The 142,417-nt window shown below is 48.8% G+C and overlaps 3 protein-coding genes across 5 annotated transcripts; all 3 read right to left on the reverse strand.

Annotated features, from left to right (window-relative positions):
• Positions 1-25,051: 25,051 nt before the first annotated feature.
• Positions 25,052-81,038, reverse strand: LOC141917801 (mitogen-activated protein kinase 4-like). Of its 3 annotated transcripts, none has more exons than XM_074811333.1 (8): positions 80,977-81,033; positions 65,941-66,107; positions 54,878-56,289; positions 41,722-41,866; positions 34,248-34,409; positions 30,612-30,813; positions 26,796-27,479; positions 25,052-26,433 (listed from the first exon to the last, which is right to left on the reverse strand). In XM_074811333.1, exons 3-8 carry the CDS (start codon positions 55,421-55,423, stop codon positions 26,421-26,423), a joined length of 1,752 nt encoding a protein of 583 aa, XP_074667434.1. In that variant the 5' UTR covers positions 55,424-56,289; positions 65,941-66,107; positions 80,977-81,033; the 3' UTR covers positions 25,052-26,420. The 3 variants fall into 3 exon arrangements, with proteins under 3 accessions (XP_074667434.1, XP_074667436.1, XP_074667437.1); XM_074811335.1 differs by lacking the exon at positions 65,941-66,107 and adding an exon at positions 80,210-80,333 and having other exon boundaries at positions 80,977-81,001; XM_074811336.1 differs by lacking the exon at positions 65,941-66,107 and having other exon boundaries at positions 80,977-81,038.
• Positions 81,039-100,740: 19,702 nt separating this feature from the next.
• Positions 100,741-121,220, reverse strand: LOC141917647 (SKA complex subunit 1-like). The gene is made up of 7 exons (XM_074811002.1): positions 121,113-121,220; positions 120,144-120,247; positions 119,110-119,234; positions 118,317-118,408; positions 114,093-114,230; positions 107,550-107,719; positions 100,741-101,313 (listed from the first exon to the last, which is right to left on the reverse strand). The coding sequence occupies exons 2-7, from the start codon at positions 120,238-120,240 to the stop codon at positions 101,165-101,167; spliced, it is 771 nt and encodes a 256-aa protein (XP_074667103.1). The 5' UTR covers positions 120,241-120,247; positions 121,113-121,220; the 3' UTR covers positions 100,741-101,164.
• Positions 121,221-132,885: 11,665 nt separating this feature from the next.
• On the reverse strand, positions 132,886-141,095 carry LOC141917590 (tetraspanin-36-like). The gene is made up of 8 exons (XM_074810930.1): positions 141,032-141,095; positions 140,696-140,724; positions 139,217-139,408; positions 137,689-137,763; positions 136,620-136,715; positions 135,925-136,077; positions 134,493-134,576; positions 132,886-132,989 (listed from the first exon to the last, which is right to left on the reverse strand). Exons 1-8 carry the CDS (start codon positions 141,093-141,095, stop codon positions 132,903-132,905), a joined length of 780 nt encoding a protein of 259 aa, XP_074667031.1. The 3' UTR covers positions 132,886-132,902.
• Positions 141,096-142,417: the final 1,322 nt, after the last annotated feature.

Raw genomic sequence — 142,417 nt, forward strand, 5'->3', positions numbered from 1 at the left:
GCCGCCACGGTGGGGCCAGAAGCAAGCGCACTGCGAAGGAAAGGCTGCCCAGTTCTGCCTCACCCCCGGGCAGAGACCACAGGTACCACACAGAGCAGCCTTCGCAGCCTTTTTGCTGCCTTCATCCCCTAATAAATCTACTTTTCTGCTGGGAATGGGGGTAAACCCCTTCCTCTTCTCCACTGCTGCTGGTTTTATTAGTTGCATTAAGTGCTGTGGTCACAGCTCCCGGTTCTGGTGCAGACACACAGTGACCTTTTCTTACGCCACCCTCCTAAGTGGGAGCTTTCTTCCAGAGATCATCTACAGCACCCGACCTCTGCCCGTCTGAATCATCTTCCCTGACATCACGTTTCTTATCTTTCCTCTCAAATGACTGAGTTCCTTAACTATCTTGATGGAAGGACACAAGGACATGGAGCCTGAATTGAGGGGGGCAATTTCACCCCAGGAGAGAAAACTTCTGTCTTTAATGTGCCTCCTTTAACCATAGACATAACCAATTAATTTTCATCGTGAGGCTTGAACGGTTTAGTCATGACCTGGACTGGGAGCCCAGAGAGTCACAACAGTTCTGTGATCCCTTCAGGTTAAATTAAGGTGAAATGACACCAGATGACCAGTTAAAATGTTTTACTTGTGGTAAAAAAGAACTTAAACTTGGAAAAGGATAATAAGCAATGGGGTGTCTTATAAATCTGTAAGAAGGGAGGGGAAGGGAAGGGAAGGGAAGGGAAGGGAAGGGAAGGGAAGGGAAGGGAAGGGAAGGGAAGGGAAGGGAAGGGAAGGGAAGGGAAGGGAAGGGAAGGGAAGGGAAGGGAAGGGAAGGGAAGGGAAGGGAAGGGAAGGGAAGGGAAGGGAAGGGAAGGGAAGGGAAGGGAAGGGAAGGGAAGGGAAGGGAAGGGAAGGGAAGGGAAGGGAAGGGAAAGGAAAGGAAAGGAAAGGAAAGGAAAGGAAAGGAAAGGAAAGGAAAGGAAAGGAAAGGAAAGGAAAGGAAAGGAAAGGAAAGGAAAGGAAAGGAAAGGAAAGGAAAGGAAAGGAAAGGAAAGGAAAGGAAAGGAAAGGAAAGGAAAGGAAAGGAAAGGAAAGGAAAGGAAAGGAAAGGAAAGGAAAGGAAAGGAAAGGAAAGGAAAGGAAAGGAAAGGAAAGGAAAGGAAGGGAAAGGAGGGGAAAGGAGGGGAAAGGAGGGGAAAGGAGGGGAAAGGAGGGGAAAGGAGGGGAAAGGAGGGGAAAGGAGGGGAAAGGAGGGGAAAGGAGGGGAAAGGAGAAAGGGGAGGGGAAAGGAGAAAGGGAGGGGAAAGGAAGGAGAGAGTCAAAGAATCTGGATCACTACCCTGGATCCAGCGTTGTCTCAGGTCTGATAATCTTGGGTGGTGGGTGCACACCCAGCAAAGTTTTCTGTCGCCTTTTAAGTTCATCTTATCAGCTGATTTGCATACTAGATGAGGAGGGGCAGGGATTCCACCAACTCATTTGCATGAAAGACGAGGAAAAGGTGGAGCAGGGGTTCTGCAGGTGGTGGTACACACCCTGCCCACCTTTGGTTCTTGCCCTGTTCCCACAGATTTTTGCTGACTTCCTGCTTCTTGAGCAATCATCCTGCTCCTGGGGCAGAAATGCTCACCTCTTACCAGTTCTTGTCACCTCTTCAGTGGTGAAGGATCGAAGTCATTAGCAAGGCCTGCATGGTGTCTGGCTTGCACAGCAGAGCCACAAAGTATCAGGCTTAAACAATAGAGCCAGCGATCAGCCGTTCTTGTGCTTGAGGGGAAACGTTTGGTTCCACTCAGTCTGTGTCTCCCCCTTTGAGGTTTATCCAAGGAGTTTGACGATACAACTGCAAGGAAGTGGGGACGTGCACCCTTCGATACATTCTGCGCTTCCTTGGGTGACGTTCCGTAGACTAATCCAAAGGCCACAGCTTGTCTTTGAGGTTTTCTGTGTCGATCAATGTTTGAGGCATTACTTCTTTTGGTTCCTTACACTCCCTTCTGTGTCATTATCCGGGAGGGGGCTGAGAACTAACGTAATCCTCACAGATGCTCCATACCAAGGTGACAGAGCAGCTTTGTTGATAGAGTCGATAGAATTGCGTTGGCGTGGGCCCTACTCCAGCGCAGCGATGTTGTTCAGGCCTTGCATCCAACCAGCATAACCGTATCAGCACAAACCTACAGCCTCAACTTGGGCCTTTGAGACTGTTAATTCAAGCATAGAGTAAGTACAGAGGGGGAGGACTGCCCTCTTCTGATCGCTCAGCATATACCAAGTGGGGATTGTCATGTCTTTATTTGACCAAAGCTTTTATAAAAAGCACCAAAAACTTAACACAATGAGTTTAGAAGTCCTAAAGTCCTGCTGACTTCTGTTAAACTGGGAAGAGCTGTTACTTGGACACCTCAGGGGAGAGTCCAACCCCACCACTAAGGGTTTGGTGATATTGCATCTGGGTTTAAGATCTTGAAATCGGCACACAGCGCTTTTCTGTCTCTCTCTTATCTCATACGGGGGGGTTGTGTGTGCTGCAGGAGAACAGACCTCGCAGGGACTCGCAGAGCCAGGGAGGAGACTTGAAAGTTTGAGGATGAGTCCCACCAGCACATGCACACTCGATGACTCTTGCTTCTGCCTTGAAACCGATGGCCACCACGCTCTCCACCTGGGCTCCCAGGCAATTACACGGGTGTCTCAGGCTTCAAACTCTCATGAGAACAGCATTCTTTTGTCTCCATATGGCAGCGACGAGCAACAATAGGAGAGAAACCTGCCAAAAAAGATCCATTAACCTTCACAGGTCTCCAAAATGTACTGGCTTGAGAGGCCAAAGAGTGAATTTTCTATACTTGTTAGCACAATATCATCATCTCCACACTGACTTCTCTGTAAGGCCTGAAAATGGTCCTAACCAGTGCAAATCAACTTTAGTTTTCTATGAAAGAAGTGAGAAAAGAGACTAGTGTTAGTGTAAATTTGGTCTCAAAAGAACCCTCTAAGAGTTAGTTTGAAGTTCTAGAGGCAGGCATTCTTTATTGCAGGGCTGGATGCTGTCACGTCCCGCTCAGACGAGGGGGACAAGTGACTCAGATTCGCAAATCCCCAATGGAGCGGACAACAAGTCTCCAAGTCTAAACATTTATTAACTACTCACAATGTACTAATTGAACACACGATAGTTGGCTAAGTATATAGCAAGTTGTGGCAAGCAATATAATATGCCTTGCATTTCTTAATAGGAAAGGGAAAAGAGGGAGATAGAGGGAATGGGGAAATACAGATCACCGGTCTGGGTTTCTGCGCTGATCCTGCCGACGAGGGTTCCGAGAGGCACAGGAGACATCCGTCTTTTTCACTGGCATCCGTCTTCTTCGCTTCACTGCACTCTCTCTCCTCGGGGCCGCGCCACCCCCCCCACCCCCCCTTCTTGATTTATACCCGCTTTCCTTGGGTCCATCCCCTAGGTCGACCCACATACCTACGTATCCCATGTACGGGGAGGGGTGAGGTGTTTCATGGGATGATGTAATTAGCATGATCATGTTAGCCCTCGTTAGCATATTGAGGGGTGTTAACTTTAATATGCATTTCGTGGATAATGAAGCAAAGGTCATTCACCGGACAGATGGCCCTTGAAGTTTTGGCCAGGTGCACCAGAGCAGAGCCGTCCTGTCTTCACAGGGCTCCCTCCTCCAGTCCCATCTTGTGTTATTCGGGCAGCCTTATCAGCTTCGACCTCCACAGAATGCACCCTGTGACTCATAGTTTTGTCTTGCGAGTGTTTGAGGCATTTCTTCGATCAGCCTCAACTTTTGCTTTCTCAGGCTGTTTTTCTTAGTTTCTCACAGGCCTGGTTTCTCGTCTCTCACATCCCACCCCGTGACTCAAACACTCCAAGTTCTTCTTTGACCATTGTGATCCCAAAAGGTATAGGGAAAAGGAAGACAGAAGGTGAGAGAGCATATAGCTAATTGCTGCAAGGCATACCATTAAAAGCAAAAATTTACATAATATCACAATACTAATATTTACAAGCCATCTTCCCCACCCCGTGAGTCCTGAGGATCCCAGTGATGTGATCCATGACCCAGGGTTCCATCCATCAAACTAGTCCATCAGTCAATAAAAAGGTTCTCACTTCCCATTGTTGATCATCTTCATCATGGCACGGTCTCCTCTGTAGAGGTGGTGGCATTGTGGATGGTGATGCAGCATTCTCCCTCAGTTAGATTCAGCACACTGCACAGTCCATGTTCCTTCAGCAATGCTAGCCAGATTCTGCAACGTCATCTTAGATGCTTGTTGGGTCTGCACCTTTAATTCCTTAAAGGCATATCTTGTTAGTACATATAATTGCTAAGTTAAATTTTCTAAAACTATTTGAGGTTACACAATGACATTATCAGGTCTATAAGGATTTAAATGGGAATACAATTTAATATTCAGGTACAATTCATTAATGCTTAATTTGTGGGATCAGACCCCTTCAACTAGTCTTTGATGACTGCATCTTGCTGTTGATGGATGTGGTGTTGTAAGGACCACATACAGTTATATGAGCTAGCATTGTGATCTGTTTGGTATTTGCAAGCACCAGTTTGCAGTCACAGGTGGCTCACAGGCTTCCTTTATTTTGGAGGTGATTCCCAATAAGGTAACTTAAGGCACAACTCCAGGTTAACCTTCTAATAAGTGAACTCATTAAATGTACCTGTAAAATTTCCTGGATCGTTGATTGTAATTGATTGGCAATGATTTATTCCACACTCAGCAGGTATGATTCCACAAATTATATAATAATGTAAGCAGATTACAAATAATAACTAGCCAATAATGCCTACAACCATTGAAAGTGCTAAAAGTAACATAGGTCTCCTGTTGTCCAGGATCAATGCTCTGTAAAACACATATATACATGACAAAACAATGGTGGTTAGAAAGAAGGGACAATCCACCTGGTATTGATGCGGTATTCTTTCCCATGGGCATCAGTAGCCACCCATGAACAAATATTGATGGGAGTTTTTAGGGTTAGGGGTACTTGCCCCACAGTGGGCAAGTCTACTAGAACAGGTTGTCCAGGATAATGGAGCGGGTTTGCAGGGTCTTTAGTCTCTTTTTTCCTGGCAAGTATGGACAGAGGCTTAGGACAGAACGCGGTAAGTCGTGGGCACCCATTAATTCCCCACCGGCTGTTTATCTTCATTACTGCGTCTGACACCCGTTGTGGCCATCCTGGTTCGAGGGGTTTTAGGGCCTGCTTTAACAGTCCATTGGTGCGTTCCACAATTCCATTTGCTTGGGGATAGTATGGAGTATGGAAAATCCACTGAATTCCTTCATCTTGAGCCCACTCCTGAACCACCCCGGCAGTAAAGTGACTACCGTTGTCTGATTGGATCGATTTGGGCTTAGGCAAGTAGCTAAACCAACGTTTTAACCCCTTCACCGTATTTTCTGCAGTTGCTCGAGATACAGCTTCTGCTTGAGTTAGGCCTGATACTATTTCCACCCCCACCAATACATAACGTTTTCCCTCAGAGAGCCGGAAAGGGCCAATATAATCCACCTGCCAGGTGTCCCATAGTCCCTTGTTGTCCCTTAGGTGTAGGGGTTGGTCCTTAAGAGGGTTGCGCTCTCCCAGCCGAGTACGACATAGACTACACGCTGAAATAATGGTATTGCACAATTCCCTGGTTACGGACCATCCCCTGCTTATCGCTTCTTTAAACAAATCTTTGCTTCCTGAATGACCCCGCTTTACATGCAGCCATTCCAGTAAGTGTTCCCATTTCTCCTCCTCACCTTCTGTAGCAGTTCTCATCAAACGAGTCATTGAATCCACCTGGTTGTTTAGCAGGTGGGCAGGGTGATTTCCTGACTGGTGTGCAGCAACCCATCCTACTAAAAAGGACTTCCGTTTTGCAATGTTTAAGATTTCCTCCCACTTTTCACGCTGCCACACTGGTACCCGATTTACTTCCCAGTGGTTTTGTTCCCAAAATGTAAGCCATTCGGTACATCCCTTGAATATGGCATAGGAGTCTGTGTAAATAAATACTGGTTCTGTAGTCTCAGCTTCTTTAACAATCACGCTCTATACCTCTGTTAACTCTCCCACCTGAGCACTTCCCTCACCCTCTGTTATGATTCGGTCCCCCGAGTCAACATGCAGTGCTACTGCTCGGTATTTCCATACCTTTCCCTCTCTTCTAGAAGATGCATCGGTGAACCATACATTCTTTAGATGGGTTTCAAATGGGGGAGCAGGTTTTATGTATGAGGGAGGAGGTTCAGGGTGGTCAGAAGGTGGATCTTGTATTTTGAGCACTTTAGGTGCCCCCTCCTCTATCTGATATGTGTGGCAGTAATGATCTAATTGTGCATACCACTTCCTCACTGTGTCTCGCTGCGCAACCCCCACAGGAGGGGGGGTTCCGGCCAGTACTGGTTTCAGGACCTTAAAGGGTCCTCGTAGAATGATTAGTTGCTGCCTTATGATTTTTTCAGCTTCCTGCAAAGCTAGGGTAACCACAAAAAGACCCTTCTCCCAGATCGAGTAACGCTTTTCTGCATCTTTGAAACTGCGCGAATGAAACCCTATAGGGCGAGTGGTACCCTCCGGCCCACGTTGCCACATATGTATGGATAGTCCATGAATTGCAAAACCCCACTCAATTTGGAATGGATCTGTTGGATGTATCGGCCCTAAAGCCTGATATACTCCAGCCTCAAAGATTAACAGCTTTAAGGCTTCTTCATGGACAGGAGTCCAGTCCCAAGTAGCCCTTTTGCGTGTTAAATCATATAAAGGACGAGCTATGATGGAAAAATCGGGAATATGTTTCCTCCAAAATACCAGCAAGCCTAAGGCATGTTGTAGCTCCTTCTTATTTTCAGGGCTCTTTACTTCTTCCAGGGTAGTTAAAGTTTCTGGGGGAATACATACTGTTCCTCCCCGCCACCAAATACCCAGAAACTTTACCTCAGAGGATGGGAGTTGTACCTTTTCAGCTGGAATTTGGAGCCCTAAATTTTCTAGGTGGGTGATTATCTCTGTCTGGGTCTGTCCCACTGCAGCAGCATCAGAGCCACCAATCAGAATATCGTCAATATATTGATATATCCTGACCCCTTCCCTTGGAGGGATTTGAGCAAGCTCCTGTGCTAGTGCATAATGAGCGATGGTCGGCGAATGGCAGTATCCCTGGGGGAGACGTGTAAAAGTAAATTGCACGCCTTCCCATGTAAAGGCAAAGCGATCTCTGTCTGCCTCCTGTATGGGGACCATAAAGAACATATCTTTCACATCAATAGTTGCTAAGATCTGGTGGGCTTGTTCCTGTATGGTTGCAATCAGTTCAGCTATGTTAGGTACTGCAGCTGTTAGAGGACCTGTATTGGCATTTAATCGCCGATAGTCAATTGTCAGTCGCCACTTTCCGTTAGGTTTACGGACTGGCCACACTGGGGAATTATAGGGTGAGTGAGTTGGAACGATTATCCCTTGCTCCCGCAGCTCTGCTATTACCGGAGTGATCCCCTCCCTTGCACCTAACGGTAAGGCGTAAGGTTTCACATTAACAGTTTTAGAAGGAGGAAGCGCAGGCGCTTGCTGTAGAAGTCTTATAGAGGCAGTTGGGGACCCAAATTTCCATTCCCTTCCTTTTGAATCCACCCAAGCTTGTCCCTTCAATAGGTCAAGTCCCAGGATATTTGTGGGGAAATTTCCCAGGATCATCATAGCCTCTGTTGCAGTTTCATTCCCAGGTAACCAGCATTTCACCCGAGCAGTCGGCTGTGGCTTAGAGTCCCCGAAAACATCTGTAACCCAGATCTGCTTTTTGTCAGCAATTATGCCATTCCGCTTGGCAACCTCAGTTTGGAGTGCTGAAATCTGAGCACCCGTATCTACTAGAAATGTAACTGGAGTTTTAAAGGGACCGAGCGGAAAGGTAATCAACAAGTCTCCTTTAGTATTCTCTGTGAGCCTCCTTAAGTGGACCCACCCGCCATCCCCCGGCTCACTTACTGGGGATGGCGCATCCAGTTTCCCGACCCTAAATCAATCAAGTCTTCTTCAGGGGCAGTTGGTGTTTGAGAAGCAATTACCACCATCTCGTTAGTTTCCAGCTCTGTCCCTCCTTTTGCTCGAAAGGTTCGCTCGGTTGGGGGGGGCAGCTTTCTTTTGTCTTTCCAGGCTCGAATGAGCTTTTCTAAAACTGTAGTACGCATACCATCCATTAACTCTCGGGGAATCCCCTGTCCAATTCCCTCAGTCCACAAAAGGTTTCTCTTTGCTCTTAAAACTTGCGGAGGGGAAGGAGGCGGATTTTCCTGCTGTTCCACTCTGCGTACCGAGGGCTTAGGTTTACCCGTTCCCCTGGTAAGGCCCATTCTCCGGCCATAATTTATTAAGTCCTGAGCTATCTCTCCCCAGGTCATGGCTTCTCCCCCCACCCGTCTCCCCCCTCGCGGGGCTAATGCATTCCGCAAACGATCTTGTAATTGTACTGCATGTGATTTCAAAGAGTCCGGCAAACCCCGAATCAGGGGAGTCATTTGATCAGGGTTAGCAATTAATAGCATTGGGGAAGGCTGCTGCGGAACCAAACGCCTGTCATGCATTAATTGGAGACAAGCAGCCTTCTGCAGACTTTCAGTCAAATGATTTACGGTTGGGGTCTCAATACATACTGGATCCCCCCTTTCCAAGGGGTCCAGACCCCCAGCCCAATAAGCAGCTCGTTGAGTTAACGACCACGGCTCTCTCTGGTCATCAGTAACTAAGAAAACCCCTGGCCCCCAGTATCCCTGGGCCTCATCTTCTGATAACAAAATTCGGTCGCCACCAGTCAAAGATACCCTCCACACGTATTCAGTCTCAGTTTCCTGAGCTTGTCTGGTATATTTCTCCTGAATTTTTGCAAGCTCAGTTGCTGGATATGGTGTAGTTCGAATGGTGACCTGTGGAGCTCTTCCACCCTGACCCTCGGTGGTCTCCGTTTTAATTAATGGTCTTAAATTTGCCCCCTCATTTTCGGGGTAAAAAATTTCTTGGCTTATCTCTAAATCCTTTGTTGGATACAAGGGTCTGGCTGCTGCTTTTGCCAGACTCGTAACTCCCTGTTCACTATCCGGAACAGAGCCGAAACCTGTCCGGTTGCAGGTTTCTTGTTCATTCCTCTCTTTTTCGGACCGTGAGATTTTTTCTCGGTCCAAGGCATCTAACAGAGCCATGTGAAATCGCTGAGAGGTGTTACGCTCATCAGCTAATTGGCTTTTCAGAACTTCAGTTTGCTCTTGCCAGAGTTTAGCTTTTTGTTCAGTAACTTTACGTTCCTCAACCAATTGATCCTGGAGAGCTTTTACCAGATCTTGTAAGGATTTGATCATTTCCCCTTCTAATTGTTTCTTAACATGTTTATCTTTTTGGGCTGCAGTCAGTGCTGCCCCTAATACAGCGCACACTACAGCTTTTCCTTTGCCTGGTCGCGACCCTTGCACCCCCGCAAGTGCACTGATATAGCTTGCCACTGCTTCTGGATTATGCCAATTATCGTGGGCCCAAACCTCTACTAAATGAGGAGGACAAGCCTTATACTCCTTCAGTTTCTCAAAAATAGGGGAGCAGTCAAGCACCGACATTTCCTGGCCAGTCATGGCTTGCCACTGCTCGAACCTCTCCTGGCTTAGAGCTGAGAGGTCACTTCCCGATTCTCCCTGTCCTTATCGGATAGAGAATCGGTATCCCTCCGACCCTTTCCCAGCGTAGAGCTGAGGGGCCAATTCCCAGTTCTCCCTGTCCGAGTTGGTCGGATAGAGAACCAGTATCTCATAAGACTTTCCGACACCGAAGGGGATCCTGCCGACTACGCCAATTTTAATGTCACGTCCCGCTCAGACGAGGGGGACAAGTGACTCAGATTCGCAAATCCCCAATGGAGCGGACAACAAGTCTCCAAGTCTAAACATTTATTAACTACTCACAATGTACTAATTGAACACACGATAGTTGGCTAAGTATATAGCAAGTTGTGGCAAGCAATATAATATGCCTTGCATTTCTTAATAGGAAAGGGAAAAGAGGGAGATAGAGGGAATGGGGAAATACAGATCACCGGTCTGGGTTTCTGCGCTGATCCTGCCGACGAGGGTTCCGAGAGGCACAGGAGACATCCGTCTTTTTCACTGGCATCCGTCTTCTTCGCTTCACTGCACTCTCTCTCCTCGGGGCCGCGCCACCCCCCCCACCCCCCCTTCTTGATTTATACCCGCTTTCCTTGGGTCCATCCCCTAGGTCGACCCACATACCTACGTATCCCATGTACGGGGAGGGGTGAGGTGTTTCATGGGATGATGTAATTAGCATGATCATGTTAGCCCTCGTTAGCATATTGAGGGGTGTTAACTTTAATATGCATTTCGTGGATAATGAAGCAAAGGTCATTCACCGGACAGATGGCCCTTGAAGTTTTGGCCAGGTGCACCAGAGCAGAGCCGTCCTGTCTTCACAGGGCTCCCTCCTCCAGTCCCATCTTGTGTTATTCGGGCAGCCTTATCAGCTTCGACCTCCACAGAATGCACCCTGTGACTCATAGTTTTGTCTTGCGAGTGTTTGAGGCATTTCTTCGATCAGCCTCAACTTTTGCTTTCTCAGGCTGTTTTTCTTAGTTTCTCACAGGCCTGGTTTCTCGTCTCTCACAGATGCACAGGGGATCACTCCACCTAACGTGCACACCCTAAAACAAAAGTTCATCCTTTCTATACCTTAAAGACATGAATATTCATACATTTTCCAAGAAGTCTCCACCTTTCTGCCTGTCTACTACATTTACATAATGCTGGTGTTGCAAAACTACACTACGCATGTGCCGGGTCTCGGGTGGTCGTCGGTGGTTGTTTGGGGAGTTAGCCCCCTACTCCTTTTTCCCTTTCATGGTCACAAGTCTTTTGAGGACAATTTCTCCTCCTTGGATGTTTCCCAGCTCCGTTGACAGGCCAATCTCTTCGTTCTTCTCCAACTTGTTTGAACATTTCTGCCAGGGTGTATCTATTCTCCAGGTTAGGATATCTTCTCTGTAGGCTTTAATCACTCACGCCTTGTTAAATACAAAGTTAAACATTGTTTGGTAGAAGAATTTCTTAATATTTAAGGTATAACGGATCACTAATTGTTACAGGCCTCAACTTGCAGGCACCAACTGCTCGCAGGCATCACTATAAGCTGCTAAGCAGAGCACCAGCTTGGCACTAAAGAGAAACCTTTGCTTTTGGAGCTACCACTTGCCTGCTGACCGGTGTTGAGGGCAAAGCAATCAGGGGACTCTGGTAAAGCAGCCTTGGAGCTGCTGCCCTACAATGTTACATTTATGTCCTGCTTGGACTCCTTTGCATTTTAAATCATCTGATATATTCTCACTGGCCACATGTCGCTAGCTGCATCATAAAATCTAACTGCTCCTGCAGCAGAAGGTTGATATTAGAAACGTGATCAAGGAGAAACAATTACAGGATGAGTTTTTACAACTCGTACAAACAAATCAAAGCCATAAATCCTTCACCTCGATTGCTCATTGTATCACTTTCCAGAATGCTCAGACATCTGGATTTGGAGCAGTGTCAGACATCTTAGTTAGGAGATACCTGGCTAGAGGGTTATGAGCCAGCTACAAAACCTCTGCTATAAAGCGAGCTTTGGCACTTATTCAGAAGCTCTTCTGTAGTTTAAATTACAGAGAACCTAACTCCACCAAGATTTCATCAGCGCCGCTGTGAATGGAAACCTCCGACTCTTCACAGCTTCCACAAACAAGATTTTTCTCTTTTCTGAGAGCGGAGGAACTTGAGTCTCTTGAACATTCAGACCTATTTAGCTAGTGAGGTTTTTTCCAGCTTAGGCTTATGTGGGAATACAACGGAAGACTGGCGAGGAGGATTGTAAACACACTCAAGTGACTTGCAGCTGGGGTGCTGAAAACCACATATATCTCACTAATTGTTGTTTAGTTTTGTGTGCTTGATGGGTAGAATGTCTGCGTTTAGATAACACAGGCCTGGGAGAGGCTCAGGGGCACCTTATCGAGCATCCTTGAGATTCCTGCTCTGCTGTGGGAAAGATCAAAGCACAGTGGAAAAGTACGTGTGTGAAAATCCCCGATATCTACAGGCGAAAGCAGCAGGTTCAAGATCTTGTCTTTCTTCTCTCTTTCCTGGCAAGGACCGAGCTCTGCGTTGCCACCATCCCCGCTTGCATCCCTCTGCCCGGGCGCTGCTGCGGAGATCCCCCAGGTTGTGAAGTAACGAGGATAAATTTACTCTTTGCTTTTCATCCGTGGTTTTTTGGCTCTTCCTGCATCCTGCTCGTGCTGCCTCACACAGCTGATTTTCCTCAATCCAACTATTGCGTGGGCTGAGGCTGAATGAAACCACCGCGAAAGGCGTTTGAGGATAAAAGTCGGCATGGCCCAGCGCTGCAGAAGCTGCAGCTCTCACCTCTGCTCTGAGCCTGCCGGTCAGAGATCTAACAGCAGCGTGCTGGAAGAAGGAAGCCATCAGGCAGCCATCACGAAAGCTCTTCGGAACGATTCACCCTCGGTAAATCTATGCTGGTTCTTCCCCACCACCTTTATCCACTTCAGGTGCTCGGAAATGGCTTCCAGGAGGATTTACTACTCCCTTCTCTTGGCAGGAGCTCAGCTTAGGCTGCCTGACCTGCAGGCTCGAGCAATCCCTTCTATCCTGAGGAGGGTTTTGGGGTCCATTTGCACCCCTGTTTTTTGTTTAACACTCTCATTTAATGCCCTCCCAGGGCTGCTCCAGGAGTCAGCTGAAGACTGGCTTGTCCTAACCAGAAAACCACCCACAGAAACTGTTAAGACACTGTCAGAAGCAAAAGCCTCCAGCGCCAGCCCTCCTCGCAGCCCTCCCCAGGGAAAGCGCGTGCCCAGACCTGGAAGCGAGCGCGTGGCACCGCAGTCAGTGTGTGTTTTCTGCATGACTGAGCCCAGCAGAATCAGTTCATCACTCTCCCTCAGCCTCAGTCGTTCCCCGCAGCTCCTGCAGCCTGCAAATACCAGCCATCGGAGAATACTCACAGGGACAGCGGCTGTACAGGTGGCTTTTTTTGGATATTTTACTTCCCAGCAGCGCACACAAAGGCCTGAACCCCAAGACGTTGTATGTTTTCAACCGCTGATAAACTCGCAGGAGTGTGAGCTGTACGTTATCCCTGTCCCAAATATTTGCAGGGTACAAAGTTTATCAGCAAACTGGTGGCAGCACCAGCTTACTGTTCAGAAAGGTTCAGACTTCTTAGTTCGAGCTCCCCCCAGTGTTGCCATAAATTTGGTCTCAAAAGAACCCTCTAAGACTTAGTTTGAAGTTTTAGAGGCAGGCATTCTTTATTGCAGGGCAGGATGCACAGGGGATCACTCCACCTAACGTGCACACCCTAAAACAAAAGTTCATCCTTTCTATACCTTAAAGACACGAATATTCATACATTTTCCAAGAAGTCTCCACCTTTCTGCCCATCTACTACATTTACATAATGCTGGTGTTGCAAAACTACACTACGCATGCGCAGGGTGGTCGTCGGTGGTTGTTTGGGGAGTTAGCCCCCTACTCCTTTTTCCCTTTTATGGTCACGAGTCTTTTGAGGACAATTTCTCCTCCTTGGATGTTTCCCAGCTCCGTTGCCCGGCCAAGCTCTTCGTTCTTTTCCACCTTGTTTGAACATTTCTGCCAGGGTGTATCTATTCTCCAGGTTAGGATATTTTCTCTGTAATTTTAATCACTCAGGCTTTGTTAAATACAAAGTTAAACATTGTTTGGTGGAAGAATTTCTTAATATTTAAAGTATAACGGATCACTAATTGTTACAGGCCTCAACTTGCAGGCACCAACTGCTCGTGGGCATCACCAGCAGATCACACGCTTCTCTCTGTGACAGGAAAAAAGGAGCCTTCAACATAATTTTGGAAATATTGCTACAAGCATGAGCCTCGTAGGTTTTAAAAGCCACCGAATTTAGCAGGTACACCGATCAGTTCAGTGCCACGTGGGAAGAGTTTCCTCCTTTCTGCCTTGTCAGAGGGCGCAGTGAACGCAGGGTCAAAGCTGAAGATGGGAATTTCTGGTTTTTAGACACATTGGTACAACCCAGGTGACCTCAGGTCTCCAGTCACCAGGAACATCATCGTTTCCTTTTCTGTTCTAACCTGTTAAACACCACCCACAGGAGAACAAAGTGCCTAACCACAGCGTGCCCGCAGCAAAGCACGAGACTAATCCCCGCTGATTTAAAGGACTCTGCTCACCTGCTTGATGATGACGTGCTTGAATTCTTCGCTGAAGAAAACCTACCAACCACAATTCAGCCAGACAAAGCACCTCTCAGCTTCATTCACCGGAGTGGGGAACACTCACCACCCTGCAAGCCCAGACCTAAGGCCACTCCTCATTGCTCACACATACTCCAAAGAGGTGTGAGCCCATTATTTCTCCCTCTGGAGGGAAAAGCTTGATGTCAAATCACCAACCCTCGCCCTGCAGCTCTTCTGCACCTCCCGGGTCCTAAAAATGGAAGCATGCTGGAGGACGGAGGGTCATGACTGGGCTTTTGCTCTGTGTGGTGACATCAGTTTGAGTCCCCTGAGGGGTCCATCTGTAGGGTTTGATCCAGGCAGTGAATTAGCAAGGCCAGGAACCCCACTTTTATCAGCTCCCCTGCAGAGGGCGATCCGCCCTCGCCTAAGACAGCTCACAGCTCCAAGAGCTGCACAACTCTGAAGTCAAAGAGACTTTTAACCAGGAAACACAATTTTCCCCAGTGACTAGGAAAGAGCTGCCCTTCAGAGCGACAGCCCTGGCTTGGGGACATCCTCCCGAAGGAGACCTTTGCCTCCAACCCCTCTTTTCTTGATCCATCTCCTCAAAGAGCAGATCCTGACTCTTTGAGGTCCATCAGGAACCTCAGCCAGAAACGGAGCGGCTCTATCTGGGGCGTGAGGGCTCGGTGTCCGCCCTTCCCCTGGATGAGCTGGTGCATGAGGTGGGTTCCCCACAGGCTCAGCCCGCTCATGGCAACTTCACTGCCCTAAACTAGAAGATTTTTAAAGGTGGGGAAATCAGGGCTGGCTAATGGAAACTGGGTATGTGCACGGTGACAATGCAGCAGCACAGAGAGGCCACAGCTCCTCGGGGAACAACTCAAAGTGGCAGGCTGATGCCTGCGTGCAGTTGGTGCCTGCAAGTTGAGGCCTGTAGCAGTTAGTGATCCGTTATGCCTTAAATATTAAGAAATTCTTTGTGTGAGTGATTAAAGCCTACAGAGAAAATATCCTAACCTGGAGAATAGATACACCCTGGCAGAAATGTTCAAACAAGGCGGAGAAGAACAAAGAGCTTGGCTGGGCAATGGAGCTGGGAAACATCCAAGGAGGAGAAATTGCCCTCAAAAGACTCGTGACCATAAAAGGGAAAAAGGAGTAGGGGGAACTCCCCAAATAACCACCAACGACCACCTGAGACCCGGCACATGTGTAGTGTAGTTTTGCAACACCAGCATTATGTAAATGTAGTAGACAGGCAGAAAGGTGCAGACTTCTTGGAAAATGTATGAATATTCGTGTCTTTAAGGTATAGAAAGGATGAACTTTTGTTTTAGGGTGTGCACGTTAGGTGGAGTGATCCCCTGTGCATCCAGCCCTGCAATAAAGAATGCCTGCCTCTAAAACATCAAACTAAGTCTTAGAGGGTTCTTTTGAGACTGGATTTATGGTAACAAGGTGAGAGGATGGAAGATCTTAGCATTTACTGGCAGCTGCTGTCTTTGTGAGTTTGAGGAACATCCTTTAGAGCAGCAAAGTACCTCCTGCAGGCACAGCTCCTCGCCTGGTGGGGAGAGGACGAACAGGTCTCGCCCACGTCTGGTTTTTAATGAGCCAGTTCTGCCGGTGTGAAGTGTTTGTCTGTGACTCTGGAGACAGAGAAGTCACAGAAACTAAGGCTCCTGCTGTTCAGCCCCTCTGTAAATGCTTCTGTGATTAAATATTTGTTGCTCAGCAGTTGACGGGCTGACATTTTTGCTGCCATTGCCTTTAGTTTCCCGTTTGTATTTTCCATCAGAGCCCGAGCGGAGGCATGGCCTGGCTGAGGATTAAGAGGGGACACACAAAGAAACTGCCACTGCCAGCTCTCTGCAGCCGCACGACTCCATGTGCCAGCACCGACTCTGTTCCCAGCCAGGCCTGTCCCTCTGCCGTGGGAGGGTGAAGAAGCTCACCCAGGTCAGGCAAAGCCCGTCCGGCTCCGGTGGCACTCGGAAGGTGGTGGGGTGCAGCTCCCGCAGCCAAGAGACAGCGTGGGCCACGCATGGGCAACGTGAGCCCCTGATTTGCTGCTCATTTTGCCCAGAAAAGCTAATTTCTCTGCATCCTTTTGTAAGAAGAGAATAACGAGCTATCATCTCGGTTGGTGGGACCACAGAGGGCTCCCAGCTGCTCAGCACACGGAATTAGCGGCAGAAGCACTCTAATGGGAGGCCGTGTTTTGCTGCAGCCTTTTCAGCCTCCAATAAATAACCATCGTACACCATCTTCTCTGCAGAGAGAGGCTTTTCTTCTGCCTTCCCTGCACAGCTGACAGTTGCATGGGATTACACAAGAAAAATCTGGACGCCCCTCCAAATAGTCTTTAACTATTTCCAGGAGGGTTGTCTCTTGTTTCTAGACCTCCCTGGAGACTGTTTATCTACACTGGACTGACATCAGGAGTCTGCACGTCCATCTTGCCTTGCGTAGCCTCCCGCACACCCAGCCGTGCCAAACCATTGCCCCTGAGGAGACATTCTCAGTTCAAGGTCTCCTCCTCCCCAGTAGTGACTGCGTTGGGGACTGATGGGTCTTCCAGGGTAGGTTGTGAATGCTGCCCATCCACAAACATCATTAGGCTCATCAAACTCCTAAAAATACAGGCTACTCACTCAGGGGTGGAATAACCGAAGTGTCAAACACCTCCAGTGAGCTGAAAAAGCAGATGGTTTGTAAGAGGACAGCTCTGATCTGGGGGGGGTGATTGCCAGCCGGCTGAACAGGAGCCAGCAGTGTGCCCAGGTGGCCAAAAAGGCCAATGGCATCCTGGCTTGTATCAGCACTAGCGTGGCCAGCAGGGACAGGGAAGGGATCTTACCCCTGGACTCGGCACTGGTGAGGCCGCCCCTCGATGAGTGGGTTCAGTTTTGGGCCCCTCACTCCAAAAAGGCCATTGAATGACTCGAGCGTGTCCAGAGAAGGGCAACGGAGCTGGTGCAGGGTCTGGAGCACAGGTCTGATGGGGAGCGGCTGAGGGAACTGGGGGGGTTTAGTGTGGAGAAGAGGAGGCTGAGGGGAGACCTCATGGCCCTCTACAACTCCCTGAGAGGAGGGTGCAGAGAGGGGGGATGAGTCTCTTGACCCAAGGAACATGCACCAGGACAAGAGGGAATGGCCTCAAGCTGCGCCAGGGCAGGGTCAGACTGGCTCTTAGGAAGGATTTCTTTGCAGAAGGGGTTGTTGGGCGTTGGAATGGGCTGCCCAGGGCAGGGGTGGAGTCTGATTGATTCTGTCATTCTGTGATTTTGGATCCTCTTTACATTTCCTTTGTGGTACCCGAGGTTCCTGGTGTTTTTATTCCTACAACAGTGTCAAGAAGCCCTCATCATGGAGAAGGAAATCACATCTCCAGAGGCGAAGGAGGCTGAAGGGATGTGGCTGAGCTTTGTGATAAGAGGGAAAGATGGAACTATAAGGATGGAAACAAACCTTTCCCATCCAGAGACCTGATCCAGAGGCTCCCCCAAGCACTCAGCCCATGGAACAATGCACATTTCTATATGTGCACATGCGCACAGAAGATCTGCTGGGCCTGGCCGAGCCCAGGTCATGCACAAGGCATGTTTCCTTTCACCTTGCACCTCTTGCAACGCTGTTGAGTGTTTTAGAGAAGGACTTACCTGGATGACCACTGGCTTCACAGAATCACAGAATCATCTGGGTTGGAAAAGCCCTTGAAGCTCCTCCAGTCCAACCATGAACCTCACACTGACCGTTCTCAACTCCACCAGATCCCTCAGCGCTGGGTCAACCCGACTCTTCAACCCCTCCAGGGATGGGGACTCCCCCCCTGCCCTGGGCAGCCCATTCCAACGCCCAACAACCCCTTCTGCAAAGAAATCCTTCCTAAGAGCCAGTCTAAGTATATCCAATATCTAATATCCAGTGGCACCCAGCCGCTCATGAGCACAGGTCCTTTGTAGAACAGAGCAAAAATGCTTCGGGGTGAAACCATTTTCTTCCCTCACTGCTCGTTAGTGCTCAGCAGGGGAATTTCATCCCCTCTGTATGTTCACGTGCTCTCCTCCCCATCCCATCTCCCATCAGCAGTGTGTTTTCTCTGTCCTCACCTGGGGAGCTGCAGCACTGAGCTTGTGTAGGGCAAGAGGCTTTTTACTGTGGCTCTGTCATGGGCGCTGAAGCAGTTAACAGTGGTCGGGATTTGGGGGCAGACAGCCTATTTTTTTAAAGGGATTTTTTCTTTCTTAAATTGTCATTCCAAAACCATTTCACCCCATCCATCTGACATTAACCCACCCTATTCTTGCTCCAAGAGCAGCAGGGTGACCGCATGGAAACACGGCGGTGCTGCTTCAACAAGGCCAAGTGCCAGGTCCTGCACTTGGGCCACAACAACCCCCTGCATGGCTACAGGCTCGGGGAGGGGTGGCTGGAGCTGTCTGGAAGAGAAGGATCTGGGGGTTCTAATTGACAAGCAGCTGAACACGAGCCAGCAGTGTGCCCAGGTGGCCAAGAAAGCCAACGGCATCCTGGCTTGGATTAGAAATAGTGTGACCAGCAGAAGCAGGGAGGTGATAGTCCCCCTGTGCTCTGCACTGGTGAGGCCACACCTGGAGTGTTGTGTCCAGTTTTGGGCACCTCAATACGAGAGAGATCTCGAGGGGCTGGAGCGAGTGCAGAGGAGGGCAACGAGGCTGGGGAAGGGCCTGGAGAATAAATCCTGTGAGGAGCCATTGAAGGAGCTGGGACTGTTCAGTGTGAGGAGGAGAAGGCTGAGGGGAGACCTCATCACTCTCTACAGCTCCCTGAAAGGACGTTGTAGAGAGGTTGGTGCTGGTCTCTTCTCACAGGGGATTAGTGACAGAACAAGAGGGAACGGCTTTAAACTGCAACAGGGGAGGTTCAGACTGGACATGAGGAAAAAAATTTTCCCAGAAAGAGTGGTCAGAGAGTGGAATAGGCTGCCCAGGGAGGGGGTGGAGTCCCCATCCCTGGATGTGTTTAAGGGTCGTTTGGATGAGCTGTTGGGGGATGTGGTGTAGGGGAGAACTTTGTAGAGTCGGGCTGAGGGTTGGACTCGATGATCCCAAGGGTCTTTTCCAACCTCAATGATTCTGTGCTTGTCCCATCACCCAGCCCCGTTCGCAGCCAGATGTTTACTCATCCCAGAGCCCAACCTCCTTTTACAACTGGACCTGACTGAGCTCAAGCTGTTCCGTTGATCTCTACGTCCCTCCTGAAGTGCCAGCGGGATGACAGAAGTGTCCCAGGATTTTGAAATAGTTGCTGCAATAACCACGGAGAAGCAGCCAGCCTGGCACTGCCTGCTCCGTCCGGAGGCGCGGCGTTCCCAGGGTGTTTGTAACCCAGCGTTGCCCTTCTTGCACTGAAACGTCAATATGCAGCAGAGGAGAAATAGCAGGATAAAAATAAAAAAATATGAACACAGACAGCATCGCACACGCATTTGTTGAGTCCAAACCCAAAGTACTTGGTGTCTACAGTGCTGCGGACGAGGGGGTGGCAGCCCCAGGTGCCCAAGCAGCCCCTGCCAATGGGGGATGTGGGGCAGGGGTGAAGGCTCTGCAGAGCTGGAGAATTTTGCATTTTTTAGCAGCTGGTTTGTGATGGTGGTTTTAGCCAAGCTGTGAGGTTCAGGCTGCTCCACTGTGGACTGTTTTTGTTAGACTTGGCACTAGATTTAGGCTGTTCAAATCAATTTTTATAAAGTGTCCTTCTAGGGCAGAGCTATATAAAAATAGAATATCATGAGAAACTGCTGATTCTTAAAAAAAATAAAAAGCAGATAAATCACAGTTCTTCCCTCTGCTATCCCCGATCACAGAGTCAATCCCACACACCGGTTATTCTTCCCCACTCCATTCTGCAGACTGGACTATCAAAGTTTTGTTTAATTACCCCAGATTTTTCCCCAGATTATTTATGACACCACCAGTACGACCTTAGTAGGAATTCCCAGGGCCACGAGGACAGAGGTAGCACCCAAGCACCAAGAGGTCATCAGACGCACCCCGGGTGGTTCTCACCCACGGACACTGAAGCACGGAGGGTAAGCAGAAAATTCAAATTATACCTTGAAGCACGTTTACCTACACCTCTTGCCATTTTCTGGGAGGAATATTATCAATTGTTGAAACTTAAAACAATAAATCATCTGTGTGTACACACAAACACTTCACACAGTGACACATCACAGGAATTAATTATATTTTTAGGTGTAGTCTGTCCTGTCAAAGATGTACTTGGGTATATTCTCTCCAAAGCTTAATAAAAATTTATAGAGACTTCCTGAAACACCTTATTTTCACTGTGAGATTAATCAAAGCAATCTTTTTGTTGCAATCTACTCTGCTGCAGCCTGAGCCGACCGAGAAGCCCCTGTGAGAAAAGGTCTTTTTGAGACAGATTCTCCTTTTTTTGATAAATAAAAGCCTACTCTTTAGTTATAAACCAGCTCTGACAGCGGCCAGATGGCAGTTCAAAATGAGCACGGTCTTGGAAAGTGAAGAGGCACTTTGAGAGGACTACATTCATCCGAGTATTGTACTATTTCAAAATCAAACTCGGCCTTTGAAAATGTCAAAGGCAACTGTTCACCAGCAAACACCATACGGTGTATTTGTCCTCTTCAATTCCTCTTACAACGGGGAAAAAAAAAGAACATTTCAGACCTGAAATGGCTACATGCCACGTTATATGGTGTTCTCACCGCAAGCTCTCCAAAATGTTAGATGGGGGCATGCAAATTGCTCAAAATACAGCACGTCTTGGGTTAAAAGGAACGGAAATGATCATTAGCAGTCCAGTCTCCAATAGCTCCGCTTGTAACATTCACTGACACTTATGTTGTGGTTTTACTGTGGGATCCAGGTGTGATTTCCCCAGGAAACACTGCCCAGGATGTCCCTAAAATCATATTTAAAAGTAAGCTGATTTTTTCATTATCGTAATGGTAAAGCTCAGATCTGGTTAATGCAGCTCTGCGATGGTGTAACAGCCGCTGAATCGCAACACGATTGAAAATAAACTGCAGTAAAAATAGTCACGTTATTTGTGACTGGTGATGAACAACCACTGGGTCAGCAACTGAACCGTCGGAGGCATCGTTTAGACATTTAAAGGTGTGTTTAAGAGCAGCTGAGCAGGCAACCGCACCCTCCTCTCCCTCTTGGCTGCCAGCCCCTAACTTGAGGCCACGGGTGGATGTAGTAGAAGGACAGGCCCTTGCATTGAGGCCACCATGAGCAGCTCCTGCAGGTTCTGGGCATGGGGCTGCTGCTCCCTCTGCTCTTCTTCAAATAAAACCATGGAAAAGGCCGGCCACAGCGGCTGGGACCCATGAGGGCATTTATGTACCTGATGTATCAGCACTAGCGTGGCCAGTAGGGACAGGGAAGGGATCTTACCCCTGGACTCGGCACTGGTGAGGCCACCGCTCGATGAGTGGGTTCAGTTTTGGGCCCCTCACTCCAAAAAGGCCATTGAATGACTCGAGAGTGGCCAGAGAAGGGCAACGGAGCTGGTGCAGGGTCTGGAGCACAGGTGTGATGGGGAGCGGCTGAGGGAACTGGGGGGGTTTAGTGTGGAGAAGAGGAGGCTGAGGGGAGACCTCATGGCCCTCTCCAACTCCCTGAAAGGAGGGTGCAGAGAGGGGGGATGAGTCTCTTGAGCCAAGGAACCAGCGCCAGGACAAGAGGGAATGGCCTCAAGCTGCGCCAGGGCAGGGTCAGACTGGCTCTTAGGAAGGATTTCTTTGCAGAAGGGGTTGTTGGGCGTTGGAATGGGCTGCCCAGGGCAGGGGGGGAGTCCCCATCCCTGGAGGGGTTGAAGAGTCGGGTTGACCCAGCGCTGAGGGATCTGGTGGAGTTGGGAACGGTCAGGGTGAGGTTCATGGTTGGACTGGAGGAGCTTCAAGGGCTTTTCCAACCCAGATGATTCTGTGATGATGGGCTTAAACACCAGCCTCTAAACTTGAGTCCCTCCTGAGCTGGAGACATCAGCAGTCCCTCTGCTTCTGTCGAAGTCCCCTGCATTGGCACGGCGGTGCCTCTCCAGGTCACCAAACAGGACCACATCGCTCACTCCTGAGCTGTGGAGATCCCAATGAGCAGCTTCTGTCCCTCCTGCCTGCGCTCAGCACAGCCATGCCTCACCTCTAAACCCAGGGCGTCAACCCATCCCAGGGCCATGTGGCCTCAGAGGCCCAACAGGCCATCTGCATTATTAACCACAGCAGTGCCCCTTTTTTCTCTTTTGCAAATAAGTAACATACTCACAGACTGGTTTGGGTTGGAAGGGACCTTAAAGCCCATCCAGTCCCACCCCCTGCCCCAGGCAGACACACCTTCCACTAGCCCAGGTTGCCCAAAGCCCCGTCCAACCTGGCCTTGAACTCTTCCAGGGAGGGGGCAGCCACAGCTTCTCTGGGCAACCTGTGCCAGGGCCTCACCACCCTCACAGGGAAGAATTTCTTCCTTACATCTCATCTAAATCTGCCCTCTGTCAGTTTAAAACTGTTCCCCCTTGTCCTATCCCAACATGCCCTTGTAAAAACTCCCTCCCCAGCTTTCTTGTAGACCCCCTTAAGGCACTGGGAGGCTGCTAAAAAATTTATTGCAATACCTGATGGTTAACCTTGCACTGAAATGATTCTTCAGACAACTGCAAAAAGCAGCAGTTTGCAGAAGTCACCGTGTTGATGACGAGGTTTAAATTCCCTCCCCATGACCACAAGCACTCAGATGGGCTGCACCAGCCAAAGCAAAGCTCGGTTTAAAGCCACCAGATAACCCCAGAGTGCAAATATTCATGCGACGCACGCGCTAATCCAGGTGTTCATGATCATTTGCAGAGATGTGAGTACTGGAATAAACATTTCAAGTCTCTCAATAAAGCAAAATAATTACACGCTACCAAGCAAAGAAGGGTCAGGCCTTAAATTTTATTGTTGCAGATGAGAAATAAATCTGGCTTGTGATCGGCTGAGCACACTCAGGTAACAAATTAAAGCCGCCCCTCTAGTTTGCCCCCTTAACACATGACGCTGAGGTTTTGGAACGTTAAATAACAGCTCATGAACCGAGATGGAAAATCCGGAACAGCGGCAACACGCTCTGTTTGCTTGTTGTGAAGTGAATATTACATTTTAACAGTGGGCCCTCAAGCTCCCACTCCTCCTTAGAAGATAATATTCAAAAGCAAAACTGTTATTTTCATGGCCATAATAAATAGTCCCGTACGCCTCCCATGAAGACATTCAGCCCGAATGTGACAACCCACAGAAAATGGCTTCTGGTTTCATAGGACTGATGGCCGCCGAGGAAAACGCCGGCGTGGTTTGATCTCACATGTCATTTCACATGTCAAATAGCTGTTGAATCTGTCAGAAGAGAGTTTTAAAAGTCACATCTCACATTGCTGATTGTATCCTTCAGGTTGAAACTCCGTTGGCTCCCAAACGTTTCATTTTCAGCTGGTGCCTCCAGTTGCAGTGTTTGCGCGTCTCCCATCGGAGGCTGCATGTTACCGGCTCCTCTTCTCCCAGGTGGCACCCGGGAGTGATGGGACACACCCGTGGGTGCTGCTGTCCCCTCCTCTCTCGGCATGCGCTCACTGGAGCGCTGGCAATCCCATCCCCAGCCTTGGCTGGCCGCTGCCGGGCACACAGCGAAGCTGAGCAGGACCACAGGCGCCGAGTCGCGGGCTGCCGAGGCCGGATGTGGATCCGCTCTGCTGCAGGGGCGGCTGCTTCTTGGGCGTCTGAATTTCTCCCACCACCAGTGAAAGTGCTGAGCTTTAGTTGAGGTATATCAATAATCTGCAACACACTGGAAACCAACCCCCTGGTTCTCCTTTGTTTCCCCTTTCTAAACCACGGTGGGGGACATCCAAACGCTCGAAGCAAAGACCAGAGCCCAACAGCTTTGCCTTCCAGATGATCACTTCTCCAATGGCTTTGCCTTCCAGATGATCTCTTCTCCAACAGCTTTGCCTTCCAGGTGATCCCTTCTCCAATGGCTTTGCCTTCCAGATGCCTTCTCCAATGGCTTTGCCTTCCAGATGATCCCTTCTCCAACAGCTTTGCCTTCCAGATGATCTCTTCTCCAATGGCTTTGCCTTCCAGATGATCTCTTCTCCAACAGCTTTGCCTTCCAGATGATCCCTTCTCCAATGGCTTTGCCTTCCAGATGCCTTCTCCAATGGCTTTGCCTTCCAGATGATCCCTTCTCCAACAGCTTTGCCTTCCAGATGATCCCTTCTCCAATGGCTTTGCCTTCCAGATGATCTCTTCTCCAATGGCTTTGCCTTCCAGATGATCCCTTCTCCAACAGCTTTGCCTTCCAGATGATCTCTTCTCCAATGGCTTTGCCTTCCAGATGATCTCTTCTCCAATGGCTTTGCCTTCCAGATGATCCCTTCTCCAACAGCTTTGCCTTCCAGATGATCTCTTCTCCAATGGCTTTGCCTTCCAGATGATCTCTTCTCCAATGGCTTTGCCTTCCAGATGCCTCCTCCAATGGCTTTGCCTTCCAGATGATCCCTTCTCCAACAGCTTTGCCTTCCAGATGATCTCTTCTCCAATGGCTTTGCCTTCCAGATGATCCCTTCTCCAACGGCTTTGCCTTCCAGATGATCCCTTCTCCAACGGCTTTGCCTTCCAGATGCCTCCTCCAATGGCTTTGCCTTCCAGATGCCTCCTCCAATGGCTTTGCCTTCCAGATGTCTCCTCCAATGGCTTTGCCTTCCAGATGTCTCCTCCAATGGCTTTGCCTTCCAGATGCCTCCTTCAACAGCTTTGCCTTCCAGATGCCTTCTCCCCCCCTGCCCCAGGACTCCCATCCCATCCCCGCAGCCGGCAGCCTATACCACTAATCAGCTGGAGTAACGGCATTTCCATCAGCCAAAGAGAGATCTTCACAATAAGAACAAGTTTTTGGCCTAGCACAAGCTCTCCTACAGCTAAACCTGTACCTAATCCCACCGAGAACAGAAACCAGGGTTAATACAGTAAATGCTGCTGTTAGTTACCATCCGAGTCTCACATGAGTTTTCTTCACGTCTCAGAACATTTAGTAGATTGCTTGTTAAGAGGGGAGAAATAATTCATACAGGAACAATAGTTAAATACGGACCTTGGAGTTACTAAGTACAGTAGTTTCTCTTTTACAAATTATAGTAGTGCCACCGTGCTGGAGAGCACAGTGACACGACGGCAAGGAAAGCAGAGACTGGCTTTTATGACACTATTTACAGATTTTCCATTTAAAAAACTGCCGAGTTGGATTAAATATAAGTATAGAACATTTCTCCCATATACAAACTCTTGTTAGCTGATTAATTATTAAGGTGCTCAGAAGTGTGGATGAAAACAGAAGTTACAGTAGATCAGTTGTGTTCGTGTCTATTTACAAACCGCGCTCAGTTGCCTGCTGACACCAGCATCTTCCAAAGAAGCAGAGTGGCCAGTTACGTGTCTAACGCCACAGCAACTGCTGTTTTCTTCACAGCATCTTTGTCAGAAGGTAAAATAGTAGCATTTCATTCCTTTTTTAATTAGCAAAGGTGGGTGCCCTTGCTGAGTCTGCGTAGCTGGTGGTGCCAGGCAGCATCACACCGTGAGACACCCTGTTTCTAGCTCTCGACAGAATTTGCTGATCTGCTGGGCCTCAGACAGGACCCGCAGCACCGGGTTCTTCCACTGAAACGCATCATGCGGGGCCTCCTAAGCCCTTGGAGAGCTCCGGTCTACCCCGTGCAACAGGAGGGAGAATTTACGCGCAAGGAACCAAACAAGAATGCGCTTAGCACAAATTTTGTCTTCCAATCAGAAAAAATAAAACAAAATCCCAAGTGGCCCGTATTTTGTAGGTCGAATTCTTGCCCCATTAACATTCTTGAAGAGTTCTTTTCTGTCTGATGGCCAAACTCTACCTCTAGTTCCATTCTCTGCTGACTCCGTACCGCCTGTACTCACACAGGTGCCTCAGAGGAGCTCAAAGTTTGGCGTTTTGGGAACCCGTCAAACCAGGAGGGTATCTGACCATAATGAAAATGCTGATTTTGTCCTCGTCATTTTAAGATGCTATAGAAAAAGAAAGGAAAAGAAGTTGATTTGACTTCTGTTTGTAAACTTACCATGTACTGTCAACTTTCCCTCGTACATTTAAGTTTCAAACAGGTCCCAGAGATTGCAAGGCAAGAGTGTTAAGGCAGTATAAGAAACTCAGTATTTCATTCACACCTCTTGATTCCCTTAAAGGTATTTCTAAGGCATCAAAAGGGGCATGTGGTTTGTGCTTGCCTTTTCAGAAAAAGGCATTCGGTATAGCATAAAAAACAGATGCTCAATGACAGACAGAAGCCACTTGGCCCCGGGCAATGGCCACACCATCAGAGAGAGGAACAGGGAGATACAGCGGGGTTTCCCGGGTCTGGGTTCCTCACCATCGCTCTTTCTGGTACACCTCTGTTTGTACAATCTCACTGGGGTGCTCAGATATGCAGGCCCCGTTGATGTCACTGAGCTTGTTGTCTGGAAGATCCTCGGGTTTTGTGCAAAGTTTCAGTGCCCTGGAGATGAAGACATCCAAGTCAAACTCAGGGTCTGTTTCAGTGTTCACCTCCGTGGGTTCTTTGTGGAGATGGTGAGGAGAAGATGGCAGGCTCCGTTCCTGAATCTCCGGAAGAGGACTGGCACACTCGAGACCCACCTGCGTGCTCTTCACCCACTGAGCAATCTCCAGAAAGAGGTTGGATGGTTCTTCTTCCAGAGAGAGCTCAGCTGCGGGTGCTATGGTTGCTCTTTTCCAGTGGGATAAATCTAAAATCAGCTTGGGCTCTGAGTAATGATGGGGCTTATTGTCTCTCCACAGCAATTTGTCCAAGTAGGAAGGTGACCCCACTTTGTAATCACATGATTTCCCACAATCGGCATCAAATACTCGGTCCATGGATGAGTGGGAGAGCTCCAAGAACCTCTCCGAGCTGCTCTGGGAGTATTTCCGTGGATCAACTTGTGCTTCTTCAGCGATGGATTCTGACCCCGCCCGGGGATCCCGCTGAACCTCATCCATGTCGTGATATTTATCGTGTCTCCATTCCAAATCGGAGGAGAGGCTCACGTGATACCTGTGAAAGACACGCTGCTATTAGACATGGCTTCGTTACAAACAGCGGTGCTCAAACACATACACACGCTGCTGCTGCTATTTTTACCTTTTTCTTGCTAATATGCCGCTTACCTACAGATCTTTATGTTCTTATTCCTATTAGGGACCTTTTTTGTGTGTGTTAAAAAAGGCAGGGGGAGTGAGTAATTTATCAAGAGTCAGAAAGGACCGGTAGTGGGAATAAAAACCCAACAACCAAACCAACTGGCCCCTTTATTTAGCCCTTCATCACCTTCCCTCCACTTGGGTTTAAAATGTGATTAATACTATTAATAATCAAACTGTCCTTCAGCCCACAGACAAGCACCCGCAGTGTGAGCGCTCCTTGTTTGTCGCCATAAAAGTAAAAAAAGATGAGTTTAAATCCCCACTGAGATGGGACAGCACTAGTTTACTCTCATGTCGTGGACCAAGAGCATCCCTGAAGGGTCACCTTGGTAAGTAACAGTTTCTCAAGCCAGTTGAACTCCCTTGATTGCAATTACCCCAACAACACCCATTTTTAGCCATGGTTGTCAAAGTGACATCTAATTTACTGCCTCCTAACCAAGCTGCCTTTAAAAGCTGTGTTACCCCAGGTATTGGGATATGTCCCAGTATTGGAAGTGTGGGAAAAGCAAAACGACAAAAAATCTGCAAAACACCTGTTTCCTTAACACGTGGTGCCCAGAACAAACACAGAACGGGATGAAGATCCAGTGATTTGTGTTGCCGTGGCACCAAGGAGGAAGGCGAAGTGAGGTGGAGGCCGCGTGGTCCCGTTCTTCCCCTTTTCTCAAGGAACATTTGACACAACTACGCAGATTTATCTCCTGCTCTTCCCCTTCTCTCAAAAACTGTTTTGCACAACTCTGCGGACCTTATCTCTCACTCTTCCTCTTCTCCCACAAAACCAGCACACACCTTGCACCGAGCAATGTGCTGTGTCATTACTCAAGAAACAATGGCTTGACCACAGTCCCACCCTCTCACACATAAACACTTAGATAAATACTACCCTGAGTTTGTATTTAACTTGGAGGGATGATAATCTGATACCAAATTGGAGGGACAGATCGATGGGTTTGTGCTCCTCCCCCCAACAAGGGACACCTTTTGGTAAGATTTGGGCCTTTGGCTACGCCAAGAGATTACCCGGCAATTAAGTGTGTGTGATTGCAATTTTTTTTTCTGTGTAGAGCTATAGAGCCAACCTGCAGTTTGTGCATTTATCGTAGGCAATCTCAAAGAATCTGTAGATGTTGCATAAGAATAAACCGTATTATTCATGACCCTGATTGCTTCTCTTGAATGCAACCAGATCTACAGCACATGGACTGTTTGTGCATCTGGTGTCAGGCCTATAGTCACGGCCATAATTGGCATAACTCTTAAAAGATAAGTCCAACCACCCCCAGCCCCTCTAATCTGAAGGGGTGGAGAGTTTGGAGGACATGTCTTATGAGGAGCAGCTGAGGGAACTGGGGGGGTTTAGTGTGGAGAAGAGGAGGCTGAGGGGAGACCTCATGGCCCTCTACAACTCCCTGAAAGGGGGGTGCAGAGAGGGGGGATGAGTCTCTTGAGCCAAGGAACCAGCGCCAGGCCAAGAGGGAATGGCCTCAAGCTGCGCCAGGGCAGGGTCAGACTGGCTCTTAGGAAGGATTTCTTTGCAGAAGGGGTTGTTGGGCGTTGGAATGGGCTGCCCAGGGCAGGGGGGGAGTCCCCATCCCTGGAGGGGTTGAAGAGTCGGGTTGACCCAGCGCTGAGGGATGTGGTGGAGTTGGGAACGGTCAGTGTGAGGTTCATGGTTGGACTGGAGGAGCTTCAAGGGCTTTTCCAACCCAGATGATTCTGGGATTCTGTAATCTATGAGGACTGGCTAGAATGCAAGGGGATTCATCTCTTACCAAATTATTACCTTAAATGCAACACCCAGCAATGAAATGCTCTTCAGGTGTCCCACAACACCCAGACAAAATCATTTCCTGTCTCTAAAACACTCGGTTTGTGTTGCAAAATTTACAGCCCTATTGCAAATGTCCCCAGCTGGGCAGCAGGACCGAGAGTCTAGGTCCCACCTCTTGTGTCACACCAAGAAATGTAAAAGCCATGAGATCAAAGGGTGACAAGGTGACCTCCAGCAACTGATTTGCTGCTTTGGGGACTTTAACCAGCAGGGATACACTGAAGATAAATATCCTGAGAAAAGCCTCCAGCTTTCCTCTTTACCTAATTCACCTTGTTGTCCCACCTAGGCTCCACCCTGCTACTTGTTCACCCAAGAGTTTAATAGTAGTGAAGAGGAGGGATTTCTTTAGATTATTTTTTCAATGCTGGTGAAATATAGCAGATAAGAAGGCGAGGGGATTTAACTGCTATGCAGCGAGGGACAATGTTGCAGATATCCTCAGCCAGCTCACCCTGCTCAGCTAGAAGGAGCTCTATAGAAAAGTGAACCTAGTTAATTCTTATCTACTTATTTCGTCCTATCTGCTCCGGTACTGGGACTGGCCTTCCAGATGCCTCCTCACTGGGGTGATCCTCTAGGACATGAGACCTCAGCTCAAGGCTTTGATCTGCTCTAAACTTCCTCTATGGCTTTCAGCAACCCATTTAAAAGTCAACATAATTATGGATTTTTTAAAGACCCTAGATCTGTTACCTCTGGGGCTTATGCACCTTGAGAAGTGATAAATATAGAGCTCCAAATCAGGCCCAGGCCCTAAAAGGTACAAGAATTACATTATTTTATAACTTGTATTATAGGGACAGAAGGAAGAACTGTAGCGTCACTTAAATAGATGTAACTCAGCTGAAGACAATATAGGCTGTGAATAAAACCAAGAGCAGAAAGATACTTGGTAACTGGAACGTGCAGACTCAACATCTACTCCCTGTGGAAAACAATGATGAACCTCTCGTTGGTTTCAGCAAGGTGCCAGCTTGGGCTAGAATTACAATATGGCATAAAAAAGGAAAAGCAGGTGTGTTTTGTGGGTCTGGAACATGTGTGACTGAACCCAATCACGAGCAGGTCAGAGACTCAGCAGTCAAGCTCTGCCTAAAGAATTTAAGCCGTAGCTGGTCTCTGGCCCAGCCTCGGGTACCGTACCTGTCCCAGTTAGACATCTGGCTCTGATTGGCTTCCATCAGTAAAATATCATCAATCTCATCCTCAATCCGGAACGGATGCTGAGACACCGGTTCATCCTCGGGGCAGGAATAGGGACTCATGTAAGGATGCTGCAGACCCATCTCAGCCGTTAATCGATCCATAGGGTTAAATGTCAGTATTTTCTCTAGAAAATCAATAGCTGTGAAGCAGAGAGAAACAAGCTCATTAATTCCTCAAAAGCAATACCAGCTTCCTTTCCAGGATGAGCTTCGTGAACCACAGAATCATCTGGGTTGGAAAAGCCCTTGAAGCTCCTCCAGCCCAACCATGAACCTCACACTGACCGTTCCCAACTCCACCAGATCCCTCAGCGCTGGGTCAACCCGACTCTTCAACCCCTCCAGGGATGGGGACTCCCCCCCTGCCCTGGGCAGCCCATTCCAACGCCCAACAGCCCCTTCTGCAAAGAAATCCTTCCTAAGAGCCAGTCTGACCCTGCCCTGGCGCAGCTTGAGGCCATTCCCTCTTGGCCTGGCGCTGGTTCCTTGGCTCAAGAGACTCATCCCCCTTCTCTGCACCCTCCTTTCAGGGAGTTGTAGAGGGCCATGAGGTCTCCCCTCAGCCTCCTCTTCTCCACACTAAACCCCCCCAGTTCCCTCAGCCGCTCCCCATCACACCTGTGCTCCAGACCCTGCACCAGCTCCGTTGCCCTTCTCTGGACACGCTCGAGCCATTCAGTGCCCCCATCACAAATCCCCCATCACAAATCCTGTCAAAGTGAGGAATGAATTAAAGGTCACATCCCGTTTGCACCTAAAACGGGCACTTTGTGTCCTTGCTGCATCCATCTTACCCCCCCGCCCCGGGAGCTGTGTGCTTGCAGCAGAGCAATCCTGCAGCCCGCAGGTGTCGCATCATCTCGCACAGCAGGAGAACTGACGGCGAGAGCATCACCCTCTCCCCGCAGCAGCGTATACGTGTTATACCCAGTGCTGCGATCCCTGGCCGGACACTAAGCTCGTACCCCCAAAAAGACCTTTGGACAGTGTCGGGATTTGATTCCACGCTCTCAGATCCCTTCGACCAGCACTTTGTGTTTCAGATAACTGATTTCACATCTTCACGCGCAACTAAGCGGGATTAGATTTAAAGTGCAGTTTTTAAATTTTTCATCGTGACCAACACAATGAAATAATTTTACCCGTTAATATTTAAAGAATTCCGAGTGCCTAAAATTATTTTAGAGAGGCTGTGGTGCGTGAACTCTTTCTACAATGACAAAGGAGGAAATTAAGTGCAAATAAAGTGATTAGAATTAAATTTAAACGTAGAGGGATTGTTGCGATTTCTTTGATGATTCTTTTTACTGAGGTTATGTGAAAAGACCAAATCCTGTCATTGAAAATGTTGCTTATTCAGTTGATTCTTGGTGCGTGGAAGAATCCCTTAGAGATTAAATAATACAAATAGGAATATGCCTTTCTTCAGTTACAACGTTCGCATCATACCTTCAGAAATATCCCCATGAAAGATGTAATTGTGTGAATGGAACAAAATCTTTAGGGGCAAAAATCACTCAGCAGAAAGGGCGGGCCATACCTATTGCCTCAGTGCTTAAACATTAACCAATATCCAATTGTCTCCCGCGAGATTATTTCGTTGCTTGGACCAATTAAGTAGGAAGGAATCAATAGCTTCATAAGGTCACTGACTATGGGCAAGAAGCATGGTGGAAGGATGTATTACGAGTTATATATTATGATATATTATGGGTCAGAGCAGCAGGAAAATGTCGATGAATTATGTGAGGGGTGCAGGTGACCTTTCTTCCCACAGTATCAACAGGGAATAAATCCATTCCTGCTTGCCAGAGACTGACGTAGTCCCTGGGTAACCCAGGCTGACGGGTATCGCACTGCCAAGCCCACGTAGTGGATGTTTTATAACAAAGATTTACACCAGCGAACATAAAGCCGGGCTCAGTCTTGATGTCTTCCCAAAGGCCAGGCCCACCAGCCTGGTTTAAGCCTTGGAAGGAGCTCAGAAGAGCTGATGTGCCCTGGTCCACGCCGCTCAGCTCTGGCTGCTGCCCTGCAAGCTCTCACTGCCTATAGAGCGGCTCTGGGCAGTTCAGGTCCAAAAGCCTGTGGTTTGCAGCCCCCTCGCAACAACACACTGCTGATTTTTTTTTTTTAAGCCAAAGAAGGGAAGTGGCTGAAGTGGAATTCAAGCTGTGACAGCCCGATGTGAGCAATGTCCAAGCCTCAGAGCACTTGGACAACGTTTCTGCCTGTAGCGACCATCTCACAGCGTTCAGATATTTGTGAAGTAAAAGCACTGATTTTGTTGTACTATACAATTGCGTTCATGCAAAAAGCACAGCAAGAAAATAAATGAAAATAAAGAAAATTAAAAAGAAATAAAGAAAATAAAAAGGCTCGAAAATAACCTCTGGGCTGAACTCTCACTTCCAGCTCAAGAAGAGGCACAGGAAGGCAGGGATGCACCTTGAAAGTGTCTTGGAATATTCTTGGAAGATTATTTCACCCTTATTTCTGTATGAGCTTGTAAGGAACTGAAGGAATTGATCCCTCAAACATTCATCGACACAGAAAACCTCAAGGACCAGCTGTGGCCTTTGGATTAGTCTAAGGAAGGTCACCCAAGGAAGAGGGAGTGTATGGAAGGATGCACCCCCCACTCCCTTGTGGTTGCATCGACAGACTCCTGAGATAAACCTCAAAGGGGGGAAAACTGGACTGAGTGAAACCAAATGATTCCCTCAAGCACAAGGACCGCGAATCACTGGCTCTGTTGTTTAAGCTCAATACTTTGTGGCTCTGCTGTGCAAGCCAGACACCATGCAGGCCTTGCTAATGACTTCGCCCCTTCGCCACTGAAGAGGTAACAAGAACTGGTAAGAGGTGAGCATTTCTGGGATGACTGATAAGAAGCATGAAGTCAGCAAAAATCTTTGGGAACAGAGGAAAGACCAAAGGTGGGCAGGGTGAGTACAACCACCAACTCAATTGGAAGCCCTGCTCCACCTTTTTCCTTGTCTTTCATGCAAATGAGTTGGTGGAATCCCTGCCCCTCCTTGTCTAATATGCAGATCAGCTGATAAAATGAACTTAAAAGGGGACAGAAACTTTGCTGGGTGTGCACCCACCACCCGGGATTACCCAACCTGAGACAACGCTGGATCCAGGGGTGGTGATCCAGATCTTTGACTCTTTCTCTTCTTCCTTTTTCTCTCCTTTCCTCTCTTTTCTTTCTTATAGATTTATAAGAGACCCCATTGCTTATTATCCTTTTCCAAGTTTAAATTATTTTCTACCTCAAATAAAACACTTTAACCGGTCGTTTGGTGTCGTTTCACCTTAATTTAACCCGAGGGGATCACAGAACTGTTGAGATTCTCTGGGCTCCCACTCCGGGTGGTGCCACGTGAGCTACCGATGGGACCACACAGTGCAAACCCCCAGATATCTGAATCCCCTTCACCAGCATTCGTGCACTTGGCTTTAGAGGCTAATTCCTGAGACCCCCCGGGGGAAAATAGGCGTGAGAACACGGCAGCTGAGGGATGTTCCAGGAGAAGGACGTTGACGAAGCCGACGGGCACTACGGTACCTTCGCTGTCCACTTCGGGGAGCAGCTTGCGCAGCGGTTTCCTCACTTCCCAGGTGCTGTTGATGAAGGTGGGCATCACTTTGAGCAGCTCCTCTTTGTCTTCCTCGTGGATAACGGGGATTGTCTCCAGAATAAGTTGCATCTGTTCCAGCTCGTGACCCCCTAAACGGGCAGAAAACAGGCAACGAGATGAGATCCATGCCCTGGGTGGAGCCCCCACCACCCCCAATCCCCCTTTTTATAAACTAAGTTAAATTTAGTAAAATTTAACTCAGTTAAATCGGGGTGGGGGTAGTATTATCAGCCACCCCTCTGAAATGAGCACAGCAGCACACGGAGTGACCGCTCCGGCGTGTCCGAGGCAGAGCTGAAGGTGAGGTGCCTCCACCTGCACCCACACAGGCTGGGCAGCCCCCCAAGCCCCCATCCCTCCCTCTGCCGCTCATGTCAGTGGGACTCCCAGTTGGGTCACTTCATTTTAAGGGTGAAAAGAGTTAATCTAGATGATTTGTCCTCCTGGGATATCACCCTGAGGCTGTCAGGGTGAGCAGAAACTGCACCCAGCTGAAATTATGGAGGTGGGGGTTATTACCCATCGGTGGGCTCCATCCTGCGTGATGGAAGGTGATGAATATCAGCTCTAACGGTCCCAAAACCAACAGCTCTCTTTAAGCAACACTTAAAGCTGGGTTTATTCACAACCCCAAAAGAAACATCCCAGCTCACGTGGCTGCAGCCGGGCAGGGCAGTGCCCGATGCCGTCACCACGTGTCCCTGCCCCACGCTGTGCCGAGAAGCAAAGCTCCCCCTGTGCAGCGGTGACAAAAAGCTCTGCCACAAGGCCAACGATAACAAGAAGATCTTGAACCCAGCTCCAAGGGTTCCAAAGCTTCAGCTTTAAATGAATGCAAGTGCTCAAACTCTGCGTTCGCCCGATGGGAAAGGCTGGGCACCAAGCTGGCTTGGTGGGCATCAAGTCAAGGCTCTGATGGTGACACTCACAACCACTACGAGCAATCATATATTTTTAATCCTTTTCCTTCAGGCCATATTTATCTACTCATCCCTAAGCCCCAGCTCAGGACTGGCTACCTGTCAGTGAGAAGAGAGAAGCGTCAGTGGAGCGGAGCCAACCGCCTCATTAATGAACATTAATCTCATTCTTTAGTGCACTATTGGATGTGACCAAGAGCTCCATGGCTGATTTCCAGCTTCCTACATGTACAGAGAAGGAGACTGGCAGAAATACCGAGTTGTGCTATTGATTTTCTGTCTGCCAGAAGCACTGGTTATAAATATTCTGTCATTAGAGGCAGGACTATCCATTAAGACAATGAGCTGGCTGGGGCAGACAAACCAATGGGGATTTTTGGGCTACCAAGTCCCTGCTGTCCAAGTCATGGAATTCTGGCTGCTCCACTGGCAAGCAGCACCCAGCTGATCCACGGCAAGAAGAGTGAACCTCATTTATGGGAGGGAGGGTGGCGAAGTCAACTCGTAGGGGGATGGTGGAGACCACTGCTGGCTTCACGCCCTCACAGAATCACAGAATCACAATCTAGGTTGGAAAAGACCTTGAAGCTCCTCCAGTCCAACCATGAACCTCACCCTGACCGTTCCCAACTCCACCAGATCCCTCAGCGCTGGGTCAACCCGACTCTTCAACCCCTCCAGGGATGGGGACTCCCCCCCTGCCCTGGGCAGCCCATTCCAACGCCCAACAACCCCTTCTGCAAAGAAATCCTTCCTAAGAGCCAGTCTGACCCTGCCCTGGCACAGCTTGAGGCCATTCCCTCTTGTCCTGGTGCATGTTCCTTGGCTCAAGAGACTCATCCCCCCTCTCTGCACCCTCCTTTCAGGGAGTTGGAGAGGGCCATGAGGTCTCCCCTCAGCCTCCTCTTCTCCACACTAAACCCCCCCAGTTCCCTCAGCCGCTCCTCTTTGTTGTTTTTTTTTTTTTTTAATCCCTTTGGAGGTCCCTGCCACCTTGCAGGGGCTGTCCTCCCCCAGTCTAGAGCTCCCTGTGGGTCTGTGTGAGGTTTCCAGACTCCCATTCAAGGAGCTGACCCTAAACACACCCCTGCTGGGCAAAGGGTATGTCCAAACGTTGAGGTTGGGAAAGAGTCTCCATCCATCATGGGCTCATCACTCCAACAAGGTTTGGTTCAATGCAGTCGTGGCCACTTTCACCCCAAATGGCAGAGGTCCGAGCCACGACACGGCAATGAACTTAACCGCAAAGCAACACTGCCATTAGCACAGCTGGTCACCTTCACACCACGTATCCGCTCAGAGAAAAGCCTCAGAAGAAGATAAAGCAATAAGAAAAGCAAAGAAGACAAAGGAACACCCTCCCAATACCAATCCAGGTCATCTAGAGGTTCGCAGCATGGCTCCAGGAGAAACTAAAAATGACCATTGGGAAGCAAACACCTTGTTAGAGAGGTTAATTCCCAAATTATGATAAAAATTTCAGGGTATTGGAAGTCACAAAGGCTTCGTGGCTGTTCTACTCTCAGTGCAGCTCCAGCCACTGCTCCCTGAAGGTACCTGGCAGCTGAAAAGCACCGTGTTTAGTCACACAAAGAAGCTGCTAATGCAACGCTGGAAGCCTTGAATTACAGCTCTCAGGAACCCAATTCTCCACCATTATCCTCTATTTATGTAATTCCTAGGGACCTTCTGAAGGCATTAATTCCTGAAAAGGAAAACAGACAGAATAAACGCAACGTGCTGTTGTTACCCGAGGAGAGAATGAGGAGCTCTGCGTCCTGTCTTGGAAAAGGGAACCCTTCCCCAGGTCCTGGGTGAGCACCCAAGCCCTGCCAGTGAAATCCTCTGGGAGGAAGCACTGATCCCGTGGGAAAAACCACCGCCCCACTTCCTAGCTCTTGGTGATGGGCACAGTCCCACCAGTGAACCCCACAGACAGCTTTTCTTTTTCTATTTTCTCTTGCTTCCACTGGCGATGCTTTCGGACACACTTCGGCGGCAGAAGGTGGAAAAGTCACCAAGTGGGGAGCTTCAGTTAAGGCTGCTCCTCTCTTTTTTCCATGCTGCTTCTGGTGGGGAGCTCTCTAAAGGTCTATGACGCAGATTTTAGCTGTTGGAGACGTGCTACGCTCCTGTGAGCTTTGGGTTAGTCAAATTTCATGTGCCCTCCCGAGGCTTTGCCAAACCCAAAGCCTCTCCTGCCACCGGGGCTGTGGGCAGGGCAGGGGGGCTGGGGATCCTTCTCTGCTGGGTGTTCACAGAATCACAGAATCATCTTGGTTGGAAAAGCCCTTGAAGATCCTCCAGTCCAACCATGAACCTCACACTGACCGTTCCCAACTCCACCAGATCCCTCAGCGCTGGGTCAACCTGACTCTTCAACCCCTCCAGGGATGGGGACTCCCCCCCTGCCCTGGGCAGCCCATTCCAACGCCCAACAACCCCTTCTGCAAAGAAATCCTTCCTAAGAGCCAGTCTGACCCTGCCCTGGCGCAGCTTGAGGCCATTCCCTCCTGGCCTGGCGCTTGTTCCTTGGCTCAAGAGACTCATCCCCCCTCTCTGCACCCTCCTTTCAGGTAGCTGTAGAGGGCCATGAGGTCTCCCCTCAGCCTCCTCTTCTCCACACTAAACCCCCCCAGTTCCCTCAGCCGCTCCCCATCACACCTGTGCTCCAGACCCTGCACCAGCTCCGTTGCCCTTCTCTGGACACGCTCGAGTCATTCAATGGCCTTTTTGGAGTGAGGGGCCCAAAACTGAACCCACTCATCGAGGGGCGGCCTCACCAGTGCCGAGTCCAGGGGTAAGATCCCTTCCCTGTCCCTGCTGGCCACACTAGTGCTGATTCAAGCCAGGATGCCACTGGCCTTCTTGGCCACCTGGGCACACTGCTGGCTCCTGTTCAGCCGGCTGGCATTCAACCCCCCCAGGTCCCTCTCTGACTGGCAGCTCTCCAGCCACTCCTCCCCAAGCCTGTAGCGCTGCTGGGGGTTCATTAACGTGTGTAGGAGAATGAAAGCGGCGAGTGACATCTATTCCTAATAACCGATCACCTTAATTTAACCGCGTTAAATAAACCCAGATACGACTACTGAGTTAATTATATTGACTTATGCTAAGCACTCCAATTGTGCTGCTGACGCGTACTCAAACAACAATTTATCCAGCGTAAGGCAATTACTGGTGGTTTGCAATTTTCTGGGAACGACGTGGCTGTTATTTCCCACGGGGTGTTTGCTGGTGACCCAGGACTCTCTGAAAGTCTTGTGACAGGGGCTGCAGCTGACCGGGGGACAAAGCCCTTCTCCCAAGGAAAATAAAAGCAAAAGCAAAGATGAACCCGTGCTGTCACGCAAGTGTTTGCCAGTTTTAGCTGTTCTGAGTGGTTGGGTTTTATTCTCCTTCTCTTTGGACACCAGCAGAGGAAAGATGGTACGTGGTGTGGGACACCACGGGCACCACTGCCAGGCTCCCACCCTGGTTCTTCTTTACTTACTGGTATAGGAGGAGGCCAGGAAAATGAGGCACAGGGCCAGAACCTTCCTGGAACAACTCCACAGGCTATTTTTAAAGCAACCCGAAAGGAATATATATTTTGAGCTTTGCTTTTGATCCCCACCCATTAACTAAGTATTCTGCCAGCATCTGGGGGTTTATTAAGCGACCACACAGGACTGCAAAGCAGAGAAATAGGGATGTTTGCAGCACTTGCCCAGCTGAGCCCAGTCTGTGACTTCCCAACTCCCAGATCCTGATCTTTAATCTGCTGTGGACTCTCAGGAACCAACCTGCAAAGCAGGTTCTTCAATGGCTGCTCTGGGGCATCTCACCTGGGCGGCCTGGATGGAACTAATCTCACCCAGAGCCACGTGCAACACCAGCACGGGCACTTGGGCTTGTCCTCCAGATGCTGTTTATGAGCAGTAGTGGAAGAATAAATGTTTTAAAGCACAATCTCAGCTGAAGGCAGACAGCTAACTGAGGCCAGACAAATGGTGGAGTTGAGAAAGGTCAGTGTTAGGTTAACCCCTAGCAGCGCTACAGGCTTGGGGAGGAGTGGCTAGAGAGCTGCCAGTCAGAGAGGGACCTGGGGGGGTTGATTGACAGCCAGCTGAACAGGAGCCAGCAGTGTGCCCAGGTGGCCAAGAAGGCCAACGGCATCCTGGCTTGTATCAGCAATAGCGTGGCCAGCAGGGACAGGGAAGGGATCTTACCCCTGGACTCGGCACTGGTGAGGCCGCCCCTCGATGAGTGGGTTCAGTTTTGGGCCCCTCACTCCAAAAAGGACATTGAATGACTTGAGCGTGTCCAGAGAAGGGCAACGGAGCTGGTGCAGGGTCTGGAGCACAGGTGTGATGGGGAGTGGCTGAGGGAACTGGGGGGGTTTAGTGTGGAGAAGAGGAGGCTGAGGGGAGACCTCATGGCCCTCTGCAACTGCCTGAAAGGAGGGTGCAGAGAGGGGGGAGGAGTCTCTTGACCCAAGGAACAAGCGCCAGGACAAGAGGGAATGGCCTCAAGCTGTGCCAGGGCAGGGTCAGACTGGCTCTTAGGAAGGATTTCTTTGCAGAAGGGGTTGTTGGGCGTTGGAATGGGCTGCCCAGGGCAGGGGGGGAGTCCCCATCCCTGGAGGGGTTGAAGAGTCGGGTTGACCCAGCGCTGAGGGATCTGGTGGAGTTGAGAACGGTCAGTGTGAGGTTCATGGTTGGACTGGAGGATCTTCAAGGGCTTTTCCAACCTACATTGTGATTCTGTGATTCTGTAATGACATCCTGGAGCTGCCTTTGCCTTGACCATGAAGGGGTCTTAAGAGTCCAAAAGGATTTCCCTGGGCCTCCAGCTACACCCAGTTTAATATGAGGCTGGGAGTTGCTCTGGTCTGGCACAAATCCTGCAGGACCAGGACCCTGCCATCTGTGCTGGGGTTTGCTTCTGCTGCTCTAGTTTAGCTGGGGCTAGTTCAGATCCTGGAAAGGCATCATCCAGTTTGCTTCCACCCAAAAAGCTCAGAGACTCTTCCACAGTGCGAACCACAGCTCGGCAAGGGGAGGGGTCTGGCAGAGCTGCCTCGGGAGCTCACTCAGCATCTCCCAGCAAGATGAGAAAATGCCCAGTGCCCGCAGAGACAAGCAGCACGTGGAGACATCCCTGCTCCTGGAATAAATCCCAAGGTGGCGGCCGGAGCAGCTAGGTCTGATGAAGAATTTTCAGAGCTGAAGTCCCTGGACTTGAAAATTTTGGGGAGGGGAGACCGAGGATGAGTGGAAGGAAGGAAAAGGAGGCAACTTTAATGATCTCTTTGAAATGACACCGACTGCTTCATTTTCAGCTTTCACAAAAGAAATATGGAAGCTGCAAGCGGGAGCGGGAGTGACAGAGCAGCTGCGATCAAGCGCCAGCTGCGGAACTCTGCGGTGCACTGAAATATTTGTGAAGAAAATGTCCTTCTCCATTATTAATGGGTCTAATTATTTATTTACACAACTCTGCAAACAGCTGCTCACGTTAAACCTTGTCATTCAAAACACTAATGGGTGATGGAGAGACAACCAAGGAGGAGGATTGCCACAGACCTTGGGCAGGGAGGCAACTTGTTTCAACAGGCAGAGAGCTTTGCTTCTGACAGTAGCATTTTTGGAACTGGATTAAATAAAGCTTTGCTGTTTAAATAAAAATTTGATGGCCCAAGAACATCAGAGTTGAGCTTCAAATGCTGCGCTGACCTTGCCAGTGCTTTTTTTGTCTTCCTTCCTTGCACTGGACCTTTACAACTCCAATACCTGCTTATAGGAAAATGCTGAAAATGGCTGAAAATGGCTAGTGGCATTCAAATATATTCCCTCAAAGAAAAGAAATACCTTGAAGGCACCAATCACAACTCAATCCACGGCACAAACTTCTTGGGACAAGGACACATTGACTCCCGTCCTTATATTCCACCCTATGATATTTTTTTAGCATCCTTCCTCCCAACAAAAAAGCTCTTATTTTCTGTTGGAAACCCAGAAACAGAAAAAGGTTTTGTTGTTTCATCAGCACTGTTCTTTGTTTGGGGTTCTGCTTTTGGCAGCAGACCATCCCTGCCCGGCAAGGCTCGGCACAGAGGCATCGTCGACCCCAGTCGGTGGCTTCCCACTGGGTGCCATCACACCCACACCACCACGTGTCCTTCCCAGGCAAGCACAAGAAAGCTGAGTTAAAATCAAAACGCTGACTTTTCTCTGTCCCCAAGGGCCTTCCTGTATCAGGTTAGTTTGCACCAACCAAAGGACCCTCTAATAGCTGAGGTTGTGCAAGTGAAGTTTGCTCTGGAGACATCTCTTGTGTCTAATAACCAACCACAGGATCCCCGGAGAGATGCTACAAGCGTTGCCTTGACTGGCAAGGAGAGGGGAATTCCCTCTGCCATGCTAAAACCCATTTGAATTGGGTAGCAAGGAAGGAGGGAAGGAGAAAAAAAATTAATCAATGGGAGCTAGAAACCTACCAGCGAAGAGCATCCTTCCCGTCAGCATCTCGGCCAGGATGCAGCCGGCCGCCCACATATCGATGGCTTTGGTGTAGTTGTTTGGTGAGAGGAGGAGGCGGGGGGACCGGTACCATTTTGTTACTAAGCCTTCGGAAAGGTAACCCTGAAAAAACAGAGACAGAGACATCAGCAACCTTGCAAAAGAGCTCCTGGGTTCCTCCCAGGTCAGGCCTCACTGCCCTCCACGGCCCCACCATCGGATCCTGCGGAGAAACCTGCTCGTGCTGCATCACTGGCAGGTTGCGGTTCTGTATCTTGCAGGAAGCAAAGAGGTGAGGCCTACACTCCTGGAAACAGAGATGCTTCGGTGCTCCAGGAGGCAAAGCACTTGCTGCTCCCCAAAAACTTATTTGCTGTTTGTCACTGTGGTATTGAAGCATCTTCTGCGAAGGACAGATGGCTTTAACAGCACAGATTTGCAGATGGTACCTGCAAAAGTTATTACAGGTCACTGTTAGAGGACTTAGGTGTGTTATATAAATTCCAGTGTGACCATCTGAGGCATTTTGGAAGTTGAGCACATTATTTAAGTTCTTTGCTGGGTCTCAGCTACAACCCAGCAGTGTGTGAAGGAAGACTTTCCCAGCTCAAGTACAGCGCTTGGATTTCCACACGTTACCAGTTTGCAACATTCTGCTGATTCCATCCCTAGCTAATCCTGTATCTACAGTCCCTCCTGTAAGGAACTGAAGGAAGAAACACCTCAAACATTCATCGACACAGAAAACAGAATCACAGAATCATCTCGGTTGGAAAAGCCCTTGAAGCTCCTCCAGCCTCACCATGAACCTCACCCTGACCGTTCCCAACTCCACCAGATCCCTCAGCGCTGGGTCAACCCGACTCTTCAACCCCTCCAGGGATGGGGACTCCCCCCCTGCCCCGGGCAGCCCATTCCAACGCCCAACAACCCCTTCTGCAAAGAAATCCTTCCTAAGAGCCAGTCTGACCCTGCCCTGGTGCAGCTTGAGGCCATTCCCTCTTGTCCTGGCGCTTGTTCCTTGGCTCAAGAGACTCATCCCCATCAAGGACCAGCTGTGACCTTTGGATTAGTCTAAGAAATGTCACCCAAAGAAGCGGGAGTGTATGGATGGATGCACCCCCTCTCCCTTGGGGTTGCATTGTCAAACTCCTGAGATAAAGCTCAAAGGGGGAGACATGGACTGAGAGAAACTAGGTTGATTCCCCTCAAGAACAAGGGCCGCTAAACCCAATACTTTGTGGCTCTATTGTGCAAGCCAGACACCCTGCAGGCCTTGCTAATGACTTGTTAATGACTAATGGGCCTTCGCCATTGAAGTGGTAACAAGAACTGATAAAATGTGATCATTTCTGGGATGACTGATAAGATGTCTGGGAAGGAGGGAAAACCAAAGCTGGGCAACAACTACCGACTCAACTGGAACCCCTGCTCCACCTTTTTCCTCGTCTCTCACGGAAATGAATTAGTGGAATACCTGCCCCTCCTCGTCCAGTATGCAAATCAGCTGATAAGAAAACTTTGCTGGGTGTGCACCCACCACTCAGGATTACTGGACCTGAGACAATGCTGGATCCAGGGGTGGTGATCCGGATTGCTTTGACTCTCTTTCTCTCCTTTCTTTTTCTTTTCTTTTCTTTTCTTTCCTTTTCTTTCTTTTCTTTCTTACAGATTTTTTAAGAGACCACATCACTTATTATCCTTTTCCAAGTTTAAATTGTTTCTACCGCAAGTAAAACATTTTAACCGGTCGTTTGGTGTCGTTTCACCTTAATTTAACCCGAGGGGATCACAGAACCATTGAGATTCTCTGGGCTTCCAGTCTGGGTTGAGACACCTCCATAGCTGCCTAAACCACTGGTAACAGCAGGCTACATACTGCTGAATTCCCACAGATCCAACTTCCTGGCCCTGACGCTGAAAATTAATTTTTAAAGGGTAGGAGCACCCAGGGGAGCCCACACAAGAGCAGCCGCCCGTGGGTCAGCCCAGCAAGTGCCAGCGGGGACACCAGAGCAGAGCCGAGGTGGCCCAGGGAGCATGTTGGGGCTCCCAAGTGGGCAGCACCCAGAGGATGTGCTCAGCAGGATCCAGCCTCGCACAGAAAGCGGGTGAATTCTCCCCGGGATGCTGCTTCAGCTTGGGGCACGTGCTGGGGGCTGCGGACGAACGGACACAGCATCGCGCAGGACTGAGACGTGGGATCTCGTAATAAAGAGGAGAACAACAGAATGGGCAGAAAAACTGATAGATTGGATCGGTGGGCCAACGTCAATGGGATGAGCTTCAACAAGGCCAAGTGCCAGGTCCTGCACTTGGGCCACAACAACCCCCTGCATGGCTACAGGCTTGGGGAGGTGTGGCTGGAGCTGTCTGGAAGAGAAGGATCTGGGGGTTCTAACTGACAAGCAGCTGAACACGAGCCAGCAGTGTGCCCAGGTGGCCAAGAAAGCCAACGGCATCCTGGCTTGTATTAGAAATAGTGTGACCAGCAGAAGCAGGGAGGTGATAGTCCCCCTGTGCTCTGCACGGGTGAGGCCACACCTGGAGTGTTGTGTCCAGTTTTGGGCACCTCAATACGAGAGAGATCTCGAGGGGCTGGAGCGAGTGCAGAGGAGGGCAACGAGGCTGGGGAAGGGCCTGGAGAATAAATCCTGTGAGGAGCCATTGAAGGAGCTGGGGCTGTTTAGTGTGAGGAGGAGAAGGTGAGGGGAGACCTCATCACTCTCTACAGCTCCCTGAAAGGACATTGTAGAGAGGTTGGTGCTGGTCTCTTCTCACAGGTGATTAGTGACAGAACAAGAGGGAACGGCTTTAAACTGCAACAGGGGAGGTTCAGACTGGGCATGAGGAAAAAATGTTCCCCAGAAAGAGTGGTCAGAGAGTGGAATAGGCTGCCCAGGGAGGGGGTGGAGTCCCCATCCCTGGATGTGTTTAAGGGTCGTTTGGATGAGCTGTTGGGGGATGTGGTGTAGGGGAGAACTTTGTAGAGTCGGGCTGATGGTTGGACTCGATGATCCCAAGGGTCTTTTCCAACCTGAATGATTCTGTGAAAAACAGATTTATGGAGGAAAATCACTACTGCCTGGAAAGAAAGTCTCCTGGACCTGTCTTAAAGCATCGCCGAGCGTGTGACACAGCCCTGCGAGGGCTCCTAGCCGAGAATCTTGAAATTAAGGTGCCATGGTTTAAGTGGGAAAGCCGTTTTGGGGATTAACTGGCTGCTGCAGAACTAGGAAACCCTGCCCTTTCTGCACTGAGCCTGAGTCTCACCTAATAACTGGTCTCCCTCCCTCCTCGCCCAGCTGCTGGGGCCCCAGCGTCGCTTCTGGCAGCGGGGTGGCATGGGGCAGATCCTTGTCCTCCGTCCTACTTTGCTTATAGTGAAGACGGCAGGTTGGGATGTTTGAGCTGGTTTTAAAGGAGATGCCCTTGGGACAAAGACCGAGCAGCAGCGTTTCTTTGGATCACAGCCCTCACCATTCCTGAACTCACCCGGGAGATTTAACACGAGTGCCAAGCGCTCAGCAGCTCCCGCTGAAATCAAGGGGATGCGTTCAAGCCTGTAAATAACGTTGGCATCGTAAGGGATGTCCCAGCACCCCTGGCTTTGCTCACTGGCCAAGCTCCGGATGCGCGGGTGCCACGCCAGGGTTGGACATGAATGGTTATTTCACCAGAATAACGTTGGAATATTTATAAGTGGTATTTTCTATATTAAATATAATGCATTGACAGAACGAGGTAGGTTGAAGCACAGCAGAACAGTAGAACGAGGTAAATTGAACATAGAAAAGATGAAATAAAATTAAACGATAAAGTCGAACTGCGTTTAAATGCCGTGAAACATTTGGAGGGTATCAAAATGCAATAAAAGTGTAAAAACTCAGTCAAAAACTCCATCCTAACTGCTATCGTTTCATAAACTGTTTTCAATTGCAATATAACTTCAATTCTCCCATCAGAAATGATGCAACCAGGTCAATTTTTACTTACGTTTCACTCCTAATTCCTTTTTTTTGGCTCTTTATTGCTCACGATGGAAAGGACTGGAGCAGAGGTGCTAACAGGACTCTTTACCCTCCCAGTTTCCCAAGGCACACGGGCCGATGTCATCCCTCCACAGCGGTGGATGTGCCACCCACCCCCTCTCCTCCCGCGGCACCGGGGGAATTTCTTTGTGCACCATCACAAAGTTTTTAATGCTCCTCTTTCCCCAATGCTGGTTTTTGTTCCAATTTGCAAAGGTTTAAGTTGTCAGGTTTTTAATCATAAAGGGTTTGCTTTTAAAAGAACATTTTAATTTTGGTCTTCTGAAGAGAAGTTGTAATGGAGACTGATTAGCTGAGAAGTTTCAGTTAATGCTGTTATAGTTTTGCTAATGCTGCTGAATCAGAACCAGCACAAAAGCCCCCAGGCGTTATCCGATCAGACCGCAGCTTTTCAGCTACTGCAATTGTTCCCAACAATGGAGACGCTGGTATTTATTGGAAAACCCTAAGAAAATAAACTTTGGGGATAGTGATCCTGGGCAATTCATGGTTGGAGGAATTTCCTCCCTTTCCCAGCAAAGGAATGCCCCTCTCCTTACAGATTTAACGCTGAGTTCATACGTTTCTCCTCTCTGACAGCAAGATGGATTTGAGTTCTCGGGGGTGTGTGCACCATGAAAAATGTATAAGCAATATACTGCAAATATCTGTATGTTGGAACAAGCCAAACCTTTTCTTCCCCAGGCACGTATTGGAGAAAATTCCCTGAAAAAACTCACTGAATATTTTGGATGTCGCTTCAACCCCTCCCCAGACACGTGAGGTTCGTGGTGGTAATTAATTAGCAGAGCTTCTCATTGTGCTTCCCTCTTCTGTTACCCATCACCGTGTATTTGACTGTCATCTCCCTGCTTTCATCTGCTGAATAAATAACCCAGACCATTGGGTCACCCACCGCCAAGCCCAAGAAGGACCCGTGGAGAGGAGTAACCTACAGCTTCTCCCCATCCCACCAACACGTTGACCATCCAAACTGAACCCCCCTTTGCTTCGCACGGCATTCTGCTGCTGGGCTTGGGGTTATCCCTCCTCTTTCTCAAGAGGAAAATACTGGAAAGGGCTGATGGGAGGTTTGAAAATCAAGATTTTTTCCAACCTGGCCCAAGGTCCTCTGGTGGGAGCAGCTGGGAAGCATGGCACCCTAGTCCTCAGCGGCTTATACAACCCTAACACCTACATCTGCTCTGCCTCCACAGAGGCTAAAAACACAGGCTAGATCTTTCTTTTTATAAAATACATCAGATAAATTCTTGTCCTACCACCTGGAGGAAGTAACTACAGTTGTGTGCACTATCAAGTGCTCTGGAGAAATACGACGACAGCTTCAGGAGGTGGGATCACGCAGTCACTGGCTCAGCCACACAACGCTTGAGTAAGGACCCACCAAAACCTGGGTCAAGTCCGGGCTCTGCTCTTACCCCGGGTGCCAAGACTTTCTGTCTGGTTGAACCTCCATAAGTGGTGAAATTCTTGTAAAGCCCGTGCCTTGCGTAGGCGATGGCTGGAAGCGCACAAGAATTTCACCATTTACATAGATTCAACCAGATAAAAAGACCAAGACCAGAAGCATATTAATTAGTTCGAATTAAGATGGAACATACATCTACATGACAATATTCTGTGGATTCAGCACAGCCCTTTCTGAACTGATGAATCACTAGAATCCCTTTAAAAACCAATATAACTGCGTTATTTAAAAACAGAAATACTTTCAAGTCCAAGGCTTGCTCTCAAGCCCTCCCATGCTGTTTTTTTTTTTAATTTTAAAGTAGCATTTTCTGGCTTCTCCTCTGCTCCTGTGGCATGTGCAGGAAGAGCTCAGGCAATCTATAAAAGTGATGAATTCACTACAGGTAGGATAAGCATCAAGCCGTATCAAACAGCACAGCGAGGGAACTGAAAAGCCAAGAAAAATGAATGCTTTTTCTAATCTTTACACAACATGGCATTTTTTGGTGTTGCTTGGAACACCAGAAGGAGAAACCATTTAGGGCAGGTCATGCTGCATCCTGTGTCACACATACTGGACCGTTTGCATCCCGAGCATGCCGAGGGGAGCCGGCACGGCAGCACATGGGGAATGTGGCAAGACCCACTGGTGCTCTGAAACAACCATCACCCAAGCCTGGAGCTTCTCCTTGGGAGGTGGAGGGACTAAGGGCAGGTTTCCTCAAGGCAGACGCCGAAATTCAGGATCCTCCCTCCTGCAAACCAAGCAGGCCCTGATGACACAACCCAAAGCCTCTCCTGAGCGTATTTCACACTAAAATTCATCTTTCTGCACTCAAAAAGCCACAGAGGTGCAGACCAGGCGCCCACAAACTGGAAATCCAGCAGGATGAAGCCACAGCCTGCATATCTGTGCCTCCAGCCCCAGCCAGGAGCAGGATTCCTGCTGCTGCACCCGCAGGAGCCGGGTTGGTTCCTGCTGCAGGTGGCTGCAGAGCCAAGGGGGGGACTCAAAATAGCAACAACACCAAGCTTCTGGAAAAATCCTGGGGCAGCAGCAGGCTGGTGGCTCTTCACAGCATGTTTTTTAAGCTTTCTTTTGAAAAAAAAAGGCAGGTAGGGCAGTTCTAGGAGAGGCTGGGAAAGACACCAGGTCTGCAGGGACCTTAATAAAATAATAAAACTGCTGTTGCACATGGCTCCAGCAACGTGACGTGTGTTCTCATCGTTTTAGGATGACAGAGTGCATTTATTTCAAGCCCACAGACTATTACGTGCTTCATCAGAGGACAGAGAAGGAGCAGAATTGAGTCGGGGTCACAACAGGGAGGCTCAGTGCTGGCTGCGTGGGGCCACAGGCAGCTGCCCCAGGGTTCAACGTGGAGGGTGGTCCCCTCCGGGGCAAGCACGGAGCAACATCCAACATCCTCATCGCCTTTGAAGACCTCCTCATGATGACCCACCTGGGGATTTTATTCTTTTACTGGATGAATTGGAAGCTATTATGTTTGCACTGATCAGCAAGTACAAAAAGGGAGGACTTCAAAGGTTTGAAGATGTTCTGGAAACTATTCACCATGAGATCTCCCTGTAAAAGGGCTGCTGCACCCTCCTCAGCATGGAATTTCTGCCAATTAATTCAGTAATCAATGTTGCCAATAGGCAAAGGGAGAGAGGGTCTCCTGGCAGCCCCATGCAGATGCCCCCAAGCACTTTGGGGCACCAGGCAGAGCCCCCAGACCCCCAGAAGAGGTAATCTGACTGTCTTGTCAGGCTAAGGAGGGTCCTGCTTCGCTGTCTAATCACCCAAAAAAGACATTCAGCAAGCCTCCGTACCCCCGAATACCAGGCGATGTTGTTGTCCTCTCCAGACAGGACCACCCAACCCAACGGCTTCTCTCTGACCAGCACCGGGCGACACGCCACATGAGATGCCCTCTAAAACACTTTAAGTCTAGACATTCACTGGCATTTATCCCAATTTTTAATGCTTGACTTTGCTACCTCCCTGCTGTCTCATCCCTCCTGTCCACCACAAGCTGAGGGTGCTCAAGGGGAGGACAGCATCTCACTTTTACACCCCCTTTCCCCCCAAACTTGGGGCAGATCACATCTAGGCTCTCATTTGGAGCCTAAGATATTTATTAGGGTGTAAGAGTGGGGATGGATGGATAGATGGGCAGCTAAACACCCCCAGGCAGCCTCTGAAAAATTACAGAAACATCCAAGTTGGAAAAGATCTCGAAGCTCCTCCAGTCCAACCATGAACCTCACACTGACCGTTCTCAACTCCACCAGATCCCTCAGCGCTGGGTCAACCCGACTCTTCAACCCCTCCAGGGATGGGGACTCCCCCCCTGCCCTGGGCAGCCCATTCCAACGCCCAACAACCCCTTCTGCAAAGAAATCCTTCCTAAGAGCCAGTCTGACCCTGCCCTGGCACAGCTTGAGGCCATTCCCTCTTGGCCTGGCGCTTGTTCCTTGGCTCAAGAGACTCATCCCCCCTCTCTGCACCCTCCTTTCAGGGAGTTGCAGAGGGCCATGAGGTCTCCCCTCAGCCTCCTCTTCTCCAGACTAAACCCCCCCAGTTCCCTCAGCCGCTCCCCATCACACCTGTGCTCCAGACCCTGCACCAGCTCCATTGCCCTTCTCTGGACACGCTCGAGTCATTCAATATATATATAATTATGTATATATAAAATAAATATATAATTATATAACAAGAAATGCAAGCAGGGGCTGGACTGTGGGGGGAAGGCACGAACACAAGGCTGCAGATGGAGGGGGCACTGCAGAGCACTCCAATGGTGAAGGCGAGACACTTGAATTCAGCAAAAAGGTGGTTTATGAAACAAGAAACGCTCGGCTTTGACTGTTTTGCATAAGATAAGGAGCTCACAGAGGCCTGAGCTGCCCCATATCTTCATCTCCAACACTCCCACACTCCCCATTTGGGCACCAAGTCGCATGGCAAAGCGTTCAGACCACAAACAGCAGCGACTGAGGAAAAAGGGATTAATGTGGAGATGTTCTAAAGGGATAAACAGCGGGATTAGTGACTCCTGGGGATAAAAAGAGTAGTAAGAAGGAAGAGAAAGGAGCCTGCACAGCTGGATGGAGAAAGCATCGGGGTAGAGACAGGGTGACAGAGAGAGGGGGATGCACTGAATCATCTCCTGAGGGTCCTCCCCTGCTAAATATGATATTCTTTCCCCTAAAGAGATGTTTGCAAGTAAGCGAGCACCCAGGGAGCTTAGAAGTGTGTTTATCTGAGACAGGGCTAAAATTTAAGCCGTCAGGTCTAAGCAGCCTGTGAAAGCGCAGACCCAGATCTGGCCGTGACCTTGGCAGCTTGAAATTCATCTCATTTGTTCCGGGGAAGTTTCAAACAAACAGATGCCCCTGTGCTGCTCTTACCACATGGAGAAAGGGATTTGAGCAGCAAACACCGGGCAAATGGTGGGAGAAATGCAGGCGAAGCTGCTCTGCTTCAAAGCTGGTGAAGGCCAGCACCCCGCTGTGGTCTAGAGCATCTCCCAGAGTTGGAGAGCTCCCCCTTTCCCACCAAATTATCCTAATTAAATGGTTGCCTGCTGCAAGCTGTGCAAACAAGACACATTGCCAAGTAAGGGCTATTATTTAGGTACTATATGTATTTCTAAACTGTGTTTAAAACTCTGCTCACAATCTACGGCAGTTATTATTTGCCATTTTCACACTCAGCAGGATGATTTGGGATTTGAGAAACATGGGGTCAGAAGAGCTGTGACCTTTTAGATGAATAGCAACACACAACCTGCAATTTTTCGCCATCAGACTAAGCATATTCCAGCTATAAATCATTGTAAGGGAAAAAAAAATCCAAGCGATTAAGACGACCCTTCCTCACCACAAAGGCTTGCAAGGAAACATTATGCTAGAGGTGTAGCTCTGCACTGCCTTTAGAGGTTTGGATCTACTGGGTCTTTACAGCAATTAATTAGCCAGTGACCAGGATTTCATCTGCTTTTGGGCAGCTCTGCATTAAGACTAAGATTTGGGACTAAGATTAGGACTAAGATTAGGACTAAGATCCCTGTTCTTCTCGACGCCGGTCGGCAGCAGGGTGGAGGCTCAGCAGCTTCAGACACGGTGACGCTCCGGTCCTCTCCCTCTTGCTGATGTTTTCTGCAAGAGCACAGACCAAGGAGCTTATAAATCTTTATGAGCCCTTGAGGAAAGAGAGGTTGAAAGAGAAATATGGAAAGGAATTGATTTTTCTGAGTCAGCTGAGAAGAACTGGAAATCAAAGGTGGGACTGACCCCAAGCCCCACCCAAGCCCTCCTGTCGTACCTTTGCAGCGTTTGTCACCCAGTTTCGGCAAACACAGCCCTCCCCCTCGCCAGAATTTACAAATAACTGACATGATTTGCAGTGCGGGCTGCTCCCCACAGCGCTGCTATTTTTGGCTCTGCTCTGGAGTGGTATCCAGGTCTCTCTGCACAGTGGGGATCTGACATTTTTTGGCACTGATGCTCCAGCCTCCCAAACCTGGGAGGGATCGGAGGATGCTCGTGCAATGGCATCTTGCAAAGTTACGTCCTACCACGAAGCCGCAGCCCTGACCATCCTCCTGACAGCTCTTTCCCGCTGCACTGGCTGTTATTAAGGCGACAAAGAATTGCTTAGAAATAATAATTCTGCAGCAGACACGGAGAGATGACTCCTACCTTGATCCTGCAGTCCCTGACAAGATGATGCTCCTCAAATCAGTGACCTCCTGCATTCACATAGCGCTACCATCTTTGCAGGGGGTTTCTCCAGGAGTTACCCTCCTTGGGAAAAGCTTCTGAATGCACCTGGCTTAAAAAACCCAAAACCCACACACTTAAAAAGCCGGGAGCCTCTTCCTGAGTTGGGTAATAAATAATTGGTGAGGAAGGGAGCACAGGAGGGGGAGGCAGCAGTGACAAGGACCCCACGCTCACTCCCCGATGTCCCTTGTAACCTTCTTCCTTTTCCCCAGCCTTTCTTTCTCCCCAAACCCCAGACTTGAAACCAGAACAGATCAACGCTCAGCTTCAGGATCACAAGATCATCTTTTCACCATCCTTTTCCCTCTCATCTTCCCTGTCTCCCTGTGCAAATCAAAGCTGTGCTGGGCAGAAACCCCCTGGTAAACGCAAAGAGAATTTAAACCTCGGCACAGGCCCAACGGCAGGTCCATGGGGGCCACTGAACTCATCCACATGAACATCCAGCTCAAGAAAACAGATTTATATCTTATCTTACAATAACAAATAGTAACTTTAAGCAGAAACCAGCTGCTGCATCATGTCTACTGGTGCAGACCACACGATACTTTGCTTTCTCCTGGGACCACGTGGATCTGCGAGCTGATGAAGCCTCCGCCACGCTCCTCCTCTGCTCAAAAACTCCAGCCTGGATGGCAACCCGCATTAAACATCTGCAACTCCCTTCAAAACCCATTAGCGTCGGGACTGCGTGTTCCAGAGACTTCTCACCCATTTTCCTTGCCTCCCTCCCTCCCTCCCACGCTGCCTGCCCACTGTCAGCACAGCCACCTCTCCCACTTTGAGCTGCTCCCAGCTCCAACCTCCCTTTCTTGAGGGTGCAGGAGAGCCCGGGGCAGCCCAGCCGTGGTGGCCGTGGGATGCTGGGACCCTCCCCAGCCCCATCTCAACACACCCAGGGCTATCCCACCACGTGGGCTTCGTTGCACGAGACTGCCATGCTGAATTCAATTTCTTAGAGGAAAAATGCAGTTCCTTTCATAGCTGCATTTTTGCCTGAGTATAGAACTGTTTTCAGTACCTTAAATCATTCTGCGGGGTTTGGCAGCTGCCTGGGAACGTGGCCCTTCGCAGACGAGCCAACAGCCCGTGGCTCACTAATTTGTTGTCAGAAAGTACCACTTTGGGGGAGTTTCAGCCCTCTTTGGGCAGACAGAGGGGAGCTGGCAACAGCAGCAGCAGAGGAAAACAAAGTCAGCCCCAAGGAACCCCCAAGGAGGGGACGGATTTCCCTTACTCAAGGGCAGGTATTTGTTTTTCTGTATTTTGCTTCATTCTCCTTTCCCTCCTCCTCCATCCCAGCCAGAGCACCGCAAGAAAGCGTGCACAGACCAACGGGTGGGATCACAGGGGCTGCACCCAGCCACTCACAATTATTATTGCATAATAATACAGTATGTAAGTACCACAGAGCAAAAAGATTTTATACGTTCTTTGGATCTTGACCTTGGATGAAAGAATATGACTGGATCTCAAAGACCCATCCCTCTTGCCCTACGAATAATTCAGACAGAGTTGGGTTTTTTGAAAATCAGGTTGGTACAGAAGTGAGGATAAAGATAAGCAGAGTGGCTGTGGATGAGCCAGGTACCCTTTCGACATGCTTCCACTGCGGGGATGAACAGCAGCTTGTGTTTTATAAAAACAGCAAAGAAAGAAATACAGAGCTTAGTCATTTAAGTAAAGCGAGCAAACACACGCCCCCCCACTGTCCGTTGCTGGGATGGAATAAAATATGTAAGTATATATTTGATATATATGATATAAAGCCACAAAAGACACCTGAAGGGCACTTGAACCCTTCCTGTGCCCTGCTTGCTGCTTTGCAGTGCTGTAGAGCCCTGGGATGAGCCTGGCAGAGCCCAACCCACAGGCTTTGCTCAGGAAACACGTCCTGGCTTGGAGCAGGGAGGGCAACCACCACCCCAGCAGTGCTTACAGCTGTCCAAACAGCCTCAAGAACCAGTTTCTCCCAAGAATTTCAGAATCATCTCGGTTGGAAAAGACCTTGAAGATCCTCCAGTCCAACCATGAACCTCACACTGACCGTTCCCAACTCCACCAGATCCCTCAGCGCTGGGTCAACCCGACTCTTCAACCCCTCCAGGGATGGGGACTCCCCCCCTGCCCTGGGCAGCCCATTCCAACGCCCAACAACCCCTTCTGCAAAGAAATCCTTCCTAAGAGCCAGTCTGACCCTGCCCTGGCACAGCTTGAGGCCATTCCCTCTTGTCCTGGCGCTGGTTCCTTGGCTCAAGAGACTCATCCCCCCTCTCTGCACCCTCCTTTCAGGCAGTTGCAGAGGGCCATGAGGTCTCCCCTCAGCCTCCTCTTCTCCACACTAAACCCCCCCAGTTCCCTCAGCCGCTCCCCATCACACCTGTGCTCCAGACCCTGCACCAGCTCCGTTGCCCTTCTCTGGACACGCTCGAGTCATTCAATGGCCTTTTTGGAGTGAGGGGCCCAAAACTGAACCCACTCATCGAGGGGCGGCCTCACCAGTGCCGAGTACAGGGGTGAGATCCCTTCCCTGTCCCTGCTGGCCACGCTAGTGCTGATACAAGCCAGGATGCCATTGGCCTTCTTGGCCACCTGGGCACACTGCTGGCTCCTGTTCAGTCAACTGGCAATCAACTCCCCCAGGTCCCTCTGACTGGCAGCTCTCCAGCCACTCCTCCCCAAGCCTGTAGCGCTGCTGGGGGTTGTTGTGGCCAAAGTGCAGAAAAGAAGAAGAACCACCACGGTCCGATCGCTTCACCCTACATGCATTCAATGCCTCCCCATGCCGGCTGGCGGTTTGCTGAGACAGCACCAGCCTCGTTGATTCGGCATCACCTACCTTGTGTGAGTAATGTTGATCCACGATTCTGGCCAGCCCGAAGTCACCAATTTTCAGCACTAAGTCCTCTGTACTGATAAAAATATTGGCTGGCTTGAGGTCACGGTGGAGGACGTTGGCCGAGTGGATGTATTTCAGCCCCCGCAGCAGCTGGTACATGAAGAGCTTGGCATGCTCCTCAGCGAGCTTCCCCTGCTCCAGCAGCCGCGCCAGGTCTGTCTCCATGTACTCCTGGACGATGTATACCATGTTAAACTTGAAAAAATCCCCCCGCAGGTTGGTCCCCTTCGGTCCCAACACCTCGTACACTTTCACAATGTTATCGTGGTCCAGGCGGCGGATGATTTTGATCTCCCGGAACGCGTGTTTCATGCTCCGCGCGTCGCCGATGGTGATCTTCTTCACTGCTACTTTGCGGCAGCTCTTGCTGTCGAGGGCTGACAGCACCAGCCCGTTGGCCCCAAAGCCCAAGGGGCGAAAATTAATGAAGCGACAGCCCAGGTCGTACCCGTACATGCTGGCGATACAGTCGCACTTCTCTGCCATCGCGGGCTCCCTCCTCTTTCAGTTTTTTCTCCTTCGTCACTTGAAAAGCTGAGAGAGTTGAAGGGCTTCCAGATCCCAAATGTGGTTGGAAATCAAGCGCCTCATTATTACTTACAGATGCTTGGGGGGGTCTTGCTCTGAGCCCATCGCTTCAAGATGACACACGGACGCAGTGAAAATAGATGCGAGCGCACACACACGCGTAAAATGTTTCAAACTGAGTGAGAAATCAAGGGGTAGAAGAGAATTTCCAAGCAGCGTGGATAAACGCAGCCCAGAGAGCTCTAACAAAACAGAAAGGTTATTTTTCTTGAGATTAAAAGATCAGCGCTGCTAGATTTTTCAGCCACTTTCTTGTTTTCCTCCTCCGATGTCCCCGAGATGATGCTGAAGCGCAGGGCTGGTGGCGGGGGCACGTCCCCAGTGTCTCAGTGCCGGGGCAGCCGGCTGGCCCCGCCGTGGGGCAGAGCCCAGAGCAGCCCCATGGCCCCTCCACTGCCCCAAACCCTCCCTGCCCACAAGTTTTGACAGTGTTTTCCCCACCAGTGAAGCGCATCCAGCCACTGGTCGGGCTCCCCAGCGGTCAGCAAAGCTTCACCCTTCTCGTCACTCCTTTTTTGATACGGGCAGACTCCATCTTCCCCATCAGCAGATAGAAATCTCGATGGCAGCAAATGTTTTGCAAACCAAAACTCACTTCAGCGGCTGCGTTCAGCACAGCAAGTTGCCACATTTGCAGTTCCAACACCTTCCCCTTGTACTTTTTTTGCTTGCGAAGTCAAGCACCATCTGATTTTTACGGCTCGACAGAAGCGTTCCCTGCGCTGCACAGCCCCGTTATCCCTCAGCAGGTCTCAGCCCCGCTCCTGGAAGAAAAGAGGAGATGGATTCATTTAATACCAGCACTGCCTATGTAATGGCTTCCTGAAAGTTAACCATGAGCAAAACTGTGACCTTTCAGAGACTCATTAATTATCCCCTCCAAAAGCATGCATCATTACCAGCATTTTTCAGATGGTTAATTTTTTCCTTTTCGATTCGTAATATGCAGAAAATTGTAACCCTTCCTTTCCCCTTTGTTGTTTCTTCTTTTTAAAATTTTAATCCGTCTGAAAATGTTACAGAGCAATTTGCAGAAGGCAAAGGTTCAACAAGGCACTACATCTCTGACTGCCCGTTTAAAATACATCACAAGGAAAGCTCGGTAGTGGCCCACAAGGGGATGAATCCTCTCAGCTGAGCAGCTGAGAGCAGAGAGCCACTGACTTTTTCAGATTGTAAAGCCCAAAATTTCTTGGGCAAATGAGGTGGTGCCACCGGGCCAGTTTTGTGAAGAGCCTTAAAAAATGGCTGCGAGGGTGGGCCACTCCCTGAATTCGGAGTTCCGCAGCAAAGCTCAGCAGCAGGCTGGGGATGCTGCTGGCTCGTGCTGCTGGTTCGTGGTCGCAGGGAGCTGCCGACTCACAGAATCACAGAATCATCGAGGTTGGAAAAGCCCTTGAAGATCCTCCAGTCCAACCATGAACCTCACACTGACCATTCCCAACTTCACCAGATCCCTCACCACTGGGTCAACCTGACTCTTCAACCCCTCCAGGGATGGGGACTCCCCCCCTGCCCTGGGCAGCCCATTCCAACGCCCAACAACCCCTTCTGCAAAGAAATCCTTCCTAAGAGCCAGTCTGACCCTGCCCTGGCGCAGCTTGAGGCCATTCCCTCTTGTCCTGGCGCTTGTTCCTTGGGTCAAGAGACTCATCTCCCCTCTCTGCACCCTCCTTTCAGGGAGTTGTAGAGGGCCATGAGGTCTCCCCTCAGCCTCCTCTTCTCCACACTAAACCCCCCCAGTTCCCTCAGCCGCTCCCCATCACACCTGTGCTCCAGACCCTGCACCAGCTCCGTTGCCCTTCTCTGGACACGCTCGAGTCATTCAATGTCCTTTTTGGAGGGAGGGGCCCAAAACTGAACCCACTCATCGAGGGGCGGCCTCACCAGTGCTGAGTCCAGGTGTAAGATCCCTTCCCTGTCCCTGCTGGCCACGCTAGTGCTGATACAAGCCAGGATGCCATTGGCCTTCTTGGCCACCTGGGCACACTGCTGGCTCATGTTCTGCCAGCTGGCAATCACCCCCCCCAGGTCCCTCTCTGACTGGCAGCTCTCCAGCCACTCCTCCCCAAGCCTGTAGCGCTGCTGGGGGTTGTTGTGGCCCAAGTGCAGCACCCGGCATTTGGCCTTAGTGAAACTCCTCCAGTTGGCCTCAGCCCATCGCTCCAGCCTGGCCAGGTCTCTCTGCAGAGCCTCCCTACCCTCGAGCAGATCAACACTCCCACCCAACTTGGTGTCATCTGCAAACTGACTGAGGGTGCACTCGATCCCCTCGTCTAGATCATCAATAAAGATGTTAAACAGGAGTGGCCCCAAAACCCAGCCCTGGGGGACACCACTCGTGACCGGCCGCCAACCGGATTTAACTCCATTCACCACAACTCTTTGGGCCCGGCCATCAGCCAGTTTTTTACCCAGCAAAGCGTGTGCCCATCCAAGCCACAAGCAGCCAGTTTCACCAGAATGTTGTGGTAAACGGTTTCAAAGGCCTTACTAAAGTCAATGCTCCAGGCCTGCACAGAGAAGCTATTTGAAGAGGGTTAAGGGTTAAAGTGAAGACGTATGGACCATATGACGGCAGGGAGGGGTGGAGGCAGGGCAGGGATACCCTCTGAAGAGCATCAGCCAGCAGTTACCAAGTAGTTTGGCAAACACTGCTCGCTTCTGTAGTTGGAAGCAAAAATAATTACAGCCTCTCTTCAATCCAGCAATTATCTAACGCCTGGTTTTGGATGCAAGGATTGAATAGAGAAAGCTACTCTTGCTGTTAGGAAGGGGGGCAATGCACAGCCAGAGAGATGCCTTGATCCATGGTCAAAGAAAGGAAAAAACAAAAAAGGATGAGAAACAAGGAATGAAGGTGAAAAGGAAGGTAAATAAATCCTGAGGCTCTGCAAGGACAGCAGGAAAGAGCACCCCATGCAGGAAGGTTACTCCTGCGTTGCAACCCAGCTGTGTGGCCATGCAAAGGGAGTTTAAACTTCAAGAAGGTGGTGCTGGGGGGTCTGAGGACCATGGGAAGGTTTAAGGGCAGGCTGGGACCTGATGAGCAAGCAAGGGGCTGCAAGAGGTACATCTGGCTGCAGCAAAACCGGGGTCTTTCCACTTGTGGTGATTAACTTGAGTTTCTTAAGCCTGCGCTGAAGACCTCGGTCTCTGCAGGGGTCTCCTGGATGTCTAAAGTTAAAAAAAAGCAAGAAAAGTAACAAAAATTTCCTACTGGCAAAGGGAACTCTGTGAAATAGGGCTTGAGCCAACATCCTTCAATAAGGTGAGGTTTGAGATCCGTCTCTATAACCCATCTCTCAGCCCCATCACCCAGAACCCACCACATTTCTCAGCTTTTTGGTTCTACGAGCCAAACTCCACAGGGTTTGCTGAGACCAGGTAGGACTGGATGGGATGCAGCGCTAGCTCCCACGCCGAGCTTCTTGGCTTATTCTAGATGCAATGGAAGGAAACCAAGTTTTGCCTCGTCAGCTTAATTATTAACAATTAGTACAGTTCTAGAAGCACTGAAAAGGAAAACACAACACACGAGACTAAAAGGGAAGGAAGAGCCCCATTTTATCTCATGAGCAAAGCCATGGGCTTCAGAGTGGCCCTGGTTACATCTCAGTCCCTGGCTGAGTGATGACCCCGCAGAATCTTCTGCACTTAGAGGGGTTGAGGGCAGAATCACCCCTAAAAGGATGGCAAACCATGCTCCTGTCCTTGCTTTTGTGGCTGGGTCCCTCCCGCTGAACCAACCAGGGAAGAGGTGCTTCAGAATATGAGGAGACCCCTGTGTCTTGCCCCTATACTCGGCACTGGGGAGGCCGCCCCTCGATGAGTGGGTTCAGTTTTGGGCCCCTCACTCCAATAAGGCCATTGAATGACTCGAGCGTGTCCAGAGAAGGGCAACGGAGCTGGTGCAGGGTCTGGAGCACAGGTGTGATGGGGAGCGGCTGAGGGAACTGGGGGGGTTTAGTGTGGAGAAGAGGAGGCTGAGGGGAGACCTCATGGCCCTCTCCAACTCCCTGAAAGGAGGGTGCAGAGAGGGGGGATGAGTCTCTTGAGCCAAGGAACATGCACCAGGACAAGAGGGAATGGCCTCAAGCTGCGCCAGGGCAGGGTCAGACTGGCTCTTAGGAAGGATTTCTTTGCAGAAGGGGTTGTTGGGCGTTGGAATGGGCTGCCCAGGGCAGGGGGGGAGTCCCCATCCCTGGAGGGGTTGAAGAGTCGGGTTGACCCAGCGCTGAGGGATCTGGTGGAGTTGGGAACGGTCAGTGTGAGGTTCATGGTTGGACTGGAGGAGCTTCAAGGGCTTTTCCAACCTTGATGATTCTGTGATTCTGTAACTTTCCAGTAAAAAGCCCCATTTGATATTCAGGTGTCAACAACTGCACAAAAGTCAGAGCTTTAGATGTGGGCCAAGGTTTCAAACTATTTTCAAGGGAGTGCTGCCAGTCACAGAAGGGGATGGGGTCACCTCTCCTTTCTCTCACTGTTCAGACAGATCAGCACAAAGATACAGCTCGCTTTGCTAAACCCTGATGACGGGATGACCTGGCTCCTGGAGCTTGATCTGCCTTAAGAATGGTCAGGGTGAGGTTCATGGTTGGACTGGAGGATCTTCAAGGTCTTTTCCAACTGAGATGATTCTGAGACGCGCCATGGCCGAGGGACCAGCAAGCAACATGCTCCCACAGGACTGATGGCTGTCTCCGTTTGTCCTTATCTCTGCCTCCTCCAAGCAAGACAGCAGCAAACCCAAAGGATCAGGCTGAGCAGCCTTCCCTGAAAGGTTACAGGAGTTCTTCTTACAGTGCTCTCTATTATCCAAATCAGACATCACTTCTGACCGGTTATTCCATTCAAGAAATTAAATAAAGCCTGCACGCAGCCTGGGTGCTGCTCCCAAGTTATCCGAGCAGCTGATGCCTGGAAATTGCAGCGGGGGGAATAACTATTTAAATGTGTATTTCCAACAAAGGGCTGGATCCTGGAGCAATACAGCTGCTAATCAAGAGGGAGTTGGGGGATGCTGGCCCCAGCATCAGCAATCCCATTTTTTTTTTCCCTCTCTTCTTGGTTCTCCGAGTCTATTGTAATGCAAAAGTATTGAAAATGAAGAAGTCTATTGTCATGAAAAAGTATTATTTCAGTGGCCTAATGAAAATAGCTGCCGAGTCCAACAGCAGTCATAAAACCAGCAGCGATGCTATTTGGCTGCAGATGACAGAAAACGTGGCTTGTTTTCATGGAACTACGAAGCAGAGTCCCAGGGGTTTTTCAAGATGATGAGGCCAAGATCTGCCATCCACTTGAAAAACCAAATTCAATGGGAGCTTCAGGGCAAACTGCAGCAGAATACAGCCAACAGGTCCTGAAGCACAACAAAGGGTCAGGAGCAGAGAGTAATAAAAATTGGCGGTTACACCAAGACGACATGCCAGGAAAATACATCTAACTTGTTTATATTGCTGGAGTAACCCCAATTTTTTGCTCATGTGCTCGACAGCGGGTTTTGCTGGGGTGCTGGAAATCAGTAAAACACAAAGGGCCACTAGTTTTAAGGGATTTGAGAGTTAAGTTTATTCCCACCCCCTTTCCCACCCGTTATCTATCCTAGTTTAAAGCTAGGCAAGCTTTGGGGTACTTTCAGAAAGCACATATCAAAAGTTTTCTCTGTTGGAAAACTCTCCTGTTCTGCAGACCATAAATCCCATCGATTTAATAAATCATGTGAGGTCAAAAATCATCATTCAAACCTACAGCACAGCCGGAGGGAAAGGTCAGGAGCTGCCACGATTCCTGTGCTTCCACCAGCTGCCTGGGCACGGAAGGGCGATGGAGGAAGGGATACGGTTGCTTATACAGAGAATTATACAATCAAATTCCCAAGAAACATTGTGCATGTAAGAATAATGGAGGAAATGTAGAGACACGTTCCTTCTTAATGAACACGGAACTATTTTACAGTTTCAATTTACCTCTCACTCGCTTTTTCACTGAGAGCAGCTGCAGCAGCTGCCTCTGCACAGATGCAAACAGAGATTTTTATCATCGGGACCCCTCGTGCCATAAAACACAAAGATGAGGGAATTAAGAAGTTTTCTTTTATTCTTCCATTCTTCCTCTCTCTCTTCCCCCCCACCACTCTGCACAAGGAAAGCATTTGCCCTCACATTGCTGCTGGGATTTGCGCTGAACTTTCTGCTCCCTTCGCTCCTCTGAAGGCTTGGGGGGGCTCTGGGTGCCCTCGCACGGGCTCGGGGTGGGGCTCTGGGTGCCCTCACATGGACTTGGGGCTCTGGGTGCCCTCGCACGGGCTCGGAGAGGGGACTCTGGGTGCCCTCGCATAGGCTTGGGGCTCTGGGTGCCCTTGCACGGGCTCAGGGTTGGGGCTCTGGGTGCCCTTGCACGGGCTCAGGGTTGGGGCTCTGGGTGCCCTCGCGCAGGCTCGGGGTGGGGCTCTGGGTGCCCTCGCACGGGCTCGGGGCCTCTGGGTGCCCTCGTATAGGCTTGGGGCTCTGGGTGCCCTTGCACAGGCTCAGGGTTGGGGCTCTGGGTGCCCTCACACGGGCTCGGGGTGCACCTCTGGGTGCCCTCGCATGGGCTTGGGGAGGGGACTCTGGGTGCCCTCACACGCGCTCGGGGTGCGGGCTCAGGGTGCAGCTCTGGGTGCCCTCGCACAGGCTTGGGGAGGGGACTCTGGGCGTCCTCGCATGGGCTCAGGGTGGGGCTCTGGGTGCCCTCGCACGGGCTCAGGGTGGGGGCTCTGGGTGCCCTCACAGGGGCTTGGGGTGGGCTCTGGGTACCCTCACACGGGCTCAGGGTGGGGCTCTGGGTGCCCTCACATGGGCTCTCGGCTGCCACCTCCCAGCATTTCCCCGCACAAGACCCATGACAATGTGATGAGCTTTTCCTTTTCACCGAACCCCCTCCGAGTGGCGGCGATCCCTCTAACTGGCTGAATTCATTAAAGCTCAAGTGTCCTAACAAGATGTCTGTTATTAACAGAGCACCACAGGTGCTAATTAAAGGAGGATAACAGCAATCTCTCACTTAAACACCTTGTAAGGGGCCGGATCCTGCAAACCGTTATACCTGAACCACCTTTTCAACTGGGCCCAAGATTAAACAATGTGCTGCAAAAGCAGGAGGGGTCTAGCAGGGGCTGTGCTCATCATATAGGCTTAGCTTATCGATTCCTGTATCAGCTGGATCTGGCAGGAGCACAACGAGATTCATTTGTTCATCCCCTCTCTTCACCCCAGCATCCCTCTCTGCCTCAGCAAAAGCCTTTCAAACGTCCTTTATCTCTGCCTCAGCGCTCCCCGCGCCACAGCGTTCCCGCCGGGGCCGGTGGAGGCCATCTCCGACCCGGAGGAGCCGAGCAGCAGCGACCCTGCGGCGGAGGCTGCAGCGGACCGAGACTGGGGAGTTTGGTGCCCGCTGCTCCTGTGATGGACTCGTATGTCTTTAGGAAATCTCTCCAAGCTTTAGTCACAGTAACGGAGTTACTAAAGCAGAGGGAAATACGGGCAAGACTCCTGCAGCTCTTAGCTCCCGGGCCAGCAACTGCTTCAAGGCTGAAACTTAATTAGTCCTTTCCATCAATAAACACGGGCTCCCGGTGCTCAGTTACAGAATCACAGAACCATCTCGGTTGGAAAAGACCTTGAAGATCCTCCAGTCCAACCAGGAACCTCACACTGACCGTTCCCAACTCCACCAGATCCCTCAGCCCTGGGTCAACCCGACTCTTCAACCCCTCCAGGGATGGGGACTCCCCCCCTGCCCTGGGCAGCCCATTCCAACGCCCAACAACCCCTTCTGCAAAGAAATCCTTCCTAAGAGCCAGTCTGACCCTGCCCTGGTGCAGCTTGAGGCCATTCCCTCTTGTCCTGGCGCTGGTTCCTTGGCTCAAGAGACTCATCCCCCCTCTCTGCACCCTCCTTTCAGGTAGCTGGAGAGGGCCATGAGGTGTCCCCTCAGCCTCCTCTTCTCCACACTAAACCCCCCCAGTTCCCTCAGCCGCTCCCCATCACACCTGTGCTCCAGACCCTGCACCAGCTCCGTTGCCCTTCTCTGGACACGCTCGAGTCATTCAATGGCCTTTTTGGAGTGAGGGGCCCAAAACTGAACCCACTCATCGAGGGGCGGCCTCCCCAGTGCCGAGTCCAGGGGTAAGATCCCTTCCCTGTCCCTGCTGGCCGCGCTAGTGCTGATACAAGCCAGGATGCCATTGGCCTTCTTGGCCACCTGGGCACACTGCTGGCTCCTGTTCAGCTGGCTGGCAATCACCCCCCCCAGGTCCCTCTCTGACTGACAGCTCTCCAGCCACTCCTCCCCAAGCCTGTAGTGCTGTTGGGGGTTGTTGTGGCCCAAGTGCAGCACCTGGCATTTGGCCTTAGTGAAACTCCTACACTTCTGCAGGAATATCCCACAGAGAGCCCTGGGGAGGGTGACTCTTCAGGGCTGAACGCAGGTAAATGCAACGCTTCTGCTCTTGTCTTGGCAAACAGCCTCTTCCCTTCCCTCCTGCAGCCCAAACGATCTACTATGGGATCTGGTTCCCTGCTTCGCAACTTCCTGCACCTCCCAGCAATACGAGGTTTCTATCATGGAGTTTGGGGGCCCCACACTGAGACCCTCCACACACTCCAATGCCTACTGGCTGGGCTCTGGTCCAGCCCCACACCGGGCACCCCAGGAGAAACAATAAACCAGATCTGCCCAACAGAATTTCAAGGAAACAGGAAAATGGGGGGGACAAGAACCCACCCCAGCAAAACCTCAGTTTGATCTGAGAGGAACAAGCTGTTCCCCAAACCTGCTGATGAACACAGCCAATGACAGGAACCACTCAGCCTTTGAAGGACACTGAAGAACAAGCGATGCTCTTGCACTGTGTGGCCTCAGCTACCTCGGTGTTGGGGTCTCCACCAAAGACATCCTGCCCCAGTACCCCAGAAAGCACCACTGCGCACAGATATGGGTGAGCACTTGGACCTGTCTAAAAGCAAACTGCCAAGTCAGAGGACTGCTGTTGAGAGCTCCTCTGAGTGAAGCTTCTTGCTAATTATCACCAGCAGAGTCCTCCCCCTGTGCAGAATCAGACCCTCTTACGCCAGAGCTACTTATACCAAAGAGTCAGAGATTACTACAGTCAAATTGATGAGTGTACTCCAGGTTTCTGAACCCGGGTTTTATCCTCCCAGCTTCGCTAGAGCTGCTGATGCACATCAGGTACCCCGGGTGATCTGAAGTAACCTGTTTTTCATGAAGAATTTTTTTACCTTTGGGATCTACCACGTCCTGACAAGCCGGCTGTAGCAAACAACAGCCCTGTAACCTGCTCAAGAGTGGATCATATACTTATTTCTCCAAAAATAGTACTTATCAGATGCCTTTAATACCCAGATCCAAATGGAAACCCACTGAGAAGGAAATGAGCAGAGCTGCCACCAGCTTAAAGGCCAGAAGGCACCAAATAGCGCTGCCCCAGATGGAAGTTGAAATCTCTGTGAGCCTGTGGGAAAAGCCAGAGAGAGAAGGCAAAACCAAAGGGAAGCAGCACAAAAATGACTCCAGAGTTCTGGCTTGAATGGTAGTAACACACACACACGATTTTCCAGGCATACCACTGTACCGTAAGCGAGCGGAGCAGCATCACTCAGCACTGCAAAGCCACCTCTGCTGCCCAAACCTCTTGCAGGAAAATGGGAATTTTCCTCTTTAATGGCTAGGGCATTTGTGGCCAGGCCAAATTACACTCAGGGGAAAAAAAAAAAAAAAAAAAGAAAAAAGAAAAATCAGACAACGCTCATTAGTTCACAGAAAGAACAGAAAACAATGAAGAACTTGCTGACACTCGCAGGGATTTTAAGCGGTGCAGGAAAGCCACCCGGCTGCCCCCGGCCAGACGGGTGGTTTTTAGTAAATCAGCCGTGGCAGAGGCCTGTGAGCGGCTGAACTCAGGCGAGATGTGGGGAAAGGTCTCATTTCCCAGCAGGACCCAGCATGTGAAACCGCTCCAGGCTCGGTGCTCTGCAGCCAGACAGCAACCAGACAGTGCCTTGAACAAACACAGCTCAGTACGCGCGCCCCGCAGCCAACGTGCCCTCTCCCACCAGCCTAGGTACATGTGTTTGAGATGGAATTAAGCTGCAAAAACCCAGCTCCATCTCTAGGAAGGCATCGACCTCTGTCAAGCCATCCCTGAGAGACAGACAGCACCTGCAGTCTCCATCCTGCTCCCTCTTCAGCCCTAGTCCTGCCAGCTGCGGTTTTCATGCCGCACAGGCTTTTAATGGCTGACAACACATCAATTTAAAACTATTTCCGTTACCTAAATAAAGTAATTCCTAGAATGGATGACTCAGAAGCCTCTCCCAGAGCCAGAAATCAGAGCAGAAACACGATACCTTATCGGGGCAAATCACTTTGCCCTTTTGGTTTGGCACTTCAAAGTCTTTTCTTCTAAAAAAGAGATGAGGAGATCTGCTCTCTGCTGGCGCTTCGTCGGAGAGCTGAGCCTTCACTCCCCAGGACACCACAGGTCAGGACTTCGCCTGTGTTATCACTGGTGGGGCTGGACCAAGATAAGCAAAAGCAGGATGGTTATTAAAAAAACCCAATATTTAAAAAAACCATAGAAACGGCCCTAGAGGATTTTTTTTTTTTACTGTGACTGAGGAGCCCACACCAGGAATTTGCCCCAAAGGAGGTATGTGTAACATGTGCCAGCAAGCAGAGAGGTGGCAGAGCGACTCCTCAACTCGCCCCTACCCTCCATGGGCCCCAAGAGGTACCTCTGCGAGCAAAGCGCCTGATGTCCTCTCAAAACACTGCACTGGGATCTCACAAAAGTGCTTGCACTTGTGTCTCGTGGAGATTAACCTCCCCTTTAATCCCTCTGCTCACTGACAAATCTCATCCAGTTTAGTTTGGGGGACAGGCCTGGATCGCTTGCAGATCTGCATGCTCAGCTTGGGAAAACAACGAAGACAGGCTTTATGGAGAGGGGAAAAAAAAAAAAACCAACAAACCAAACCTGCATTTGTCTGCAGAAACCACTTGGTAAAAGGTTTCCACCCCCACTCCTCCCATTGCAGTCCCACAGCCATGGCCCCATGCTGCTGCAGCCCCAACTCAGCAAGAGAGATGCTCCCCCCGCGACAGAGAGAGGAAAGGGGGTAAAACTATGTGGTGTGGAGACTTGCCCAGTGCCCCAGTCAGAAAACCCCCTCCCCGATGTCCCTTTTTCCTCCCAGGCCACACCGCCGGGGGCTCGGGGGAGCTGAACCTCCAGCCACGTGCTCTTGCCTCCCTCGTCCTCGAGAGGAGCGAGTGATCAGAGCCATCCATCTACCAACAACCCTCTGGGAGGGCGACAGCAGCCTTCACCAAAATGATGCTCCCCGAGGCGTCGGAGGCACGGCCGGACCGAGTAGGTGGAAAACATGACCTGTAAGCCATCATAAACAGCACAGGAATAGGTTCAAACCTCCAGGAGAATTAATTGTATGTCCAGGAGACTGTCCAGACGTGGTACTTCACCATAAACTCTGTGATATTTGGCCACCTCGATCCAAGTCTACGTGGCTTTAAGCAGCAGCGTCTACTGGAAGATGTTCTACTTCAAGCCGCCGTTCAAGCCCAAACTGCTTCACCACTTCATCCTTCACTGCTTCATCCCAAACTTTTCCTTGGTCTGACTCCCTAAAGAACGAGGCCACAAGGTCTCACACCTGCAAACGTTTTGGAAACCGGGAATCTCACGCTAAACAACTTCACACGGCCAAATTCTCCCTCTTCTACTCTGGGGGAAAAAAAGTCTCCGCTGTTTTAATGCTTCCCAGTCTCATGATTTTGGGAGACTGTGGTGTGGAGTCATGGGATGGCAGCAGCCAGCAAAGCTGAAAGCCAGCGACAGAAATCACGCCGGCATCATCAAAAATAACGCGGGAGATTTTCTAGAGAATTAAAACAAAAATGTTGTAAGTCCTGGTCCTAAAATAGCCCGACCAAAACCGAAACACACTCCCAGTGACTTTTAGCCATCCAGATAATAGATGGGGAATAAAAAGCTTTGCTGGACCACTGCTAAAGCTTGCTCTCAGTATAATCACCTACTACTATAATGAGATTACGTGGATTAGCTGCATTTTAAGGGAACGTTAATGAACTGGACAGCCTTTCTAGGTAGGTTTTTAGTGCTACACAGAATAATACTGGAAAGACATCAAACCAGGCAGCTATTTTTAGAAAGCATTCCTCTAAACAACCTAGGTGGAGAGAGATCGCAAGGTGCCTTAATGCAGGCAGTAGCTGAATGAATGCATGTCGCAGAGAAAAACAGATTCATCCCTGGATTCTCTTGGCCATGTTACACAAGGAATTAATTCAGCCGGACCTGAGCTTGCATTCCTCCAACGCTGTGTTGTGAAACGGACTCAAAAGGTTGGAGGGAACGAGTAACTCAGGAGGACACACTCTGCTAAGAGAGGAAAACGTGAGGCCGGGATGATCCAGGATGAACATGCTGGGGTTTGTGGCCTGGTGCCCTCAGAGGACCTGCACCCCCCACATCCCACAGTCCTACAGAGGTGACGAACCCCAGGTCCTCTCCCCGGCTGCAGACAGGACATGTGTCCCCCAGGGAAGGTGTCCCCCAAAATGAGTCTGAAATTAGATTTCATCATCATCACAGCAGCCTTCACCACATGGGGTGCAGCAGCTACGTCCCATGCAGACAGTGGGGGTAGCAGTTCCTCCTTCCTAATTAGCCTCAGGATTTAAGAGGAACTCTCAGAGAATCCATTTTTTTCATTGATTTTTGATCCTGGAGCTTACTCCTACAAAACACCCAGCAACTTCCAAATAAACTGGATGCTGCACTATCCAAAGTCTTTTCTTTTCCAGGATGGATCCAAGCTGGAGCCCAGATATTTTGCTCCCCATGTTCCGTCCAGCCACATTCTGCACCTTTCTTCTCATTGTGACTCAGCCAGGGCTCAAGAATAAAAGCTAATTAGGGATTAAGCATCAGAGCAGCACAGCAAAAGGATGGCCCCTACCCAGGCAGCTCAACAGCCTGGGATCTTGTAGCTCCCACCCCAGTGAAGGTACAAAAATAACCCATTAAAAAGACACTTTAATTGCCTTGCCAGTGGTTTGCACAAACTCCAGCTAATGCTTGAGGTTAAAAATGAATTAAGGCTTAAATAGCAAGTTCTCTTCCATTCCTCCTACTTTTACCCTTAAATTTTAATGGGGTCATGGTGAGCGAGGGAGGAAAACAGATCCAGCCAGTGCTCCAGCTCTTGTATCCAGCTCCTCTGCAACAAGGACCAGGCTCAGTTCTCCTGAGTTTGCTCCACCACAGGCTCCCATTGCAGGTACCCAGTCTGTTTTGGGACACGCCACTCAGGCTGCTGCCTAGATGCAATTAAGACAGTCACAAAAATTTAGAGAGGGACCTGGGGGGGCTGATTGCCAGCTGGCTGAACAGGAGCCAGCAGTGTGCCCAGGTGGCCAAGAAGGCCAATGGCATCCTGGCTTGTATCAGCACTAGCGTGGCCAGCAGGGACAGGGAAGGGATCTTACCCCTGTGCTCGGCACTGGGGAGGCCGCCCCTCGATGAGTGGGTTCAGTTTTGGGCCCCTCACTCCAAAAAGGCCATTGAATGACTCGAGCGTGTCCAGAGAAGGGCAACGGAGCTGGTGCAGGGTCTGGAGCACAGGTGTGATGGGGAGCGGCTGAGGGAACTGGGGGGGTTTAGTGTGGAGAAGAGGAGGCTGAGGGGAGACCTCATGGCCCTCTACAACTCCCTGAAAGGAGGGTGCAGAGAGGGGGGATGAGTCTCTTGAGCCAAGGAACCAGCGCCAGGCCAAGAGGGAATGGCCTCAAGCTGCGCCAGGGCAGGGTCAGACTGGCTCTTAGGAAGGATTTCTTTGCAGAAGGGGTTGTTGGGCGTTGGAATGGGCTGCCCAGGGCAGGGGGGGAGTCCCCATCCCTGGAGGGGTTGAAGAGTCGGGCTGACCCAGCGCTGAGGGATCTGGTGGAGTTGAGAACGGTCAGTGTGAGGTTAATGGCTGGACTGCAGGATCTTCAAGGGCTTTTCCAACCCAGATGATTCTGGGATTCTGTGAAATGACAATTCTTCATGCCAGGAGTAGTCTTCACCAGGATGAGAAATTGAGGGGGTGCAACCATGCACCGTGGTCCTCCAGAGCCCTGGAAAGATCCACTCTGTCCTACATGGGGCTTGTGCTTCTTAGACATTGCCCAGCACTTCGTGTCCAAGTTGATCGCTACTCAGGAGAAGAAATGTTCCACCACCACACTTTTCAACAAAAGAAGATGCAAACGGGAGGGGAACATAAGTAGCAAAGCTCAAACAGCACCTCACAGGAGCACGAATGAAGCATTGCCTGCCCACTGCCGGGTTATCACTGCCTGCTAAACTGGGCACAATCCTGCTTCCCATCAAGATCTGGGTGCCCGAATGGAGGAGGGAGGGAGACAGCAGCTCCACAGCAAAACGGTGAGGTTGCTGAAGGTTTGGGTTGGTTTGCTCTGTTTTCAAATCTGATTCTTTTAAACATAGGGCGAGAGCATCAGCCTGCCCTATGCGTCGTTGAGAGCAATGCAATTAAGGTCCTCTGCACCAGCTTGGGCTCCAGACCACCATGGCCCAGCATTTAGCCAAATATTGCTCTGAAACATCCCTCCTGCTCTGCACGGGGCCGTAAAAGAGCGATCAGGATGGAGCAATTTCACAGCCTTAAGCCGTTTCTTGACTTTTGGCTCCAGCGGGCGGTAAGATACCCATTTTGCAAAAGGAATCATGCCAAGAAAAAACCTGGCTGAGTGGTTTGGTTTGCAAGACTCAAGTCTCAGAGACTTTTTTTTTTTTTTTTTTCCCCTTTCAATATTGCTCAAAAAATGTTTATGTTTCTAAAGCATTTTGCAGGTCTTACAGTACTTTGCTGGGATAAAGGAAAACTGACAAGCATATTACTGCAATAAAGATTATTTTTTCTGTCTGAGTAGTAGCAGGCAGATGATATTTATTCAGATAAAAGAGGGCAGCGTAGGAGATGAGCTTATATTCCACGATATAAACCTAAATCATGGGGAGATGTGGGGACTCCACGGGGGACAGGCATCCCCATCCCCTTCCCAGGGTCTGTCCTCCTCAGTCTCATGGCGCCGGCAAAATGAAACGGGTGAGATGAGCAAAAATACTAACCCAAGCTCCTCCGTAGGGAAAAAAAAAAAAAAAAGGAATTTGCCAAACTTTGCAGTCATAGTTTTTCCCCTAGCTGCTCCGCTACTGCGTTAACCCCACAGCTGCTCCTGGGATCTGCTGAAACACACATTTTTCAGGTACTGAAAAGATGCTGCAAGTATCAGAATCGGAATTTCCTTCAAACTTCTTCCGAAACGCACTCTGCCCATTTTGCTGCGTTTGAAGAGCAGACAGCAATTAGCTTTCCAGCTCGGAGATAAAATATTTTTCCATCCTCAGAGCCATCTTTCTGTGGCATTTCTAATGACTTGAGGAGACAAAGACTGTAAAAGCCTTTCCCGCATGCACAACTGCCTCCACGCTCTCCAAACACACAATAATGAGGCCCTTCAAGTGCCGTGATCAAACTCCTTTCTACCAGCCCGATTAGCGCTGCTAACAATCCTCCTCGCGTCTCCCTCATCCTCAGCCAGTTGAGCAAAGTGCTCTCTGCAGCATTTACACTTTGTTAATCAATCGGTATTTACCAGAAACTTGAAGTCGCGTGCGCTGAGCTGTTCCACCTGCTCACCTGCCTTAACATCAGGGGACGTGGTGATGCGATTGCTAACGCCGGGCAAAACCCGGCGCCGAAGAAGCAGGCAGATGGCATGGACGTCTGTCGTGCCTAAAATCCAGCAGGTATTTTGGGAGCGGGGGTGGCCATTTGATGACTTTCAGAATGTTTGTTTTCTTTTTAAATAAGCAGAATGAGCCCCTGTCTAATAAGACTCAGGTGAAGCTGGAACATGAGACAAGTTGAAAAGTCAATAATATCAACCACAGATATTGTTTGGCAAATGTAAAGCCCATCAAGATGCCACCTGAATCACAGAATCCTTCAGGTTGGAAAAGACCCTTGGGATCATCGAGTCCAACCCTCAGCCCTACTCTACAAAGTTCTCCCCTACACCACATCCCCCAACAACTCATCCAAACCACCCTTAAACACATCCAGGGATGGGGACTCCACCCCCTCCCTGGGCAGCCTATTCCACTCTGACCACTCTTTCTGGGAAACATTTTTTCCTCATGTCCAGTCTGAACCTCCCCTGTTGCAGTTTAAAGCCGTTCCCTCTTGTTCTGTCACTAATCACCTGTGAGAAGAGACCAGCACCAACCTCTCTACAATGTCCTTTCAGGGAGCTGTAGAGAGTGATGAGGTCTCCCCTCAGCCTTCTCCTCCTCACACTAAACAGTCCCAGCTCCTTCAATGGCTCCTCACAGGATTTGTTCTCCAGGCCCTTCCCCAGCCTCGTTGCCCTCCTCTGCACTCGCTCCAGCCCCTCGAGATCTCTCTCGTATTGAGGTGCCCAAAACTGGACACAACACTCCAGGTGTGGCCTCACCAGTGCAGAGCACAGGGGGACTATCACCTCCCTGCTTCTGCTGGTCACACTATTTCTAATCCAAGCCAGGATGCCGTTGGCTTTCTTGGCCACCTGGGCACACTGCTGGCTCGTGTTCAGCTGCTTGTCAGTTAGAACCCCCAGATCCTTCTCTTCCAGACAGCTCCAGCCACCCCTCCCCGAGCCTGTAGCCATGCAGGGGGTTGTTGTGGCCCAAGTGCAGGACCTGGCACTTGGCCTTGTTGAAGCTCATCCTGTTAACGTTGGCCCACCGATCCAATCTATCCAACCTGAGATTTCCCTGCCCCTTATTTAAGCAAGAAAGGAGAGGACTCGCTGATGATACCATGTGCATTGCGATCCCTTCACACCACCGGTTACGAACGGAGCTTTATTTTCCTAAAAGAGTCTTATCAAATTTCACATTTCCTTGTTTGCCTCTTGCACTGAAGAACCCAAAACCAACCTCAAGAGTAAAGCAAAAACAGGACGAGAGAAACGTGAGTATGAAATTTCAACTTTGCATTAAAATTTCTCTCACTGAGGAGGCACGGGCGTGCAAGAGCGAGGAACACAGGTCAGCTGTTGTTGCTAGCACAGCTGTATGCACATCTGGCCCCAGTCCTGCAGCATCCCCTTCAACCTAGCAGCAACCCCAGGAGCAACGAGAGCTGCCCCTTTCCACCCTGTAAACATTTTTTTGCTGCTTCACGAGGCTTCCCTTTTCAGCTCTCCCATAAACCCGCTTCCCCGCCAGCTCCCTGGCCACCCATTCCCCGCTCCCAACAAGCCTTGCCTTCACAGAAACAGCAGCACTCTGCTCCCGTGCTTACCACCTTACTAAAAGCACAAAATTATTGCTAATTTATGGCATTTCTGACCACAGTCAGCCTGGGAGGTATGCTGTAGGAAACTAAGGCTGGCCTGCTTATTTCAGGCTCCGAGGAAAGGCTTTCTTAAGTTGATACAACCTCAAATTACAAAAAAAAGGGAGAAAGAATTCCCAGAGAGCAGAAGAATTCTTAAAAGAAATTATCTGAAATACTCTCTGGGTCAGCTTCATTGTTTGTAGAAGAGATGCAAACCAGTCTCAATGTTTCAATACTGACAGAAATGCAAAGGAACAATTTTTTTTTTTTTTTAATCTTCCCATTCTCCTTGATCTCATTTTAATTGGAACCGGTCCCAGCTGAATCAGATCCCAAGAAGCCCAGCACCTACCCTCTGTCCTTGAAGTCATTTTAAGCCAGGACCTATTTCCACATTCACATTTCCAGCCCTGCCTCCTCACAGCAGGCAAGGGTTTAATTTCCCTTTACCCAAAGGCACTTTCTAATAGCTCAAAACTTTCCGTATTTCACAGGACGGGGCCGGGGGAGTTAATGGAGCACACAACCCCGGCGAGGGGCCGGGTACAACCGGTGCTGTGACGGCAGACATGGAATGATATTCCACCTTGATTGCAAACGTGATCCAGCCTGCATTTTCTTCTGCCTCCTTTCCTCCATAAAACCCCAGACCACGAGCACGCAGTTTGGGGCTGGGATACCCCCAGCTCCTTCCAGAGGGATCAGCAGCATCACAGCCACAAAAGAGATAGGGAAGGGGGAACAACTCCTTGCAGAAAGGCTCACGCCTCCGCAGCCGATACGCTGCCTTCCCCCTGCCCCGCTTCACCGACGCGTAGGAACAAGCCTCTCTCAGGGTCTGGAGATGATCTGCAGAGTTTCCTTTAGGAAGGGATTTCAGGAGGAGGGCTTAGGAAGCGGCCTGTACGCTGAAACATGAAATTTGATTAAGCTTTTTATCTTGGTTTACGTAGCTAATTGTTGCAGGTGTATCAGTTACCATGTAATTAATCCTGTTGTAAAATCAGATGTAGCCAAGAACTGACTTGTGCAAACAATCTGAGCAGCTGGAACAGATGGACACTGGACAGGTATCTGCCTGGGGGGTTGTTTGCTTTTCCCTGATCCTAACATGAAGCTGAGACACAGCCGAGCCGCTTCCCTGGTACGGACTCGGAAAGTCTCCCATCACTCAGCCAAGACAACGGCTCAGGACAGCAGCGGGTAACTTTTTATCCGTGGCAGGTCATGGATGGTGAGGAAGGCGAGAGCAGACGCAAGACAAAAGGCACAAGAGCAGGATGAAGGTTTCCCACCTGCACATGATGGATCTACATCGGGTCTCAGGAGGGGACCACCCAGAAAAACCCCGTGAACATCCCTGCCAGTGACCCCCCGGACACACGTGTAGCCAGGGCACTGCTTCTCACAGCACTGGGGATGCTCGCATCAGCGACTGGGAAAGCTTTTCCCTGGAGTTTCCCTGCTCCTTCTCTTCCTCCCAGGAACGCCCCGAGGATAAGCATGCTAAGAGCCATGTAGCACTGGGCTGCTGCAGCGGCGTGGGCTGGCCAGCTTCCTACAGAGATGACTGTTGTGTATAATATAGAAACTGAGCTGCTTGTTCCAAGCACAACCACGCCGGCTGCTTTTTAAAGACAGGCTTAGCTCAGACGTAAAGTGCTGCAGGAAGAAGCAGCGCTAATTCCCCCTGCAACTTCCAAGCCAGGAGACGGTGTTGGTAGGGAGATTTAGGAGCTTGTCCCACTCCTGAGCCAGCCCCAGGGACAAGGAGCGCCTGCAAGGTCATCCTAGCACTTTTCAGCAGGGCTGAAATCAGCTCCTGCGAATCCTGCTGTGCAGTTCTGCCTGGAAAGCCTTGGAACGGATCATTGTTTAACCTCACCCTAGCACAGATCCCGGGAAACACACAGGGGCTTCCCAGTGCCAAGCACCTGCCTGGGAAGTGCAGCTGGTGAGATTTGCAAGGTGCAGCAGTCGGTTAGGTGAGGAGTATGAAGACATCAAGACACAAAAGAGGAGATTCGGTGCAGCAAAAGTAATTCAAATCCTATGAAGTATGTGATTTTCTTCAGAAATCACAGAATCACAGAAATCCCAGAATCATCTGGGTTGGAAAAGCCCTTGAAGCTCCTCCAGTCCAACCATGAACCTCACACTGACCGTTCCCAACTCCACCACATCCCTCAGCGCTGGGTCAACCCGACTCTTCAACCCCTCCAGGGATGGGGACTCCCCCCCTGCCCTGGGCAGCCCATTCCAACGCCCAACAACCCCTTCTGCAAAGAAATCCTTCCTAAGAGCCAGTCTGACCCTGCCCTGGCACAGCTTGAGGCCATTCCCTCTTGGCCTGGCGCTTGTTCCTTGGCTCAAGAGACTCATCCCCCCTCTCTGCACCCTCCTTTCAGGGAGTTGTAGAGGGCCATGAGGTCTCCCCTCAGCCTCCTCTTCTCCACACTAAACCCCCCCAGTTCCCTCAGCTGCTCCCCATCACACCTGTGCTCCAGACCCTGCATCAGCTCCGTTGCCCTTCTCTGGACACGCTCGAGTCATTCAATGGCCTTTTTGGAGTGAGGGGCCCAAAACTGAACCCACTCATCGAGGGGCGGCCTCACCAGTGCCGAGTCCAAGGGGAAGATCCCTTCCCTGTCCCTGCTGGCCACGCTAGTGCTGATACAAGCCAGGATGCCATTGGCCTTCTTGGCCACCTGGGCACACTGCTGGCTCCTGTTCAGTCAACTGGCAATCAGCCCCCCTAGGTCCCTCTCTGACTGGCAGCTCTCCAGCCACTCCTCCCCAAGCCTGTAGTGCTGCTGGGGGTTGTTGTGGCCCAAGTGCAGCACCCGGCATTTGGCCTTAGTGAAACTCCTCCAGTTGGCCTCAGCCCATCGCTCCAGCCTGGCCAGGTCTCTCTGCAGAGCCTCCCTACCCTCGAGCAGATCAACACTCCCACCCAACTTGGTGTCATCTGCAAACTGACTGAGGGTGCACTCGATCCCCTCGTCTAGATCATCAATAAAGATGTTAAACAGGAGTGGCCCCAAAACCCAGCCCTGGGGACACCACTCGTGACCGGCCGCCAATTGGATTTAACTCCATTCACCACAACTCTTTGGGCCCGGCCATCAGCCAGTTTTTTACCCAGCAAAGCGTGTGCCCATCCAAGCCACAAGCAGACAGTTTCACCAGGAGAATGCTGTGGGAAATGGTGTCAAAGGCCTTACTGAAGTCAAGGTAAACAACATCCACAGCCTTTCCCTCATCCAATAAGCAGGTCGCCCTGTTGTAGAATATCAGGTTTGATCCACAGAGGTGTCAAAGACACTCAAAACGATTTGCTGGGCATTCTCAAGGCCATAAACACAGAATTTCACTGTCTTCTATTCGTTCAGCTGCACTGGTGCAAGGAGGACAACATCTTGCCGCTATTCATCGCATGCCTACAACCCAGAGAGGTAAATAAAAATACCACAATGCAATCAACTAATGAATAATCAATACCACGCCCAAGGAACACACCAGTAAGTCTTTCAGATGAAAAGACACTGCTGGCACATGGAGTAGCTCACGTTTCATCGTTAATTGGCCACGGAGCAGGAGCAGACCTATGTGACGAGGGTGAAGCCAAAATGAACTGCCATGTCTAATGCAAGTCCTCTTCTGTCATAGCTTCTTTCTGTTTCTGTGCTAGTCACAGGAACTACAAGCCCAAAATAATTGCAGCAGCATCTAAATTTAAAAGGGCATTTTTACAAAGCTGAAAGTAATTCTTAGCAGAACTGAGAGTACGGGACTCACTTGAAGCATCTACCAAAGACCCCAAAAGTTACAAACCCAGAAAAGCAGCAAGAGTTAAATTGGGGAATAACCATTCCAGCAAACATAAGATGTGGAAAATGCACAGAAACACGATCTTTCTAAAAGGTAAAGAAGGGGAAAAAGATATGGCACTGAAAGAGAAACATCCAGGGACAGTGACTGATGAGGACCTCTAAAGGAATCCAATAAATGTGAACAGCCAACAGAATTAATTGTGAAGTAAGGCACTTTTAAAGCATGCTAGGAATAGAGAATTAGATACCTGCTAGATTCACTATTAGGTACCATCAGTAAAATTAAAATTGAGTACTGTGCTGCCAATGGGATAAAACAGTTACCAAAGAGGACGAGAGAATCTTGTTGCACCCCGCTGCACAAAAGCGGGGTCTTTCCCAACAATCTCCTGCATAACCTCCCTTAAAACCCCTAATGACAAAGATTTCGGTATGGCCAAACATCTGCTGAAATAAAGCATTTAAAAATCAACCAGTGAAACACAAGGAAATTTTGTGTAGTCGCAATATTTTAAGGACAAAAGGTGAAAGGCAGAAGCAGCGGGCAACTGGGGTCAGCTCCAGCTAAAATGGGACAGAAATTTCAGGTAAATAAATGAAGACTAAAAATACAATTCCAATCAGCCAGCTGAGTCTCCTGGAATTAGATCTGTTTAAAAGACTTTTTTTTTTTTTTTTTGACAGCCAACGGGGCTGCATGATGCAGGCAACTGCCTCGACACAGTGTTTGCCTGCATTTCTCCAAAGCACATAATATTTTGAGGATGAATTTCACACAAGGTGTAAGGAAACCCCCCCCCCCCACATTAGGTGTGTGCCAGCACAGCCCCAAGCAGGGTGTTGACGGGGCAAGACCAGGGAGGGAAGCCAGCACCCATGCACAGTCCTCGGGGATTTTTGTCACTCCTCAGTCTCATCTGTGATTCCTTCTGGGGAATTATATTAAATGTAATCCTGTAACACACAAAAAAATGAGAAACTAATGGATGGTTGGTTGATGACACAGTTGCATGGAGACCCAAATCACCTCAGTGGAAGTCACAGTCCAACAGACCATGTCTTCACGTGGCAAAGTAACACACAAGGCCAGAAAAGGGATCTCTGCCTGAGCCAGAAAAGGATTTGGGATGAGTGTGGGGCGTCTCTTCTGCGTACGGCATCAGAGCAAAGCCAGAGCAAAAGGAGGTGGTGGGGTCCGTGGAGGTGCAATGGGAAATGTGTCCGTTAGAAGTTGGAAAAAAGCTCAAACCGACACACGGCATTGCCAAGGTCACGGCTGCATCCAGACCAGCACCTGGATGATGTGGGCACGCCAGCAAAGTCCCAGGGGTGGCCACAAAAACTGTACCCGGTGGAGCAGGAGCTTTTCAGCATGAGGTTGTAGCACCTCAAATACTTCAGGGTCCTGAGGAGTAGGTAAAGTGGTGACCCGATCACTGCGGGCAAGGAGCTGCGAGTGACACGTCACCTCTGTGACAAGGACACAACAACATCCCCCTTCTGCAAGTCAGAGCTAGGTAAGTTCAACCTTGAAATGAGATAGTATCTCCTCAGAGTGAGAGCAATTAAATGTTGGCACAAGGTATGGGAGGAAAGGGAGGGGAGGGGGGAATTGCTTAGAGCCATTAGAACAAAATTAACAGGCTGGTTTTTAACTCAGCCTTCTGTGTCTGCAGGAGGATGAGCTGCAAACGCTTCCCTGCAGTTGCATTTCTGCAACACCTCCCACCTGGGGACGTGGAAAGTTTCAGAAGCATTATTTATGCCTCAAAAAAAAAGGCCTGAGTGGTAGGAGAACAGCAGGGTCATGCTAAAAAAAAAAAAAAGAAAAAGGAAAGATGAAGGCAGAAGGACTAAAAACCGAGGTTTGCAAGCATTGGGTGAGATTTTTCTCACTTAAATGTAGATATCCAAGCCTGAACCAGCAAGTCTGAAAGGCATTCGCCTGCCCTCCATTTGGGGTTCACCGTGGGGAGAAACAAATCCCGTTCAGGAGGTGCCTGTCCCCTCCATTTGGGGGAGGGGGGGTCAGTTTAGACCAGAGACTTTCAGATGCCCAAGTGAGAGCAAACGACTCACATCCACCAAAACAGCTTCAACTGCAAGGGAGCTGCCTCACGCCACCTAGAAAATCGAGAGGTAATTTCAACTCATGCTAATTCTGGTGATTTTGCCTTGCTGAGCTGCCCAGCACCCAGGAGGCAGAAGCAGGATGAGAAGCTACTCCAGCACCTAGAGGTAGGTCTTCGTATTTCTGTTCTAGGTATAAAAAAAAAAAAAAAAAAAGAGATAAACAGAGACCATCTGCATGAAGCACTCAACCTGGAGAGCCTGAGGTTGGCCAAGACATTTGCAGTCCAGTGTCTTTTCTGAACACGGGTTATTTGATTGGGATTTCAGGCCTTATCAGTTCTCATTAACAGGCTGGGCTCAGCTTGAGGAGGGGAAGGACTGCGGTGAGCCTGGCTTTTCTCTGCTTTGGCTCCAAGGCCTGGCAGAGGCTCACAGCAGTGGTCTCCCACGCACAGGAGAATCGATGGTACGTGGGTTATCATGTCCCTTTACCCTCTTCTCCTTCACAGGGAGGGGGAATGCTGATGCTCACCTGCTGGGTGTGAGATTTATCCTCAAAATATTACGTGCAACTCCAGCCCTGGCTCCTGTGATATCCTCGCTACGATCCTGGTCTCCTTTTCCCTGCAATCTTTTACCCACACACCTCTACGGGGCTTTTTTGTCACCTTCAACCTGACGGATGTCCGTCCATCCAAAAGGAGGCAAGTGCACTGCAAATCTGAGTCTCAGGTGCATTCTTTAATCATGTCCAAGGTGGTGGAAAAGATGTCACCGTCCCCATACCTCGTTCTGCAGGAGGCTGGGCTCCTGCTGCAGACCAGGAGAGGGAAAAGCACTCTGCATTTCCTGGGAATTTCCCAGCACCAGGTAGGATTAGACCTGTCTAATTACCCGTGAGGAACAAGCAACGCAGAGCTGAACGCAGGGACCAAAACCCCTCTCAGCAGTATCCAAGCATTGCGTCTCCAAAACCAAACCAGCTGCTTCGTCAAAAGAAACTCTTGAAACAGCGAGTCACCTTCTCCAGCCACGACATCCCTGAAGCACGCGGCCACGAGACAGACTCAAGAGACAGGTTCGAGAAGTACCTACACCCCGTCGACCCCCAGAAAAGGTTGAGCTCTGGATGGACACCACACCTGGGAGGGGGGATCCCACTCCCCTAACCCACACCTCGGGGCTGGAGGATGAAGCTGGGTTGTGTGGGGAGAGCTTGGCAGAGCTGCTGGGACATCGGGAGGGGGTTTTTTCCCCCCTTTTTTGGTACTCACACTACACCAATCCAGGATGAATCCTCCCGAAGTGCCGGGCCTCCCGTTCACCATGTTTGATGCCATTAAAGCCCGGACCATCGCCAACCTGCCATCTCCAGCGCACGCTCGCAGATCTGAGGGTCTAGTTCAGGCGAGGAGTAAATAAATAAGACCGAGAGCAACCGCAGCCTGTCTTGGAGGGGCGAAAGAGGGAGAAAAGCCGCTTTCCCTCCTGGGACACGGGGCTGGGGACCTGCCGGACACGTTGACACCAGCTCGGTGATGCATGGGTGTAGGGGTGTGAGCCCACAGCGCTGTGTGTATAGGCACGTCAAGCAGGTAGATGCCCATCAAGCAGGTATATAACCGGAGAGAAGCAAATGCATATGCGCGTCCTATCACGGTTTTTAAGCCCACGGCTCCGGGGAAAAAGGGGGGGGGGGGGGTGGTGGTCCCCGCCAGGCCCGTTGGTGGCAGCGGGGCCGGGCCGAGCCCCCCGGGGAAGGGCGAGGTCTAAGGGACCGGCGGGGTCCCCCCTCCGCGGCTGCCGGCTCCGAGCTCTGGTCCCGCACCGGGCAGGAGCGGGCGAAGCCGCTCACCGAGCCCCGCCGTAACCACCACTACCACCGGCGGCGGCGGCGGCTCACCCCGCCCCGAACCCCCTCAACCACCGGCCCCCCGGCGGGCTCAGCCCGCAGCAGCGGCGCGGAGCGGGGGGAGCGCCCGGGCGCGGCCCGGCCGAGGGAAGAGGGAGAGGGTGGGGGGGTTGGTGATACCGCACTTACCGGCTCCGCTCCGCTCCGCCATGGCCCGGCCCGGCGCACCGGCACCGCGCGCCCGCCCCCGCCGCTGACGTCACCCACCGGCCTCAGCCGCCGCGCGGGGGCCATCTGCCGGGGGAGGGGGCGAGCCCCGGGAGGAGCCGACCGAGGGGATCCGGTGGCCCTGCACCGGCCCCGGGAGGAGCCGACCGAGCGGATCCCGGGGGTGGGGTGTGGGGATGTGTGTGTCCCGCGCCTCGGCCAGCCTCTGTCAGGAGCCGCCTGAGGGGATCTGGTCATGTCCCCCCACCCCCGCGCCATAGTCCTGTGAGGCGACGCCTGAGGGGATCATGTTCCTTCCCCGTCCCTGTGAGGAAACGCCTGAGGGGATCTGGTTCCCCCCACTCTTGTGGAGAGCTGCCTCGAGGAGCTGCTTGAGGGGATCTGGGGGGTGTGTGTCCCTCACCGCCATGGTCCCTGTGAGGAGCCACCTGAGGGGGATCTGGGGGGTGTGTGTCCCTCACCGCCATGGTCCCCGTGAGGAGCCACCTGAGGGGGATCTGGGGGGTGTGTGTCCCTCACCGCCATGGTCCCTGTGAGGAGCCACCTGAGGGGGATCTGGGGGGTGTGTGTCCCTCACCGCCATGGTCCCTGTGAGGAGCCGACTGAGGGGATCTGGTCATGATCCCCCCCAGCCCTGCGCCATAGTCCCTGTCAGGAGCTGCCTGAGGGGATCATGTTCCTCCCCCGTCTCTGTGAGGAGCCGCCTGAGGGTATCTGATGTGTGTGTGTCCCGCCATAGTCCCTGTGAGGAGCCGCCTGAGGGGATCTCTTGGGGGGGGGGGGGGGGGGGTGTCCCACCATAGTCCCTGTGAGGAGCCAACTGAGGGGATCTGGTCATGTCCCTCCACCCCTGCGCCATAGTCCCTGTCAGGAGCTGCCTGAGGGGTTCCTGTTCCTCCCCATCTCTGTGAGGAGCTGCCTGAGTGGGATCTGGGGGGTGTGTGTCCCTCAGCGCCATAGTCCCTGTCAGGAGCTGCCTGAGGGGTTCCTGTTCCTCCCCATCCCTGTGAGGAGCTGCCTGAGGGGGATCTGGTTCCCTCCCCACCCTGGGCCTGTGAAGAGCCACCTGAGGAGATCTGGGGGGTGTGTGTGTCCCACCATAGTCCCTGCAAGGAGCCGACTGAGGGGATCTGGTCATATCCCCCAACCCCTGCGCCATAGTCCCTGTGAGGAACCACCTGAGGGGATCTGGTTCCCCCCACGCTGTCCCCATGAGGAGCTGCTTGAGGGGATTTGGGGTGTGTCTGTGTTCCTCACTGCCATAGTCTCTGTGAGGAGCCATCTGAGGGGATCGGGGGGGGGGGGGGGGGGGTGTAGCCCCCACCATAGTCCCTGTGAGGGGATCCTGCCTGGCCCCCACCTCAAGGCATCCCTCGCAGCGGGAGGGTGGTGGGCCTGAGGTGAACCCCCCTTGCTCTGAACACTGAGACAATCCCAGCTGGGTTTTCTGCCCTTTTCCCCTCCCCGTAGCCAATGTGTATTTGTGTATCGGTATTAACGGGTGGATTTCCAGGCCTGCACCAAGCCAGCGTCCCAGCAGCCTGTGACACCATGCCGGGGGCCGCGTTAGCCCCGGTGAGCCCTGGAGCAGGGCAGTGTCCTTGTGTCTGTCCACTCCTGAGGTCTAGTCCCTGCTGAAGAGGGGCCTTTCCCGAGGAGAAAGATGTAACGGATTTTGGTTAGTGGCCCAAGGGGCTGAGGGTTACGACGGGTGGCATGACCCGCTGAGCAGCCTTAATGGAAAAAAATTCACCGTGTGCTGTATTCTGTATTTACAGTGTGAAAAAACAATTAAAGGAAGCTGCTTCAACAATCTAAGTGGAGGAAGCGCGATAGTTCGATAGTTATTGATCCCTTCCAGACAAGTGTGCTGCTTTGTTAGAGCTGGAGGAACCGAGCAGGGGAAACGGTGAGAAAAAATAAAAGAGAAAACGGTCCGGTAAATTAAACTCCCAGGGAATTACACAGGAGGAAATGATGGTGTATAAACAATTTTTGGTGGTATAGTAATCTGTAACAAGACACTTCACTGTTTCACGTCAAAGATTAAAATGAACGTTCCCAACTGGTTACCCTGCGAGCAGGAAGGTATTGAATTGGCCTGTGAATGCAAGTGGAAAAAAATCAAGAGAAAAGAAAGAGGAATAGGAGCCTTAACAGTTATTGTTAAAACCTCCCAGGGGAATTACAGAATCACAGAATCATCTCGGTTGGAAAAGCCCTTGAAGATCATCTAGTCCAACCATTAACCTAGCACTGACAGATCCCAACTCCACCAGATCCCTCAGCGCTGGGTCAACCCGACTCTTCAACCCCTCCAGGGATGGGGACTCCCCCCCTGCCCTGGGCAGCCCATTCCAACGCCCAACAACCCCTTCTGCAAAGAAATCCTTCCTAAGAGCCAGTCTGACCCTGCCCTGGCGCAGCTTCAGGCCATTCCCTCTTGGCCTGGCGCTGGTTCCTTGGCTCAAGAGACTCATCCCCCCTCTCTGCACCCTCCTTTCAGGGAGTTGTAGAGGGCCATGAGGTCTCCCTCAGCCTCCTCTTCTCCAGACTAAACAACCCCAATTCCCTCAGCCGCTCCTCGTACGACATGTGCTCCAGACCCTGCACCAGCTCCGTTGCCCTTCTCTGGACACGCTCGAGTCATTCAATGGCCTTTTTGGAGTGAGGGGCCCAAAACTGAACCCACTCATCGAGGGGCGGCCTCACCAGTGCCGAGTCCAGGGGTAAGATCCCTTCCCTGTCCCTGCTGGCCATGCTAGTGCTGATACAAGCCAGGATGCCATTGGCCTTCTTGGCCACCTGGGCACACTGCCGGCTCATTATCAATCACCCCCCCCAGGTCCCTCTCTGACTGGCAGCTCTCCAGCCACTCCTCCCCAAGCCTGTAGCCCTGCTGGGGGTTGTTGTGGCCCAAGGGCAGCACCCGGCATTTGGCCTTAGTGAAACTCCCCCAGTTGGCCTCAGCCCATCGCTCCAGCCTGGCCAGGTCTCTCTGCAGAGCCTCCCTACCCTCGAGCAGATCAACACTCCCACCCAACTTGGTGTCATCTGCAAACTGACTGAGGGTGCACTCGATCCCCTCGTCTAGATCATCAATAAAGATGTTAAACAGGAGTGGCCCCAAAACCGAGCCCTGGGGGACACCACTCGTGACCGGCCGCCAATTGGATTTAACTCCATTCAAATTGATTTTGTGTGCTCCACATCACTGTGAGCTTGGGTGCCACTTCCCGGTGCCCTTCAAAGCTGAGTGTGGAGATTGTTTCCCTGGTTGACGCCAGCAACAAACATCCAGCCAGGGCGAGTGAAGGGTGTCCTGGGACCCTCCGGGGAAGAGCTCGATGGGGCAAAATGTCGGGGCAAAATGTCAGGGCAAAATTGTTCTCAAATGTGACTGTTGGCTGGTTTTATCACAGCGAACCGTGATACCCTCGGCCATGACTCGGTGGTCCTGGCCCTGCGTTCAGCGGAGAGGTTTCCAGCACCGGAGCGGCTGTCAGCTCTGCTCAGCTCCAGTGCCAGGTGCCGCGTGGGAATGGAAAATAAATTGCCATCCCGGCCGTGGGGTGAGGCTGAAGCACCCAAACCCTGTGCTGCAGGAGCATCCGCGCTGGCTGGGAGTGATCCAGGGATTTGAGGACTTTTTTTCCACAGCTTGAACCCTTCAGATGGTGGCACTGCCGTACACCCAGCCGTTTTATTTTAACAAGCAGGCCAGCGATCTCCCTCTTGCAATTAAGCAATAAGTGTACACCCACACGCATATATTTTCTTTTAAAGGGCGGACACTGGTTTGGTTGATACAGGTCTGGTTTTGGCTGGCCTGAGACCCTCCCACTATGCTGCACATCTTCCCTGACGCGTCATGACGTGAACCAGCGGAGAAAAAGGAATGTTGACAGGTCGTATCGCCTTCCCTACATGCATTAGTTATTATCTATGTGATTGTATTTCATGAAATAGTTAAAACAAGCTTGTGGTAGGGGCTTTGGCCTGTTTAATAAACTGTCACCGATAAACATCCACCTGGGTCCGACTCCAGTGTAACCGGAGCACGACAGCGGTGTTGGTGCGATTCAAACTGCGTGCGGTAAACTGCAGGTTTTGGCACCTGTGGGTGTGTAATGGTGCCGTTACACACACAGACACACACGCAGAGACAGGAGTTTCTGCTCCCTGGTGTGAGGTGGGTGCAAGGGTGCGTGTTTCCAAGCAGGATGAAGAGAGATGGGATGATATGAGTCTCTTGAGCCAAGGAACCAGCGCCAGGACAAGAGGGAATGGCCTCAAGCTGCGCCAGGGCAGGGTCAGACTGGCTCTTAGGAAGGATTTCTTTGCAGAAGGGGTTGTTGGGCGTTGGAATGGGCTGCCCAGGGCAGGGGGGGAGTCCCCATCCCTGGAGGGGTTGAAGAGTCGGGTTGACCCAGCGCTGAGGGATCTGGTGGAGTTGGGAACGGTCAGTGTGAGGTTCATGGTTGGACTGGAGGATCTTCAAGGGCTTTTCCAACCGAGATGATTCCGTGATAACATGATAAGCAACTTAATTAAACACTGTGGAGCCTGACTAGATAATCACGGGCCTGTGCTGCATCTTCATGCACAAGGAATTGTGTCTCTTTTTAAGCGGGGAGAAGCAAAGCTCTTAAAAACCTGCCTGAGTGTTTACATCAATTTCCTGGTGATTGGTGAGGAGGGACCCGGCGCACTTGATCAAAGCAGGCAGCGCCGTTGCCTGCAGCATGTGCCAATAACGGGAGCTATAAGAATCTCTTTTTTTTCCACCCTGCCGTAATGTGGTTTGTAATCCAGGCTCTCTCCCCTCCCTGTGTGAGAGAAGCCGAAAGCACAGGTAAGGCAAATGCAGAAAGGCTTAGCGTTAGTCCTGCCTAAAACCCAGCGCTTGAGCCTTCCCGCTGCAGGCTCGGACTATCAGATGCCTTCAGGAAGAAGGTGCTTTTTTCTGCTGTTGCCTTTTCCAATGCTTCTTATTTTCATGGTGAGAGGGGGCATTTTTATTGTCCGATCACAGCATGTGCAGCATTTTATTCAGAGCCTGAGGAGCTGAAACTCACTGGGGTGACGTTCAGACTGTACTGGGGGGCTCATACCCTGTCCAGGTGTAGATTTCACCCCAGTTGCATAATGACGCCGTTACACCCACTGCAAAATGTTTGTCTTGCATAATATTATTCTGTCTCCGCTTACAGGACTTACCCAAAATATTTAGGAAGTTAAATTGTTAGCTGCTGAAATAAATGGGACCTCAGTGGCTACAGCACGAAAGCTTTTCAGAAATCCCCTGCCAGATCTGACCTCGGCGACGTCAGTGAAGCGCTCCAAGTCAGCCCGGCGCCGTCGTTTCCCGCTGGATACAGCACATTCAGCACATCCTTTTGAAAACACATAATGCCGCCTTTTCCAGTCGCATCCCCGATATTTTATCAGCCCTTAGAACAAGGTGCAAAACGATGGCAGTTGCTCTGTTGGTGACCTGCAGTAGCACACCCTGGGATGAATCGTCAACACTTTCACAGGCCCATACACAACAGGCAGAGAATAAAGACTTTTTTTCCTAATAAATTCCTTAAAATGAAGAACCGGTGTAAAAGTGGCCACATTTCCAGAGGTTCTAAGACTGGCTACCGGACTTTGGGGGCATCTCAGGACCCATGGACAAAAAAAAAAATCATGCTTTTATTCATCAACACTTTGTAGGTTCCCTTCTGTCAACACTGATGGGGAATACTGTTCGGAATTGCTCTGTATCAGAAGAATTTCTCATCTTACAGTCGCTGTTGTGTGCTTGTGGGGAACCACAGGATAATTTATGTGGGAAGGGACCTCCAGAGTCCCCTACTCCAGCCCCCAGCACGTCTCCTCGCAGAGTTTTCCAGCTGAGTCTTGACTGTCTCCGAGGATGGAAGGTTGTACAGAGGGGTAGGGCGAAGGGAATTTCACAGAATCAGTATTTGTGTGTGAGGCAGCAAAAAACAGCGTTTCTTGCCTCGGCAATCTCCTCTCCAGGCTGCAGGCTGCCTTCCCCACGTGTATACGCTGCTCACCAAATTTTAGCTTTCCTCAGCACTTTGAGCTTGCAGCCCAATTTCATTCCCTCAGCTGCATTATTAATCAGCAGGCTGCAAATTATGTTGCTATAACCCACGTACTTTTTGTATTTGAAACGGGAAATAAAATAAATTGGTGCTTAGTAAACAAATCCCAGCTTGCCGGGAGAAGCACGCAACTGGTGCGGCAGAGTGAGGGGAGCTGAGGGTGCAACGGGACTGGGACAGCCGGGAGCTCGCGGGGAATGACCACACAGAATCACAGAATCATCCAGGTTGGAAAAGCCCTTGAAGATCCTCCAGTCCAACCATGAACCTCACACTGACCGTTCCCAACTCCACCAGATCCCTCAGCGCTGGGTCAACCCGACTCTTCAACCCCTCCAGGGATGGGGACTCCCCCCCTGCCCTGGGCAGCCCATTCCAACGCCCAACAACCCCTTCTGCAAAGAAATCCTTCCTAAGAGCCAGTCTGACCCTGCCCTGGCGCAGCTTGAGGCCATTCCCTCTTGGCCTGGCGCTGGTTCCTTGGCTCAAGAGACTCATCCCCCCTCTCTGCACCCTCCTTTCAGGCTGGACCCCCTTGTCGGCAGATTGGAGCTCGTTAGCAGAGTGCTCATCAGGACAGGCTCTGTGCAGCTCCCGGGGTCACAAATGCACCTGCAAGAGCTTCTCCCTCCTGCTTTTCACCCAAGGTGCCACTTGGTTTGCTCGGCAGGGGAGGATGAACCCAAATCCGTGGGATTTCAGCCCAGCTGAGCAGCCACGCAGAACGAGCCGGGTACAACACTTGCCTCAGCCACTGCCTCAACCCCAAACTGTACTAAGTGAATAGCTCTTTAAACAGAGGCCAAAAAAAGAAATGGACAATATAAAATATTTTAAAAGTGCTTTGACTTCTTAACCTTTCATGCAGAAAAAGGACATACAAAAATACCGAAAAAAGAGAAGCTGATTAATGGCTGGGCCAGAGCTATTCTCCCACGTCCACATTTCCTATTCAAACTAAGTTTGCCTTCTTAAAGGTCAGTTCATATTTCTTCATTCAGTGCAGCACACGCGAGCTGGGCTTGGGGCAAGGAAAAAAAAAGTCATTTAATAATGCATATGCTTTTTTTCTCCCGCTTAGAGCTCTGAAGCAGCTCGTGGGATGCACTTTGGTGATGATATAAACTTGGTAAAGCACTGCTCGAGCACTGCATTAGCCATGGCTGGATATTCCACCCTCTAAATGTCAAAGTCCTGGACAAAAAATTAAATTTTTAGGAGCTTGGTGGGTGGCTGGAGCAGTTGCAGTACCCGATGATATTTTATCAGTTATTGAAAAGGGACAAATTCCAGATAATAAGGCAGAACTACTGCAGCTGCTACGTATGTTGGGTTATTGGAGAAAGCATATACCAGGGTTTTTGGTGATTGCTCGTCCTTTATATGATTTGCTTCAGAAAAATATGGAGCGGGATTGGACTTTTCAGCATAGAGGCCCTGAGTATTTTAAAGGATGAACCTAAGACCTATCAGAAGTTGGGGTCCTTAAACCCCAGGATCTGTTGAGGGCAGAGTGGGGATTTGCAGAACACGCCTCCTATTGTGGCGTGTTTCAGAGGGGACCGCGGGGACCAGCTAGACCTCTGCCATTTTCTTCTACTTCATTTCTGTGTTCAGTTTTGGGCCCCTCACTCCAAAAAGGCCATTGAATGACTCGAGCGTGTCCAGAGAAGGGCAACGGAGCTGGTGCAGGGTCTGGAGCACAGGTGTGATGGGGAGCGGCTGAGGGAACTGGGGGGGTTTAGTGTGGAGAAGAGGAGGCTGAGGGGAGACCTCATGGCCCTCTCCAACTCCCTGAAAGGAGGGTGCAGAGAGGGGGGATGAGTCTCCTGACCCAAGGAACAAGTGACAGGCCAAGAGGGAATGGCCTCAAGCTGCGCCAGGGCAGGGTCAGACTGGCTCTTAGGAAGGATTTCTTTGCAAAAGGGGTTGTTGGGCGTTGGAATGGGCTGCCCAGGGCAGGGGGGGAGTCCCCATCCCTGGAGGGGTTGAAGAGTCGGGTTGACCCAGCGCTGAGGGATCTGGTGGAGTTGGGAACGGTCAGGGTGAGGTTCATGGTTGGACTGGAGGATCTTCAAGGGCTTTTCCAACCGAGATGATTCTGGGATTCTGTAATTCTGTGATACTTAACAATCACAAGGGCCAGTTCCCTCTGAAAATATACACAGGCCAACCTGTCATGGTGAAGTTACCTTCCACCGGTGTTGTGCCTATGACCTTAGTAAAACCTGGGGGTTTATATGCTTGGGAGGCCTTGGATAAAGGTAGAAAAACTCACTTACTGCCCGATGGATAATCCCTGACTTTTAGCTTGATGCCCGGGTTCTAATCCGAGGCCTAGTTCTGGGGTTTTTTTAGGATCTTGGATAAACAGATGCCTTCAGCATCCTGATTGACAATGGTGATGGTGAACCATATGGACAATCAAGACTTGGACGCCAACGTGGTGGTGAATGAATCTCATGAACTTGGCATCTTTCAGAAGAACGTGATTGAACTTGGTGCTGTTGAGGGAGGAAAGTATATTTATGTCCAGATTGTGTAACGCCACTTTAGGTCAAAAAATTAAGAAAGTGGCAAGAGACTAGAGGCAATTGTTGCTGTATTAAGCATTAATTGGTTGATTGGATATGTTTGAATCTTCCTTGTTAAAATGGTTAATTAGCTTCCTTCAGTTTTGATTGTAATAGATTGTATTAGTGTGTGAGTCTGTGTTAGAGTTTGGGTTTTTTTGAGATGTGTGTGTATAATTATCTAGGAATGATGATCCACAACGAGTATGGAGACTCACCGGGACTGTGCTCTCTTTTAACGTCACCGAGAGGTGACTGCACCACCACTTTGAGTAAATCATCTGAATCATGACCGTGGTCACGGGGTGGATTGTGTGGCAGGTGCACCCGCCCAATGAAAATAGGGCTTCTTGGCTTTGATTTCCTTCTTCTTTGTCCTTGTTCTCAGGGCTTCACAGTAGTTGGGGCCTTTGGCCAATGGGAGCCACTATTGAGCACAGATCAGATTCAGCCTGGGTATAAATGGAGTCCCCTGGGGAGCCATTTTGAGTTCGTCCCCTGGAGCAGCACGCGGTGGTCGAGAACTCTTCCCTTGGGTGGGGACGACGCCCATAGAAACTCCTTGAGGTGACTTGGGTTGGGATGCTGACCTGAGAAGGTCCTTGAGGTTGAGAGCCCTCACTTGTTGGGTGAGTGATAGAGCGTTTTGGGTTGTTATTAAACCCTGGGAAGTGATAGAGCATTTTGAGTTGTCATTAAACCCTAAATTGTTCTGTGATAGAGTGTTTTGGGTTGATGTTAAACCCTAGGAAGTGGTGCTTTGTTCTCCTCTCACAAGCATTCAAACCTGCTGTTGAATGGTTGCGGAGGGCTAGTTAATTGTGTCGATAATAAATTTTAAATTTTCGGTTGTTTTTTGTTTATTTGAGAGCCTCTGTAACAGCTCCACTGCAATGACTCTGCATTTGCACTGGTGCCATCAGGAAAAGATGAATTCCTCAGGGCCACGTCTGACAGTAATGTGTGATCAGTTGCCCGGGAGTAGTATTAATGTACAAAAATAAAGTGGAAATTAAAACCAGCAGGACAGGAAGGTGCTGCGAGTGTCAAGCTGAGGAAATTAAACCACTCTAACTCCCCATGTGCACAGTTTGCTCCTCCACGCACGCTCTGATTTCTCCCCAAAGCGCTATAAATCAAATAGATACTTCAATGTCGGTGTCTACAAAGCAGCCGGGCAGGTCAGTGCTGGCTGTCGGGGACACGGCGGTGGAGCACAGCAGCTCTCCACGCCGCTCGCTCGGCAGCACCTGCCCGCACCCCCATCACGAAGCTGCCTGGTTGCCCACCACGCCCTGCCCACAGCGGCAGCGAGAGCCTGGCTTTGGGCACAGACCGTTGTCACGGCCTGGAGTGGGAGCCCAGAGAGTCACAACGGTTCTGTGATCCCCTCGGGTTCAATTAAGGTGAAATGATGACACCAAATGACCGGTTAAAATGTTTTACCTGCAGTGGAAAATAATTTAAACTTAGAAAAGAATAATAAGCAATGGGGTGTGTTATAAAGGGAAGGGAAGGGAAGGGAAGGGAAGGGAAGGGAAGGGAAGGGAAGGGAAGGGAAGGGAAGGGAAGGGAAGGGAAGGGAAGGGAAGGGAAGGGAAGGGAAGGGAAGGGAAGGGAAGGGAAGGGAAGGGAAGGGAAGGGAAGGGAAGGGAAGGGAAGGGAAGGGAAGGGAAGGGAAGGGAAGGGAAGGGAAGGGAAGGGAAGGGAAGGGAAGGGAAGGGAAGGGAAGGGAAGGGAAGGGAAGGGAAGGGAAGGGAAGGGAAGGGAAGGGGAGTCAAAGAATCTGGATCACCACCCCTGGATCCAGCGTTGTCTCAGGTCCATTAATCTTGGGTGGTGGGTGCACACCCAGCAAAGTTTTCTGTCACCTTTTAAGTTCATCTTATCAGCTGATTTGCATACTAGATGAGGAGGGGCAGGGATTCCACCAACTCATTTGCATGAGAGATGAGGAAAAGGTGGAGCAGGGGTTCTGTGCATGAGTTGAGGGGGAATGGGGTGCATTAACCCTTTTGATCAACTGAGTTGGTGGTCACAATCTCCCCCCACCACCTTTACCTTTTCCTCAGGTTTTGTTCCTTGGGCCATTATAGCTCCATCTGGTGTTGGTTGTTTATCTCTCTTATCAATCTTTTAGCTCTTCTTCAAGGCTATAGTTGTAAATTAAAGTGTAGGCCTTAAGCTGAACATTTGGTTTTACTCAGTCTACGTCTCCTTCCTTCAAGGCTTATCTAAGGAATTTGGTTGTACAACTGCAGGGGAGCGGAGCCGTGCACCCTTCGATACACCCTGCGCTTCCCTGGGCAGATAATTCATCCCTTAGACTGACCACAAAGGCCACAACTTGTCGTTGAGGTTCTCCATGTTGATGAATGTTTGAGGCCTGAACTCCTTCAGTTCCTTACAACTGTTGCTGGACACCAGAACAGCAGCCAAGCTGTGTGGGGAGTTTTCTGCTGAGGAAACAGCTCGTAACAGCGTCTGCCTCCTCAAAACAGGAACGGAAATCTCAGAGCATGAGATCTATCAGGCAGAAGTGTTACCCTCAGCGCCTGCAGGTCTGCAAGGAATGAAGAATTAAATGGAGGAGGAAGGGTCTGAGATACTTGGGAGCAGCACCGAGTCCAGGGCTGGACAATGTAGCAGAGGATGGCGCAGAGTGGCCGGTTGTTCGAAGAATAATCGAGCGGCTGAGGAGACGTGATGCTCCTGGGGGAGTCCATCAACAGCACCACAAGCCTTTTACTTTCTACTTATTGCAAATAAAGAGGCTGATGCTTGTTCGCCACCTTGTGCCTGCAGATCCTGTCCCTGCTGCTTCCCCACCCCGCCGCAGCAGCACCCAGGCCTCAGCACCCTCCCTGCAGCCTGAAATAACACTGTTTAGTCAACTCTTCCTCTGTTTTCCCACATGACGTTTGATTTAATGCTGGTGTCAGAGCAGCGACCCACCAAACCGGGGCAAGAGCAGCGACCGCTGTCACTCCCCGGCTGTGAGGGATCCCAGCCTGCTCCTTCCATCGCACAAAACTGATCGAGAACAAAGCTTTTGATTTCCCAAACTGTCACCCATTTGGCATCAACTTCCTGGAAGGTTACCTTTTTTTTTCTTTAGTCTTATTAAACTGATCTAAAACTGCCAAAGCAAAGAAAAAAGGTGATGTCTATCTCACGTTGTAGGCAGCCACCTTTGTAAATCACAGAATCATCTGGGTTAGAAAAGCCCTTGATCCTCCAGTACAACCATGAACCTCACACTGACCGTTCCCAACTCCACCAGATCCCTCAGCGCTGGGTCAACCCGACTCTTCAACCCCTCCAGGGATGGGGACTCCCCCCCTGCCCTGGGCAGCCCATTCCAACGCCCAACAACCCCTTCTGCAAAGAAATCCTTCCTAAGAGCCAGTCTGACCCTGCCCTGGCGCAGCTTGAGGCCATTCCCTCTTGTCCTGGTGCTTGTTCCTTGGGTCAAGAGACTCATCCCCCCTCTCTGCACCCTCCTTTCAGGGAGTTGCAGAGGGCCATGAGGTCTCCCCTCAGCCTCCTCTTCTCCACACTAAACCCCCCCAGTTCCCTCAGCCGCTCCCCATCACACCTGTGCTCCAGACCCTGCACCAGCTCCGTTGCCCTTCTCTGGACACGCTCGAGTCATTCAACGGCCTTTTTGGAGTGAGGGGCCCAAAACTGAACCCACTCATCGAGGGGCGGCCTCACCAGTGCCAAGTCCAAGGGTAAGATCTCTTCCCTGTCCCTGCTGGCCATGCTATTGCTGATACAAGCCAGGATGCCATTGGCCTTCTTGGCCACCTGGGCATGCTGCTGGCTCCTGTTCAGCCAGCTGTCAATCAACCCCCCCAGGTCCCTCTCTGATTGGCAGCTCTCCAGCCACTCCTCCCCAAGCCTGTAGCGCTGCTGGGGGTTGTTGTGGCCCAAGTGCAGAAAAGAACAGCAATGCAGGGAAACGGCCGGTCTTGGGGGGGAGAAAAAAAGAAATTCCCTTGCTGTGCGCTTGGCGTCGGCTATTTCTCACGTGGAAACATTCCCAAGATGTTGGATCTAAAATACAAAGGGCTGGATGATGCCTCAGCTGGGATGTTCTTGGAGGAGATAGAATCTCCTGGTGCAGACAGCGCAGCTTGCCCAAACCGGGTGGTTTCAGGTCATTTGAGAACTTCGCTTGCGCGTGTTGAAACAGCTCCTTCGTTATCAGCCATCAATCCCTCTGTCCTCGCCCAGTCCCTCGGATACCCGCTGTGGCTGGTGCAAAGCCATCCCACTTAATTGGGACCTCGGGGCGGCTGTTCCCATTCTAAAGCCTGCTCTGCTTTAATTAACAGATAAAATAATCTACAAGTAGAAAGACCTTGACTTACTCCCATTTTTATTTCCCTTCTGCTTCTCGTGCTTCTCCCAGGGAATTTGGAGCAATGCTTTGTGAAGGACCTTGTGAAAAATAACCTGGCTGCTTGTTTTCTGCAGGCTCAGTCCTGCTAATGAGCAGGAATGTAAATGCTGGGAGCTGGTAAGACACTTAAAAACCCATGTGAGGAGGTGAGTTGTTCCTGGGGTAGCTCCTTTGTTAAAACTAAGCTTGGATCCAAGCACTGCAAAGGATTTGCCCCAAAGGGGGGAGAAAGGGCAGTTTTGAGGTGATGCTGCTTAATCCAGGCATCGTCTAGATTTGGCATGCTGGGGACAGTCACTGCAAAAGAAAGGCATCTACTTTTTGAAAGAAAAACATGAGTTTTAAAATAATTCTGTTGGTTTTCTTCCTTGTGGCTGGGTTTCTGTTACGGGTGCAAAATGCTCAGAGCAATCAGGGATGCAGGTGAGTGTCCAAAATGGCGTCGCAGCGCTGTAGGCCCTGTGTGGTCCCTTCCCGCTGTGCCTGGGTTCCCCTTGTGACATCAGGGGTTATGGGCAGGCAGAGACCGTGCTCTTAATTACAATGAATTTTTTTTAACTAATGGTCTTGATGCTAGGATAAATGGCTCATATGGTGAGCAGGTAGGTGGGGAAGGATGCTGGGCAGGGAAAGGGAGGTGATGCTGTGGTGTGTGGGAGCTCTGTCCGGACATGCTGGAGCCAGCGCTAACTGCTGACAACAGACTGAGTCTGGGGAGGAAACTGGGAAGCACCGTGGCAAAATTTGGGCTCTAATTCCCAAAGATTTGCCAGTCAGAGAGGGACCTGGGGGTGCTGATTGCCAGCCAGCTGAACAGGAGCCAGCAGTGTGCCCAGGTGGCCAAGAAGGCCAATGGCATCCTGGCTTGTATCAGCACTAGCGTGGCCAGCAGGGACAGGGAAGGGATCTCACCCCTGGGCTCGGCACTGGTGAGGCCGCCCCTCGATGAGTGGGTTCAGTTTTGGGCCCCTCACTCCAAAAAGGCCATTGAATGACTCGAGCGTGTCCAGAGAAGGGCAACGGAGCTGGTGCAGGGTCTGGAGCACAGGTGTGATGGGGAGCGGCTGAGGGAACTGGGGGGGTTTAGTGTGGAGAAGAGGAGGCTGAGGGGAGACCTCATGGCCCTCTCCAACTCCCTGAAAGGAGGGTGCAGAGAGGGGGGATGAGTCTCTTGAGCCAAGGAACCAGCGCCAGGCCAAGAGGGAATGGCCTCAAGCTGCGCCAGGGCAGGGTCAGACTGGCTCTTAGGAAGGATTTCTTTGCAGAAGGGGTTGTTGGGCGTTGGAATGGGCTGCCCAGGGCAGGGGGGGAGTCCCCATCCCTGGAGGGGTTGAAGAGTCGGGTTGACCCAGCGCTGAGGGATCTGGTGGAGTTGGGAACGGTCAGTGTGAGGTTCATGGTTGGACTGGAGGAGCTTCAAGTGCTTTTCCAACCAAGATGATTCTGTGATTCTATTCTAATTGTAAATAGTGTTTTTAAGCTTAAAAAGGTGTTTTGGAAGTGATGCAAACTGTGCAACCTCCCAACCTCTCAGATCCCACGACATGCTGAAGCCGAGCAGCATTTAGCTGAGTCAGCCTTTTAAGAGGGGCTCAACTTGAATTTACAACTCAACCCCAAACACCCCAAAGCTGTGAACACAAAGGGGTTGAGGAGCTGATGCTGACAATAACCGCCCTCCAGAGAAATCTCACGGCCCAACACAGTTTGGCTGGGAACAACATCTGGATGTCGCATAGGGAGGACATTTAAGATAATGCCCACGGTAGTTTGGGAAACGAGCTTTTAATTAATACTACTGTGCCTTTTCTAGAGGTTCCCAGCTGGGAGTTCAGCAGGGTGATGTTGGCAGCGACGCAGAGCTCCTTTCTTCCACCCCATGATGAGAAGATGCAAAATACCCAGCATCTGATATGTTTATGATGGCAGCATGGCTGTTTGGGGAAGAATCGCTCCTAAGACACTCGTTTAGCCCAAGATTGCTTAAACCTTCCCTCTGACAGCACCCGCGTTATCACACACCGGCTGCGACACTCCAGGTTTCAGCGTGTCACCAACCCGAGGCCGGGATGCGGGAAGCCACCCAGCATCGCAGGCTCCAGGTAACCAGCTGTGAGGAACTCAAGGAGTTAATACCTCAAACATTCATCGACACAGAAAACCTCAAGGACAAGCTGTGGCCTTTGGATTAGTCTAAGGAATGGCCCCCAAGGAAGCGGGAGTGTATGGAAGGATGCACCCCCCACTCCCTTGCGGTTGTATCATCAAACTCCTGAGATAAACCTCAAAGGGGGGAAACGTGGACTGAGTGAAGCCAAATGTTTCTCATCAAGCACAAGGACCACTAATCACTGGCTCTATTGTTTAAGCCCGATACTTTGTGGCTTTAATGTCTAAGCCTGACACCATGCAGGCCTTGCTAAACTAGCGAGAGGCAAGCACGACCACTGACTGATTGGACAAGGGGGTTGGTGAACCCCATTCCCCCTCAACACATGCACAGAACCCCTGCTCCACCTTTTCCTTGTCTTTCATGCAAATGAGTTCATGGAATCCCTGCCCCTCCTCGTCTAATATGCAAATCAGCTTATAAGATGAACTTAAAAAGGCGACAGAAAACTTTGCTGGGTGTGCACCCACCACCCAAGATTACCAGACCTGAGACAACGCTGGATACAGGGGTGGTGATCTGGATTTCTTTGACTCTCTTTTTCTCCTTTATTTTCTTTTCTTTCCTTTCTTTTCTTCCTTATAGATTTATAAGAGACCTCATTGGTTATTTTCCTTTCCCAAGTTTAAATTATTTTCTACTGCAAGTAAAACATTTTAACCATCATTTGGTGTCGTTTCACCTTAATTTAACCAGAAGGGATCACAGAAACTTTACAACTCCCTGGGCTCCCAATCAGGGTTGTGACAGTGGGAGAATTTGGCTGCCGACGAGGTGCTAATGATGACAGAGCTGTGAGCTTGCTCTTCCCCACCAGCCCTTCTCCTCCACCATATGGTGCTGGACAAGTCTGGCAAGGCCCGGCCATCGCTGGAGATGTGCAGATGGGGCTTGAGCCCCAAACCCAGGAGTGGTCCAGGATCACAGAATCCTTCAGGTTGGAAAAGACCCTTGGGATCATCGAGTCCAACCCTCAGCCCGACTCTACAAAGTTCTCCCCTACACCACATCCCCCAACAGCTCATCCAAATGGCCCTTAAACACATCCAGGGATGGGGACTCCACCCCCTCCCTGGGCAGCCTATTCCACTCTCTGACCACTCTTTCTGGGAAACATTTTTTCCTCATGTCCAGTCTGAACCTCCCCTGTTGCAGTTTAAAGCCGTTCCCTCTTGTTCTGTCACTAATCACCTGTGGGAAGAGACCAGCACCAACCTCTCTACAATATATAAAATAAACCAATAAAAGTCTATGAATACTCCCATGAGCAAGATGACTGGAACGGGCTGAGGAGTTTTGTGCCTGGGCTCTGCCATTAATCAAGCTAATTCAGCTAATTGAGCCCTTCAAGTGATATTAGGCCCAGCAAGAAGAGCCAGAGCAAAACAATCACGGCTTTAGAATGGAGAAGTCACTTGAAAACACAGACCAGATTTTGGATGGCTGCTGTGAGCACATGTAGGAGCCAGAAAACCAGAGGGGCCAAGGGCCTGGAAGCCCAGGACATGCTTTTGAGTCAGAACACTGAGGATTTGGTGGCCGCACTGAGCAAGAAAGAGCCTTCAGTGGCCGGAGCTGGGTGAAGTTTGGTGCAACATTGCGCCCCATCAGGCCAGTTAAGAAAATGAACTGGTTGAGCTGGAGACTTGGTCGTTGGGGATTCGCTTGCCTGCCTCTGAGTTCAGAAAACAGGAATGAAAGTTATGAGTCACCATTTCTGAAGCACCTTTGCAAGAAACCCCCTTCGCAGTGTAAGGAACTGAAGGAGTTAATGCCTCAAACATTGATCGACACAGAAAACCTCGAGGACAAGCTGTGGTCTTTGGATTAGTCTACGGAACGTCACCCAAGGAAGCGCAGAATGTATCGAAGGGTGCACGTCCCCACTTCCTCGCAGTTGTATCATCAAACTCCTTGGATAAACCTCAAAGGGGGAGACACAGACTGAGTGAAACCAAAGGTTTCCCCTCAAGCACAAGGACCGCTAATCCCTGGCTCTATTGTTTAAGCCTGATACTTTGTGGCTCTGCTGTGCAAGCCAGACACCATGCAGGCCTTGCTAATGACTTCGATCCTTCACCACTGAAGAGGTGACAAGAACTGGTAAGAGGTGAGCATTTCTGCCCCAGGAGCAGGATGATTGCTCAAGAAGCAGGAAGTCAGCAAAATTCTGGGAACTGAGAAAAAAAACCGACCCTTAAGTATGCTGATCAGCTTATAAGATGAATTTAAAAGGCGACAGAAACTTTGCTGGGTGTGCACCCACCACCCAAGATTACCGGACCTGGGACAACGCTGGATCCAGGGGTGGTGATCTGGATCCTTTCCTCCCCCTTCCTCCCCTTCCCCCTCCTTCCCTTTCCTTCCCCCTCTCCCCTCTCCTTCTTATAGATTTAGAACACACCCCATTGCCTATTATCCTTTTCCAAGTTTAAATTATTTTCTACCACAAGTGAAACATTTTAACCAGTCGTTTGGTGTTGTTTCACCTTAATTTAACCCGAGGGGATCACAGAACTGTTGTGACTCTCTGGGCTCCCAGTCTGGGTTGTGACAGGCAGCCAGCGCTGCCGCCACCACCTGCATCCCCTTCCAGGCATCGTCCCCCAGACGTGGGTGCCAAGAGGAACCGATGTTTCAGCTCATTCCCTCACTGGTGGGAAGTTTGGTAGAACTTTTGTATCACCCCGCAGCAGGGTTAGATGATCAGGGATCAAACCAGGAGAAAGCAAAGTATAAGAGGTGCTGCTCAAGCCAGCTTGAGGTCCCTCTGTCACCTCCCTCTGTGCTCTTTGGGCCTTGAAATGGTGTTTTGTAGAGTTGGAAAAAATAGGAAACATCTTCCCCAGCCACTTTCACACAGCCCAGCTTCTCCCTGCACTGCCAAAAAGCTTTGACAGGATGAAAATATCCCAACCAAAGGCAGATGAAATATTGAAACCGGTATCAAAAAACCTGCGCTACCATCGCAGCAGCGGGCTGAGCAAAGCCTTCAAAAACCTGCATTTTAATCTTGATCTGCTCCAAAAGTCAGCTCTGCAAAGCCCAGCAGCTTTGTATTCCCCACCACCCCCACACAGCATGCTTCCACCTTGGAACAAAAGGGTGTTTTGCAGCATTTTCTGCTTTTTCTAATATTATTTTGTAGAGCATCTCTCCTACGCTCTATGTTTTCAGGTGAGCTTCCCAGGATTAATAAATAATATGGTCACGGGGCTGAAAAATAACACACAGGGGAGTAAAGCTGATGTGCAGGTGGGAGAAACATGGACACACGTGGCTTCCCATGGGGAATGGCTCCTGCACGGGATTCCTGAACAGAATCTTCAGGGGATTTGGATGTGGGGAGCCATGGAGACAGTGAAGTTTCCCATTTCTTCCCTGTTTCCGATTTCTTCCCTGCTTCTGGGCACAGACAACCACAACCAGAAGTGTCCCAACATGGAGAAAACCCCAGAATCACAGAAAATGCACATCCCCTGTGCTTAGATAAAGACCCCAATAAAAAGCTGCAAACCGTTGCTAACAGAAGGATGCTGGTGGGAGATTCAATGCTTTCAGCCTGGTGTCTGTGAGCAGGAGTTGAGGCTGTAATGTTTGGCCCTAGAATGGTGTCACCAAACCTTGTGGAGCAGAGTGGGAAAGGCAGATTCCTGGCAGTTTCTGGCAGCAGCATCGCCAGCTGAGGAGATGCCAGGACAGGGAAGGAGACTGGGATTGGCTTAAAGAGGGCAAAATGCAGGGTGAGAGCTTGGACTAAGCACATCCCAAGGCCAGGCACAAGGACAAGAGATTTTTCTCAGCCATGACTGGAATTAAGCTGGATATTAGGAGAGGTTTCTTTCTGTTAAGGGAGAAAAGATCGAGAATTCCAAAGTCAGAGGGGCGAAGATGAAGCCGAGTGGGTTTAGCACGGAGCTCAGCAAGTCAACAAGCAAAAGGCATCGCTCCTTAGAAAGGGATTTGTAAGGTGAGAGCTGGGGGGAGCGTGGAGAGGTGGTGGCCAGGAATGAAGAACTTTGCCATCTCCACCTTCAGCTCATGGAAGTAAGTTAAGGCCCTAAGGACTCATTTTCCTTCTGTACAATAGGGATAATAATACTAATCCATGCTTAGGAACCACGCCAGACGTTAAGATTAAGGCATAATTACAACCAAAGCCCTCCTGGTTCACATCACAGCACAAAATGTTAATAACTTCAAGGCATTTATGACAATTTGCTAGTGGGAAACATTGAGAATCTCATATAAGTGATTGACAAAGAGAGCTCAGCCCAGGCCAAAGCAGGAAGAAGCCCCATGAGCACATCACTGCGGGTGATGGAGCAGCCAAAGTATCTCAAAACCTTTAAAACCCCTCCAGGAGGGAGGGATGAGCAGCCCAGGGGCCAGGCAGGGATGGAGGAGCCCTAGAGCCAGCCCAGCCCCAGGCACCCTCCACCACAGAGACATCCCTTCGCTGCTTTTATACTTTATTAATAAACCACAGGTCCCAGGCCTGGGCCTGGGCTCGCTCTCCGCAGCGCAGGCTGTTTAAATTTTAATTTATTCATTCATACCCAACCAGCTCCTGCCAGAGATGTTGCCATGGCACCTCCCAGCCCCAAAGCACCCGGCATTCGGCTGCCAGATTATTTGCTCTCAGCCCCACGGAGCGAGAGCAGGGTGGGTCCACCAGGGCAATGCACCAGGGCGAGGAAAAACTAAGCTGTTTTTTTACATTCATGGAGCTTTAAAGAATGGGTGGAATCACCACCGTTTTGCCTAATTACCCACTTCATTATCAGCGGGGGAAAGCAACGCTGCAAGTCCAGCAATTTCCAAATTTCCCAGTTGCTGGGAGAAGCGAGGAGCTGGGTGAGGCTCGGTGGAAACCTCATTAGCAGATGACATAACGGACACGGCCCACGCCCCGAATTTCTCTCACTCTGTGGCAGTGACGTAGGACAGTGAGGATGGCGTGGAAGCGCTTGTCCACTTTCAGTTGGGTGAACTCACCAATATCAGCTTCCACAACAAAAAAAGTACCTGGAAAACAAATAGAGAAGCAGCAAAGTTGCAGGATACAATTAACATCTCACAAGTAACAACACAACTTCTTCACCATTCCACACACTGAGGAAAAAACACAATCAGCAGTAGGACGGCCTCATACTACCTCAGGAATTTTGTTTTATTTTTCAAATTTGTCACCTGAAAGAAGAATTACCAGCTTCCCCATGAAGTTCAACTGCCCTGCATTGTCCTCAGGCCCCATTCAACGAGCTCCGTCCGTTCTCAGCGCTATCTACTAACATCTCTCACCCCGCCCCCCATGCTCCTCTATCACTATAGAAAGTCTGTAGCAGTCCCAAAACCATCCAGGGCCAGACATGAGACATTCCACAGGCGTGCCAGAAGATGTGGCTAGTAGAAAAATCACCTCACAGCACACCTTGACAAGTCTTGGTGCCTAACAGTCAACTTCCCTTTGAGGAAGAACGTTCTTCCTCCCACAAAATGTCCTTCCATGTGTCCTTCCACCCATAGGTGTTCTGCTCTTAGCAACACTGACCTGAGCAAAACCAGAGAGATGCTCAGGGTCTGCTTAAAGATGGTAGCACAGCTTTATGGAGGAAAGGCATCATGCTTCAGTGGTTCAATCACAGAACACAGCTGAGTAGCAGCATAATTTGAATCCTAAGTAATTGTTTTGCAGTGCCTGAAATAAGCTGTTGGACTGGCAGCAGGCACTCGAGTTCTGGAATTGGCCTTTTGCAAACAAAAGGATGGAGCCTTGCATACCCCAGAGCTATGCAGCCCACCATTCCCTTGACTTCCATCAGATATAGAAAAGAATAATTCTTCACTAATTAAGAAAATGCAAGAAAAAGATTAACCACTTGGAACAGCATCCTCCCCGTGTCTCTCAGAAAACGACGTAGGAAGGTCCTGCGTTGGAGCTGGCAGCCCATCCCTTCTTGCAGTTGATTAACTACTTCTAAAAGGAAATTCTCATTATCAAGTGTTTCTAAGAAACCAAGGCCTTCACTGGAGTCGAAAGTATTTCAAATACCTGTGACAAAATGCCAAGAGAAAGTCACCACAAGCCAATAGTATCACAGAATCATCTCAGTTGGAAGAGACCTTGAAGCTCCTCCAGTCCAACCATGAACCTCACACTGACCGTTCCCAACTCCACCAGATCCCTCAGCCCTGGGTCAACCCGACTCTTCAACCCCTCCAGGGATGGGGACTCCCCCCCTGCCCCGGGCAGCCCATTCCAACGCCCAACAACCCCTTCTGCAAAGAAATCCTTCCTAAGAGCCAGTCTGACCCTGCCCTGGCGCAGCTTGAGGCCATTCCCTCTTGGCCTGGCGCTGGTTCCTTGGCTCAAGAGACTCATCCCCCCTCTCTGCACCCTCCTTTCAGGGAGTTGCAGAGGGCCATGAGGTCTCCCCTCAGCCTCCTCTTCTCCACACTAAACCCCCCCAGTTCCCTCAGCCGCTCCCCATCACACCTGTGCTCCAGACCCTGCACCAGCTCCGTTGCCCTTCTCTGGACACGCTCGAGTCATTCAATGGCCTTTTTGGAGTGAGGGGCCCAAAACTGAACCCACTCATCGAGGGGCGGCCTCACCAGTGCCGAGCCCAGGGGTAAGATCCCTTCCCTATCCCTGCTGGCCACACTATTGCTGATACAAGCCGGTAGCAGACACGAGGAAGGAAGGAGTTATTTTAAGTGCTCCGTAGCTGTATTCCTGAGCTGTGATTTCATATTCAGTCTCTATAGACTGCTCAGATAGGAGATAATTATAGATCTAGTAGAATGACTGTACATTTAATACTTCCTGTAACATGGCATAAGGTTTTAACCACGCATCTTCACAGAGCTGTAAGAAAGAAAAGCGATCTGAAACCAGGAACATGTTAATTAAGGTATAAGAAAGAAATGTCCAATTACCTTTAAGGAGAGGAAGTAGAAATAATATTCTTCTGGAGTGTCATGCTCCCACGTCTTATGAGAAAGAAGTCGCAAGGCTAGGGATGTTCTAGCTTGGAAAAAGAGGACAGAATTCTCCCTCCTCCTTTTACCCTTAGAGTAAGGCAGAGGCAGCGTCATCTTTGACAAGATGGAGCTTCTCTTCTTTCTATTAAATTCTTGGATAGTCCTTCTAGTTTAAGTGAGAAAGCAGCTGATGCTAGCTGGAAAGCCAAAGCTGCCAGAAAAGCTTTTATTTACTTGTTAAATAAGTACAACTGTAGTTTTACACAGGCAAATCTGTGTTGTTCTGTAAAAATCTTCAAATTTTATCTTCAGTGTGATCTAACAGGACACACGCTCCACTCCAGGGGAGCATCCAAGGATGTGATGGCCATTAGAAACAAGGTCCCAGAGTGCTGTTTATAAGCATACTGTTCCCCAAAATAGTGCTTAGCCAGGGCTGAAGAATAACAGATTATGTTTTCTCACAGACTGGGCTATTTTGAGAGTTGGTAACACCGATGTCTAATAAGCAGTAGAATCTTCCAGGGACAGTAACTGTCAAAAGCTGGAGGTCTTTCCCCACCTGGGAACTACTCTGGAATCTCAGAGCTCGCAACGCTGCTGAATTCGCATACAGACAAGAAGTGGAAAATTTATTTACTAGAAAAAGACAAAAACCTGTCTGACTGCTTAAAATACAACTACAGTTGGAGAGAGACCATTCGCAGTTTCCAGTAATAGGGCAGAAATAGGGTTTTGCAGTCTGTTATATCTGGGAGAGCATCAGAAAGTCCTAAATCTGTGCAGAACAAGATTTCTTCCTCTATTTATCCAGAATTCAGGGCAGCAACATTCAGATCTTTTTTGTTAAGAAACCAGAACTGGATAAAGGGTGGTTGGTTTGGTTGGAAACAGATCCATGCACTAAATAACTTGCTAAACTAAAAGTTACCTCACTGGCTGGAAGGTTACCCTGATAAACCAGGCAGCATCTTTTTCTCATCTTGAAATCAGAGGAAGAGGTCAGCTGGCAATCAGCCCAGGCTGAGAAACTGTGGGAATTCTAAGCAGAGACACACTCACGGTAGAAATTTAAGCAAACAAATCAATGAATGCACAACCTTACCCTAAAAAATGCAATGGATAAAGACATTTAATCATTTTGTGCTGGCCAGACAAGAACTGTCTGACAGCCTGCCAGACCTTTTCTCCAGACTTTCTAGATGATTAGTCACAACAAACAAAAACAAAACAAATCTACCACATACACACACGCTCTCATACGCTGAATGTCCTAGTTTCCTAACTGCACTTTCCAACACAAACAAGAAAATAAAAGACTCACAGGTACCTGAAGAAATTAAAAGCCTCCATTTTTCAGACTTCGAAAACCAACTTTCTGGGACAAAATTATCTCTGAGTAGCTGTAGATTTCTCAAGTTGCTAGAATGGCTCCTTCACTGCAGCAGAGGCTGCCATGATCAGGGCCCTTCTAGCGTTTAATGCCTCTTCTATAGCCATGGGCTCAAACTCTTGACTATCATCCTGAGGACGTGGTTTGAGCCCAGAGGGTAGCTGAGAGCCATGAGCAGTTCACTCCTCCCTTCCCCCTCAGCACTGGGAAGGAGAAAAATGAATCCAAAGGCTCAGGGATGGAGATAAGGATGGGGGGTGTGTGTGTGTGTGACTCACCCATTATGGTCATGGGCAAAAGACAAACTCATTAGGGGAAGAAAGAGAACATCACTAATTCAAAACACTAACGATAACGACACTTCACAGACAGAATGAGACAGTGAGAAGCATTACAACAGCTTAAAACCACCTCCCCCCACCCCTCCCTTCTTCTGGGACTCAGTTTTGTCCCCAATATCTCTACCTCCTACCCCAGGGGAGGGGGGTGCAGTCAGTGCTGCTGTTCCTTCCCCCAAGGCTGGGGGGAAGCACTCTTCTGCATTCCTCCCCCTGCTCCACGTCACGTCCCTCTCACAGCAGACAGTCCCCCACAAACTCTTTCCACCGTGAGTCCTCCCCACGGGATGATTCTTCCCGAGATGCTGCGCCATGGGTCACCCCCACGTGTTGCACCTCCCAGCGCTGAACTACAACAGTGGGGGCTGCTTCTCCCCACAGAGTCCCAGGGGTCCCCCACAGGCGAATCTCTGCTCCTCCAATGACCCCCATGGGTGATGGGGGGGGCCCTGCCCTCTCACCACAGGGTACAGGGGGGCTCCATGCTCTGGTGCATCTCCCCCTCTTCCTCCTCCTTCCTCACACTGACCTCGGTGTTCACAGAGGCGTCCTTCTCCTAACTCCTCCTCAAAGTCCTCCCAACCTCTCTCAGGTTTCCCTTCTTAAATACATTATCGCAGAGGCTCACCACCATCACTGATTGGCCTTGGCCAGAGGTGGGTCTGCCTTGGAGCTGGGGGAGCTTCAAGCTGCTTCTCACAGGGGCCACCGCTGTAGCCCCCTCCCCTGCTACCAAAACCCCACTACATAAACCCAGCACACAGTTAAATCAAAAAACCCCCTGCGAATTAAAAGTGATGAAGCAGGTATTTTAAGAAATCCCAGATTAAAATGAGTCGTTGTTAGACTGAAGCAGAAGTTCCAGGTTGACCCAGCGCTGAGAGATCTGGTGGAGTTGAGAACGGTCAGCGTGAGGTTAACGGTTGGACTGGAGGATCTTCAAGGTCTTTTCCAACCGAGATGATTCTGTGAACTTGTCTAGAAAAAAACAAAACTATCCGAGCCCAAATCAGAAGTTAGTCCCGTGAAGCAGTCTAGCTGTACACCTTTTCATTAAAGTCCTTTACAACTTGTTTATCCTATAGGTCTCCAAATAAAGTGCCAGGCATGTCCATCATATCAGAATTCCTTCCCTACAGAAGAGGGCATTTAGCATCTAGAAGTTAGTGACATTGTCACCACACCTTAAATATTGAGAGAGCCTTGATCAGTGACAAATCCAAAGGAAGGAAGAAAAAGTTGTAGTTTGTCATAAGGTGAACTCCTGAGTACCCAGGGAATGTGCTTAAGGCAGAATATTCTTACATTCTGTCCAGGGCAAAAAAAATTAAAGAGGCAGGTGCCAAGGTGTTGTCAGAAAAAAGAGCTCGCTCTGAGACAGGAGAGAGTTTGCTCCACGCTTTATGCCTCAACTTGGAAATATGAGGACATTCCAAGGACATCACCAAGCCTGATACGTGCAGTACACCCCTCCAGGAATAATTACATACTTGTTCTCCAAAGGAATGTCAAAAAGGAGATTTTAATATTAGAGATTTACTGTGCCACATATCTTTGGGAAAACTAATCTGTAAGTAAAACTTGCTTTTAAATTGGGACACGGACATTTTGGTGCATTTTCACTCCCCCTATGCTTTTAGGAGGAGAAAACTTATGGTTATCAGACAGCCCTGTCTCTGCAGTGGCTGATTAGTCAGATTTCCCAACTTTAGAACAAGTTTTTAAATAGCTCATGTCCATTCTAACTTTAAAACTGAAAACACAGTTTATACAGTTTGGTTATCAAACTAGGAGCTTCCAGAACTTGTAGTGATTTCAAATTAAATCTTTGTGCCCTCAAATTTTTTGCTAAAACACACCATGAAAGTCACGTTTTCAGTGAATAACATATAAAAAGTAACCAAATCAGTTATGGGAAAAACTCTTCAGTCACAACAATAACCCTTGTTGCTACTTTCTATGACTTTATCCAGAAGAGGTGATGGGGTTTTATACTGACTACCCAGTTCTGTGTAGTAATAAGATATTTATTTTCCTTATGGCCTAGAATTTGATCTGAAGATGAATCTCATTTCTGTTCTCCTTCCCTTAGATCAAGGGAGAACCAGACCTTTCATCGCTCCAGACTGCTAAAGCACTGTTCGTCCCCCGTAGCAGGAATTTTTCAGGTCCAAATCTGATTTAGACTGTGGCACCCCATGCTGGAAAGGGAGGGAAAGCCCTGCTAAGTCTACTGATCTTTTTTTTTTTTTTTTTTTTTTTTTCCTTTCTCCCCCTCCTCTCTGTCTGAGAATAAGCAATAGCAGGTTTTCTAAAATTTTTCAGGACTGATGGTTTTAAAGACTCCCACAGGTTAGACCATTCCACCAACTACCAGAGTGCCTCAACGGACTATTTTCTGAGAATAAAAGGCTGTAAGTTACACTATAACACGAAAAGCACATGCTGTCATTAGTCATTCAATATTTTGTCCAGTATTTTTATACTTGTGCTGCCATATCCAAGTGCTACGAGTTTAGTACTAACAAAGGAAAAAAATAAAATACCTTTTGTTTCCGCAGTTTCTTCCTCCAGGAACCTGTGGTAGAGTTTCCTCGCTGCTGGTTTCATAGATTTCAAAGGCTGATGCAGGATCTTGTACTTGTCTGCCACAGCCTTGTTTATACCTTTAACCACTGCATTAATCTGATCACATGTTAAACGACCTTTCATATACCTACAAATAAAAATAAAAATCAGTAACCAGAAAGTCACAAAGTTCCGTGTTTATTCTTCTCTTTCAGCCTTAATTGAACACGCTATTCCTAGTTAGAAGCTGTTTCTTCTGCTTTGTGTTAATAAATAAAGGTGTAGTTAATTTTGTTCATTTCCTTGGTGGTTTAATCATCTTGAAGGTGAAGAAGCCATGATAAAACCTAAACCAGAAAGACAAAAAACATTAGAAAGCTAAATTAAGAAGTAAAAAAGAATCCAGTGCTTAAAACTGTAAAGAGCCTTCCAAAATGGAATAGAAGTTGCTTTTATTGCATACCACAAACTACAAATGCAGAAAAACCTAGCAGCTTTGCAGAAAACAGAGCACGAGCCAAAACTGAAATGAAATGTTTCTGCCTAAAAGAGTGCAATTTAGTTCTTATTATAATCATAAATAACCTGTGCTTGATCTTACAGCCATTCCTTTGGTTCTTTTGAAGAAAAACCAGTTTTGTGTTGTTTCTTATATTTTATTGTGCAGCCTACTGAGCTCTACAGACACAGCTCTGCACTACCAACATCTGCTACTGAACTTTCAGAGGATTTCATAAAGCTAGTACTAAAATAATAAGATCTGTTGATAACAGCCTGGAGGTACAGGAAGCACAGAAGATAAAAACAAAGTGATGCGGAAATATTAGAACACTGGAATACTTGCAAGTAAGGCTACCCAGTATTTATAGATGTAAAGGCATGCATTCAAAGAAAAGGAAATGTGCTACAAATTGAGAAGCTGTTACACAAAAAAGAAATCCAAAACTTGTATGACAAGCAGTAAGCTAAAACCAAAACAAAAGCTCAGAAAACACTGCAGTAAAAGCCAGGGCAACCTTCCAACTGGAATTATCCTGAATTATCACTGAAGGGTGATCACAGGTTAAACCTGGCGGGTTGTGTTTGGTTGCAGCTGTGTGGAATTGAGAAAAAATTGTTACATTTTTAGGAATGAAGGGGGTTCTTGAGGTTAGTACAGCTAAAAGCTGTAGGACAATAAGCTTGAAAATATCAATGAACAGGAAATTCTTCCCTCATTTTAATCCAAAGAGAAAAACTCAATCTTTGGAAAAAGTACAAAAAATTTAAAGTGCAATCGATTACAAATTCAATATTCCAAACCAGAATGTGGGCAGGCATTCTACAGCTGCCAAATAAAAATAAGTGCTTGCTGTAGATTTTAAGAATAGGCAAGCTCTGCTGGGGGACCTGTCTGCACAGGGTGTGTCAAAACCTCCAGAATTCAAAGCAATCGCTCTAATTTCAGATAAAATTGCCACCAAGTTATTTGCAGCCAGTTTTCAACTTCATTGATACTTTGCTTAATCCAGATTCAAAGGCGGAGGTGCAGCCATTTTTATAAAAACCACTCTGCTTTGCACACATCACATCTTTTCAAATAAAAGCAGCATGACCACCCCTTGAAATGCAGTCACGGTCAGTGTAAACAAGTAACACAGGCTACAAGTGCAGAAGGGCTTTGCCTGTGTCACAGAATCATTTGGGTTGGAAAAGCCCTTGAGGATCCTCCAGTCCAGCCATGAACCTCACACTGACCGTTCCCAACTCCACCAGATCCCTCAGCGCTGGGTCAACCCGACTCTTCAACCCCTCCAGGGATGGGGACTCCCCCCCTGCCCTGGGCAGCCCATTCCAACGCCCAACAACCCCTTCTGCAAAGAAATCCTTCCTAAGAGCCAGTCTGACCCTGCCCTGGCACAGCTTGAGGCCATTCCCTCTTGTCCTGGCGCTTGTTCCTTGGCTCAAGAGACTCATCTCCCCTCTCTGCACCCTCCTTTCAGGGAGTTGGAAAGGGCCATGAGGTCTCCCCTCAGCCTCCTCTTCTCCACACTAAACCCCCCCAGTTCCCTCAGCCGCTCCCCATCACACCTGTGCTCCAGACCCTGCACCAGCTCCGTTGCCCTTCTCTGGACACGCTCGAGTCATTCAATGGCCTTTTTGGAGTGAGGGGCCCAAAACTGAACCCACTCATCGAGGGGCGGCCTCACCAGTGCCGAGTCCAGGGGTAAGATCCCTTCCCTGTCCCTGCTGGCCATGCTAGTGCTGATACAAGCCAGGATGCCATTGGCCTTCTTGGCCACCTGGGCACACTGCTGACTCCTGTTCAGTCAACTGGCAATCAACCCCCCCAGGTCCCTCTCTGACTGGCAGCTCTCCAGCCACTCCTCCCCCAGCCCATAGCGCTGCTGGGGGTTGTTGTGGCCCAAGGGCAGAACGCATTAACTGCTATTTATTGCTCTATCTGCCTCCTTTACCTGACTTAAAGTCAGGGGGAATGTGCAGAGCAATGAAGACTAAGTCCAGAGGTATCAAATAGCCATGTTTGAGTTTCTATGCTCCCGTTACCAGCTGACATACAGTGAAGACACTTAATAAAGCCAAGAGAACGAAGCAGAAACAGAAAAACAGGATGCATTTGCATAAACCAAAGTACAAGTGGTCTCCGAGAGGCCCTCAGGCATCCAAGATGCTCACAAGGAGCTAGCAGATATGCTGGCATTTACAGAAAATTCAGTAACTAAAGACCTGCCAGTACTCGCTGAGGCATCTGCAATGGCACCAGACAGCTCTGCGCAGGCAACTGAAACACGCCACGAGCAGCGAGGCACCAGGGATGTTTTCTGGTTTCGCCAATGCAAAGAACTGAAGGAGTTCATGCCTCAAACATTCATTGACACAGAAAACCTCAAGGACAAGTTGTGCCCTTTGTGGTCAGTCTAAGGGATGAATTATCTGCCCAGGGAAGCGCAGGGTGTATCGAAGGGTGCACGGCTCCGCTCCCCTGCAGTTGTACAACCAAATTCCTTAGACAAGCCTTGAAGGAAGGAGACGTAGACCGAGTAAAGCCAAGTGTTCAGCTTAAGGCCTACACTTTAATTTACAACTATATCCTTGAAGAAGAGATTGATAAGAGAGATTGATAAGAGAGATAAACAACCAACACCGGATGGAGCTATAATGGCCCAAGGAACAAAACCTGAGGAAAAAGGTAAAGGTGGTGGGGGGAGATTGTGACCACCAACTCAGTTGATCAAAAGGGTTAATGCACCCCATTCCCCCTCAACTCATGCACAGAACCCCTGCTCCACCTTTTCCTCATCTCTCATGCAAATGAGTTGGTGGAATCCCTGCCCCTCCTCGTCTAGTATGCAAATCAGCTCATAAGATGAACTTAAAAGGCAACAGAAACTTTGCTGGGTGTGCACCCACCACCCAAGATTATCGGACCTGAGACAACGCTGGATCCAGGGGTGGTGATCCAGATTCTTTGACTCTCTTCCTCTCCTTTATTTTTCTTTCCTTTCCTTTCTTTCTTACAGATTTATAAGAGACCCCATTGCCTATTATCCTTTTCCAAGTTTAAATTATTTTCACTGCAAGCAAAACATTTTAACCTGTCGTTTGGTGTCGTTTCACCTTAATTTAACCCGAGGGGATCACAGAACCGTTACGAGTCCCTGGGCTCCCAGTCCGGGTCGTGCCAGCCGACTGCGCTAACCAGGTGTTCAGCAACAAGAGCGGGAGTGGGGGCACACGGTGAGCGTGGAGACACCCGTGTCACAGACACTGAAACGTAGACGCCTTAATCTGAAACTAAATTCTGTCAAAACTAACCACAATTTTTCTTCAGTGCATAACCGTAAGGATCATAAAACCTTCAGCTGTTCCACAGTCTTCTCATGTTTCTACCCAGCCATGGCCAGCAAACCCATAAATGCTGACATTTATTCCACTCCATACATACACTAATATAAAAATACAAATTTGAGAAGTTCCAAAGTAATCCATTTAATTTAGATTTAAAATAACTTTAAAATCTGCTTCACTACACCAAAAGCAAAAACATTCAGAACTATTTTTTTTAAATAAATGAGTGACCCAATTTCTTTTTTTAATCCACAGAAGCCCTTTCCAAAATTTTTTTCCATAGGTGTGAAAACCAAAGCACAGTGCTGTGTTCTTCAGAGAAAACATCAATTTATCTCTTTTCCAGTGGTCTATACGTGATAAATCTCCTAAAGGCCAACCCTGCTCCCTCAAAAACCTTTAGGATAAAAGAAACATCTATTCCCCTCCGAGTTACCATCTTCTGAGACTTTAGAGTTATAATGAACGTGCAGATTCTAAAAATATCTTAAGTGGCAAGAATTCTAGAGACAGGATAAAGCAAGCATTTTCTTTTGCTTTGAATTCAAAGTTAACCAAGACATCTACTGTGCAATTTCTTCCTTCTTCCTCCAAAAAATGGTCTTTTCGCAATGGATTTGAAGACTAAGATAATTTGCAAGTTTAACTGCACAAGAGCGTTCTATTTGATCAAGGTGCTCCGTATCTGCACCTTAACACAGCACGTACCTTTGTTAAAAACCTGCTGCAGAGTTCTAAAAAAAAAAAAAAAAAAAATAGGAAGACTATATATCCCTTTTTGTGCCCCAACGGTGTTAGGGACAGATTCTCCTCCACGCCCAGCACAAAGCAGGTGAAACCACCTAAATTTTTCAGTTACAGGCTGCCACAGCTGCAGTAGGAAGGGAGAGAGGAGTGAGACTCTCAGATGCAAAACCCACCGTACCCAGCTGGTGTGGGATTTAGACACATACGCGATGCGTATGCGCAGTTGTGCTTTATTAAGTCCCTCAGACAAGCTTAGGATAGGCACAGTCCTGTATTAGCAGAGCCAGGCAGCTCCAGGAGCAGAGCTGCATCCAAACACAGTCCTTTCCCTCGTTACTATTGCCAGCAGGTATAAAGGGATCCCACATCAGAACCAGCGTGGACCTAGAGAACTGGGACATGAACCTAATTCTCATTCTTCTAAGAGAATACGTTAAGCCTGAGAAAATCTGGGTCACAAACATTTGCTGCTTTGACTCGGTTCAATAGCATGTGAAATCACAAGCTTTGCAGCCTCCGCCAATCTTGTATTACAACACTGCCAGGCAACAGGAAAAAAAAAAAACCTGGAAGATTTATAGAGCTATTTAAATTTGTGTAAGTCTTCCTCCACGGAACAAACATGCTTTTCTCATCTCAATAAAAATATTTCTATAGCCCCACAAGCACAGTCTAAGACACAACCTTTTTATAAACCAGCAATGAATATAAGAGAATCCAGCCAGCCATGAACAGCAGTGGAAAAACCTTCCACTCTCAAGGATAATGCAACACTTTAAGGGGCTATTGGGGAAGATGAGAGCTTTAACTGGAGGTTAAAACAGGCAGCTGGAATGGTCTAGGTTTACTTCTCTTGTCTTAGCAGAGATAAAGACCAAAAACTCGCATGCTCCAGCTTTAACTTTCCAAAATTTTAACAGGAGAAGTACTGAAGGCAGTAAATCCACCAAATGCTAGTGATCTGCAGAATAAAAATATCAGGTGCACACACTTTTAAGAAGTAACTAAAAGAGTCATTAGCTCGACAATCAGGCTCCTTGAGCAATTTGGGAGAAGAAAACGAATGTTGTTCACCTGAAAATTTTGAAAGCTATAGGAAAGATGAATGTGTTTTACTTGAGGCTTTCAAATAATAATAAAAAAAAAATCTCAGTGAAACAAGCGTTGTCAGGGAACACACTGAATCTAGAGTTCAGATAACAATTCAGCACTAGGCATCAAGAACATTTTCTCCTCTTTACAGAAATATTTGTCCTTGTCCCCAAAATGTCATTCCTACATGACAGGCTTCAGACAAGGATATCTATTAATCAGGTCCTGATGGCAGGGGACAAAACCCCACAGCTTTCTATTCCAGAAATTTGGGATATTTCAGTGGGCGGTGGTGTTTTTTTTTTTTTTTTGCTTTTAACAAGTCTGATTTCTTTTCCTGTCTCAAAACAGATAAGTCAAGACTTGAAGTTTTCAGAAACCAATAGTTGGGTGAAATAAAACCAGCATTTAGAATTAGTTTTCCTTTTAAGTGTAACCATAGCTTTTATCTTATGAGATGATGGGGTTTTTTTTTTTTAAATGCCAGTTCTCAAAACAAGAAGAGAACCCATCTAATTAGCCAATATATTTCTGTTCATACAATTAAAGTGACTTTTGAGATAAGAGGTCTGGGGTTTAACTGATTAGTTCTGATCTTCCCAACAGATACATAAAAAAGAACCCGATTAGCTCTATTCAGTTCATTTTCAGGTTTGCCAGTAGCAGATATAAACTATTTGGAGCTATCATCTCATGATGTTTCACCCTGTGGAACATTTAAAATTTCAAAACATCGCTGTCAGTCTCAGTTCTGCAAGAGCTTCCTTTCCCAAACCTACATTTTCCCCCCAACCTGGCACAACAGGGGCTCGGAAAAGCCATTATTTACTTACGCAGGAAGACTTTCAAATTCTTCTGCAGTTATTAAGGATGCTTCTTTAATAAGTCTTGACTCTTTTGTAGGTTTCTTCGCAGGTTTGGGTTCTACAACTTCTGTTTGTTCTTCACATTTCACAGTTAGCCCAGCAACGCTGTAAAATGAATGAATATTAAATTTATAAGTAGCAGATAAGTAGTAAGGAGAACACCATTACATTATTGAGCCTGCTTACTCACAGACTTACGTTCCAACCCGTCTGTTAGGCTGGATCAACATAATTCACCATCTTTCAGGATAGATAAATAAATAAAGAAGGCCAATTCCATTTCAAATTGCCTACTGTAGCTGACTTCATTACAGCTCCTTATTTCTCTGCTAAGAGAGGCTGCTAGCAGGTGAATTGGAAGCAGTCCAAACGCAGCACCGAGCCGTTAAGAATTCAACGTACCGTTACATCTCGCGGAACACGAGGCCTCGCTTTTTATCTGATGAACCACAGCCCAGAGCTGCAGCCTAACAGGCAGATTTGAAATACTTCACAGCTCTTTGAAAAAAGTTCAAATCTTGGGAAGCTTGACTCATCCATTAATCTTTTGAAGCAGAAGAAATTCAACATCAACCAGCAGGCTGGGATTTTTTTTTTTTCCTTTTTAGGCAAGATCCCAAAACCTGAGGAATTTCCTGCTTTGAGTGATTATTAGTGTTATTTTTATAACTTCACCCTTCCTCCAAACACTCAGCTATAGAGCCTCAAGCCCTGAGTTATCTGCCAGCCACCCACCTAGCTGCTCTCCTACTCAGCAGTAGGAGGACAGCAAAGAGGATGCACTTGGCCAAATTCACCAGCATCTGACTACAAGGACATTATCGGGCTGAGATGTGCAACAGAAATAACTAAAGCGGTACGGAGCTGACCTGTCACAAAGAACCCACCCTCTGCTTTGATCTAACCTCCCCACAAGAAGAGATTGTTGCTTGGTGCGGGGCCCTACATCAGTGGGTGGCCTGAGGGCTGGGATCTGATGCGTCACTTGATGTGTCACCCCCAAAGCCAGTGGCTCATTTTTCAGGGAAGGTGGCTGCAGCCTCCCCAACTGTCTTGGTCTGTGACGCAGCGACAGGGGAAGCTCTGCTCCCTGCCACGCCACAATGCAGAGCCCTTCTGAAATCCAGGACACCAACAGTGAAGCTAATCCAGGTGGAAACATCTAAAAAACTAATGTGAGGCCCAGCACAAAACTAATCCCAGCACCAAATGTCAGCAAGGAAGAGGGAAAGGGAAGGGTGTGGATTTTTGATGGTGTTGGAGGTGGGTTTGGAATAGAAGGATAAACACAAGGATTGAGAACGGTGAGTTTGCATTTTAAACTTCACTCCTCCCGTACACTCCAGTCCTGCCATCCTCCTCTTCCTCACTACAACAAACCTCTTATCTCTCTAGATGCTTCCCCACCCCAGGTACTTCTGATTTGAGCTCCTGCCCACTGCCTTGCTGCGGTGATTGCTGCTGGCCTGGACCATGAAAAGAAAAGAACCAAAGCTTCAAAATCTGGCTTTGACGTAGTGAGAAATGGCTCAGTAAACCCCAGGAATACAAAGGGCTTAAGATACATTGAGCCCACTTTTTATTTCAGTGATAATCCTCCAGTAAATAAGAACATCAAGACCAAGAACCCAGGAGAGAAACATTAGCTTAAAGCCACGAATTGTTCAATTCTTCTGTGTGGGCGTTTTCACAGAATCACAAAATCATCTTGGTTGGAAAAGCCCTTGAAGCTCCTCCAGTCCAACCATGAACCTCACACTGACCGTTCCCAACTCCACCAGATCCCTCAGCGCTGGGTCAACCCGACTCTTCAACCCCTCCAGGGATGGGGACTCCCCCCCTGCCCTGGGCAGCCCATTCCAACGCCCAACAACCCCTTCTGCAAAGAAATCCTTCCTAAGAGCCAGTCTGACCCTGCCCTGGCGCAGCTTGAGGCCATTCCCTCTTGGCCTGGTGCTGGTTCCTTGGCTCAAGAGACTCATCCCCCCTCTCTGCACCCTCCTTTCAGGGAGTTGGAGAGGGCCATGAGGTCTCCCCTCAGCCTCCTCTTCTCCACACTAAACCCCCCCAGTTCCCTCAGCCGCTCCCCATCACACCTGTGCTCCAGACCCTGCACCAGCTCCGTTGCCCTTCTCTGGACACGCTCGAGTCATTCAATGGCCTTTTTGGAGTGAGGGGCCCTAAACTGAACCCACTCATCGAGGGGCGGCCTCACCAGTGCCGAGTCCAGGGGTAAGATCCCTTCCCTGTCCCTGCTGGCCACGCTAGTGCTGAGATGTGAAGTCCTGTCGCACCAGCGTTCATGTGCACACTCTGCTTTCTGCAGTACTTATCTCATGACAGTCACTCAACAGACAATTAGCACTCAGCTTCCCAAGCATTTTGGGATGTAGAGGAACAAAAGTGGAGAAGGCTAACAGAGGAGGGTTTAGGGAAGAGGACTGAAGACCTGTTTCCAGTGACACAGATGGATTCTGACTAATTATGGTCCGTCTTGCACTTTGATCCTCTGCTGCACAACACAGTGGACACCAGGAAGTTCCAACATGGGGACAAAAGAAGAAAGTGTGCTTCAACAGACAGTATTAACATATAATGTGTTATTCCTCTGGAAAAACCAACACCACAAACTGACACCGACAAGACAGCAGCTGTGGGCTGGCAGAGCACAATCTGTAGAAAATTATTAGAAAAACACCTAGTTTTACATGTGTGGCTCTCTCTAGAAAGGGAAGGACTGGCTAAAGCCGTATCACAATTAACTTCTTGATCAAAAGCAGGACAAGATTGGAAGGGAAACCAACATCCCAAAGAACCTGTTTGATATCAGAGGTGATACAATCATTAAACAGGCCTCATTTGCATCTAAACAATTTCCAGGTGCTAACAAACCTAAGACAAAGGGTTTTCCTAAATTAAGAAAGTTATGACAGGAAGGCAGAGCCACTGTGATAATTTCTAAAGAACTTCCATTCTTTCATACGCACACACAAAAAAAGCAATGTCTAGCTTGAAAAGGAAATTGAAAAGGAAGACATGGCAACATATTTTAGGAGGCTGTTTCCTAAACTGAGGGTTTGTGTCTAAAGGGTCGCATCCAGAAAAAAAAGCTTCTACACAAGTCATCATTCTGCACAAATTATCAGCTAAGACTAGCCCAAGTTGCAATACAAGCAGTACCTACACAGATGAGAATATTGCTACACACTTATCTAAAATTACAGTTCATTTTTCTCTTCTGCAACCTTATTTCCACATCCCTAACCTTTTACTTTGCTGGAATATGCCTGTAATGTTTTCAGCCTGAGGCTTGTCTGTCATTAAGAGCAAGACCAGGTAAAGCTGATAGATTCAGGGCACATATTGGAAATACTGAATTCAAAGAGACTGATATGTTGCCTTCTGACAAGCTACAAAGGTGGAAACACGTCCTGGGATCTCTAGATGTTAGACTGTAGAAGAGATCCCCTTCTGGCATACACTAACATCACTCAAAATTAAAAAGTAATTCCAACAAGCCAGAGAAAGAGCTGGCCACTCTGAGAAACCTCATCAGAATTATAATGTCTTCAAAGCCTTCTGAGTAATAGCCCATTGTTTCACATACTTGTTCCTACTACTTTATTCTGAACAGCTTCTCAGCCCTCAAAGGCAGGTGGATGTCACTGCTAGCTAAATTAAATGCCAGGCTGCTACAGGGAAATGAGAATAAAAATATCACAACCATAAGTCAAATCGCCACAGAAAGATGATTGAGTTAGAGGATTTTTTTTTTTTAAAAGAACAATGATATTTGGAAGGGCAGTGTTTAACTTCAGTCCTAGTGAGCCAGCATTTGGCTCACTAACCCACCCTTCAATCCTTAAGCACCGCAGCTATCAAATCGGTGTGTTTGCAATTCTAAAGGAACACTCAGAGTTATCAAAGACCTGGCTTTCTGCAATAATGTCACACCTGCCACTGGAAGCTTCCATCTGAACAACATGGTATTTTATAGGTTTTACCTGCAGGGTTTGTTAGGGTGCTCACAGAAGCGAGCAGTCAAAAGCAAACTCCAGAATTAATACATGTAACAACCTCAGCTCACAGAAATTCAGAGTTAATATACAGTAAAAGGAGTGGAGCTGTGCAGGGCTGCAGCTGGACGCTGCTGGGAGCAGGGTGGTGTCTCTGTGCCCATGTACCACATACCAGCTCTGTGTTGGTTTAGGCAGATGGGGAGGAATGTTTTCACTGAGGTGCCGTGCTTCGCTTTCATCTCTCTCAGCAGACTTCTGGAGCTCCTGAAATTAATGTTAGACTTCATCAGAAATCTGAAACTATTAACGTCAAGCAAGTAAAAATTAGCTTACCAGTAGGGCGATGCTAAAATAATTTTTAGCTTTATTAAGAGGTGTTCTTTGCTCTCTCCCTTTCCCAAGAGCAAATAGTAAAGCTCACAAAAACAAAATATAAGAGCAAGAAAACATGAGCCTCTCTGTGTCAGGGCATCAAAGAAATCTGAGTGGGCAAGTAGCAAATCTTTAACGATATACTCTAGCAGGTTTGGGCAGGGGGAAGGTGATGGTGGTGACGGCATACTGCAGGAAACTCCTCCCCAGACCCCAAAGAGCCCTTTCGCAAAAGACTTGACACGTGAAGGCACTGCAAACACACACCGAAACAACAGATAAATATTCTAATTAAATCACTTTCATAGCTATTACAAGGATGTAAAAATAGAACTGCTCTTTAGATCACAGTATCTATTGTGATAAAGCCATGCTTGCAATGTATAAAAATGTTATTTTTCAAGGCTTAATGCTCACTATGCTGGAGAGCTGCTTAATAAACTATCAGTAAGCCTGTTCCAAGTCCCAGTTCCGCTTGTAAGCGGCCTCATGCATCCAAACATATCGCTTAGGATCTAGAAAAGAACAACTACGCACTTATCAGTGATTTCTTTGAATCTTTCAGTATTTTATGAACAGGAAAAAAAGATTACTTTTAGCAAATCCTTCAGTTCTTTGTGATGCTTAACTTCCATTTCCATTTTATTCAGGAGATCATTCACAAGAAGTACCTCGTGCTTTATTTCACAGAGCACGGATTTGAGGGATGGTTCTTCACCTGTCAAAGGGAGAACGTTAAGCCAAAAAAAACCTCCAACACAAAACCAAAATCCCATTTCCCTCCTCTCCACAAGCAGTGATTTTCAGCTAATTATGCTCCTCAACCACCACATCTTCCCAGGAGAAGCAGCAATATTCGCTAGTCAAACTGCCAACCTCCTACTCCATACAGCCAACAGAATTCAGAGCTGCTGCAGGATTAGAGGCCTCCCTCCAGCGTGAGAAAGCTTAGCTGGAAAGCACTAAACTGTACCCACTAAGGTCGCAGACACAGGTCTTAAACACAGCCTGGTTTTTGCACCCGCTTGGCTGCGGCAGCGCCCTGTTCTCCTTCACGATCTCCCTCTGTTTAGGGTTATAGTTCCTCATCAAACAGGAGGTTAGCCTAGATGACCCTCCCAACCATCCTGTGTAACCTCTATTTGTGCCTAGGAAAGGAGAAGAGAGGAATCTAAAACATTCAGAGCGATTTCAGGACGTCGGTTTAAATAAGTTTGTTACCCCACGGCCTGTTTTGCATCGCAGACAGGCACTCCTGGGATGCAAGGACAAGACACCTGTGTAAACCTCCATCTACACCTTTGCACATTTTTGTAATTAGGCTTAACATACTTACCAAAATGTTTTTTCTTCTATTTGGAGCTTTCCTCACCAAGTATATAGAATATAGGGTACATTAACCACCAGCCTTCAAGTCCCTCAGGGGAACATATTTTCACTTCACCCATATTCTCTGCTTGGCACCTAATTCCCTGATAAGGCTCCCATTTTGCCATCCTTGCTCACTTTGTTGTAGTTCTCTATATTTTACTTGTTTTCCATCTCATGTTACACTCCTTGCCTCATTACAGCATCCCCATTTTCTGCAAGGAGGTACAAACCAAACCCCACTCGTGATTTCTTTTACCTGCATTTCTTAACTGAAGAGTCCTTTTAACATTTGAAATCTTCATGTTGATGTGAAAAGCTAAATCTTGCAGGTCTGAGGACACCATTTCTGCCATTATCGTACTGGAGGGAAATAAAAAAGAATGTGGTGATTTAAGAAAGACCTAAGTTGCAAACACTGGGCACACGAGTAGAATTTTAAGAAGGACCCTGATCTGTCAAAGAAGCAAAGAGAACTTAAAGGAAGCAACAAATTTAAGAACTACCTTTTATTTTACTAGACTGAAAGCAGAAGAGGCAGCACAAAATGACTGAAATTAGACAAAACAAAGCAATTTCCCTGAACTCTCGAGATAAACACAATGTAATCAGTGCAACAATTCCTCATGAAACTGGTTGTCTTTATTATATTAAAGTGTTCACTACTAAAGGAGTTGTTAATTTACTACAATAAACAAGAAATACCTGGTTTATATAAAGTAGTTCTGTAAGGCGCTCTCAGGGAGATCCCACGAGATGATCAATATTTAAAGAGTTGAGTTTTTTTTTTAAAAAAAAGAGCAGTAATTAAAAGAAAATGTGCATTTGCTTTCTAGCAGACTGTGGAGGCACAAAAAGTAGTATTATATATCGGTAACCCTTATGTAAGTATACTGATTAACACTCTTACAGAAAATAATTGCTAAGAAAACGTTGCTGCAACGCATCTTCCCCAATCGCCCTGGAACAAACCTCCATTTAACGCTCCTGCCCGGCGGGCCCTTGTGTTTACAGCGCTCGCACGGCTCCCTCTGATGGTTACTTCACACCCGACAGCGAAGCTCTTTGCTTTAAAATACTACGAGCTACCCCGCTTGCTGAAACAGCTGCTAGAGATTTACCGATTTCCACAGAGAAACAGTTACAACCCGCAGCGGCGCGCGCCTACCCGCCCGCCCTTTTACCTCACGCCCTGAGACAGTATTTCCTCCCCCCGCCCCGCTCTCACCGCAGCGATGACCGGAGGCAGTTCGCTGGGAGTGGTGAGGCGGGAAGTAGCGGCTCCCGGTGATCCGTAGCGGCTCCCGGTGATCCCCGCCAGCCCCTCAGCGGTGCCGCCGATTCAAACCCGCCGCGCCCGGGCGGCCCTTGAAGAGCGCAGGCGGCTGCGCAGCGCATGCGCGGGAGGCGCCAGCGAGGCCGCTGCCGGGAAAGGCGGGAAGAGGCGGTGCTGAGGGGAAGTTGCTCCCCCCCCTCCCCCCCCAATTGGGCTGTCACCAACTAAATAAACCCCCTCACAGCGTTTATTAATTAGTTCTAGAAATTCAGTTTATTTCAGCATTCAGCAGAAAACAAAGCCCTCAATGAAGTAACTTTTCAGCATATACATACCGGTGTGTCTCTGTGGGAGCACAACGGAAGGTTGGTGTGGAGGATTGTGAACGCGCTCAAGGGATTTGCAGCTGAGGTGGTGAAAAACACATATATCTCACTAATTGTTGTTTAGTTTTGGGTGGTTGATGGGTAGAATATCTGTGTTTAGGTAACACAGGCCTGGGAGAGGCTCAGGGGCACCTCATTGAGCATCTGATCCCACAGACTTAATAGAGTTAGTATATAAATGACATATGTATGTTTATATATATAACTTTATATGCATATTTATGTATATTTATAACTTTGTATAAACTTTGTACAGTCAAGATAAGTGAGGCTGCGTGCCAATCCAAACCGGGACTTACCGTACGTGGGCAACCTGAGCGAAGGTCTGTACCTCAAAACGACCTCCAGAGACCCTTCCCCAGTTTCAGTACGCTTGCACAATGTATTAATGTGCATTTAATTTCCTGGAAATAGGTGACTACTTCTTGGAAATGTATATAATGAGTGTGCTTTTGTCCCTCAGTGTGCATGTGAGGAGGAGAAATCCCCCATGCACCCAGCGCTGCGGTAAACCCATGTTGGCTTTCTAAACTGTCACTTGGTTTGGAGAGTTTTCTTGGTTATGATTTTTGGTAACAGGATTTGGTGACGCAGGTGGGATCAACTCTCTGGAGTCTTGACAGACCAGAGGAATTGTGAGGACTCCAGCACGCACCGGAGTATTTTCGTGGAAGCCTTCCGATTCCTTAGTCGGGTGTTTCCGTGACAGCTATCTGGGAGATTAATGACACTGGTCGTAAGTATTGGCTGCTTACAACTAAGTTGCATCTGAATTAAGTACACATTGTTGTATTGGTATTGGAACTCATAGTGCAGAATTGTGTAATCCGTACGCTACTATGGGGATGCCCAGAGTCTGGATTTTGTTTGGGTATTAGTGGTAATTTTGAACTTTGTAAAATGGGAGCTGGACAGGCTACTGAAGGGGGAATCCTTAAGTGCTCTCCCTTGGCTTGTGTATTAAAACATTAGAGCAAGTTTGGGGGTGACCCCCTCACTTGGAAAAAGTTGGTAGAATATTGTAATCAGTGTATATTTTAGATGATCGGGAGAAATGGCCTAAGAACGGAAGTATAAACTATACTACAGTGCTGCAATTAATGTTATTTTGTAGACACGAAGGAAAATGGGATGAGATGCCGTATGTGAATTTGTTCTTTGCATTACGGGACAATTACGATATGTGTAAGGAATGTGATTTGATTGCAAGTGGAAGTGGTGTATTAGCACTAGAGGCAGAAAATAAGGAATCGCCTAAGTGGTGTTGTTCAGCATGTAGGATCGGCAGGTGATACAACAAATATAAAGGAAATTGGAAGAAGAAGAAGAGGACGTTGCGATGTTGGTTGGACCAAGAAGGGGCAATGGGGCAAGGGGAAATGAGCAGGAAATAGCAGGGCAGGGCGAAAGAGGGGCGAACGGAAGGCAGGAACAAAGGGATAGTGACTGGGATAGTTCTGACGAGGAGGGAGGTTTCAGTCCGGTGGCAGGTAGGACTTGGCAGGGAAATGCTCAGAACATACCAGCTCCTCTTGGGTAGGAATGGATGGACCAGTTTGGGTAAAGATGCCATTTTTGGTATGAGATTTAAGGGCTTGGAAGGAGATGGCAGGCATATATAGGGAGGACCCTGAACAGGTAGCAGGGGTTATGGAAACTATAGTTCAGAATCAGGATCCAGATTGCAAAGATCTGCAAGTTATCTTAAACAACTTAGTAAAGAAAAATTATTATGGCCAAGGCTAAAGAGGAGGAGGAACGGGTGGATGTTAAAGCCACACATGCAGGATGGATAGAGGATCATTTTCTTCCCAACAACCCTAACTGCGATCCCAACGTCCCTGCTCAAAGGTTAATCTTAACCGAATACCAGTGACTGATTTTGTATGGTATTCAGAATGCTATTCCAAAGTCAAATAATTGGTCTAAATTGTATCAGGTCATCCAAGGCAAGAATGAGGATCCCTCTTCTTTCTTTGAAGGACTAATGGAGACTGCAAGAAACTAGCCCAGGAAACTGGTAGGGTCAGAGGGTGGGACTATTGGGGCCCGAGGGGAAGAAGGTTTCCTGGTGGAGCACAAAGGGCCAGAATACCATTAGAGAAGGATCAGTGTGCCTTCTGCAAGCAGAAAGGACACTGGAAAAGGGAGTGTCCACAACTAAGCCGGCAGGGCCTTGAGGAAATGCTGAGGCAGGCTGTTAACATGATGACGTTAGGTTCAGACTGAGGAGGTCTGGGGGAAGAATCAAAACCCTTCCCAGCAGGACCTCTGGTTTGGGGAATGAGAAAGTAAAATTTTTAATAGATACAGGGACTACTTATTCAGTATTAAATACATGTAAGGGTAATTCGAGTAATCAAAGTACATCAATTATTGGTACTACAGGGCATAAAGAAAATCAGCTGTTTTTCCAGCCTTTGAAGTTTGGAATTGGGAAAAGGGTGTTAACCCATTGATTTCTCTATATACCAGTTTGCCCTATGCTGCTATTAGGATGGGATATATTAAGTAAATTGAATGCACAGATCACTTTTGAAAAAGGAAAAATTCATATTCCTGAAAATGAAGCTTTGGATGCCCGAGTCTTTATGCTACAGAAGGAAGCTGAGTTACAGGAGATGCCAGAAGAAGTTGAAAACGCTGTGTGGGAATACAACGGAAGGTTGGCAAGGAGGATTGTAAACACGCTCAAGTGACTTGCAGTTGGGGTGTCAAAAACCACATATATTATACTAATTGTTTAGTTTTGTGTGCTTGATGGGTAGAATGTCTGCGTTTAGGTAACACAGGCCTGGGAGAGGCTCAGGGGCACCTTATCGAGCATCCTTGAGATTCCTGCTCTGCTGTGGGAAAGATCAAAGCACAGTGGAAGAGTACGTGTGTGAAAATCCCTGATATCTACAGGCAAAAGCAGCAGGTTCAAGATCTTTTTCTTTCTTCTCCGTTTCCTGGCTGGCAAGGACCGAGCTCTGCGGTGCCGCCGTCCCCGCTTGCATCCCTCTGCCCAGGCGCTGCTGCGGAGATCCACCAGGTCACGAGGTAACGAGGATAAATTTACTCTTTGCATTTCATCCGTGGTTTTGGGGTTGTTCCTGTCTCCTGCCTGTGCTGGCTCACACATGCTGTTACACCTCTTGTATGGGCTTGAGGATCACCAGGACAACCCCGAGCAGCAGAACCAGTAATCATCCAGTTGAAACTGGACGCCAGACCAGTAAGATGAAAGCAGTACCCAGTTAAACTAGAGGCAAGAAAAGGATCAGAACCATTAATAGAACAATTCATAAATTTTGAGTTATTAAGAGAATGCCAATCAAACTACAATACCTTGATATTGCCAATTAAAAACCTGCATTCTGAAGAATATAGATTGGTTCAGGACTTAAGGGCTATAAATCAAATCGCGCAGGATGTCCACCCGGTAGTGGCACACCTGTACGCTCTCTTGACCACCCTCAAGGAAACAGATAAATGGTTTATGGTGTTGGATCTGAAAGGTGCATTCTTTTGCCTCCTGCTAGCAGATGAGAGTCAAGAACTGTTTGCTTTCGAACAGGAAAGCCCTAAGACCAGTAGAAAAACTCAATTGTGCTGGACAAGGATTTAAGAATAGTCCTACAATTTTTGGAAATCAGCCAAAGAATTAGAAGACTGGCAAAAGACGCATGAAAATATCACCTTGCTGCAGTACGTAGATGGCATACTGCTGGCAGCAAGTAAAAAGGAGGATTCCATACAAAGGACAATAGACCTCCTAATCTTTTTGGGGTTGGTGGGGTACAAGGTGTCCCGGACAAAGGCACAGATCACCCTTCAGGAAGTAACATATTTGGGGTTCGTAATTTCCCAGGGCCAGCGTGGTCTTGGAACTGAAAGGAAAGAGGCTCTTTGTCAAATTCCAGAACCCAAATCGAAACAAGAGCTTCGAGCATTTCTCGGAATGGCCAGATGGTGTCGTCTATGGATAATGAAACCCCTGTATGAAGCTGTAGAAGGGGAAGGAAACCTCCTGGTTTGGACTGAGAAGTGCAGAGATGCGTTTACAAAATTGAAACAGGCCTTAATGAGTGCTCTGACTCTAGGCCTCCCGAATTTAGAAAAACTCTTTGAACTATTCGTACATGAGAGACTGCACATTGCCTCAGGAGTGTTGGCCCAGAGGCTGGGATCATGGAAAAGACCCGTGGGGTACTTCTCAAAACAACTAGACATCAGCAAAGGATGGCCAGCATGTCTCTGAGCAGTGGCACCTACAGTACCGCTGATCCAAGAGGCCTGAAAACTGATGCTCGGGCAAAAGCTGAGTGTATTTGTGCCCCGTGCAGTTCTGGAACAAAAAGGACACTGGCTGTCACCAAGCTGGATGCTGAAATATCAAGCTGTTCTTTTGCAACAAGACAATGTGGAGCTGAAAGTAACTCCGATCCGGAATCCAGTGACCTTTCTAGCCACTGATCTTGGTGGAGAAGAATTAACTCAGGACTGTTTGCAAACGATGGAGCAGATATACTCCAACAGAACAGGCTTGAAAGACATGCCAGTGGAAAAGTGCGGACTGGGACCTGTTTATAGACGGTAGCAGCTTTTTGTGGGATGGAACATGGAAAGCAGGATACACAGGGATAATTACTAAGGAAGTAATTGAGGCCAAAGCTCTGTCATCTAACCCTTCGGCCCAGAAAGCAGAGCTTGTAGCCTTACTAAGAGCATTAGAGCTGTCAAAGGACAAAGCTGTTAATATATGGACACATTCAAAGTTTGCCTTTGGGGTAGTCCATGCTCATGGGGTCATTTGGAAAGAAAGGAGACTCAACATCTCAAGGATCCCCAGTCAAATACAGGCCAACGATCCAACAATTATTACAAGCAATTAATGTGTGTAGACTAGTGGCAATCATGCGCTGTAAGGCGCATCAATTCGGACGTAGTACGGCAGATAAAGCTGCAAAAGAAGCAGCTGAAAGTCAAATATTGCTAGTTTTGCCAGAAAAGGTCCAGAGGTTGGGACCTAAGAGTCTGCAGTAAACACCAGAAGACAACCAATTGGCTAATCGATAGAAGGCAAATAAAAATCAAGAAGGGTGGTGGGTGACTCCTTCACATCAAGTACTAGTTACACAGGAAATTATGCGTGAATTGGCTAATAGGCAACACCACAAAACTCACTGGGGAATTGAGACAATGGTAGAGGCATTGAAAACACAAGTACTAAGTGAACAAATGACTGGAAAAACCAAAAGCATAGTGAAGAAATGCGAATTATGCTTGAAGAACAATCCTCACTTACCCCGAACACCTTTACCAGGGGTGACAAAGAGAGGAAACAGTCCAGGAGACAACTGGCAAATAGATTTTTCCAAATTACCATGGCAAAATGGATACCGGTATCTTTTGGTAATGATTGACACTTTTTCAGGCTGGCTAGAAGCTTTCCCTTGTCACACCAACAAGGCAAAAGAGTAGCAAAAGTGTTACTTAAGGAAGTAATACTGAGATTTGGGGTACCTATAGGACTATCTTCGGATAGAGGTCTGCACTTCACAGGAGAAGCCGGTCGAAGTTTAGCAAAAGCATTAAAATGGGATCTCCACACCCCATGGAGACCTCAGTCAAGTGGGAAAGTTGAACGAATGAATCAAAGCCTAAAAAGACAGGTAAGTAAAATTTGCCAAGAGGCTCAGATAAAATGGCTGGATGCTCTACTCTTAGCTTTGCTATGAACACGCGTCCAGCCTAGAACTAAAGAAAAGGTTAGTCCTTTTGAAATCATATACGGTAAACCTTATCAGGTGACAGAAACAGGAGTTAGTCCTGAAATCATAGGGAAACATTACCTGAAAGAGTATGTGTAAGGAACTGAAGGAGTTCATGCCTCAAACATTCATTGACACAGAAAACCTCAAGGACAAGTTGTGGCCTTTGGTCAGTCTAAGGGATGAATTATCTGCCCAGGGAAGCGCAGGGTGTATCGAAGGGTGCACGGCTCCGCTCCCCTGCAGTTGTACAACCAAATTCCTTAGATAAGCCTTGAAGGAAGGAGACGTAGACTGAGTAAAACCAAGTGTTCGGGTTAAGGCCTACACCTTCATTTATGACTATAGCCTTGAAGAAGAGCTAAAAGATTGGTAAGAGAGATAAACAACCAACACCGGATGGAGCTATAATGGCCCAAGGAACAAAACCTGAGGAAAAGGTAAAGGTGGTGGGGGGGAGATTGTGACCACCAACTCAGTTGGACAAAAGGGTTAACGCACCCCATTCCCCCTCAACTCACACACAGAACCCCTGCTCCACCTTTAGCCCGTCTCTCATGGAAATGAGTTCATGGAATACCTGCCTCTCTTTATCTAGTATGCTGATCAGCTCATAAGATGAATTTAAAAAGGCGACAGAAGACTTTGCTGGGTGTGCACCCGCCACCCAAGATTATCGGACCTGAGACAACGCTGGATCCAGGGGTGGTGATCCAGATTCTTTGACTCTCTTTCTCTCCTTTATTTTTCTTTTCTTTCCTTTCTTTTCTTTCTTACAGATTTATAAGAGACCCCATTGCCTATTATCCTTTTCCAAGTTTAAATTATTTTTTACTGCAAGCAAAACATTTTAACCTGTCGTTTGTTGTCGTTTCACCTTAATTTAACCCGAGGGGATCACAGAACTGTTGCGACTCTCTGGGCTTCCAGTCCAGGTCGTGCCAGTACGTTCTCTTTCTAGAAAAGGTTCTGTCCTCTCTCCACAGGTGTGTCACTGTGAGCACAGCGCTATCCCTGGACGTGCCTGTGCATCCAGACCAACCCGGAGACTGGGTGTATCTGAGGACATGGTCAGAAGAAGCGTTGAAGGAGAAGTGGAAAGGACATTTCCAGATTTTACTCACCACCTCCACAACTGTCAAGCTTAAAGGAGTCACTCCGTGGATATATCACAGCAGGATCAAGCCAGCCACATCATCAGGATGGACTGTCACATAAGAAGGACCATTACGCTTAAAATTAACCCAGGAATCATGAAGTTCTGGGTTATATCTCTTGAGGTGATGTCAGGAAGTGCAGAAGTTGATACAGACAGAGGGGTCAAAGCAGGCTTAAATGAAAACTTAATTCTAACTTTAATACAAGGAACATGTAGTTTTATCAGCATTACAGCACGTATCCCAATTCCTCACTCGGCTAGTCACGGGGTGTTATACCAATGAATTAATCGTTATTAGAGGAACGTGATAACATCAGAGAAGCCTTTAAACAGCTAATGTTTCCTATTATTTAGATAAAGAGAATAAGTGTAGACAAAGAGGTAGTGATTTACGCAACGCTACTCCTTGGAGATCAGGAGATAATAGGACAGTATGCAGGAGGATTCAGTGGAACAATGTCCCGAAGATCACAACCCTTAAACACCCAGTTTTTGCAAATAGCATCATCAGCCTCCGGCAGACAGGCTGCAGGATTATTGAGACTATTGAGGCAGTACCTAATGTGACCACCGCTCCGGAATGTACTAACCTTAGGAAAAAAACCCTCAAAAGTTGGACCAGACCTTTGGAAGGGTATTGGAAGTATATAGGAAAGGTAGATTGGTGCTTTAATTGGGGCACAAAGCCTATTTATAACATCAGCAGAGCCAACTGGAGGTACCCCAGTGTCTTAAATCATAGTAAAATATCGATCCGAAATTCTACTTTGATGATGATGGAATATTGCAAGAAACAAAATTTCTCAAATGCAGATTGTAGACAAGAAATTCCATCTCCAGATTACACGACATGGGTCACGTCGGATGGATATTGGACTACCTGACTACAGCTGAGTACAGTAACTAGAAAAGTCACTTTAGGATTATTGACCCTATGTCCTACACGGAAAAAGAGTCCAACTGAAGCCCGATATTGGGGATGAATTAAAAAGGATATTGAAACAGAAAGAGACCCTGATACTTGGACAGGGCCTTCCGCAGCAGTACAACTTGCTTGGGGACTCCATAGTTTCCTATTGCCAGGACTAATGGCTTTAGAAAATCGAGTATTGATACAAAATTTGACTTGGCAAGTTGAAACTTTGTCAAGAGCCACTCAAAAAGGATTCCAAATTCTTAATAAACAGGTCCAAGCTAATACTAAAATGACTTTACAAAATAGTCTAGCCTTAGACTTGCTGTTATTTAAAGAAGAAGGGGTCTGTGAATATCTCAAATTAGACAAGGATCACTGCTGTATCCACATCCCAAACATCACCGATGACCTGCAAGAACAACTGGACAGAAAGAGAAAAGTAGCAGAAGACAGCAGAGCGATCAGGGATGCAGCGGAAAATAATTAGCTCAACAAAATCCTCCAAGGATTAGGGGGATGGTCTCCAAAAGGATGGTTAGCCACGTTGTTGAAGGAATAATTTTATGTAGTGATAATTATAGTTGTTACTGGAATCTGCATAGGTTGTGCTAAGAGAACCATTGAGAAAAATATGTGGAAGTAGTAAGAAAATCTAACTACTTCCAAAGGGGGGATTGATACCAAAGACTTCAACAATTTAGTTAGTATAACGATAGAGTTAGTAGATAAATGACATATGTATGTTTATATATATGTTTATGTATATTTTTATATATATTTATGTATATTTATAACTTTGTATAAACTTTGTACAGTCAAGATAAGTGAGGCTGCGTGCCAATCCAAACCGGGAGTTACCGTACGTGGGCAACCTGAGCGAAGGTCTGTACCTCAAAACGACCTCCAGAGACCCTTGTCCGGTTTCAGTACGCTTGCACAATGTATTAATGTGCATTTAATTTCCGGGAAATAGGTGACTACTTCTTGGAAATGTATATAATGAGTGTGCTTTTGTCACCTGGTGTGCATGTGAGGAGGAGAAATCCCCCATGCACCCAGCGCTGCGGTAAACCCATGTCGGCTTTCTAAACTGTCACTTGGTTTGGAGAGTTTTCTTGGTTATGATTTTTGGTAACACATCCTTGAGATTCCTGCCCTGCTGTGGGAAAGATCAAAGCACAGTGGAAAAGTACGTGTGTGAAAATCCCTGATATCTACAGGCGAAAGCAGCAGGTTCGAGATCTTTTTTGTTCTTCTCTGTTTTCTGGCTGGCAAGGACCGAGCTCTGCGGTCCCGCCGTCCCCGCTTGCGTCCCTCTGCCCGGGCGCTGCTGCGCAGATCCCCCGGGTCCCAAGGTAACGAGGATAAATTTACTCTTTGCATTTCATCTGTGGTTTTGGGGTTGTTCCTGTGTCCTGCCTGTGCCGGCTCACACAGTCTCCTATAGAACATCGTCATCACCCATTGCTTTTTCCTTGGGGTGGGGGGAGATAAATAAACAGTTTACACTTACCCCAAACACCTTTTTTCTAATTAGCTATGAATACAAAGGTTTATTGCTAAGGATAGACTGCTTATCTCGACAAAGAAAAAATAAGCAAAAACTCTTGTTGCTTTTCCACTATCCCCTAATAAAGAATAGCTCATAGTTCTCTCCTTCCCCAACTCCAAAACCAACCCAAAAACCCCTAAATAACCGCGAAAGAGATTAACGTGCAAAGGAGTTAAAGAAGGACCATTTTTAAAGCAGTGATGCAATCCAAGAAGTGACTGCATTCAACAGACCTTTAAGGAGAAAGGAAAACTACCAAAGAAGGGGTCGCATGACACCACCAGACAACAGATTATTGAAATTTCTCAGTACAAAACTGCATCATCTTAACTTTTTTAGCAGTGAAAAGTGGTCACCCTTCCAGCAGGGCTGGCTACACAACCACACTCCTGTGACTCCCATCTTCCAGCCTGTTTTCATCTCAGTAACTCTTGCAGCTTCTACGTTAAATGGAAAGACACAGTCTGTCTTTTAGACAAACCACAAAAGCATCAGTAAAAGGAGAAAAAAAAGTTTTCAAAAGCCCTGCTTCATAAGCAACTTTTAATGTCACAGAATCACAGAATCATTCAGGTTGGAAAAGACCCTTGGGATCATCGAGTCCAACCCTCAGCCCAACTCTACAAAGTTCTCCCCTACACCACATCCCCCAACAGCTCATCCAAACCACCCTTAAACACACCCAGGGATGGGGACTCCACCCCCTCCCTGGGCAGCCTATTCCACTCTCTGACCACTCTTTCTGGGAAACATTTTTTCCTCATGTCCAGTCTGAACCTCCCCTGTTGCAGTTTAAAGCCGTTCCCTCTTGTTCTGTCACTAATCCCCTGTGAGAAGAGACCAGCACCAACCTCTCTACAACGTCCTTTCAGGGAGCTGTAGAGAGTGATGAGGTCTCCCCTCACCTTCTCCTCCTCACACTAAACAGTCCCAGCTCCTTCAATGGCTCCTCACAGGATTTGTTCTCCAGGCCCTTCCCCAGCCTCGTTGCCCTCCTCTGCACTCGCTCAGCCCCTCGAGATCTCTCTCGTATTGAGGTGCCCAAAACTGGACACAACACTCCAGGTGTGGCCTCACCCGTGCAGAGCACAGGGGGACTATCACCTCCCTGCTTCTGCTGGTCACACTATTTCTAATCCAAGCCAGGATGCCGTTGGCTTTCTTGGCCACCTGGGCACACTGCTGGCTAAATAATATATGTCAAATAATAATAATTTTAAAAAAAGACAAAACAAGCCAAAGAAAGGTGTCCTGAGCACAAAAACTCAAATCACACATCCCCTCCTAACCTGGGATTGTTCACATTTACTAGCTGCTCAAAAAAACCAACTCAAAAGTCTGCTGTAGGCTTTAAATACGGGGTTGTCTTGCGCTAAGAAACTCTGCAGTAAACTGAATTACAACATACGACCACAAGAAGGAGAAGAAAAAAATAAATATAAACACCACTGGATATGAAGAAAACGTATTCTAACTCCCCGTGCTTATGAAGAATACTTGAACCTGGCATTCAAAAGTTTCTTTTGCTGTTTAACCACGCCATGGGAAGCATGTGATATTTGTGCAGAGAGCTGAAACCCCTCCTGTGGTCTCGATCAGTTTAGTGATTACAAATAACGTTTCTTCTGCATGTTTTAAGGGTAGAGGAAAGAACTGCAGTAGAAAGATTCTTTCTGCGAGTCTATGACACCATCTGGTGCTATCAAAAGTCACAAATCCAAATCTACAATAAGCTGACAGAAAGCTGTGGTGTGCAAGATCAGGGCACGTGATTGTAGGGCGCTGAATATTGAAACTGCCATTTGACGTCACCCGTGAGAAACTTTCCCAAGCGAATACACAATGTTCTTTCTGTTCCACGTACATAAAATAAAATATTTAGCAGGAAGGTCATGAATTGTCCTTTAGCGTTCACCTTTACAAGTCTATTTTATCATTGGGAAGCTAAAAAAAAGGTGATCTTTGCGTTTTTATTAAGCAAACACCCCTGAGTAAAGAGGCTGATATCCGCTGTCTTCTCTCTTGCAAGTAAGCACGCAGACGCTCAGCATGCCAAAGAACTGAAAAAGAGAGAGAGTGCACAAGAGATTTAGTTTTGCTGCATTTTGTTTCAGTCATCAGACTCAACACCTATATGTTAATTAGACTCCCTCATCATAGAATTAATTTCACATTAAAAAACACCTAGAAAATACATCTACAGGAAGTGATTTTTTTTTTTTTTTTTGCATCTCAACTTCCAATAATAGTTGTAGCTCAGCTTTTTCCTCCCTGATTTCTCCCATTAATTTACAGATCCACATTAATTCCTTGTTATCTTGCTGTGGGAAAAAGTCCAGTGAAAGCATGGGATTATTCTGGACTTAAAACGAGTTTTGTAAAATATTTAAGCTATAAAATATGCAAATAAAGATAGTGCAGAATACGCTAAGGCAATCTTTAGAGATGATCACAGGAGAGAGATCCCGATGGGGGGATTCATCACAAATATTAATGGGACGTGTAATGGGAGTGTAGAACTCATCACTTTTATAGAGGGAAAGGAAATGGTGGAAACGACGTCGCGGAGCAACTTAAGCTCATGAGATCAAATGCTGTAAACAATCCTCTCCCTGCTAGGCCCAAAATGAAGAAAGTTTAACTAAGTCAAGCCCTAGTCCTGAGATGACATCTGGACAGACTTTTGCTTCTGCATTGAGTCCAGGAGTCGGGTATTAAACCGTAAGTGTTCTGCACTGGCTCAACTTACAGCCACTCTTTTGTAGACAGCAGATAGTCGAAGAAAAAACACTTTGCTGTTATTAAATAGTTCAAATCTTTGTCAATAAGGCAAAGGTTACTAATCTTGGAGAACAGGTACAGGGAACAATGACAGACCACCAGGGTAAAATCTATGGGTCAAATCTTCACAAAGCTGCGTAGGCATTTCTTGGATGCGCCAATTGCAAGGAGTTTTCCACCAGGGTTTTCAAATCTAGTTTTCACCCAACAAGACGATCTGTTTTCACATTTAATTTAATTCAATCTTTGAAGTCTATAAATAGCCCCACTGGTTTCATTCCTAGTCATATTTCTAGTCCATTTTGATTCCAGGTCTCCAAGCACAGGACTATTCACAGAATCACAGAATCATCTAGGTTGGAAAAGACCTTGAAGATCATCAAGTCCAACCATTAAATTATTCATCAGATTATATCTAAAACCAAAGTTTGATAAGGGATTTTGAAAACCCCAGTTAAATATAGAAAAGCTGGTTGTTTTAATAAAGAATTCTAAAGGCCTTTTAGCACACCGAGCTTTTTGTACTTCCTACCAAATGACCAAGATGGATTCTCCATTGACTTGCCACCCCAAATCCCCTCCTCGCTTTTGGGATCCCTCCCCTTATCGGCAGGCAGACAAAATGGAGACAGCTGGAAGAAAACAAGTGAGGAACACAGGACTGGGTCTACTTCAGAGCCAGAAAAAGGCTGTAGGCTAATAGGACATGGTAGAAAAAAAAGCCCCAGGATCCAAGGGCAAACAGTATTATTTTCTATGAGGGAAGAGATAGAAACATTCACCTTTACAATGGCAAACCCCAGGATTACAAGCATGGCGTAGCTGATAACGCTCTGCAGCCCAGACTCCAGCTCCTCTGCACAGCCCTGCCATGAAAGAGAGGTGAAAACAAGTTAAAAGACATTAATTCAGCTGGACTCTTTAACTTTTTTCTCCCCAACCCTTCAAAGGAAGCAGGACCTTGTCAAGCCTGTCTAACCAACAACTGCAGACCTGAAGGCTTCCGTTCTTGTCTTCCAGACCTGATGGCTTGTCATTCTCCTCCTTCTTGAGGAGAGGCACTGACAAACTGCAATTCACTGACATTTGCTGCTTCTCAATCTCCTCTAGCTCAGGTCACTTAGAGAAGTGCATAAACCTCCAAGCCAGGAAGACCAGCAATGGTATCTTTAAAAGTCAATTTATGGGCTTGTGCCTCATGCCTCAATGTATACAGTTCTCCAGGTTCAGCATGGTCAGTCCTAAAAGAATCTCCTCCCCTTCTCCAGACCAGTTTGAACAACTATGAGCCCATAGCTACGTTCAGGCTTTCACATGTTGCTTCTGTAGCAACACAAAATGGAGGAGTTCCCAGCAGACAGAAAAGACCAAACATCCAGATTGGTGCCCCTCCTTCGTCAGGTGGCCAGGTGTCCAAGAAGGCCAATGGCATCCTGGCCTGTATCAGCACTAGCGTGGCCAGCAGGGACAGGGAAGGGATCTTACCCCTGGACTCGGCACTGGTGAGGCCGCCCCTCGATGAGTGGGTTCAGTTTTGGGCCCCTCACTCCAAAAAGGCCATTGAATGACTCGAGCGTGTCCAGAGAAGGGCAACGGAGCTGGTGCAGGGTCTGGAGCACAGGTGTGATGTGGAGCGGCTGAGGGAACTGGGGGGGTTTAGTGTGGAGAAGAGGAGGCTGAGGGGAGACCTCATGGCCCTCTGCAACTCCCTGAAAGGAGGGTGCAGAGAGGGGAGATGAGTCTCTTGAGCCAAGGAACAAGCGCCAGGACAAGAGGGAATGGCCTCAAGCTGCGCCAGGGCAGGGTCAGACTGGCTCTTAGGAAGGATTTCTTTGCAGAAGGGGTTGTTGGGCGTTGGAATGGGCTGCCCAGGGCAGGGGGGGAGTCCCCATCCCTGGAGGGGTTGAAGAGTCGGGTTGACCCAGCGCTGAGGGATCTGGTGGAGTTGAGAACGGTCAGTGTGAGGTTAATGGCTGGACTGGAGGATCTTCAAGGGCTTTTCCAACCTCGATGATTCTGTGATTCTGTCATTTAGGAGCTTTTATAGAATGATACGAGAAGGAAGTTAGCTAGAGGAAAACCATGGGGAGAAAAAGGCTTGGGGGACAAATTGCTGAAAAGAATTGGACAAAGTTATCCTTAAACCCTGCCTGAAGTGCTTTCTGGCTGAGAATGGTCATGGGACAGCTGTGAAACTGTGCTCTTTAACCTCACCTGCGTATTGAGCTCCTGTGGCTGATCCAGCCACCCCGTGCAGTTCTTCACATCTTGCCTGCAGCAGCTCAGAGGGACGCTGTTGTTACCGGTGGAGTTAAACCACTGTGTGGTTGTCCAGTCACTGTAGTTCTTTACCCCACAACAATGAAGCTGCCAAACACAGGACAGTCACAGGGATATATGAATATATATGAATGTGAACGCTAATGTCGAGTTAAACCTCTCTTAGGCCGACTGGGCAAGAGCTGCCCACAGTACAGCTTTACAAGTAGCAGTATTTCAGGAAAACAGCAGTAGATCAACCTCCCTTCATTCATTATTTCCTCCTTATTGGTTTATTCTTTGTGAAAGCTCTGATATTCAAGTGGCAGGTTGCAGGATAGGGTCTTCTGTCATCTTTCTATTTTATGGTACAGGATCCTCAGCAGCAGTTACTCATACATACTCATTTGGTCTGACCTAAAGGCCACTCGTGTCAACAAGGTCATTCATTTACATGAACTTCACACCAGAAGCCTGAAAAGGCCAACTCTGCGCCCTCATTGCCTTGGAGAATCAGATGCTAAACACTGCTGCAGACCTGAGTTGCAGGGTACGACCATACTGACCCTCTCCCCCCCCCCAAATTCTTTGGTTAGGACCCAACTGTTCCTTTCTAAATAATTCTCAGAGCAATTTAAATATTTTCTTACCTGTTCTTGCAAGTAATCCACAACACTAGACTCTGGATTTTTCCCATCATATTTCTCAAAGACTGAGTGCATTGTGCCTTGCACGTCAGTTTTTACCTATTCAGAGGGGAAAAAAATCAGTATTGTTTCAACAAGAAAGCTCAGAATTTTATCTAGTGGAAACTGCAAAAGATCTGTATCCCAACAAAGTAATGAAAAAAAAAAAAAACCTAACAAAAATCAAACAACAAAAAGCCCAAGCAATGTTTTAGATAAAATGCAGGTAGCACTTCACGAGAATCACATTCCTGGATAGAAACTTCCCTCCCCTAACAGAAGAGCCTTCCTTTGTGACCATCAACTGCTGTTTAATCCAACTCAAGAGACTGGTGCAATTTCTGCCAGGTACTTTATGTATGCACCATGTTCCTAAAAAAGACTGACCCACATACCAGATGGTGGCATCCCCAATCACACCTGCCCTGCACACTGCAGGATATGGGATGAAGTGCAAAAAGCTGAATATGTTGGAATGCTCTAACAGTGCAAGATCTATTCTTTACAGAATCACAGAATCGTCTGGGTTGGAAAAGTCCTTGAAGCTCCTCCAGTCCAACCATGAACCTCACACTGACCGTTCCCAACTCCACCAGATCCCTCAGCGCTGGGTCAACCCGACTCTTCAACCCCTCCAGGGATGGGGACTCCCCCCCTGCCCTGGGCAGCCCATTCCAACGCCCAACAACCCCTTCTGCAAAGAAATCCTTCCTAAGAGCCAGTCTGACCCTGCCCTGGCGCAGCTTGAGGCCATTCCCTCTTGTCCTGGCGCTGGTTCCTTGGCTCAAGAGACTCATCCCCCCTCTCTGCACCCTCCTTTCAGGGAGTTGTAGAGGGCCATGAGGTCTCCCCTCAGCCTCCTCTTCTCCACACTAAACCCCCCCAGTTCCCTCAGCCGCTCCCCATCACACCTGTGCTCCAGACCCTGCACCAGCTCCGTTGCCCTTCTCTGGACACGCTCGAGTCATTCAATGGCCTTTTTGGAGTGAGGGAACTTTTCGGTTAGTACAAGAGATGCTAATTCTTTGCTTACCTTTTCCCTGTAAACAAATCCCAGGACAAAAGCGGATACTTCTGCAATAAAGATAACCAGGATAATGGCCAAGAACTGAAATTAAAAAAGAGAGACTGTAAGGAAGAATTCCACAGCATTTGAATTCAACTGCACATTACCCATCACGTTTATTTATAGTGGTAAGTTATTGTTACCTGTTGTTGCCTCTCAATCAAAATAATTTCCCCAAAATAATTTAGAATAGGAGATTACTGTGTGTAATGTGTACTGTGGCTGGGACTACAACTGTGGCTGCACAGGATCTGTGCCCAATGCAGGCAGTCTCCTGAACACCACCACGACACGATCCATGTGAAGAGCCTATGAAACACTGTAAATCTGTGTAAAGAGCCTTTAACGGTCAGGGTGAGGTTCATGGTTGGACTGGAGGATCTTCAAGGTCTTTTCCAACCGAGATGATTCTGTGATTTTGGTGAAACACTTCACAAGGCAGCTGTTGAACAGGAGACTGCCCAGATAAATGAGCAGCTGTGTTAGGTACGCTGGGCACTGCTTGGTGAGCTCACATCACCTTCAAGGAATGAGTTGGGGGCCCAAAGTTACTCAACACAAACCTTTCTGGCTTTTTAAAAATTCATTCTAGAAGTTGAGGCATACTTTCAGGATTCAGAGCATTAAAGTCAGCAGAAAAAACAGATATCTGTTGGAAATTCACAGAATCATCTAGATTGGAAAAGACCTTGAAGATTTATCCAGTCCAACCATGAACCTCACACTGACAGTTCTCAACTCCACCAGATCCCTCAGTGCTGGGTCAACCCGACTCTTCAACCCCTCCAGGGATGGGGACTCCCCCCCTGCCCTGGGCAGCCCATTCCAACGCCCAACAACCCCTTCTGCAAAGAAATCCTTCCTAAGAGCCAGTCTGACCCTGCCCTGGCGCAGCTTGAGGCCATTCCCTCTTGGCCTGGCGCTGATTCCTTGGCTCAAGAGACTCATCCCCCCTCTCTGCACCCTCCTTTCAGGGAGTTGGAGAGGGCCATGAGGTCTCCCCTCAGCCTCCTCTTCTCCACACTAAACCCCCCCAGTTCCCTCAGCCGCTCCCCATCACACCTGTGCTCCAGACCCTGCACCAGCTCCGTTGCCCTTCTCTGGACACGCTCGAGTCATTCAATGGCCTTTTTATAGTGAGGGGCAAAAGATCTGTATCCCAACATCACATCTCCTTCTGCTCGCTCACCACCACCATGCTTCTCAAAGCTTGCTACTCTCCACACTCATTTCCAGCAAGCTGCGGCAGAGCCACGAAACTGTGGACATTTGTCTGTACAAGGCAGCACGACTAATAATTTAGCCTGCACCTCACTCGCCACCACTCAGTGCGTCACAGCGTAGATAACTCCTACAAAGGAGCAGTGCTTCAGCCATATATTTCAGAATAATCTTTGACTTTCTGTTCTGTGCATCCCAAGAAGGTCCTGCCTAGCACCTCCCATACCACGCAACAGGATGAAGAAGAGGACATACAAGAATGTGCAACACTCACCAGCCCTAGACCAACTCGAGACTCCCGGCAGGTGGCACAGCAGCCGATCAACCCAATGATGAACATCACCACAGCAATGCACATAATGATTACGGCTGGCAACAGAGCGTACTTGTCCTGCAGAAAGTTGTCGTAGCTCTTGTAGGTGTTAATGACATAGGCCCCGACATAGCTGAGACCTGCTGCTGCTGCCTGAAATGCAATAAAGCAGTTATTTATGAAGCATCTACCCAGGAAAGTTGACATGGACCTTTTTGTAACAGTGCAATTTCAACTTTAGAAGTAATGACTACAGTATGCAAAGATCTAAAAGAAGAAAATGCTGCATCTGATCCTAGCTACCCATTTAACCTTTAACACAGAGAATAGAGAATTAAATTCCTGTGAATCTCTCTGTTTTGCTGATTAAGGATAGCAATTAAACTTGGACAGCAGAGTGACGAGAGTAGGTGTATTTTACTGGTGATAACAACAGAGTAATACAGGAAACATGCAGTAAGAAAAGACAGAATAATGCACTTAAACAAGTAGGGAAATACAGGGTAATGCATCAACTCATTACTACATGAGAGAGAGAACAGCAATTAAGAAGGATCCATCACCCCTTGCATACGTTACCAACATCCAGACCCGCAGGCGCTGGGCAGCCCCGGCTGCAGCCAGCGAGGATTTGTTGAGCCTTTCCCAGCAAGTGGGAAATCCTACGCGGTGCGTCCACCCGTAGGTGAGGCACCCAAAGTCGCTGTGAGCGGGTCCAGCTTTATGTACCAAAAATCAGGAAATCAGAATAACTGGCACCTTTGATTTGAGCAGAAAATTTCTGGTTTCATCCTCCTGTTGGATTCCACCCAAAGCCTGGCCAGGGCTCGTGGCGGGGGGAGAACCAAGGGAGTGTCTAACAAGGCCAACACTTGGGTTCTCAGCCTTGAACAAGGCTGAACAAGGGAGGTTGGATACATTCTCTCAGCATTTCATCCTCACTGCTGATTATATTCTGTCCAAGCTGCATCTTTCACTAGCGAGCGTACACACTTCATTAATGATCACATACTAAGTTAGCAGCTGCAGCTCGGGGCCTGTTGTTCAGGCTTCAACACTTCAACACTTCAGCACTTTTTACATCAGCATAGGTGGTTTGTTATAACCCAGCACAATGCCTACTAGCACAGTGGTTATCAGTTATAAAATATACAGGATTAATCTATAGGTCAGCTCTGGCTTGGGCCTGTTGTCCAAGCCCTAGCACTTCACTCTCCTCTACAAACGAAGCACCACTTCAGCCGAGCTGAAACACTGAAGCCTATTGACGTGCATCAACCAGTCTCTCTGCAGGAGGTCAAGCTCACACTTCCCACCCAAGATCACCTACATCCCACCCAACACTGCGTTTGGAAGAATCGACTTTTAAGATGATCACCAGAGAGGTGGGTTGTTGGGTTTGGGTTGGGTTTTTTTTTTTTTTTTTGAGAAAAAACTCACCCTTTCCACTCTTACAAGAGCATTAAGCACTAAGACAGGCACAGATGTTCTTAAACTGAGCAAAACACAGTCCCTCCTTTTCCTGGAGGAAACAGATTTCCTCTAAAATAAGACTTTCCTCCAAAAGGATATTTTGCTGATGGAGCAGTGACAGCTGCCCAACTAGCAGCCCTAGAGACCGAAGGCTTTCATCCGCAGAACTGCGTAGAGCCCTGAAAACAACATCAGAAGACTCAGCCTTGGCATAATACTTCATGCATGGCATAAAAAAAATTCTCTCAAGGATTACAACAGTTCATCCACCCTCTATAATCCTGCATCACTGTCCGTACTCACGTTCTGGAAACTTGAGGGAAACCAGCGTGTTTGTTTTCAATAGGCCACAGCTGAATTTCATCATGCAGCTTACGAGCAGTTCATTACTTCCCTCGGTGCTGTAGGTTTTAATTAAATCAAACCCTCCTCGTACTGAAGCTAGGACTTACTAATTCCTTTAAGTTGTTCAGCTCCTTCCCCTCCAGCCAGGTCTGGTGCCTGCCCTTCAATTACCTCCAAGTGCAGGGCACATCCTTCATTTCAGACAGCTCTCATCCCACGCATTCCTGGACGCTGCCTCTACCTCAAAATTACCGGGATCAGATGCTCCAAGTAATGAAACCAGAATCAAACTAACCCTTAGAGACATCCTTTGCCCAGGGAGGTGGTGGAGTCCCCATCCCTGGGTGTGTTTAAGGGTCGTTTGGATGAGCTGTTGGGGGTTGTGGTGTAGGGGAGAACTTTGTAGAGTAGGGCTGAGGGTTGGACTCGATGATCCCAAGGGTCTTTTCCAACCTGAATGATTCTGTGATTTAGCACATGTCATGCAAGATCTTGCTGTGTTGGGGCTCAGATACACAGCGAGATGTCAGGAAAAGGAATATCATCAGCAGTTCTCAAGAGATTTTATTTCCTCTCCACATGCATTGGGTTTTCAGGTGGTGCTAATGATTAAAGCAGTTCCTAAAACTTCCTTTAACTTCTCCTCTCATTGAGGAAAAAATCTCTTTCCCAATTCTCTGTCTGCAGGCGTACAGCGACTAGGTTTTCTTCCTCCCACCCCTTTTTAGGGATGCAGGGAAAGGATGAGCCCACATCAGCTCAAAGGGCACCACTGCCTTCTCATTTCATCACCGTGAGCAACCTCACCTCTTCCTCCTCCAACACTATGTTCTTGTACTGAAAGTGGGACAGAAAAAGTCCCTGGAGTGGCAGCAGCACTAAAGGTGGGGCTGGGGACACTGCACCTCCATCCTGCCTTGCCTTCAATTGCATAAAAAAAGTGAGGTGTATGACTCAAAAAGCGCATCCCATAATTCTGACCGGGAGAGCTGGATGCACGTGCAACTGTCCACCTATTTCTTCCTTCTGGAGCAGCATCATCTGGGCAAGGGCAGACACGGAGAAGGCAACAACACTCCTGGGCTAACTCCATCATCGTGGAGAAAAGGCCATGATGGGATTTGCCCAATATATCCTTTATTTCAAATATTTTCTAGGACTATCAAGGCCCCAAACCCAGTGAAAACAACGCAGATTCAAGACGGGATGCAGGGACTTTTATTAACCCCAGAAATGCTCTGCTCAGCTGGGCCAGCCCCAGCTCAGAAACCAGCTCATAGAGTTCCCAAAAGGGTTCAGTTTGGCCCCTGCTCCCTTGGTGGAAAACAACCAAGTGACCAGAGC

Source organism: Strix aluco, chromosome W (genome assembly GCF_031877795.1).
Source record: "Strix aluco isolate bStrAlu1 chromosome W, bStrAlu1.hap1, whole genome shotgun sequence".
NCBI classification, from domain to species: Eukaryota; Metazoa; Chordata; class Aves; order Strigiformes; family Strigidae; genus Strix; species Strix aluco.

Bases quoted from the DNA above. Each gene is read 5' to 3' on its own strand.
- LOC141917801 (XM_074811336.1), bottom strand. From the start codon at position 55,423: ATGGCAGAGAAGTGCGACTGTATCGCCAGCATGTACGGGTACGACCTG. The intron at 30,814-34,247 runs GTACCGTAGTGC...TCTGCTTCACAG, and splicing joins CCCCGAAGTGGACAGCGAAG to CTATTGATTTTCTAGAGAAA. The intron at 27,480-30,611 runs GTACGGTACCCG...TGTCTTTCACAG, and splicing joins CAGATGTCTAACTGGGACAG to GTATCACGTGAGCCTCTCCT.
- LOC141917647 (XM_074811002.1), bottom strand. From the start codon at position 120,240: ATGGCAGAAATGGTGTCCTCAGACCTGCAAGATTTAGCTTTTCACATC. The intron at 118,409-119,109 runs GTAATCTTTTTT...CATTAATTTCAG, and splicing joins AACTGAAGGATTTGCTAAAA to GAGCTCCAGAAGTCTGCTGA. The intron at 101,314-107,549 runs GTATTTTATTTT...TTTGTTTTCCAG, and splicing joins AGAAACTGCGGAAACAAAAG to GTACTTTTTTTGTTGTGGAA.
- LOC141917590 (XM_074810930.1), bottom strand. From the start codon at position 141,095: ATGATGAAATTCAGCTGTGGCCTATTGAAAACAAACACGCTGGTTTCC. The intron at 136,716-137,688 runs GTAAGCAAAGAA...CCCTCTGAATAG, and splicing joins GATTTGTTTACAGGGAAAAG to GTAAAAACTGACGTGCAAGG. The intron at 134,577-135,924 runs GTGAGGTTAAAG...CTTTCATGGCAG, and splicing joins CACAGGAGCTCAATACGCAG to GGCTGTGCAGAGGAGCTGGA.